The 144,179-nt window shown below is 37.8% G+C and overlaps 2 protein-coding genes and 1 non-coding gene across 3 annotated transcripts; all 3 read right to left on the bottom strand.

The window, feature by feature from the left end:
* Positions 1-5,970: 5,970 nt before the first annotated feature.
* On the bottom strand, positions 5,971-9,580 carry LOC132640733 (uncharacterized). Its single transcript, XM_060357477.1, has 4 exons — positions 9,210-9,580; positions 9,002-9,118; positions 6,811-7,208; positions 5,971-6,699 (listed from the first exon to the last, which is right to left on the bottom strand). The coding sequence occupies exons 1-4, from the start codon at positions 9,403-9,405 to the stop codon at positions 6,313-6,315; spliced, it is 1,098 nt and encodes a 365-aa protein (XP_060213460.1). The 5' UTR covers positions 9,406-9,580; the 3' UTR covers positions 5,971-6,312.
* A 46,086-nt stretch (positions 9,581-55,666) lies between these two features.
* Positions 55,667-104,701, bottom strand: LOC132642392 (uncharacterized). The gene is made up of 4 exons (XM_060359615.1): positions 104,537-104,701; positions 58,428-58,556; positions 57,614-57,757; positions 55,667-55,786 (listed from the first exon to the last, which is right to left on the bottom strand). The coding sequence occupies exons 1-4, from the start codon at positions 104,585-104,587 to the stop codon at positions 55,667-55,669; spliced, it is 444 nt and encodes a 147-aa protein (XP_060215598.1). The 5' UTR covers positions 104,588-104,701.
* On the bottom strand, positions 62,961-63,066 carry LOC132643076 (small nucleolar RNA R71). Its single transcript, XR_009583525.1, has one exon. It is a non-coding gene; the product is annotated as a small nucleolar RNA R71 (small nucleolar RNA).
* Positions 104,702-144,179: the final 39,478 nt, after the last annotated feature.

The following is a 144,179-nucleotide window of genomic DNA, read 5'->3' as shown; positions in this document are numbered from 1 at the left end:
TTCGTGCGCAGATCCACTGCATTATTCACCGAGTCCCTCACTAGAGGGCCGGGACACGTTATATATATATATATATATGATGGTATGATGACATGATGATATGGGGATGGTGGCCAGGATGGCATATGATCATTATTCACCGAGTCCCTCACTAGAGGGCTGGGACACGTTATATGTACATGTATATGATGATTTTATTTACCGAGCCCCTCACTAGAGGGCCGGGACACGTTATATATGTTTATATAAAGAATGATTATTTAGCTATGATTAATAAACTCTATAATGATATGGGTATGATGTTGACACACATGATTTATGTTCGAAGGTAAGTCTTATGGTCTTCTGGTTGTTGCACTGGGTCCTACACTCCTTGTCTCAGTATGATCCTAGTTACTATATTTCATGCTTTACATGCTCAGTACATATTCCGTACTGACCCCCTTTCTTCGGGGGGCTGCGTTTCATGCCTGTAGGTACAGATGCTCGTTTCGGAGATCCGCCAGCATAGGATATCTATTCAGCTATTTTGGAGTGCTCCTTTGTTCCGGAGCCTAGCCTTGTGGTATCGATCCTCCTTGTTGTATGTATATGTGTTTGTTCAGGGTACGGCGGGGCCCTGTCCCGTCATATGATACTGTCGTTACTCTTAGAGGTCTGTAGACATATATGTGGGTCTGTATATAGTTGTTGTTTCGTTGTGTGGACATGACTTATGTTTGGGGCGTACCCATTCGTAGTGGAAGCCTTGTTGGCTTGCGTATATATATATGTTTGGGATGCTGTGTAAAATGGTAGCCTTGTTGGCTTATGTATTACTGGGACGTTCCCCTATATATGACAGCCTTGCCGGCTTATGTGCGATATAAACTGTGGAAAGTTGTAACTCCTCAAGAGACAGGTGGCTTTGATATGCATATATACGACAGCTTTAAAATAACGTCCTGCCTTTATATAAATAAGTTCTTGCTATGCTAGCTGTAGATGATTATAGTTAACAGGTATGTATGAGTGTCCAACTCGGGCACTAGTCACGGCCTACGGGGTTGGGTCGTGACATCAACACATTTTTTAACATCTTCCCAATGCGAAAAATTTAACCAATCATCACTATCAGTATTATATTTGTTGTTAACTTGTTGTATGGGAATCTTATACTCATATGCTTGTTGTAGCATAATGTAAGTGTAGTTCCACCTAGTCTCAATTTTTACTTGAATTTTCCTAGGTCTAAGGTTATTTTCCACACAAGCATTCTTAAAATCTCTAAGTCTTGCCCTATTAGCATTACAAAAAAGAAACGCAACCGCATCTCTAACTTTTTGAATAGAATCGTCAAAACACACAAGACTATCTTTAACAATTAAATTTAAAATGTGACAACTACATCTTACATGAAAAATATTTCTTAGCGGAGGGTTTATTTCTCTTTTTAAAAGACCAATTGCCTTGGTATTATTAGAAGCATTATCTAAAGTAATACAAAGTGTTTTTCTATAAATATTAAAAAATCTCATTATAGTAGACATTGAATCTGCTAAAAATTTTCCATCGTGACGACCTTTTCCTTCATCATATAAAAAAACTATAATTCTTTTTTGCATAACCCAATTGTCATCAGTCCAATGACATGTAATAGCAAAAAATTCTAACTTGTTAAGACTAAGACCCAAATCAGCGGTAAGAGAAACATTACAATTTAAAGAATTCAATACATGGCGCAAGTAAAATCTATATTTTTTATACAAATCTATAACATCCGATCTACAAGTACTTCTAGGAATACCCTCAAATAACGGATTATAACAACGTTGAATGTAAGTAACAAAGCCCAAACCCGAGGAAAAGGAAAATGGTAAACAATCATAAGTTACCATTTTAGCTATTTCTACACGCTCTTTTTTCTTGTCATACTTAAAATTTCTACCAGTTCGTGGATCTATCGTCATTTGAATACCCCCCACATTTGAACCCGTTTGCTCTCCCCAAACTTCCATATGTTTAAGTCTTATATGATTATTTAGTGTACCCGTTCCACCATCTTTACTAGTTCCTTACCTAAAAGCAAATACTTGTCCACATATGGTACATTCAGTTGTTTGGCTTTCCTATCCTTAGTCATAAATTTTCAAATTTTAGCGGTTGGCTTACGAGTTCTAGGCGGTTTGTCTTGTGTATGTGATTGTGCAGGACATGTATCTCCTATGGGATTTTCGGGGGGTTGTGTTTCATCATCATTATCAATTTCATGAAAAGTGTCGGTAAAATGTTGTTGCATTGGCTTATGACCTAAAAGTGAATTATTTTCACCAACATCAATACCTAAATTAGGTGTTTCTTCCACAAATGTTTCCTCATTAAGCCCACCCCTAACACTACCACTACTACTACCGGCACCACGTCTAAATCTCTTTGACATTATTAAATAGAATTAATTTAAATCACAAGAAAATAAATTGCAACAAATTAAATTGCTAGAATTAAATTGCATAAATTAAATTGCGAAAAATAAAGATAGAGTTGGAACGAAGGTGCCAAATTGCCGGATTAATTTCCAACAAAGTGAAGGCGGCTAGAATTGCAAATCCACCAAAGCTACTTCGGATTGTTGCAAAATCACTAACTCCACCAACAATATTATAATTACAAAATTAATAATTGAAACTATAATAAGACTTTGTAATATTTATTTGAGAGAAATATAAAGTGGCTAATTATTGCAAAGTAACTATAATTGAGAGATTGAGATTTGAGAGAAAGAGAAGAGTGAATTGGTGTGGATTAAAATGAAAATGAAGAAGAGTTTATATAGGGGTGGGGGATGGGTTAAAGTGTTAAAAAATAAAAGTTTGCGGGGTTGGGGGGGCCAAAATTGAGTTTATGGCCGTTTGGCAACGACCATTTTTGCAAATGGGCCGTTGCCAACGGTCCAATAATGAACAGCCATTAGCAGCCAACAACTATAAATTTTTTTTTATTTCACCGGTTTTACCGGTCCGGTTCCGGTTTCAAAAAAATCGGAACCGGACTGGTAAGAAATAAACGGTTAACCGATCCTACCGGTTCCGATTTTACCGGTCCGGTTACCGGTTTGAACCGGTTAAACCGGACCGGTTGACGGGCTTAGGCTCAAGTGCTTCTTAGAGCCAGTTCCTTCAAAAATAGTTATTGCTATTGTGTTACGTATATAAATAACGGAGACGAAAAGGTGTTCAGTATAGGAGGACTAAAAATGCTCAAGTATATTTTCTAAAAGAACTATTTTAGAGCAAATCTCAAATACAGGGGACTATTCGCATATTGATCATTTTCTCAAAAATAAGGGTTAAACTAGAAAGTAAGACAAGATAGCACTTGTAAAACAAAAAAGAAATAAAACGTACTGTATCTCTTTTTTAAAAGGCGGGAGTGGAGTCGAAATATTTGAAAGAGTATATTTTAAAGTATCAGGACACACTATATAACTTTTACAGTTTTCATTTCAAGTTTATAAAGTATAAGTAAAACGCAGAAATAGTATGTAACAAATATATATTTTAAAAGAATATATAGAAGTGAAAATAAGTTTACTTTTTTGTCGAATAGAAAGGCTCCTCAGTAGATGATATATTACTCCTGCTACTACTAGAATATTCCGTCCAAGTGCACAGGTAGCAAATTTTAAGAGACAAAATTCAAATTCATAATTTTTTGTTTAAAGTTTAACTGCTTCAAAATCAATTTGAACTATACGAACATAAGAGTGGATCCCACTTTACCCCCTTAACATTTAAGGATTGGGAAACAATATCCCCCTCACATATTAAATGAGAACGATAACCTTCTTATCCAATATTTTCCGGTGAGAATAAGTAATTAATTTCAATAAAATAATAAAAAGTCACTAAACTAGCCATTGAAACGAGATTTAATCTTTGTTAAATCTTATCTATATTTTTCTCTATATATCCAAGTTTTGAATCTTTCGTCTCTCTCTCTCTCTCTCTCTCTCTCTCTCTCTCTCTCTCTCTCTCTATATATATATATATATATATATATATATATATATATATATATATATATATATATATATATATATATATATATATATATTGTATACGTATATGTATATATTAACAATTAAAATTAAAACACAAAATTTGTGGACTGGAAACAAAAAAGAAGATAATTCAATTGCTTATGTAAAATAGTGATAAGTAGTAATTATTAAATTTATCAATATATCTTACGACAAATAACAAGAGAAAGTTTCGTCATATTCCGTAAATACTTTTCTCATATACACATAGTAAGAAAAGTATTTACGGAATATATATATATATATATATATATATATATATATAGAGAGAGAGAGAGAGAGAGAGAGAGAGATGGGTATGTGTGTGTGGGTGTGTGTGTGTGGGTATGTGTGTGTATATATATTATGAATTAAATCTAAAGATTAAATCAAATAATATTTAAAAAGATTTAATTTGTTTACTTTAATTTCACAGAAATATCGTTAATTTGAGTGTATTATATCGAAAATTAGATGATACTTAACATTTTATTATGATACAATGTCCTCAAACAAGCGACATCACAATTTAACATAGATTAGTACTTTTTAATATCGTCCGCTCGTGCGGGTACTGATATTAGACTGTATTTAGATTGTATAATAATTAAGATCTTGGCCCTCTAGTCCAAAAAAAAAAAAAAACAACGACATCTAGCTTGAAATTTATTAACACATTTTTTCAAGTAGTTGTTATACATTGTTTTCAGCGGAATAGGTGAATGACACAATAATAAGAGTTATATATTGTATTTAATTCTAGAAAGAAAAAGAAAAAAAGATCTTTATTAAAAACAAAAGATTCTCACTGGAAAATATTAGATAGGGGGTTATCGTTCCCATTCAATATGTGAGGGGGTATCCTTTCCCAACCCTTAAATGTTAGGGGGTAAAGTGGGATTCACTCCGAACATAAATATCTGAAATTTAGATTATTGAAGTCATTAGTGGAGGTGGAGCCAGTTTGTGGAAAATTTAATCCCCTTCGACGAGAAAATTATAATGCAAAAATAAGATTAACATAATGTTTTTGATTAGTACCAATTGTTTGAATCCCCTTGACATAGGAAAGATTCTAGTTGAATGGCAAAGGGTTCAAAAAATGTTTTAGGCTAGGTTCAAATTCTAAAGGCCCAAACGTTTGGCCATGAAAATTTCACTTTTTTCCGGAAAACATTTTCACTTTATTTGGAAATCAATGTTTGGCCTCGGAAATTTCAAATACAACTTGAAGTTATATTTGGAATTTGAAAAACACCACAAAACTTGTTTTCACTTTCAATACATTCAAACAATCAAATATTCTTTGCAAAAACTATAACCAAACACAACTCCATCTTCTACTCCAACACCAAAATACCAAATAAAGTGAAAAATATTTTATTTTCATGGCCAAACACCTACTCAAGTATAACATTTAAGTGGTAGTATTTGTTTTGAATCCTTTATAAGAATTTCTAAGTCTTGTTAATGGCCAAAACGTAACTGAAAACATGTATATTTGATGTTAACATAAGTTTGAATTTCTGGAACAACCTCTGGGGAGGAACAAAATGGTACACACTAAAATATGACCGAAGGGCTAGAAGCGCCCAGTTTTACACTTCACTGTGGTTTTGTAAATAACCTTGATCTTTAACTTTGCTTTTGGAACTCCATATGAACTTCCTTATATTGAAAGCTCCAACTTAATAACCATTTTGTACTTGTAAAAATTTTACACTTAAATATATATCATGTAAGAAATTTCTTACACTCAAAAGATATCTACATGTAAGCATCCTAAAATGTGGAACTTGTAACCTTGAAATTAAGTGTACGAATTTCTTACACACGTGTATACGACTTAAACTCTTTAAAGTAATAGGCCTCTTTCTGGTTCACTTCTCAGATAAATCATGGCACACTGCACAGACAAAAGTAACATCTTATATATTGCAGAGATATGATCTTAGCACATTCATTACATACTCTATTAACACCTCCATAAACTTCCATGGAGCAGCAAAACATACTAGTTCAGAGACAGAGTAGCCAGAAAAGTTGCATTGGCTAAGCATAGGTAAAACAAAAAGAGCTTCATGCTAAGCTCGGGGGATCTTTCCCCTCTTCGGCAGTCAGTCAACAACACATCTATGAACAAAATCTCATAAACTTGCTCCTCCCACTAAATGTCAAGCTGCAGCACTTGGCTTCACCTCGTTCTCATCCTGATCGACACCACCATCACCTTCCTTGTTTGATGAGAATTCGTCTTAATCAGCTTCAGGAGGAAGAATGTACATCTCCAGGCCGTAGGTCTTCAGGTCAAACGTGGGATCTTTAGCCTTGATCTTCTCTATGGCCAGCTTCACCCCTTTTCCCATGTAAGGAGCAGCATAGTCCATGAGTTCCTGTCTGTACAAGGAGGAAGCCTTGTATTTCTGGATAGCAGCAGGACCGGCCTCCTTTAATTCCTTTGTAAGCTCGAAAATCTTCTGGTGAAAGATCATCTGGACCAACTCATGTTCAAGCCTCTCCCTTTCAGAGTCCTCGAGCTTCCTACAGGCTTTTTCCAGCTCATCTCTCGCTTTCACCGCCTCGTTATACTTGTCAGTGACTACTTGAAGGCGTTCAGACAGAAGACAGAAATAGTTGATGCCCTACAAAAGGGAGTAAAAAAGGTCAAGAAAGGAAACAGAAGAGAAAACAAAGGTGTAAGGAGAGGCTAACTACATCAAGGGGGGGAAAAAAAAAAGAAGAGAGAAACTGACCTTGTAAAAGTGACAAAGCCCCTCTTCGCTGACCTCTTGATCTGTCTTCTTATTCGCGACAACCCGTACCCACATATCGATTGTTGAGTCCAGAAGATCGACAGGTGGAAAGTAAGGCTCCTCCTCCTCAGCAGGCCGCGAGCTGGGAACACTGCACGACTTGGACTCCCCATACTTCTGTTCAGCAGTAGCAGCAGGTATATGAGCAGCATCACTGACGGGCTTGCTTGAGCTTGTACTTTCAAACTCCGTGGCTCCAAAGACCCAAGCGTGCCTTTCATTTTCTCCTCTGCCTTGAGCTGGCCTAGCAGCTCGGCAGGACAAAAACTTCTCACATTGCCTTGCCAAAATTGCAGCAACCTCGTCCTGCTCGGAGGGGCAACTATCAGGAACAGTTACTGCATACAAACAAAAAAAGGTCAGCAACATGAAAGGTTGGAAAGTAATAATTTCACTTAGTTGACTTAAAAGACAAATGTAGGAGAGTGTAAAGCAAAGAAATGGACTCTATCAGCTGCAAACCATGATCAATACACAAACAGACATACCAGCAAGGTCGCTAGAACTTGATCTTTTTCCCAAGGGCTGAGTTGAGCTTTTTTTTTTACGAGCTGTGGTAGTCAACCAAGATAATTCGAAAGGTACTTGGCAAAAATATTCTCAAAAAGGAACATCATACTTCATACCTATGATCCTACAGAAAACTCTATGGAAAAATAACTCATGACATTGCAAAAATGAGGGCTACCTTTTTTTCACAAGCTATGGTAACCAACCAAGATAATTCGAAAGGTACTTGGCAAAAATATTCTCGAAAAGGAACATCGTACTTCATAAATATGATCCTACGGAAAACTCTATGGAAAATTAACTCATGACATTGCAAAAATGAGGGCAATAGAAATCGAACGAGAATAGTCCAAACAAAAGGATACTAGTCAGAAGCCAGGAAAACAGAGGCATGCAGGTGATGGAACAATCACAAACACGTAAAGCAGCTAAGGAATGAGTATAATAAAGAGAACTGCAGAATTGAAAAAAGAAGCTTAAAACATACCTTTAGCTGATAGATACATGTCAGACACAACCAAAAAAAAAAAAAAAAAAAGAAGAAGAAGAATAAAACCAATTGGAATGAAGGTAAGCAAAAAACGCAGGAGGAAGGGTCTGGAAGTTGCATGCACAAGATAAAGAACTCCCTCAGAAAAGCCAAGGGAAATCAAGGATGCAGAACGAGGAAAGAATGCATCACCAAAAAGGAAGCAATGTGTCCCCTTATTTGCGACCAAAACAAACGTCACAAGTTGTAAAAACAAATGAGCACAAGCCTGAGTCGAAGATGGATAGTATAATGGATAGATTGAGCTATCTCATATACAAGCCTGACTCAAAGATAGTAGTTCATGGATAGCAACTACCAAATATCGATAAGATGACAAAACATAGCCTTGGGTGACAGGTATGAATAATAAATAGTATCATTGCAATTATTTTCTCCCATTTTCCCACGCAATGAAGCCATCTCGAAGCAGCACTTCTGCAGCTCATTCTTTCTGACCTACGAGCTATAACTAAGTATTTCAACCAAATCTACTTGATAGTGTTAGCACATTCGCTAGCAGCTCCATGTCAACATACAGTAACGCATGAGGCCATCAGAGGACGGAAAATGGCGGGTAGTAAGGCCACAGCTTCTTTTAACAACACTGTTGTTATAGGGATCAAAATGGGCAACATAATTGTGTACACTAGTCACATTGTTTTACATTACTTCCCTATTCTCATCATGTACCTTTCTCTACGTCGGTAATCTATTCATCATCAAACAGGAGCTGTAGATCATTGGCCAGTGGCACCTTGCTGTAGCAGAGGAATCTAAGCTAGCGTTTGGCCATAGATTTTGTTAACAGATTTTCAAAACTGATCTTCAATATCTGTTTGGCCATGAAATTTGATCAGATTTTGCCAAAGCAGTTCAAAATCTATGGCCAACTATTGGAAGAGGAACTTGTACTGAATTTAACCCTAAATATACTTCCCTAAGCAATTAGAAAACTGTACATCAACACTAGAATTAAGCAACAGAAATCTCACAACTAGGAAGTGAAATTAATTTCTCTTCCTAACATTGAATGAAACCTGCAATCATACAACGCACACAACTTAAACATTAGACATCAAAAAACGTTACCAAATTCCGTCGCAGAGACGCTTGATGGGGACGTGGCTGTTACTGTAGCAGTAGTAATTGCCGAAACAGAAGACGGTGACGTGGCTGTTGATGAGCTGGCATTCGTAAACCAAGGCACTACAGAACAAAAAAAGACGAGTAAGTAATAGTAGAATCGCAACCAGATACCGAACTTACTAGAAGGAAAGTAATAAATTAATAATAGTACTAGTAGCGGTATCAGTTGAAACGAAACTCCCTCCGAACAGCCACGAAGGCGTTGTAACAGAGGGTCCGGCAACCGGCAAGGAAGTAGAATCGCAAGGTTCTGGAGGAAAAGTGAAAAATGTGCAACTTGTACTAGGCATTGCTGTAGCCCAGTTTCCGGTAACTGTATCGCCCGAAGATGAAAATCCGAACTTCATTGCTGAACAACAAGTGTTAGGGTTAGAATTTTGAAAGGAAAATGGTTAACAAGGATAGTATGGCCTTTCAATAATAATGTCTTGTCATTCTCACATTGTTTCGCTTACTTTTTGGCCAAGGGAGAGGAAAGGGTACGGAAGGACTGATAATGACAAAATAAGTTCCTTCAATGAGAAGGTTGAGAAAATGATAAAAATACTCCTTTATCTTTGGCAGTTTTAGTTCTTTAAGTTTGCGAGCATATTTGGTCTCATCAAATATTGACCAAACTCTGACCTTTAAATTTAAATAGGACTGTAAAAAGAAGAATTTAACCAAAAATAAGAGAAATTTCTGTCAAAAATCGCAACATAAAAAGCTACACCAGACTCAAAAAATAGATAAGGAATTACATAAATATACACTTCAAAAAATTGTATCAGACTCTTGAAAAAGACCAAAAAATAACATAAACTACAAAATATGTATTTTCAAATGTGAGTTCTCCAAGAATATTTTTGATTTTCACAATTTCAATTAAACAGAGTTCGGTAACTATCCGATGGACCAAAAGTGTTAACTTTTGCCAAACTTAAATGGACCAAAACTGTTAGCGAAACTTAGATGGACCAAAACTGTTATAGTAATACTTAAGGGACTATGTTGAACCTATTATGAAAAATAAGGGACCATTTTTATCATTTTCTCTGAGAAGATTGGTATAAAACGGTCTTATTATTAATTAGTTTTTAAGGGACTAACTGGAACATTTTAGTTTTTAAGTTTATTACATTTGGTTTTTGTTGAATTTAAAACATACCGTGGTAGTACCTATTATTTTTTTAACGAGATCAGCTCCTTAGTATATCTCCAAAGTATTAGTGTTATAAAATAAATAATAAAATTACAAGACAATAAGAGGTGTATTCAGAGAGAGACATATTGTAGTTCTCTTGAAATTGTTGCTCTTAGTACAAATGATGTAGTCAGAATGAGGTATATATAGAGGTAGAAAAAGGTAAGGGAAAACCTAGGTGTGACATATGTCGCGCGGCAAGTCAAGTGACATGACATATGTCGCTCTTGCATGACCGCCAAATATCCCTTTTGCATGCCTACCATGTGCCTCGTGGCATGCTTGCCATGTGTCGCCACCTGAAGCTGCTTGTCGGATTGCAAGCCTTAGGAAAGTGCTGTAAGGATTTTCAGGGGTTGTAGGACCCCAAAGGGACATCCACAATTAGTGTATTCATAACAATCAGGACATACTTCTCTTTTTATTTCCTTAAGGGTTATTTGGTTGCTCGTTAGAATGGGATTTACATGCATTAAAATTAGCATAGTTATTAACATTTTTTATACTGTTTAGTTATTTTGTATAAAATTCGGTACATCAAGTTCGTGTTTTGATTATCATTTTACAATCTCACATAATTAAGACAATATAAGTTATGAATCAATTTATTATTTTATGTCAGGTAAAAGATAGAACAACTAATACATGAATAACAAACACTTCATAACTAATTCCTGCAATATTATTCTATGCATTACTAATATCTACATACCTCTAGCCAGCAAAACGACCCCTCAATTTGTACCTTAAGAGAAAAAACCACATTCAAGCTAATTGAATCCACAATGCTTTTTTTTAACCATCCATTATATGAAATAGAGAATGAATCAATGTTTATTTAAAAAGAAAATAGATTAACGTTTTTTTCTTCTTCGAACCCTCAAACCCCTTTGCTAGCAAAATCCTAAGTTTGTTTACAAACTAGGAAAAATGAATCCTTCCAAATGGTTATTTTTTGAGGTAAGGGTAAAAAACACACCACAAGTATCACTCTTTTTTCTTTTTTTTTAGTTTTATATATGAACTATCAGGTGTGTGGGAGTTTCCTACCTAAACTATCATCAACTAGTTAGTAAAGCACACCTCAACTATTAGTTGTTCACTTTTCCTAAACTATATAAAAAAAAAGTGATACTTGAGGTGTGTTTTTGACCCCGAACTCTTATTTTTAATAACTTAAATGGCTCTATTGAGACCAAGTGTGACCGGACCAGTTTGTCCGGTCACGTCGCTGAGTCGGTGAATCCCTACGTCGGTGGGAACACTATTCTAGTCTAATTGCAATAGGTTTGGTCTATTTATAGTGAATTTGTAATTATAGTAATTTAGTATTTGTAGTTCTATTGGAATAGGGTTACCTTATTAGATTAGGGTAAGGAAGACCTTAGTTGTATATAAGGAGGTCATTATGATGAATGAAAAGCAGAGAGAATTCTCCCATTATTCTTGTCTCTAAATTGTCGTCCCTGTCTCTATTTTAACATGGTATCAGAGCTACATTAGAAAGAACACAAAAATCTTAAAACATGGCAGCTGATGGAGAAACCGACGATAAAGGTAAAGGAATCGCCGGTGAAGAAAACAAAACCCAAAGAAAGACAATCTCACCCTATGACATTACTTCGAATGATAACCCTGAAATTGTGATGACACAAGTCCAATTGAAGGGTGAAAATTATTAAGAATGGGCTAGATTCACGAGGACAGCCCTAAGAGAAAGGAAGAAATTCGGCTTCGTTGATGGTACGATCCAGAAGCCTGAAGAGTCGCCAAACTTGGAAGATTGGTGGACTATAAATTCATTATTGGTATCGTGAATTCGTAACACCATAGAACCAACGCTTCGCTCAATGATTTCACATAAAGAGGAAGCGGAAAATTATGAATGAGCATCCGAGAGCGGTTCGCCGTTATCAACGGCCCTCAGATGCAACAACTAAAGGTGGAACTAGCAAAAGGGAAGGACCATAGTGGATTACTATGGGAAACTCACTAAGCTATGGGAGGAATTAGCAAATTACAAACAGATTCCAAGTTGTAAGTGTGGAAAGTGCACGTGCAATCTAGGGATGGCCCTACAAGTCAAAAGAGAAGAAGAAAAGGTGCATCTTTTCCTCATGGGATTCGATGAAGCAATGTATGGAACGGTAACGTTGAATATACTAGCCTTGGAGCTGTTGCCAAGCAAGGTATATTTGAGCTGGTGCAAGAAGAGCGTGTGAGAGGAATCACACGAAAAACATAGGATCAGAATGAAACCATGGCTTAGGCCGTGCAAGGGAGAAACCCTCATTGTGACCAAAGTGAAGGGAAAAACAATAGTGCATTATGCACACATAACAAGAGATCCGGACACGTTGTGGACGAATTTTTTTGACTCATTGGCTATCCAGATTGGTGGCTAGGAAATAAAAAAGGAGATGAAAAAATAGGAGGAAGAGAAAAATGACAGCAACAACAGTAGAGCAGTAGATCGGGATCCAGACGTGGAAGAGGCACCTACCGGGCTAACGTCGTGGTTGCCAAGGATGAAGCTCAGGTGGAGATAGGACCGGTGAACACAGGCGGGATATGACCTCACAATTTGAACGAAGAGATTTGAAAGACTGTGATTCACGTGTTAAATTCTCAAGGAATAAATCCAAATGGCAAGATGGACGGTAAGACCGAAAACTCATCCTGGATTATTGACTCTGAAGCTACCAACCATGTGACAAGTAATCCAGAGGAATTGAGCGATCAACAGAACATTCTTGAATGTCCAGTTGGACTTCCGGATGAAAGTAGCTCGGTACCACGAGAGAAGGAACAACCAGGATAAATAATAGGATTTGGTTGAAGGACGTCCTTTACGTTCTGGATCTAATATGCAATTTAATTTCTATGTCACAACTTGTTGATCATTTAGACTGTGATATAAAATTTAACAAAATTATGTGTCCTATCCAGGACCCCACCACGAGGAAGATGTTTGGAACAGGTGAGTGTCGAGGTGGACTTTACTATTTTCAGAATGTGTCGTGGATACGAGCTATGAAGGCAGAGGGAGTTGATTGGTTCGATCTTTAGCACAAACGGTTAGGTCATCCTTCAGCACAAGTAACGAAGTCTATTACGGCATTAGACCTAAAAGAGAATAGTACTAGGTTAGATAAAGAATGTGATGTATGCTAGAGGGCAAAGCAAACAAGAAGTGTTTTTCCTTTAATTGATAATATAGCTACGGATAATTTTGATATGACTCATTGTGATTTATGGAGACCATATAGAATCCCTTCCTCTTGTGGTGCTTCATATTTTTTGACTATTGAGGACGCTCGTTCGCGAGCAGTGTGGATTATTCTTTTAATCGATAAGAAAGAAGTGTCTCAAATCTTGAAAAATTTCTTCGCCTTGGTAGATAGGCAGTTTGGTAAGAAGGTGAAGATTGTTAAAAGTGATAACGAAACTTAGTTCACATGTATGAAGAATTACTTCTTCGAACATGGAATTCTTTTCGAAACGTCTTGCACAGGGACACCACTACAGAATGGAAAAGACGAAAGAAAATACCATCACATTCTTAATGTGGCACGAGCATTAAGATTTCTGGGTCATCTTCTAATCAGATTCTGGGGAGAATGTGTTTTGACTGCGGGGTATTTGATCAATAGAACACAATCTTCGATTTTGAATAGGAAAACCACCTATGAAGTTTGTGATACGATACAGAATGGCTCAAGTGCTTAACTTTATCCAAGGCCATGTACTAAAAGTCAAGTCAAGGACTTTCGAGCTTTAGAAGCCATGTTCATGGAGGATGGAGCTTTGGAAACACTTGAAGACATGCATTGGAGGGCCTACAAGCTATGGAAGATAGCATGGACGAAAAGTCCAAGGCCTAATGCTTACCTCTTAAGAGAGACCAAACGTGTGAATTGTGGCTACCATTGCAAACGTGGGTAGTTAAATGCCAAATGTGGCTATTAATTAAATAATGTGCCTAGGATTGTAAAGGAAATACTATATATACTTGCCGTAGTCATTTCATTAGTTAGATTTTGAACGATGATGAAGCTCATATGAGTGATAGTTTGTTTAGCTAGTTATCTAGTGGTAGTTGTTAACTATAGTTGTTAGTGTTAATCCATATGATTAATGATATTAATAGTTAATTAAGGTGGATTCATTTCTTGGCTATTGAAAACCCTTGTCCTTGATTTTCATGAAGAGTTTCTCATTTGTGGATTCATTTGATAAACTCTTGCCTTGAATTTCAAATAGTATAGGTTCGTTAGTAGGAATCGATTAGGAGGGTTTGGGTTTAATATGCCTAAATTTGCCTATAATTCCTTTTACTAATTGGGGCTTATTCTATCTCTCTTCTTCTCATCTCAATTTCTTCACTTCTCCTCCCTTGATTTCTTCATTATCTTTGTTTCCGCATTTTTGTTGTTTGAGTCCGTGTCTTCCACAAGCCAGATCGTATCATTTGTACGGGGAAGCACCCTATTATAACCACTTAAGGGTGCTAGGGTCACTATGCTACGCACACACACAAAGGGAAGAACTAGGGACAAGTTTGAGAGTCGGAGTCGTAGGTGTGTTTTCTTAAGGTACTCTTACGGACAAAAGGATTAGAGATTGTATGACTTAGAGAAAGATGAATATTTAGTCATAAAAGATGTGGACTTCTACGAGACTAAATTCCCCTTTGCTATAGGATCAGATAACTTAGTTGACAACATAGAAGTGAACCTGGATAAAACAGAGGAAGAAAGAACCAAAATGACTTCAAAGAAGACGAGACGGATAATGCAGGAACGAACGAACCTCAGATGGATGAAGTACTGACACCGGATAATGAACCCACGGAATAGCTAGAATTGGACCGAACAGATGCCGGTCCAGATAGAAAACATATGGAGAAAGTAGGGACGGAAGATGTCCTGGCCGATGAAATGCTAACGGAAGAACAATTGGGTCGGGGGAAACGTCAGAAGCATGAATCGATTCGGTTAAGCGACTATGTCACTGAAACATTTCGAAGAAAAAGTCCATCAACACGTCCACCCGATCCTCAGCAACCCTTAGGTTCACCTTATCCTTTTGCTCACTATATATCTTATGATAATGTTTTCTTACAACACCAAAGCTTCCTTGCAGCTATCACCACAGGAACTGAGCCAAAAATCTTTTCGGAGGCCATGAAAAAGGAACATTGGAGAAAAGCCATGCAGCAAGAGATCCGTGCATTGAAGGACAATGGAACATGGAAATTAGAAACATTGCCATCGAATAAGAAAGCGCTCGGATATCGATGGGTGTACAAAATCAAGTACAACTCTGACGGCACAATCGAGTGATATAAAGCCCGGTTGATTATTTTTGAGAATAAACAAGAGGAAGAAATTGACTACAATGAAACGTTTGCTCCAGTTGCTAAGGTAGTAACCATTTGAACCTTCTGCCAGTTGCAGTTGCGCGTAATTTGGAGTGGCATTAGATGTACGTTCATAATGCCTTCTTGCACGGTGACCTTACGGAGGAAGTTTATATGAAATTGCCACTGGGATTTCTGTACCTAGTCCGGGCCAAGTATGTGGACTCCGAAAATATTTTTATGGTTTTAAATAAGCCCTAAGGTGCTAGTTTGCGAAACTGTCAAGTGCTTTGATGAAATATGGGTTCAAACAGTCGTACTCAGATTATTCTCTCTTCACTATGCACCGAGGAGGTATGCAACTTAACGTCTTAGTCTATGTAAATGACTTCGTTATCTACGGAAACGGCCATAGTGTCAATGAACGATCCAAAGACTATCTCCGCGTATGTTTTCACATTAAGAATTTGGGCCTTTTGAAGTATATTCGGGGATTGAAGTTGCACGTGGACCAACTAGGTTATTTCTCTGTCAAAGAAAATATGCCTTGGATATAATCTCCGAGTCTGGATAACTGGGAGCTAAATCAATTAATACTCCCAAGGAACAGAATCACAGTTTGGCGTTGGCTAAAGGATCCAATTTTGGAGATTTGTAACCATGCCGATGTCTGGTTAGTAGATTGATATACCACAATTTTAGTCGATCGGAGTTGTCGTATTATGTGCATGTTCTGTCTTAATTCATGCATCAACCGAAGGAAGCACACTGGAACGCGGCTCTCCGTATGGTGTGCTACTTGTAGAAGAACCTAGGACAAGACATTGTGATGAGAAAAGATTGTGATCTCCAGTTGTACGAATGGTGTGATTCGGACTGGGCTGGATGTCTGTTGTGGATGTTTCTTTACGCCCTTAATTTTGTTCAAAATGAAATTAACACCCCTTAAGTGAGTGATTTTAATTTCTCACAAGCACGTGAGAGGCAAAAGTAAGTGCTTAAAATAGACAAAAAAGAGACAAGTGTCAGTCTCTGTTTGGATATTTTATACCTTATTACACATAATATTAAAATTGTATTCCTTTTCTTTTCTTATTCTTTATCATTTTTTCGTCATGTTTTTTTTTTCTCTTTCTTCATCTTCACCAAAGCCACCAGCCACCACCTCCCCTCCTGTCCTCCTCCACTTCCATCCTACCACTTCATTTTCACTCACCATTTTATTTTCAGAGGAGAGTTCAAATATATATATATATAGTTCACAAAATTTAAAAGTCTTAATAAAGGAATTTGGTAATAGGTGCATAATTAGAGGAAAGAAATAGTTTCTTAAAATTGGAAACCCCATATTCATAGACGGGGCTTGCCTGTAATTAGAGGTTTTAGACAATGATTTGAGGATGATTTTTCAAAAATAGTGATGACTGTGATTTTGTTTTGCCAAAGAATATGGATCAGATGAGAGCAGACGTAATCTAGGAAACAAAATGAGGGACAGGGTTGTTTTAGAGGGATAAGGTCTTCTAAATGAAAATAATGGAAATTTAGGAATCTGTTGCAAATGTGGGTTTGGATATGGAGTAAGACACGATGGAGAAAGAAACGGAGATGTGGGTTAGGTTTAGGGGTATTTATTTGGGAATGGGTCGGGTTTGTTATTTAGGGCGGGTTTGGATTTATTTAATTATATTTTAGTTAGTTTAACGAAATTATAAAAAAATCCATACATGACGTGGACGAGTCACAAAGCGAGTGGTTCAACAACACCCAGCTCTCAACTGATCTGGGCAAAGTCAGGTTGAACAAAATTCACTTATAAGTTGTTTAGGGGGGTAAATAATTGCCCGTAAAGTATAATTGCTAAAATGAGTTTTGGAGATAAGTTTAGGGGTGATTTTATGTATTTGTTTCAAGACACATTATATAACCTTTACAATTTTTTATTTCAAATTTAGAAAGCATAGGTAACACACTGAAATAGTATGTAACAAATAGTAAAAGTATATATATACAGTACAAAATCCATTCAAGTGAAAATGAATTTAATCGAACTTCTAGAAATCCTTGTGATTAAGCTCATTATCACCCATCTAGTTATCTTGTTCTTTAATTGGTTTCACTTTTTCTCCATTACATTATCTTATTAGTGGACTAATTTTTTTTTCCGATGTCCCTCATGTCCCTCATACAGTTGATATTAATTATGTGAGACACCTTTTTATCTTACAATAATATGAACTTGAAGTTTGTGAATCCAAATACATAAGATTTGGATCCCCTTCTTTGTCAAATAAATGTCCCTCACACAACTAGTATAAGTTACTAGAGGCACATAATAACATCTTTTGTGGATTATATAATAAAGATGGGAATAGCTACAGTGCATCCTAACGTTTGACCGGATTATTTATAACACACTTAACCTTTACGGGTGACCTATTACCCCCCGTACCTATTTATAGTGTGTTTTATTGGCATTTTTGTGGTGAGCTGGACATGAGCGTGAGGACACGCATAAGGGGCGTGTAAGGTGCATATTAAACTCGGCTGACCCCCTTTTTTTTTGCCACCTGGCCCTCCTACACCAAACCTTCATCATCTCTTCAAAATTCCCCACCATTGCTAATTCGGAATGCACCTTCAAGCTCAAATTCATTCACTTTACACATCCCCAACAAACTTTAATTTCAACAGCTTCCAAACTCATCTACCCTTACATAGCCCATGAATTAATATGTTGTATAAAATGATACTCAAATTACTCCCGCTGTTCTCAACCCAATTCATCATTTCCTTAGCCTTTTCCAAATCTTTCAACACTTTTAAGCACATCTGTAAACGTATTGAAGAAAGGGAGGAAGTAGGCGACAGCGGAGATGAGGCGGTTAGCGGCGGGGATGGAGTTGTAGGCGGCGGAGAATGAATTGGGTTCGGGAGTGAAATAGATAAGAGGAAAGGATAGATTTTTGGAGCTGTTGTTGTTTATTCTGAATACCTTCAAAGCTTCATTGTTGGTCAACAATGGTGGACTACAAGTTCACTATTAATTTGTTCCAAAAATCAAATGGGTATGGTATTCAGATTTGAAAATAATTGTGTGTAATTAAATGGATATGATTTCAAATCTTCCGTATATTCCAAACAAATGAACGATGAAAGAACCTATTACATCTGTTTTCTATTGTTGTTATTTTTGTATGTTATGTTGTTTTGATGAAGAAGAAATAGAAAGATGTAAGAACATAAAGAAAGAAATTTATTGGTCGGGTCTTAAGGGTTGGGTTTTCGGGTTTAAAATTAAGGGATGGTTTGATTTATTCTGAGGCTGCCACGTGGCGCGTGGGGGTGCACCTGACTTTAAAAAATTAGGGGTGACATTTTAATGGTCAATAAAACACACTATAAAGAGGTACAGGGGGGGGGGGGGGTAATAGGTCCCCGTAAAGGTTAACTGTGTTATAAATAATTCGACCAAATGTTAGGGCTCACTGTAGTTATGTTCCTTATCAGCCAGATAGACGGAAATAATCAACCATTGTTGGAGAAGAGTAGAGTGCCAGAACAAGGTAGTACCAGTGGCAAGGAGTACAATGAAGAGTTCCCCCCATATCTAAATGAAGATAGTCACCTGGAATGTAAGAGGGGTAAATAAAGTACACAAGCAAAAGGAGTTAAAGGAGTATATTAGATCAAATAAAATAACTGTCCTAGCCATCATAGAGCATAGGACACAAGAGAATAAAGAAAGGAAAATAATCAATAATGTAGCACCTGGATGGGACTGGATATCAAATACAACACCACGAACCAAAGGTAGAATATGGATGATATGGGATCTAAGACTAGTAACAATCACTATGTTACAAATACACACTCAGTTCATCATGGTGCAAGTGAGTGAGCCCAGTTGCTATCTGTGGACTCCATACTGTCTATGATAGAGTAGCACTATAGGATGAGCTAAAGGTAATTGATAGTAGAACACAACAGCCATGGATACTAATGGGGGACTACAATGCAGTGCTGGATATAAGGGACAGGATACAGGGTAATGTGGTTCAAGACAGTTAGATTAAAGACTTTAGAGAATTCTTGGATGACACGGGGATGACTGAATTACCCACTATGGGTAGAGAATTTACATGGACCAATAGCCATGTCACCAGCAAAATAGACAGAGCCATAGTGAACACACACTGGATGTTGCAGATGCCACCTGTGGCTGTACAAGTATCAGATCTACTATTTTCAGATCACTCCCCTCTTTGCCTAGAAGTGGGAAATACTACTAAACAAAGGACTAAACCATTCAGGTTCTTTAACTGCATTGCTGACCACCCAAAGTTTACTGAAATAGTTAAAGACAATTGGGGACCTGGAGATAAGAATGGATCAATGCAACATATATGGCAGAAGCTGAAAGAAATCAGGAAGGGCCTTAAAGCACTGAATACTAAAGAGTTTATTGGGGTAGCTGAGAAGATAAAAGAAACCAGAGTGGAGTTGCAGAAATTACAAGAACAAATGAGAACCCCAAATCACCCAGAATCTATATTTCAGACTGAGACAGAACTGAGGCAAAAGTTGGAGAAGTGGAGTATGATAGAGGAGAGCATATACAAACAAAAATCAAGGGTACAGTGGCTTCAAGGGGGTGACTCAAACACAAAATATTTCTTTGAAAGTGTTAAGAATAGGAAAGCACAATACAAAATCCTGGCACTGAAGACTGACAAAGGCACAACTGTGCAGAATGAAACTGATATAGAAGCTGAAATACTGGGCTTTTATAAAGCCCTCTTGGGCACTGCCAGCCCACCCTTGCTTGCTATACAACCAGATATCATTGCTAATGGACCCAAACTAAGCAGAGAGCAGCAACAAAAATTGATCAAACCATTCAACAAGGATGATGTGTACCATCCCCTGAAGGATATAAATGACATGAAAGCACCAGGAGTAGATTGATGCAATTCCTGCTTCTTCAAAAAAGCACGGAACATCATTGGGCCAGAGGTAACTCACACAGTCTTGAGCTTCTTTGAAACAAATGATATATATAAAGCTGTAAATTGCACCTCAATTACCCTGATACCCAAAGTGAACAACCCCACCTTAATTAGGAAATTTAGACCAATATCTTGCTGCACAACCATTTACAAAATTATTTCAAAGATGCTAACATCTAGGCTACAAGAGGTGATGGATAGCATCATAGATCGGGGGGGGGGGGGGGGGGTCAGGCAGCATTTGCTCCTGGCAGGGTCATTCATGATAATATAATACTCAGCCATGAACTAGTGAAAGGGTATGAGAGGAAGGGAGTGTCACCTAGGTGCATGCTCAAAATTGACATACAAAAAGCATATGACTCTGTGGAATGGGTGTTTTTAGAACAAGTATTATATGGGCTGCAATTCCCTAATATTTTTGTCAAATGGATTATGAAGTGTGTAAACAGTGTCTCCTACTCAATAGTAATCAATGGGAATCCAACTCCACCTTTTGATGCAAAGAGAGGGGTAAGGCAAGGGGATCCCCTCTCACCTTTTCTATTTGTGATTGCCATGGAATACTTGAGTAGGATCCTCAAAAAACTCAAGAGCAACCCTGATTTCAATTTCCACTCTAGATGTGAAAAAATGAACCTAGTCTAGCTAGGTTTTGCAGATGACCTCTTACGTTTTTGTAGAGGAGACCTCGGGTCTGCCCAGTTACTTTTCCAAGCTTTTAAGCTTTTCTCTGACTCATCTGGTCTGATTGCAAATAAAAAAAAAAGTAGCATCTATTTTTTTTGGGGGGGAGGGGGGGGGGGGGGTTGTAGACCAGGAAGAGCAGCATAACATTATCCAGGCCCTGGGATTCACCATTGGGACATTACCCTTCACATATCTTGGAGTGTCTTTGAGCTCCAAGAGATTAACCATTGGTCAGTGTCAGCCTCTTCTTGACAAGATGATAGGCAAAATCACCACCCGGACAGCAAAATTCTTGTCCTATGCAGGCAGACTTCAACTCATCAAAAGTGTACTACTGGCAATCCAAAACTTCTGGTCCCAAATGTTCATACTTCCCAAGAAGATATGCCAACAAATTGAAACTGTCTGCAGAAAATTCCTATGGACAGGAAGTGTAGAACCAACTAAGAGAGCACTTGTAGCTTGGGATACCATTTGCCTACCAAAAACAGCAGGAGGACTTAACATCACTGACATATTTACATGGAACAGAGCTGCTATTCTTAAACACCTATGGAACCTATGCAAAAAGAAAGATAAGCTCTGGATACAATGGGTGCATGCTTACTACATCAAGGAGAATGAAGCCTGGAACACAGAAGCAAATCAGGCATCTTGGGTCATTAGGAAAATACTAAAGGCACAGAAGTACTTGGAAGGGGCAAATATCACAAAATAAGATTTCATCCAGACATCAACATTCTCAGTTAGAAAGATGTATAACAACTTGAGAGGGGAGTTCACCAGGGTGCAGTGGTACAAAATGATATGCAATAATCAAGGATCCCCTAGATGGGTGTTTATCCACTACTTGGCAATCAAAGAGAGACTTGGAACTAAAGACAGGCTCTAGAAGTGGAAAATTAATTGCAACACAACTTGCCCTTTGTGTGAAAACAACCCAGAAACTTTGCAGCATATACTCTTTCAATGTCCTATGTCAACAAGGATATAGGGAAGACTGCTTAAATGGGAAAATGTTCATAGACAGGTGATGCAATAGGAACAGGAGCAGAGGTGGGCAAGGCTACATGCAACTGGCAATAGTGCAAGAGCCAAGATGTACAGAATGACACTATCAGGATGCATCTATTACTTGTGGAAAGAAAGAAATAACAGAGTGTTCCAAAGTAAGAAGAGAAGTGAAGATGCACTGATAAAATTACTGATCCAAGATATACACTGCAAAGGTGGAAAGAAGCCAAGATTAAACAAGCTGCTGCAAGAACTGAATTTTTATCCTTAAAATAGCTACTTTGATTTTGTTGTAACGGTGAGTTCATAGTTTGTTAAAATCGAACTGATGTACTAGAAGTTGGGGCATATGTCCAACTCTAGAGGGGTTCTGGAACTGATCTGTGTAATTATTTTTCCCCGGTAATAAAAATTCAGTTACCAAAAAAAAAAAAAAGACATTACTACTATGAGAGTTCTCCGTCCAAGTGCACAGGTAGCGAATTTTAAGATCACTATTTAAGACAAAATTCAAATTCATAATTTTTTTTATAAGTTTAACTGCTTAAAATCAATTTGAATCATACGGGGTCTAAAATTTCAGACATACACCTCTCAAATTTAGATTATTAAAGTCGTTAGTGAGGTGGAGCTAGCTTGTGGCAAATTGAATCCACTTCGACGATAAAATTATTGTTGACACCCAATTTTGTCCCGCCTCTCCTCCGAAATACCTATTTATACTTCTGGTATTTTGAGAAATTAAAAAATATGCATTTAAATTTTACTATAATTATTTGTCTTTTATTAACACCCACGTTTTTATTCTACTGCAGTTATTATTATCATCATTATTATTATTATTATTATTATTATTATTCTTAAATTATCATTTATTACTAATTATCATTAATTATTATTATTCTTGTTATTTCCATTATTACTATTATTATTATTATTATTATTATTATTATTATTGTTGTTACCATTATTATTAATTACTAATCATTATTATCAGCGTTATTTTTGTTATTAATTATTAATCATCATTATCATAGTTATTTTTGTTATTAATTATTATCATTGTTTTATCAATAATTGTTATTTATTATTATTATTATCATCATTATTATTTCTTATTATTATTATCATTATTGTCACCACTATTACTGTTATTATTATTAATTTATTATCATTTTTGTTATTATCAATAATTGTCATTTTTTTATTATTAATTACTACCATACTTATTATTATTATTAATTATTATCATTATTCTTATTGTTATTTGTTATTAATTATCAATATTTGTTATGTACTATTATTATTATATCTATTATTATTTTTATCACCATTATTATCAGCATTATCATTATTGTTATCATTATTAGCAGTATTACTACCGCTATTTATTTGCTACTATTATTTAGTATTATTGAAACTTGCATTTCTCGACGTTTCTACCAACTTCCGCACACACATCGCATTTATTTCGCATATTTAAATGATAGCGTTTGTCATTAAATATTATAGCACGGTCATTTGCGACATCATATAATTTTTACCCGGATCTTTTTTTTATAATTACATATTTCCGTATTAGGTGATATTCTGGCACCCTTAGTACATCGTCAATCAAAATGTGTCTCTTATTCAAATTTAGAAGCCAAACTATTTCTTGCACTCAGTCCGTATTTTGACTTACCGGACCACAAATCAAAGTCCGATTAATTCCTAATATTTTTTGGACTAGACCATATGTTTTATCTCAATTTTTTTTAGATCAGTCCATGTTTAATTTAATAGTCCGTTCTTTTAATACCCAGTCTAAAATTTGACCCGGTCCACAAATGGACCGGGTCCAATTCATTCTTCAGCCAAATAAGGGAAACCCTAAAGGGTTTCCCCTTCATTTCGTCATTCCCACCGCCGCACCCCCTTTTCCCGCTCCCTCTTTTCCCCTTCATCTCCCCTCTTCCGCCGTGCACACCCCTCCCCCTTTTCCTCCTTCTTCTCCGCTTCCTCCACTTGTCCCTGTTCCCCGCTTGTCCCCCACTCTTCTCTCTCTCCCGCTCCTCCCTCTTTCTTCAACGCCAAAAGAGCAAAAACCCTATAAATAGTGGTTAGTTGAATTGCAAAAGGCAGGTTTTTTTTTGGAGTCACGAAATTCCCCAAGAATTAGAGCTGGAATAGAAAGCCCCCTTGAAAATCAAGTTCCGAAACGAGTTTTCTTTTGTTTTCTTCGAAATCCCAAAAAAATCTCTAAAATACAAGTCCTTTTAGCCGCGTAGAATTCCTTAAAATCAGTTTCTTTAGCAGCCGAAATCTTGTTCTAATATTGGGTCAAAATACTAGATCCAATTTGCACTTGCTTGTCTTGTCGTCGCTGTGAATTCGAGCACCGCGAGCTCGGATTTGATAATATTCGAGTGTGAATCGGAGACCCCGCGCCTCACTTCGCTGCACCCGAAGCAGGTAATTCCCCTTTTCATCTATTTTTTTTGCATTTTTCTCGTTTCTTTAGTTGCTATGTGTTAGCTTAAATTTGCCATTTTTTTTGTGATTAAGGATGTTCATGTGATGAGTTAATTAGCTAAATAATGTTTTTTTTTCGGTGTTAGTTCATTTTACTGTTTCTGTGTGATTTGTGTACGTAGTCTAAACATATGTATATGTGTTAGAATAGTTGGTCCGTGTTGAGTCGTATTTGTGTTCAATCTTGATTTTAGATTGAAAAGGAGTAAATATTATATGAATCAATTTAACTAGTAACTTAATTAGTGATTATGTGAACTAATTTTATAGTGGTGATTAGTTTGTTGTTGCATTCATTGGACAGTATACTATGTTTAGTCTGCTCGTATAAACATGCTTTAGAAGTCATTTGGTCTAGGCTGTTTATGCTGGGTGTGCACTATATATATTGGTCGTGTTCTAGTTAATCATGATTTACAGGTTGTTTTTGTTAGAATTGATTAAGTAGGCGGATTTAGATGTTGTTTGATCAAGCGAGCTAGTAAGGATTTCAATATGTTGTATTAAATGTTCAGGATGTCTGGCATAATACCATGGCTTCTTAAAGTTGATTATGTCATAGTTGCTGTGCTGATTGTTATTTCCCTTAGATAAGAGCTGATGGTATATTGTGCACCAAAGAGTCTGTTCATTTGTACCTAATTAATCTGTTACTTTTCTTAGAACAATAATAGCTTTGTCATAATCGGATGCTAATCTTTATCTCTTTTCCCCTTTCTCTTACATGTACACATCGGAGCAAACGGAGTCTTAATTCGGGACTTTATCAAAATAAAGTCTCAAGATGAGACTCGGCACACCCATCCATAGAGTCATCTCGTGTCGCAATTCTTAAATCACCTCAGGCAGGCGAAACTCGTCAGAGATCTCCTGCAACATTTTATTCTCTTTTTCTTATCATTCATTTCCTCTCATCCATCTTTATGATTGCTAATTTTGTCTGTGTTTTGGATTGTGTGCGGTTTAAAATTAGGTGGAGAACCTACGATTCATGTAGGATTAGAAAGGGGTAGATTCTATCATTTAGGATTACCGCTCTGAACATTAAGTACTTAGTTTCACCATATAGAGTGCATCATTCACATAATAGTATTTTAAATTTTGTTAATTATAAGTTATCCTTTTTCTTTTTATTTTTTCAAGGCTATTTTCTTAAATTTTAAATCTTAATTAATTAACCTAAGTTTGGCCGGATAACCGTATTTAATGGATTCTAAAGGATGCCTAACCCCTTCCCTTTAGAATGATATAGAACCCTTACCCAGAATCACATTGGTTAAGCAGACCATTAACGGAGGTTTAGTTTTAACTTTACCTTAGTTAATGATTAGGTGTCCTGATTCACCGTAAAATCAATTAGGTGGCGACTCTTTAAACGAAACAATATAGGAATCTCCAATATGTTGTACTTCGTTTCAACCCGGTTGAAATGGGGTATAACAGCTTGGCGACTCTGCTGGGGACTAATTAGGTTCTTGACCATAACAACTTAGGTTAATAATTGATTTGTTGGATGTTTGGTTTTTTATTTTATTTTTTGCCTTTATTGTTGCCTTATTTGTTTCTCTTATGTTTTAAGTAATTGTTTTATTATGTGAAATTTTCTATGTAATAATATGTTACTGCTTTCTTTAATTGGCATTCCGTTCATATTTCTTCCACTCCTGGAAAACTCACACATATTCACACACTTAAAGCGGCTTCGCGGTTCGCGCCCGTGCACTACTAAATTACCCTTCTAGTTGGATCGATCTTGTGGATTTAGTCGATCGGCGGTGCAGTCGACGGCCACAGACTTTCCACTCCCAAGTTGTCCGCTTGGGGGAGCCTTGTGTCTAGTAAGCCAAATCTTAGAAAACTTAAGATAGAGCTATGCCACCAATTCTATTTAAGTCATGCATGCATAAGCCTTAGGTGGGTCGGTCCTTGGTATCGACTCCACAATTAGAAAATCTACCAAATTGTCGACGGGTTTCATAACCCAACGACCAACAAGCATATTATGTGTAACGTGATAATGAGAGAAGGATCCAAGTCTAACCACGACATGCCAAGTTTGGGGAATCATTTCTTTTTGTAGGATAGTTCTACCATAATGTTGCATTATGTGTTCTTTATGTGCTTTGTTTAAAATATTTTTAATTAGATTAGCTTTATATGTCTGAAACAATATTCAACATAGTATCGAGGCTTCTTTAGTTTTAAAGCTGTGAAGATTAGCAATATCTTAATGAGTACTCAGCTGTTACAATTGAAACATTTGATCTGTCTAGATGAGTACTCAGCTAATAGGGATTGTTTAGTTCATTTTTTCCAATCGTAACAGACCTATCTAGTATAAACCAGACTCGAATTGGTGTGCTCATTGGCTTTGTCAGTCAGTCTATGTCAGTTTTTGTCGCATATATGCTTTGTTCAGCTGTTCAGTCCAGTAAACGTTTGTTCATTCTGTTTGCATTTCATTTGAGTGCCTTAGTTTAAGTGTCTATCTATGAAGTTTTGAGTGTTCACCACGTCTAGACTTTTGAAGTTGTCTTGCTATTTAGTTAAGAATTAGCTTACAAAATGAATCATTATTTGATGTATATCATGTTTGTGTATTCTCACTTGAAACCAAAGATTGATTTAGTTAAATCAAGATGATTAGGAGGCTATCCTAGGCTTAATCAATTATTAAACATTTTCTTTAAATGAATTAAGGGCTTGACCATGCTAAGCATAAATCTGGTGTATGGTAAATGATCTTTCACATTGGATAAGGATTCACTAATCTTGTTGGAAGCTTATTTCTCTTTTTGTTGAGATATATTATAAAGAAACTGATTATGAACATACTAAATTAATTGCATATCATGAGAACTATAAGTTTCCTGAATATCAATGACTTGTGTGCTGTATTTAGATTCAGATTTTAGCCTACTAGTTTTGAGGGCAAAGCAGCTCAAATATCTGTTACATGAGTTCCCTCCCTCAGCTAATATTTTGAGTCAAGTTTAGGTGTTTGAAGTCATAAAAAGTTCATCACTGTTTAGGTTTTGTTATGGCCTTCTGAGGGTAGGATATGTTTCAAGGTTATCTCATTATGTTCTTTGCAAACAATTAAGTTTGAGTATGTGCCCTCTCAATAGCATGTATCTCATTTCAATAAGAAATCTACCTTAAGGACTAGCATGTGACGATTCATGTAAACTCTTGATTAAGTTATGAGATTATGTTGATGAAACTATTTTAAAAGGCCTTAAAACTTGAATCCTCTGTCTCCTTGAGTTGTTATTTTTTCAAACCTAGATTAAGTGGTGATATTTATTAAACTAAGAGAAGAATCTTTATTTCATTTGGCTATCGTTTGTTGTGAAAACTGTTGTTGGATACTCTCCTTTCCCCTTTTGTTTTCTTTGCATGACTTGGGGAAATTTGCAAATCCCCCAACTGCTCGTAAGCTGCTGCACATCTGGGGCTTTGCTGCATTTTATTGAGCCTATACTAGAGTTCCTTGGAGCTTGTTGTACTATCAGATAAGTTTGCTAATCCCTTTAGTCCTTTATATTGATTGCTATCATGACTTATTGAGAGGCAAGTTTCTGCTATCACTGCTACTCATGTGAATAAATACACCATGATTCTTGTTGCAAGTCCATAAACTGTCTGCTGTGTCAAAAGGTTGCTTTTCAGCACTCTGCTTCACTCCTTGAAATGGTATTATGAGGTATAAGAATCATCCGTTGTAAGGCTATTTGTTACCATGTCCTGGCATGAACTCTTGATTGTAAATGAGGCCAAAAAGTGATTGAACTGCTACTGCTATGCTGCAAATTGATTAGGTTAACCCTACATCTTTGAGGTCAAATATGGTTGCTTCTTAAAGGTTGTTTGGTTGTTAAATTCCCTGCTATGCTTCAATGTAATGCCTTGGTGCTGCTATTAATCAATTACTGCCACACCATTTCCTTTGATCCCTGCCCTTAAGAATTATTGTTCTTGTCATACAAAAAACAAGCAGAACAGATCACTACACTTGATTACCCTACTACATATGGGGTTGAAACTGTTTACATAAGTTGTATTTTCTGAGAAAACTTGACTGCTTGTTGTTGCATCTTGGATAATTTGAGGTTTGAAGTGTTGCACCTTGAATAAACTAATGGTTATCTTGTTGAGATATTAAACCTCTAGCCTATTGATGTTTCCTTAGTATCCTAAATAAGGGTGGGAATTGTTGCAACTCTTTAGGCTAATTTATTGGTTTCTTGGATGAAAAGCTGCAATTTCAAAAAGGTGTAAAAATCTCTATTAAGTGATTCCTCCGCTACTATTGTCATCTGGTTGGTTGTAAGCTAAGGCAAGTTTGGGTTTGGTTTAGTCTCTTCGATAGCCTTCCATGCCTAAGGTTCTAGAAACCTTCGGATCTTGTACAACATCGAATATGGAAGGTGATAATTCCCTTTTGCTATTTAGGCCTTTGAGTTTAAGATTCTGTCATAGTGTTAGTGTTTATCTGTCTTGGAGGCATATACTATATTGAGTTATGTTTCATTTGTAGCTAAGGTCTTACTCATTGAGTTTGTTCTGAATACTGTGGCTGCAGTTGTTGCCAGGATCCTTCTTCAAACATTTTAAACCAAGATGTGATATTATCTTGTTACAGTTTCTCTATGCACAAATACTCATCCTTCACACTTTTCTTCTATGCATGACTTGGGGGAGTTTCAAATCTCAAACGATCTTAAGGTGCTTTTATTGTTGATCCCTGCCCTGGGAGTATTTTGATGAAGCTAACAGAGGAAGGCTTTTAAATCATTTTGTTACTGCAACTTCTGAGTGAATGTCACTATGTTTGGTTCGTTATTTCTGTATTTGAACTAAGTTCTCCTGTTGCTGTGGTGGGGCTGAATATTTGTTGTATTTCGGGGCTAAAAGGTGCCATCTTTTGTGTCAATTTGATGTTTCCATTTGGTTTGTAACTGCTGCATCTTGTCTGAATGGTTCCTGCGTATTTGAGGCTGAAAATTGCCACTATTTGGAGTAAATTTGCTGCTACTACACTAGATACAAGTGTTGGACCTTGCGCAAAACTGTTGCTGCTTTATTTGAGCTTTGAGGTTACTGTTGCTGCATTCCTAGAGCCAATTGCTACGATGTTTTCTTGATTAAAAAAAAAAACTGCTGCTGCTGCTATACTATTTTAAAGAGCAGATTGCTACACTTAGTTTTTGGGAACTAATGTTATAATTGATCTAGTTCTGGACCAATTTGCTACTGATGGCTATTTATCGCTATTGTCTGTGGTAGTCTGTTTGTTGTATGTTAATCATCAACTGCTGTCTTCGATTCTAGGAGAAAGAATACTTACTTGAGCTCACGCTCACATTTTGTGATTGAGCTGCAATCATGTGGGTGGCTAAGTTGTTTGCCTCAAAATAAACAGATGCTGAATTGGTGTCCCAATGCTGCACTTTAAAAGGCAACAACTGCTGCACTTTAAAACAAACAGACGCTTCATTTAAGCTGTTATATTTGATAGACTATTGTTGCACTTCAATGAGTTTGTCGTTGTATTCTATGGGCTGCATCTTTAGTAAATATATGAGTTTGGAGGCTAAATATTATTTTGCTTTTGCTGAAGTCCGAAATGCAATACCTTGAGCAAACTGCTTTCATCATCTATTCGAAATGACGCTTTCTGATCTCGTTTGGTATTTTTCCCAGGGAAAAGTTATATGTGGTGTCCCATAGTGTGTGAAATCACCTTTGTTCACTATTCATTGTCCGTTGAGCATTGAGCAAAAATCCTTCAAGGATGGTGAACATGTGCAACCTTAAGCACACAAGAATGTTTAAAATACCCATATGGATCACTTTCGCATGGAAGACGAGTGATAGAGAGGATAAAGAACATGTTAATTTAAGTGTTGTCCAATTTATATGCGGTTGGTCAATATCACAGAAGTGAGAAGTTGAATTTATTGGTGGAAAAGAAATCTATAGAAGGGAAGAGTTAAAAGTAGTCACAGTTTGGGTGTGGGAGTGTAATAAAGAAATCTCAAGTGCTTTTTCATTTAATAATCGGCAATCAGTGAATTAGTTAATTTTTTATTCCTAATACAATCTCTCGTCTTAGGTGTTTGTAATGTCAATCTTCCTTGCCTATCTTTAGAAGATTGGAATTTGCTACTTAAGCTTTCATATTGTTTTAATTGATATTTATCAGTTGAGTTGTAGTTTCTTTAGGGACCTATGCTTTGATATGTTTGATTATGTGTTTGTGAATCATTCAGTAGGTGATACATATCCTTTTGATGCATATGAGTGATTGCAAGAGAATTGATGTTAGGCTTTATTTGTATTGCTTGATATGATAGTTTGTGTTGAGCAGGAAATAGCTTTATTGACTTTTAACTTTCCAAACTAATGGTGGTGATCCTGCTGTCCTAAGGTGAGAAGCATTCGTGCTTGGCGGGACGAATGATGCTGTGGAGACCGAAAAGTCGGAACGTGGGAATTTGTAGTCTAGTATGCTACATTGTCATCTTTGAAGCGTGATCAAGTGCAAAGGATTTAGGCCAAGTCTTAAGATTGTTTTTACATTATATCATCTTTTATGTATTTTAGTCACTTGCCTCATCAACACACTCGTTTTTATTTATTTCAATGAAACTTGGCCTTTTATTTCCAAACTTAAGTGTCTCAATTAAAGGGCTTGGATCACTCTATCATAATCTCGAATATTTAGCGTTAGGCCTACCTCTGGCACAAAGAGGTCCCTGCATATTAGGACGTGCTATTACTGTTTGTGTTATAAACTTTGTAAGTCATTTGCTGGCTTACTTGCTAAGTGATTTACTGAAATTTATTTGTAATATGCTCGCTTTCGAATTTATTTGCGATTACTTGATGCCAAGAGAATTATTTGAATTTATTCTCTATTTGTTTAGTTTTAATTCTTTAGAGGTTGCCTAGCATTGAACATTGGGTTGGCTGCGAATCTGCGTTAAGGACAAGATACAATGGCAAAAAGATTTGAATCATTCAACATCGGTGTGGGATTGGTGCAAGTGCAAAATGAGAATAGCGAGAAGAATGTGGTACAAAGAAGCGTGTTGGTCAATTTGGGAAATACCTTCAGCCTGCTTCCTAACACAAGTTCAGCTTCCCGCTCAACCCAAAACATTTCCTTCACTATTTCTCCTCCCTCAGCTCCTACATATGTGCCGCCAAGATACTCTGTTAAACCAGAAATTTTGCAAGTCACGTTGACGCCTAATGTCCAAAAGCCTGCACTTGCGGCGCCCTTCACAGAAAACCAGCAAAATCAGCTAGCGGTATGCCCATACAAGAGATTGAGAAATGAAATGAATGCAATCAATCAGAATAACTCGAATAGAGAGCTTCACAATTTAAGGAGAATTATCGAAGAAGAGATGCGGGCAAGAAATGTCCAAAGTTTAAGATATGAAAGTTTGTGCATGCTTCCGAATGTTGATTTGCAGCCCGGATTCAAAATGCCAAAATTCAACACCTTTAATGGCAGAGGAAATCCTGTTACGCACTTGAAGGACTATTGTAGCAGATTAATGGGAATTGGACAAAATGAAGCCATAAGAATGAAATTGTTCATTCAGAGCCTATCAGGGTTGGCGTTAGATTGGTACACGGAACAAGACTTTCGCAAATGGTATACGTGGGAGGACATGGCCCGTGACTTTGTAGAACATTTCAAATTTAACATCGGGGTTAGTCCAAATCTGTATGATATGCTTGAGATAGAAAGAATGCCACATGAGTCTTTTCAGGAATATGCCATCCGGTGGAGATTGGAAGCTTCAAAAATACACCCTCCGTTGCCCGAGAATGAGCTAATTTCAACTTTCATCCAAATGCAAAAGGGCATATATTATGAAAAGTTGTTATGTGCGCGGTTACGCGACTTTTCTGATTTAATTCAAGTTGGAAAGCAAGTAGAAGCGGGCATTCGAGCAGGAAAAATTGTTGACACTTCATCAGTACAAGAAACCTTTCAAGCCGAGACATTCAACAACTTGCAAGGCAAAAACAGAGAGACCGACTCAACTGTCAGGTCTACACGTCAGCCGCAATCACGGCAGAACCATCAATGTTCGCATGATCATGTATACCTTCATCAACGAGGCTTTCGATATCAACCCGATCAAACACAGTCTAGCTTACGACAGTCAGAGCACGCAAGACTCCGCACTTTTACTCCTCTTGAAGAGTCATTAACCAGCATATTTGAGAGAATGAAAGCCAAAGGACTCCTGAAGCCAAAGAAAGGATGGATCCCTAAAAGCCTACCGCCAGATTTCGATTGGTCCAAGAGTTGTGCTTACCACTCTAATATTCCAGGTCATGACACAGAAAATTGCCCGGCACTTAAGCATAAGATCCAGAACATGATCGAAAAGGATAAGATAAGTGTGCAACAAAATAAATTGTGCGACAACGAGGGCCCTCTAGTTGTAAATGCAATTATTGTTACCGGTGATCCATCAAAATTAGCACCGAGACATTTGAAAAGGAAGCGTGGAACTAAGTAAGATGATTGAAAGGATCTACTGTCACTAGCATTCTCCACCCACTTGCCTCATGATCAACTTTCCTTCTTGTAATTTTTGCTAAAGCTTTGTATTATGAACTACGTTCGACCTGATTCCTGTTGGTAGCGGGATACGTAGGCGCCTATGGTGGGTTCGGTCTTAATATAGTGAAAATTTCATTTTCCTACGAAGCAACACTGAGGCAGCTTTGCAAATGGACTATCATTATTCGACAAAAGCATGAATCGAAATCTCGAGCAATATATTAGCGTCACCAAATTGTTGCAATGCTATCACCACGAGAAATGCAGATTCAACGCCAAAGCTTTGGTGTTCAATGCAAGACAACCATGTTATTTTACACTAACAAATTTTCTTTGAGTAACGCAGGGGCATATTTTAGCTATTCTTGAAGGATATCGCACAATATCAAAGTCGGGAATTGCAAGATTCAGATAAAGCAAAGGGCAAAGTCAACTTAATACTGACTAAATTTGAAACTTACAAATTTATTTGAGTGCAGGAACTTTTAGATGCAAATTTTGGCGGGATAGAAGGTCCCCAAATCTTCGGCACTGCATCATGAATATTTGCTGCTGTAAATTTCGCACTGCGTCAAACTCGTCTCACCGCATATGAATCAAAGCATCGGAAAAGCCATTCGCTCTGCACTAATTTTAGTAATCATAAATCAAGCACTGCATTAGGCTCGTCCGCCTTTAACAGGACATTTTAGGCTCGTCCGCCTTTAATAGGACATTTTAGGCTCGTCCGCCTTTAATAGGACATTTTAGGCTCGTCCGCCTTTAATAGGACATTTTAGGCTCGTCCGCCTTTAATAGGACATTTTGGGCTTGACCGCCTTTTATATATCGCATGGGTTGTGCACCATCCCTTTGAAATTTCTGCATAAGGCTGAGCACCGCCTTTTATATGTTGCGTGGGCTGTGCACCGCCCCTTTGAAATTTTAGCATAAGACCGAGCACCGCCTTCTATCTCAATTTTATTCTGCTTTGTAATTTGAACTACGCTTGACCTGATTCCCTTAGTGGGATACATAGGCAGCCTATGTCAGGCTCGGTCTCGTCATTCGCAAAAGCAACATCCTCCTGTACCAGAAACTGGGACAAATTTTAAGGGCATCACCGCAAAAGCTTAATATCCTCCTATACCAGAAACTGGGACAGTTTTAAGGGGCATCATCGCAAAACGACATCCTCTTATGCGAGTAACTGGACAATTTTTAAGGGCATCATCGCAAGCGACATCGAGAAACAGGAAAGAGAATATGGCCAACAGAGTCATCAGGCAAAAAGAAGACTTGGGAGAAAGGACACTCGCTTTATTTCACGGTTCCCAAGTTGCAGAAGCCAAAATATATAATGTTCGCAGCCTTGCAAGGATTGCACGTCGAACGGTTTGATCTTTATTATAACAATTATGCCTCTCGAGTATCAATAATTTGCGAGATTCGCAACAAATTAATGCTTGAGTCTTGCAAATGATTTTTTCAAACGTGTCGACGCACAAATATTATTGCTTTCAAATGCTCTCAAATGCACTGCGCATGCACTACTATTTTAAGTACCACGCACTGCTGCTTTAAATTCCCCGCACTGCATGCACTATTATTTTTAATACCACGCACTGCATATGCACTATTGCTTTAAACTCCCCGCACTGCATGCACTACTATTTTAAAATACCATGCACTGCATACGCACTACTGTTTTCAAATGCCCCGTACTGCAAAAGCAACCGCACCTACATTACATTATTACTTTCAAATGCCCTGCAAAGGCACATCATCATTGTTCGCAAAAGCACCACATTTAGGCTCGTCCGCCTTTAATAGGACATTTTAGGCTCGTCCGCTTTCAATTTGACATTTAGGCTTGTCCGCCTTTAATAGAACATTTAGGCTCGTCCGCCTTTAATTGGACATTTAGGCTTGTCCGCCTTTAATTGGACATTTGGGCTTGTCCGCCTTTAATATGACATTAGGCTTGTCCGCCTTTAATTGGACATTTTAGGCTAGTCCGCCTTTAATAGGACATTTTAAGCTCGTCCGCCTTTTATATGTCGCATGGGCTGTGCACCGCCCTTTTAAATTTCTGCATAAGGCTGTGCACCGCCTTTCATATATTGCCTGGGTCATGCACCGCCCTTTTAAATTTCTGCATAAGGCTGTGCACCGCCTTTCATATATTACATGGGCCATGCACCGCCCTTTTAAATTTCTGCGTAAGGCTGTGCACCGCCTTTCATATGATGCATGGGCCGCGCACCGCCCTTTGCATCGCTTTCATATATTGCCTGGGCCATGCACCGCCCTTTTAAATTTCTGCATAAGGCTGTGCACCGCCTTTCATATATTACATGGGCCATGCACCGCCCTTTTAAATTTCTGCGTAAGGCTGTGCACCGCCTTTCATATGATGCATGGGCCGCGCACCGCCCTTTGCATCGCTTTCATATATTGCCTGGGCCATGCACCGCCCTTTTAAATTTCTGCATAAGGCTGTGCACCGCCTTTCATATATTACATGGGCCATGCACCGCCCTTTTAAATTTCTGCATAAGGCTGTGCACCGCCTTTCATATGATGCATGGGCTGCGCACCGCCCTTTGCATCGCTCTCATATACTGCCTGGGCCATGCACCACCCTTTTGAATTTCTGCATAAGGCTGCGCACCGCCTTTCATATGATGCATGGGCTGCGCACCGCCCTTTGCATCGCTTTCATATATTGCCTGGGCCATGCACCGCCCTTTTAAATTTCTGCATAAGGCTGTGCACCGCCTTTCATATGATGCATGGGCTGCGCACCGCCCTTTGCATCGCTCTCATATACTGCCTGGGCCATGCACCGCCCTTTTAAATTTTTGCATAAGGCTGCGCACCACCTTTCATATGATGCATGGGCTGCGCACCGCCCTTTGCATCGCTTTCATATATTGCTTGGGCCATGCAACGCCCATTTAAATTTCTGCATAAGGCTGAGCACCGCCTTTCATATGTTACATGGGCCATGCACCGCCTTTTGTAATTCGCACCGCCCTTTGAAAATTTCCGCATAAGGCATCGCACCCCACCTGCCTCGCTTATTTATTTTCAAATGCCTCTGCGTATGCTCGTAGCCGCATTGCACCGCACTTGCATCGCTTTACTTCAATATTTATTTTTACTGACTATTTTTGTCTAGTTTAAAGTTTCGCAGGAGCTTTAGAGCAACGTGGAACTATTTCTTCGGCAGCGAACTGGGGCAATACGTCGGGAAGGATAAGCAGACTTCCCGACAAGGGTCAAAGATCTACCTCGAACACTCAGCTCCAATTCCAAATATCCCGTTCGCGTTCGAGCACACTCAATTTTCAGAGTTCTATCACAATACCCAGTGTCATCATAATTCGACACTGGGACAATATTTTTTGCGAAGATTCGCATCAAATCATGAGTTGCCAGTCATAGGTGTCGTAGTCTTCCCAGAACTACACACGGCCTGATTCTCGTGCAACCCGAGATATGTAGGCGATTCAGAGACCAGAGTTCGGCCGTAATTTTCTTTACCCTTAGTCCTCCACAATCCTTCAGCCGGGACAAAATAGGCTACTAAGTCAACGTCTTTGCCCGAAAATTCTTTCATCATTACCAGGCAAAGAGGGACAAGTTGTTGACACCCAATTTTGTCCCGCCTCTCCTCCGAAATACCTATTTATACTTCTGGTATTTTGAGAAATTAAAAAATATGCATTTAAATTTTACTATAATTATTTGTCTTTTATTAACACCCACGTTTTTATTCTACTGCAGTTATTATTATCATTATTATTATTATTATTATTATTATTATTATTATTCTTAAATTATCATTTATTACTAATTATCATTAATTATTATTATTCTTGTTATTTCCATTATTACTATTATTATTATTATTATTATTATTGTTGTTACCATTATTATTAATTACTAATCATTATTATCAGCGTTATTTTTGTTATTAATTATTAATCATCATTATCATAGTTATTTTTGTTATTAATTATTATCATTGTTTTATCAATAATTGTTATTTATTATTATTATTATCATCATTATTATTTCTTATTATTATTATCATTATTGTCACCACTATTACTGTTATTATTATTAATTTATTATCATTTTTGTTATTATCAATAATTGTCATTTTTTTATTATTAATTACTACCATACTTATTATTATTATTAATTATTATCATTATTCTTATTGTTATTTGTTATTAATTATCAATATTTGTTATGTACTATTATTATTATATCTATTATTATTTTTATCACCATTATTATCAGCATTATCATTATTGTTATCATTATTAGCAGTATTACTACCGCTATTTATTTGCTACTATTATTTAGTATTATTGAAACTTGCATTTCTCGACGTTTCTACCAACTTCCGCACACACATCGCATTTATTTCGCATATTTAAATGATAGCGTTTGTCATTAAATATTATAGCACGGTCATTTGCGACATCATATAATTTTTACCCGGATCTTTTTTTTATAATTACATATTTCCGTATTAGGTGATATTCTGGCACCCTTAGTACATCATCAATCAAAATGTGTCTCTTATTCAAATTTAGAAGCCAAACTATTTCTTGCACTCAGTCCGTATTTTGACTTACCGGACCACAAATCAAAGTCCGATTAATTCCTAATATTTTTTGGACTAGACCATATGTTTTATCTCAATTTTTTTTAGATCAGTCCATGTTTAATTTAATAGTCCGTTCTTTTAATACCCAGTCTAAAATTTGACCCGGTCCACAAATGGACCGGGTCCAATTCATTCTTCAGCCAAATAAGGGAAACCCTAAAGGGTTTCCCCTTCATTTCGTCATTCCCACCGCCGCACCCCCTTTTCCCGCTCCCTCTTTTCCCCTTCATCTCCCCTCTTCCGCCGTGCACACCCCTCCCCCTTTTCCTCCTTCTTCTCCGCTTCCTCCACTTGTCCCTGTTCCCCGCTTGTCCCCCACTCTTCTCTCTCTCCCGCTCCTCCCTCTTTCTTCAACGCCAAAAGAGCAAAAACCCTATAAATAGTGGTTAGTTGAATTGCAAAAGGCAGGTTTTTTTTTGGAGTCACGAAATTCCCCAAGAATTAGAGCTGGAATAGAAAGCCCCCTTGAAAATCAAGTTCCGAAACGAGTTTTCTTTTGTTTTCTTCGAAATCCCAAAAAAATCTCTAAAATACAAGTCCTTTTAGCCGCGTAGAATTCCTTAAAATCAGTTTCTTTAGCAGCCGAAATCTTGTTCTAATATTGGGTCAAAATACTAGATCCAATTTGCACTTGCTTGTCTTGTCGTCGCTGTGAATTCGAGCACCGCGAGCTCGGATTTGATAATATTCGAGTGTGAATCGGAGACCCCGCGCCTCACTTCGCTGCACCCGAAGCAGGTAATTCCCCTTTTCATCTATTTTTTTTGCATTTTTCTCGTTTCTTTAGTTGCTATGTGTTAGCTTAAATTTGCCATTTTTTTTGTGATTAAGGATGTTCATGTGATGAGTTAATTAGCTAAATAATGTTTTTTTTCGGTGTTAGTTCATTTTACTGTTTCTGTGTGATTTGTGTACGTAGTCTAAACATATGTATATGTGTTAGAATAGTTGGTCCGTGTTGAGTCGTATTTGTGTTCAATCTTGATTTTAGATTGAAAAGGAGTAAATATTATATGAATCAATTTAACTAGTAACTTAATTAGTGATTATGTGAACTAATTTTATAGTGGTGATTAGTTTGTTGTTGCATTCATTGGACAGTATACTATGTTTAGTCTGCTCGTATAAACATGCTTTAGAAGTCATTTGGTCTAGGCTGTTTATGCTGGGTGTGCACTATATATATTGGTCGTGTTCTAGTTAATCATGATTTACAGGTTGTTTTTGTTAGAATTGATTAAGTAGGCGGATTTAGATGTTGTTTGATCAAGCGAGCTAGTAAGGATTTCAATATGTTGTATTAAATGTTCAGGATGTCTGGCATAATACCATGGCTTCTTAAAGTTGATTATGTCATAGTTGCTGTGCTGATTGTTATTTCCCTTAGATAAGAGCTGATGGTATATTGTGCACCAAAGAGTCTGTTCATTTGTACCTAATTAATCTGTTACTTTTCTTAGAACAATAATAGCTTTGTCATAATCGGATGCTAATCTTTATCTCTTTTCCCCTTTCTCTTACATGTACACATCGGAGCAAACGGAGTCTTAATTCGGGACTTTATCAAAATAAAGTCTCAAGATGAGACTCGGCACACCCATCCATAGAGTCATCTCGTGTCGCAATTCTTAAATCACCTCAGGCAGGCGAAACTCGTCAGAGATCTCCTGCAACATTTTATTCTCTTTTTCTTATCATTCATTTCCTCTCATCCATCTTTATGATTGCTAATTTTGTCTGTGTTTTGGATTGTGTGCGGTTTAAAATTAGGTGGAGAACCTACGATTCATGTAGGATTAGAAAGGGGTAGATTCTATCATTTAGGATTACCGCTCTGAACATTAAGTACTTAGTTTCACCATATAGAGTGCATCATTCACATAATAGTATTTTAAATTTTGTTAATTATAAGTTATCCTTTTTCTTTTTATTTTTTCAAGGCTATTTTCTTAAATTTTAAATCTTAATTAATTAACCTAAGTTTGGCCGGATAACCGTATTTAATGGATTCTAAAGGATGCCTAACCCCTTCCCTTTAGAATGATATAGAACCCTTACCCAGAATCACATTGGTTAAGCAGACCATTAACGGAGGTTTAGTTTTAACTTTACCTTAGTTAATGATTAGGTGTCCTGATTCACCGTAAAATCAATTAGGTGGCGACTCTTTAAACGAAACAATATAGGAATCTCCAATATGTTGTACTTCGTTTCAACCCGGTTGAAATGGGGTATAACAGCTTGGCGACTCTGCTGGGGACTAATTAGGTTCTTGACCATAACAACTTAGGTTAATAATTGATTTGTTGGATGTTTGGTTTTTTATTTTATTTTTTGCCTTTATTGTTGCCTTATTTGTTTCTCTTATGTTTTAAGTAATTGTTTTATTATGTGAAATTTTCTATGTAATAATATGTTACTGCTTTCTTTAATTGGCATTCCGTTCATATTTCTTCCACTCCTGGAAAACTCACACATATTCACACACTTAAAGCGGCTTCGCGGTTCGCGCCCGTGCACTACTAAATTACCCTTCTAGTTGGATCGATCTTGTGGATTTAGTCGATCGGCGGTGCAGTCGACGGCCACAGACTTTCCACTCCCAAGTTGTCCGCTTGGGGGAGCCTTGTGTCTAGTAAGCCAAATCTTAGAAAACTTAAGATAGAGCTATGCCACCAATTCTATTTAAGTCATGCATGCATAAGCCTTAGGTGGGTCGGTCCTTGGTATCGACTCCACAATTAGAAAATCTACCAAATTGTCGACGGGTTTCATAACCCAACGACCAACAAGCATATTATGTGTAACGTGATAATGAGAGAAGGATCCAAGTCTAACCACGACATGCCAAGTTTGGGGAATCATTTCTTTTTGTAGGATAGTTCTACCATAATGTTGCATTATGTGTTCTTTATGTGCTTTGTTTAAAATATTTTTAATTAGATTAGCTTTATATGTCTGAAACAATATTCAACATAGTATCGAGGCTTCTTTAGTTTTAAAGCTGTGAAGATTAGCAATATCTTAATGAGTACTCAGCTGTTACAATTGAAACATTTGATCTGTCTAGATGAGTACTCAGCTAATAGGGATTGTTTAGTTCATTTTTTCCAATCGTAACAGACCTATCTAGTATAAACCAGACTCGAATTGGTGTGCTCATTGGCTTTGTCAGTCAGTCTATGTCAGTTTTTGTCGCATATATGCTTTGTTCAGCTGTTCAGTCCAGTAAACGTTTGTTCATTCTGTTTGCATTTCATTTGAGTGCCTTAGTTTAAGTGTCTATCTATGAAGTTTTGAGTGTTCACCACGTCTAGACTTTTGAAGTTGTCTTGCTATTTAGTTAAGAATTAGCTTACAAAATGAATCATTATTTGATGTATATCATGTTTGTGTATTCTCACTTGAAACCAAAGATTGATTTAGTTAAATCAAGATGATTAGGAGGCTATCCTAGGCTTAATCAATTATTAAACATTTTCTTTAAATGAATTAAGGGCTTGACCATGCTAAGCATAAATCTGGTGTATGGTAAATGATCTTTCACATTGGATAAGGATTCACTAATCTTGTTGGAAGCTTATTTCTCTTTTTGTTGAGATATATTATAAAGAAACTGATTATGAACATACTAAATTAATTGCATATCATGAGAACTATAAGTTTCCTGAATATCAATGACTTGTGTGCTGTATTTAGATTCAGATTTTAGCCTACTAGTTTTGAGGGCAAAGCAGCTCAAATATCTGTTACATGAGTTCCCTCCCTCAGCTAATATTTTGAGTCAAGTTTAGGTGTTTGAAGTCATAAAAAGTTCATCACTGTTTAGGTTTTGTTATGGCCTTCTGAGGGTAGGATATGTTTCAAGGTTATCTCATTATGTTCTTTGCAAACAATTAAGTTTGAGTATGTGCCCTCTCAATAGCATGTATCTCATTTCAATAAGAAATCTACCTTAAGGACTAGCATGTGACGATTCATGTAAACTCTTGATTAAGTTATGAGATTATGTTGATGAAACTATTTTAAAAGGCCTTAAAACTTGAATCCTCTGTCTCCTTGAGTTGTTATTTTTTCAAACCTAGATTAAGTGGTGATATTTATTAAACTAAGAGAAGAATCTTTATTTCATTTGGCTATCGTTTGTTGTGAAAACTGTTGTTGGATACTCTCCTTTCCCCTTTTGTTTTCTTTGCATGACTTGGGGAAATTTGCAAATCCCCCAACTGCTCGTAAGCTGCTGCACATCTGGGGCTTTGCTGCATTTTATTGAGCCTATACTAGAGTTCCTTGGAGCTTGTTGTACTATCAGATAAGTTTGCTAATCCCTTTAGTCTTTTATATTGATTGCTATCATGACTTATTGAGAGGCAAGTTTCTGCTATCACTGCTACTCATGTGAATAAATACACCATGATTCTTGTTGCAAGTCCATAAACTGTCTGCTGTGTCAAAAGGTTGCTTTTCAGCACTCTGCTTCACTCCTTGAAATGGTATTATGAGGTATAAGAATCATCCGTTGTAAGGCTATTTGTTACCATGTCCTGGCATGAACTCTTGATTGTAAATGAGGCCAAAAAGTGATTGAACTGCTACTGCTATGCTGCAAATTGATTAGGTTAACCCTACATCTTTGAGGTCAAATATGGTTGCTTCTTAAAGGTTGTTTGGTTGTTAAATTCCCTGCTATGCTTCAATGTAATGCCTTGGTGCTGCTATTAATCAATTACTGCCACACCATTTCCTTTGATCCCTGCCCTTAAGAATTATTGTTCTTGTCATACAAAAAACAAGCAGAACAGATCACTACACTTGATTACCCTACTACATATGGGGTTGAAACTGTTTACATAAGTTGTATTTTCTGAGAAAACTTGACTGCTTGTTGTTGCATCTTGGATAATTTGAGGTTTGAAGTGTTGCACCTTGAATAAACTAATGGTTATCTTGTTGAGATATTAAACCTCTAGCCTATTGATGTTTCCTTAGTATCCTAAATAAGGGTGGGAATTGTTGCAACTCTTTAGGCTAATTTATTGGTTTCTTGGATGAAAAGCTGCAATTTCAAAAAGGTGTAAAAATCTCTATTAAGTGATTCCTCCGCTACTATTGTCATCTGGTTGGTTGTAAGCTAAGGCAAGTTTGGGTTTGGTTTAGTCTCTTCGATAGCCTTCCATGCCTAAGGTTCTAGAAACCTTCGGATCTTGTACAACATCGAATATGGAAGGTGATAATTCCCTTTTGCTATTTAGGCCTTTGAGTTTAAGATTCTGTCATAGTGTTAGTGTTTATCTGTCTTGGAGGCATATACTATATTGAGTTATGTTTCATTTGTAGCTAAGGTCTTACTCATTGAGTTTGTTCTGAATACTGTGGCTGCAGTTGTTGCCAGGATCCTTCTTCAAACATTTTAAACCAAGATGTGATATTATCTTGTTACAGTTTCTCTATGCACAAATACTCATCCTTCACACTTTTCTTCTATGCATGACTTGGGGGAGTTTCAAATCTCAAACGATCTTAAGGTGCTTTTATTGTTGATCCCTGCCCTGGGAGTATTTTGATGAAGCTAACAGAGGAAGGCTTTTAAATCATTTTGTTACTGCAACTTCTGAGTGAATGTCACTATGTTTGGTTCGTTATTTCTGTATTTGAACTAAGTTCTCCTGTTGCTGTGGTGGGGCTGAATATTTGTTGTATTTCGGGGCTAAAAGGTGCCATCTTTTGTGTCAATTTGATGTTTCCATTTGGTTTGTAACTGCTGCATCTTGTCTGAATGGTTCCTGCGTATTTGAGGCTGAAAATTGCCACTATTTGGAGTAAATTTGCTGCTACTACACTAGATACAAGTGTTGGACCTTGCGCAAAACTGTTGCTGCTTTATTTGAGCTTTGAGGTTACTGTTGCTGCATTCCTAGAGCCAATTGCTACGATGTTTTCTTGATTAAAAAAAAAAACTGCTGCTGCTGCTATACTATTTTAAAGAGCAGATTGCTACACTTAGTTTTTGGGAACTAATGTTATAATTGATCTAGTTCTGGACCAATTTGCTACTGATGGCTATTTATCGCTATTGTCTGTGGTAGTCTGTTTGTTGTATGTTAATCATCAACTGCTGTCTTCGATTCTAGGAGAAAGAATACTTACTTGAGCTCACGCTCACATTTTGTGATTGAGCTGCAATCATGTGGGTGGCTAAGTTGTTTGCCTCAAAATAAACAGATGCTGAATTGGTGTCCCAATGCTGCACTTTAAAAGGCAACAACTGCTGCACTTTAAAACAAACAGACGCTTCATTTAAGCTGTTATATTTGATAGACTATTGTTGCACTTCAATGAGTTTGTCGTTGTATTCTATGGGCTGCATCTTTAGTAAATATATGAGTTTGGAGGCTAAATATTATTTTGCTTTTGCTGAAGTCCGAAATGCAATACCTTGAGCAAACTGCTTTCATCATCTATTCGAAATGACGCTTTCTGATCTCGTTTGGTATTTTTCCCAGGGAAAAGTTATATGTGGTGTCCCATAGTGTGTGAAATCACCTTTGTTCACTATTCATTGTCCGTTGAGCATTGAGCAAAAATCCTTCAAGGATGGTGAACATGTGCAACCTTAAGCACACAAGAATGTTTAAAATACCCATATGGATCACTTTCGCATGGAAGACGAGTGATAGAGAGGATAAAGAACATGTTAATTTAAGTGTTGTCCAATTTATATGCGGTTGGTCAATATCACAGAAGTGAGAAGTTGAATTTATTGGTGGAAAAGAAATCTATAGAAGGGAAGAGTTAAAAGTAGTCACAGTTTGGGTGTGGGAGTGTAATAAAGAAATCTCAAGTGCTTTTTCATTTAATAATCGGCAATCAGTGAATTAGTTAATTTTTTATTCCTAATACAATCTCTCGTCTTAGGTGTTTGTAATGTCAATCTTCCTTGCCTATCTTTAGAAGATTGGAATTTGCTACTTAAGCTTTCATATTGTTTTAATTGATATTTATCAGTTGAGTTGTAGTTTCTTTAGGGACCTATGCTTTGATATGTTTGATTATGTGTTTGTGAATCATTCAGTAGGTGATACATATCCTTTTGATGCATATGAGTGATTGCAAGAGAATTGATGTTAGGCTTTATTTGTATTGCTTGATATGATAGTTTGTGTTGAGCAGGAAATAGCTTTATTGACTTTTAACTTTCCAAACTAATGGTGGTGATCCTGCTGTCCTAAGGTGAGAAGCATTCGTGCTTGGCGGGACGAATGATGCTGTGGAGACCGAAAAGTCGGAACGTGGGAATTTGTAGTCTAGTATGCTACATTGTCATCTTTGAAGCGTGATCAAGTGCAAAGGATTTAGGCCAAGTCTTAAGATTGTTTTTACATTATATCATCTTTTATGTATTTTAGTCACTTGCCTCATCAACACACTCGTTTTTATTTATTTCAATGAAACTTGGCCTTTTATTTCCAAACTTAAGTGTCTCAATTAAAGGGCTTGGATCACTCTATCATAATCTCGAATATTTAGCGTTAGGCCTACCTCTGGCACAAAGAGGTCCCTGCATATTAGGACGTGCTATTACTGTTTGTGTTATAAACTTTGTAAGTCATTTGCTGGCTTACTTGCTAAGTGATTTACTGAAATTTATTTGTAATATGCTCGCTTTCGAATTTATTTGCGATTACTTGATGCCAAGAGAATTATTTGAATTTATTCTCTATTTGTTTAGTTTTAATTCTTTAGAGGTTGCCTAGCATTGAACATTGGGTTGGCTGCGAATCTGCGTTAAGGACAAGATACAATGGCAAAAAGATTTGAATCATTCAACATCGGTGTGGGATTGGTGCAAGTGCAAAATGAGAATAGCGAGAAGAATGTGGTACAAAGAAGCGTGTTGGTCAATTTGGGAAATACCTTCAGCCTGCTTCCTAACACAAGTTCAGCTTCCCGCTCAACCCAAAACATTTCCTTCACTATTTCTCCTCCCTCAGCTCCTACATATGTGCCGCCAAGATACTCTGTTAAACCAGAAATTTTGCAAGTCACGTTGACGCCTAATGTCCAAAAGCCTGCACTTGCGGCGCCCTTCACAGAAAACCAGCAAAATCAGCTAGCGGTATGCCCATACAAGAGATTGAGAAATGAAATGAATGCAATCAATCAGAATAACTCGAATAGAGAGCTTCACAATTTAAGGAGAATTATCGAAGAAGAGATGCGGGCAAGAAATGTCCAAAGTTTAAGATATGAAAGTTTGTGCATGCTTCCGAATGTTGATTTGCAGCCCGGATTCAAAATGCCAAAATTCAACACCTTTAATGGCAGAGGAAATCCTGTTACGCACTTGAAGGACTATTGTAGCAGATTAATGGGAATTGGACAAAATGAAGCCATAAGAATGAAATTGTTCATTCAGAGCCTATCAGGGTTGGCGTTAGATTGGTACACGGAACAAGACTTTCGCAAATGGTATACGTGGGAGGACATGGCCCGTGACTTTGTAGAACATTTCAAATTTAACATCGGGGTTAGTCCAAATCTGTATGATATGCTTGAGATAGAAAGAATGCCACATGAGTCTTTTCAGGAATATGCCATCCGGTGGAGATTGGAAGCTTCAAAAATACACCCTCCGTTGCCCGAGAGTGAGCTAATTTCAACTTTCATCCAAATGCAAAAGGGCATATATTATGAAAAGTTGTTATGTGCGCGGTTACGCGACTTTTCTGATTTAATTCAAGTTGGAAAGCAAGTAGAAGCGGGCATTCGAGCAGGAAAAATTGTTGACACTTCATCAGTACAAGAAACCTTTCAAGCCGAGACATTCAACAACTTGCAAGGCAAAAACAGAGAGACCGACTCAACTGTCAGGTCTACACGTCAGCCGCAATCACGGCAGAACCATCAATGTTCGCATGATCATGTATACCTTCATCAACGAGGCTTTCGATATCAACCCGATCAAACACAGTCTAGCTTACGACAGTCAGAGCACGCAAGACTCCGCACTTTTACTCCTCTTGAAGAGTCATTAACCAGCATATTTGAGAGAATGAAAGCCAAAGGACTCCTGAAGCCAAAGAAAGGATGGATCCCTAAAAGCCTACCGCCAGATTTCGATTGGTCCAAGAGTTGTGCTTACCACTCTAATATTCCAGGTCATGACACAGAAAATTGCCCGGCACTTAAGCATAAGATCCAGAACATGATCGAAAAGGATAAGATAAGTGTGCAACAAAATAAATTGTGCGACAACGAGGGCCCTCTAGTTGTAAATGCAATTATTGTTACCGGTGATCCATCAAAATTAGCACCGAGACATTTGAAAAGGAAGCGTGGAACTAAGTAAGATGATTGAAAGGATCTACTGTCACTAGCATTCTCCACCCACTTGCCTCATGATCAACTTTCCTTCTTGTAATTTTTGCTAAAGCTTTGTATTATGAACTACGTTCGACCTGATTCCTGTTGGTAGCGGGATACGTAGGCGCCTATGGTGGGTTCGGTCTTAATATAGTGAAAATTTCATTTTCCTACGAAGCAACACTGAGGCAGCTTTGCAAATGGACTATCATTATTCGACAAAAGCATGAATCGAAATCTCGAGCAATATATTAGCGTCACCAAATTGTTGCAATGCTATCACCACGAGAAATGCAGATTCAACGCCAAAGCTTTGGTGTTCAATGCAAGACAACCATGTTATTTTACACTAACAAATTTTCTTTGAGTAACGCAGGGGCATATTTTAGCTATTCTTGAAGGATATCGCACAATATCAAAGTCGGGAATTGCAAGATTCAGATAAAGCAAAGGGCAAAGTCAACTTAATACTGACTAAATTTGAAACTTACAAATTTATTTGAGTGCAGGAACTTTTAGATGCAAATTTTGGCGGGATAGAAGGTCCCCAAATCTTCGGCACTGCATCATGAATATTTGCTGCTGTAAATTTCGCACTGCGTCAAACTCGTCTCACCGCATATGAATCAAAGCATCGGAAAAGCCATTCGCTCTGCACTAATTTTAGTAATCATAAATCAAGCACTGCATTAGGCTCGTCCGCCTTTAACAGGACATTTTAGGCTCGTCCGCCTTTAATAGGACATTTTAGGCTCGTCCGCCTTTAATAGGACATTTTAGGCTCGTCCGCCTTTAATAGGACATTTTAGGCTCGTCCGCCTTTAATAGGACATTTTGGGCTTGACCGCCTTTTATATATCGCATGGGTTGTGCACCATCCCTTTGAAATTTCTGCATAAGGCTGAGCACCGCCTTTTATATGTTGCGTGGGCTGTGCACCGCCCCTTTGAAATTTTAGCATAAGACCGAGCACCGCCTTCTATCTCAATTTTATTCTGCTTTGTAATTTGAACTACGCTTGACCTGATTCCCTTAGTGGGATACATAGGCAGCCTATGTCAGGCTCGGTCTCGTCATTCGCAAAAGCAACATCCTCCTGTACCAGAAACTGGGACAAATTTTAAGGGCATCACCGCAAAAGCTTAATATCCTCCTATACCAGAAACTGGGACAGTTTTAAGGGGCATCATCGCAAAACGACATCCTCTTATGCGAGTAACTGGACAATTTTTAAGGGCATCATCGCAAGCGACATCGAGAAACAGGAAAGAGAATATGGCCAACAGAGTCATCAGGCAAAAAGAAGACTTGGGAGAAAGGACACTCGCTTTATTTCACGGTTCCCAAGTTGCAGAAGCCAAAATATATAATGTTCGCAGCCTTGCAAGGATTGCACGTCGAACGGTTTGATCTTTATTATAACAATTATGCCTCTCGAGTATCAATAATTTGCGAGATTCGCAACAAATTAATGCTTGAGTCTTGCAAATGATTTTTTCAAACGTGTCGACGCACAAATATTATTGCTTTCAAATGCTCTCAAATGCACTGCGCATGCACTACTATTTTAAGTACCACGCACTGCTGCTTTAAATTCCCCGCACTGCATGCACTATTATTTTTAATACCACGCACTGCATATGCACTATTGCTTTAAACTCCCCGCACTGCATGCACTACTATTTTAAAATACCATGCACTGCATACGCACTACTGTTTTCAAATGCCCCGTACTGCAAAAGCAACCGCACCTACATTACATTATTACTTTCAAATGCCCTGCAAAGGCACATCATCATTGTTCGCAAAAGCACCACATTTAGGCTCGTCCGCCTTTAATAGGACATTTTAGGCTCGTCCGCTTTCAATTTGACATTTAGGCTTGTCCGCCTTTAATAGAACATTTAGGCTCGTCCGCCTTTAATTGGACATTTAGGCTTGTCCGCCTTTAATTGGACATTTGGGCTTGTCCGCCTTTAATATGACATTAGGCTTGTCCGCCTTTAATTGGACATTTTAGGCTAGTCCGCCTTTAATAGGACATTTTAAGCTCGTCCGCCTTTTATATGTCGCATGGGCTGTGCACCGCCCTTTTAAATTTCTGCATAAGGCTGTGCACCGCCTTTCATATATTGCCTGGGTCATGCACCGCCCTTTTAAATTTCTGCATAAGGCTGTGCACCGCCTTTCATATATTACATGGGCCATGCACCGCCCTTTTAAATTTCTGCGTAAGGCTGTGCACCGCCTTTCATATGATGCATGGGCCGCGCACCGCCCTTTGCATCGCTTTCATATATTGCCTGGGCCATGCACCGCCCTTTTAAATTTCTGCATAAGGCTGTGCACCGCCTTTCATATATTACATGGGCCATGCACCGCCCTTTTAAATTTCTGCGTAAGGCTGTGCACCGCCTTTCATATGATGCATGGGCCGCGCACCGCCCTTTGCATCGCTTTCATATATTGCCTGGGCCATGCACCGCCCTTTTAAATTTCTGCATAAGGCTGTGCACCGCCTTTCATATATTACATGGGCCATGCACCGCCCTTTTAAATTTCTGCATAAGGCTGTGCACCGCCTTTCATATGATGCATGGGCTGCGCACCGCCCTTTGCATCGCTCTCATATACTGCCTGGGCCATGCACCACCCTTTTGAATTTCTGCATAAGGCTGCGCACCGCCTTTCATATGATGCATGGGCTGCGCACCGCCCTTTGCATCGCTTTCATATATTGCCTGGGCCATGCACCGCCCTTTTAAATTTCTGCATAAGGCTGTGCACCGCCTTTCATATGATGCATGGGCTGCGCACCGCCCTTTGCATCGCTCTCATATACTGCCTGGGCCATGCACCGCCCTTTTAAATTTTTGCATAAGGCTGCGCACCACCTTTCATATGATGCATGGGCTGCGCACCGCCCTTTGCATCGCTTTCATATATTGCTTGGGCCATGCAACGCCCATTTAAATTTCTGCATAAGGCTGAGCACCGCCTTTCATATGTTACATGGGCCATGCACCGCCTTTTGTAATTCGCACCGCCCTTTGAAAATTTCCGCATAAGGCATCGCACCCCACCTGCCTCGCTTATTTATTTTCAAATGCCTCTGCGTATGCTCGTAGCCGCATTGCACCGCACTTGCATCGCTTTACTTCAATATTTATTTTTACTGACTATTTTTGTCTAGTTTAAAGTTTCGCAGGAGCTTTAGAGCAACGTGGAACTATTTCTTCGGCAGCGAACTGGGGCAATACGTCGGGAAGGATAAGCAGACTTCCCGACAAGGGTCAAAGATCTACCTCGAACACTCAGCTCCAATTCCAAATATCCCGTTCGCGTTCGAGCACACTCAATTTTCAGAGTTCTATCACAATACCCAGTGTCATCATAATTCGACACTGGGACAATATTTTTTGCGAAGATTCGCATCAAATCATGAGTTGCCAGTCATAGGTGTCGTAGTCTTCCCAGAACTACACACGGCCTGATTCTCGTGCAACCCGAGATATGTAGGCGATTCAGAGACCAGAGTTCGGCCGTAATTTTCTTTACCCTTAGTCCTCCACAATCCTTCAGCCGGGACAAAATAGGCTACTAAGTCAACGTCTTTGCCCGAAAATTCTTTCATCATTACCAGGCAAAGAGGGACAAGTTGTTGACACCCAATTTTGTCCCGCCTCTCCTCCGAAATACCTATTTATACTTCTGGTATTTTGAGAAATTAAAAAATATGCATTTAAATTTTACTATAATTATTTGTCTTTTATTAACACCCACGTTTTTATTCTACTGCAGTTATTATTATCATTATTATTATTATTATTATTATTATTATTATTCTTAAATTATCATTTATTACTAATTATCATTAATTATTATTATTCTTGTTATTTCCATTATTACTATTATTATTATTATTATTATTATTATTGTTGTTACCATTATTATTAATTACTAATCATTATTATCAGCGTTATTTTTGTTATTAATTATTAATCATCATTATCATAGTTATTTTTGTTATTAATTATTATCATTGTTTTATCAATAATTGTTATTTATTATTATTATTATCATCATTATTATTTCTTATTATTATTATCATTATTGTCACCACTATTACTGTTATTATTATTAATTTATTATCATTTTTGTTATTATCAATAATTGTCATTTTTTTATTATTAATTACTACCATACTTATTATTATTATTAATTATTATCATTATTCTTATTGTTATTTGTTATTAATTATCAATATTTGTTATGTACTATTATTATTATATCTATTATTATTTTTATCACCATTATTATCAGCATTATCATTATTGTTATCATTATTAGCAGTATTACTACCGCTATTTATTTGCTACTATTATTTAGTATTATTGAAACTTGCATTTCTCGACGTTTCTACCAACTTCCGCACACACATCGCATTTATTTCGCATATTTAAATGATAGCGTTTGTCATTAAATATTATAGCACGGTCATTTGCGACATCATATAATTTTTACCCGGATCTTTTTTTTATAATTACATATTTCCGTATTAGGTGATATTCTGGCACCCTTAGTACATCGTCAATCAAAATGTGTCTCTTATTCAAATTTAGAAGCCAAACTATTTCTTGCACTCAGTCCGTATTTTGACTTACCGGACCACAAATCAAAGTCCGATTAATTCCTAATATTTTTTGGACTAGACCATATGTTTTATCTCAATTTTTTTTAGATCAGTCCATGTTTAATTTAATAGTCCGTTCTTTTAATACCCAGTCTAAAATTTGACCCGGTCCACAAATGGACCGGGTCCAATTCATTCTTCAGCCAAATAAGGGAAACCCTAAAGGGTTTCCCCTTCATTTCGTCATTCCCACCGCCGCACCCCCTTTTCCCGCTCCCTCTTTTCCCCTTCATCTCCCCTCTTCCGCCGTGCACACCCCTCCCCCTTTTCCTCCTTCTTCTCCGCTTCCTCCACTTGTCCCTGTTCCCCGCTTGTCCCCCACTCTTCTCTCTCTCCCGCTCCTCCCTCTTTCTTCAACGCCAAAAGAGCAAAAACCCTATAAATAGTGGTTAGTTGAATTGCAAAAGGCAGGTTTTTTTTTGGAGTCACGAAATTCCCCAAGAATTAGAGCTGGAATAGAAAGCCCCCTTGAAAATCAAGTTCCGAAACGAGTTTTCTTTTGTTTTCTTCGAAATCCCAAAAAAATCTCTAAAATACAAGTCCTTTTAGCCGCGTAGAATTCCTTAAAATCAGTTTCTTTAGCAGCCGAAATCTTGTTCTAATATTGGGTCAAAATACTAGATCCAATTTGCACTTGCTTGTCTTGTCGTCGCTGTGAATTCGAGCACCGCGAGCTCGGATTTGATAATATTCGAGTGTGAATCGGAGACCCCGCGCCTCACTTCGCTGCACCCGAAGCAGGTAATTCCCCTTTTCATCTATTTTTTTTGCATTTTTCTCGTTTCTTTAGTTGCTATGTGTTAGCTTAAATTTGCCATTTTTTTTGTGATTAAGGATGTTCATGTGATGAGTTAATTAGCTAAATAATGTTTTTTTTCGGTGTTAGTTCATTTTACTGTTTCTGTGTGATTTGTGTACGTAGTCTAAACATATGTATATGTGTTAGAATAGTTGGTCCGTGTTGAGTCGTATTTGTGTTCAATCTTGATTTTAGATTGAAAAGGAGTAAATATTATATGAATCAATTTAACTAGTAACTTAATTAGTGATTATGTGAACTAATTTTATAGTGGTGATTAGTTTGTTGTTGCATTCATTGGACAGTATACTATGTTTAGTCTGCTCGTATAAACATGCTTTAGAAGTCATTTGGTCTAGGCTGTTTATGCTGGGTGTGCACTATATATATTGGTCGTGTTCTAGTTAATCATGATTTACAGGTTGTTTTTGTTAGAATTGATTAAGTAGGCGGATTTAGATGTTGTTTGATCAAGCGAGCTAGTAAGGATTTCAATATGTTGTATTAAATGTTCAGGATGTCTGGCATAATACCATGGCTTCTTAAAGTTGATTATGTCATAGTTGCTGTGCTGATTGTTATTTCCCTTAGATAAGAGCTGATGGTATATTGTGCACCAAAGAGTCTGTTCATTTGTACCTAATTAATCTGTTACTTTTCTTAGAACAATAATAGCTTTGTCATAATCGGATGCTAATCTTTATCTCTTTTCCCCTTTCTCTTACATGTACACATCGGAGCAAACGGAGTCTTAATTCGGGACTTTATCAAAATAAAGTCTCAAGATGAGACTCGGCACACCCATCCATAGAGTCATCTCGTGTCGCAATTCTTAAATCACCTCAGGCAGGCGAAACTCGTCAGAGATCTCCTGCAACATTTTATTCTCTTTTTCTTATCATTCATTTCCTCTCATCCATCTTTATGATTGCTAATTTTGTCTGTGTTTTGGATTGTGTGCGGTTTAAAATTAGGTGGAGAACCTACGATTCATGTAGGATTAGAAAGGGGTAGATTCTATCATTTAGGATTACCGCTCTGAACATTAAGTACTTAGTTTCACCATATAGAGTGCATCATTCACATAATAGTATTTTAAATTTTGTTAATTATAAGTTATCCTTTTTCTTTTTATTTTTTCAAGGCTATTTTCTTAAATTTTAAATCTTAATTAATTAACCTAAGTTTGGCCGGATAACCGTATTTAATGGATTCTAAAGGATGCCTAACCCCTTCCCTTTAGAATGATATAGAACCCTTACCCAGAATCACATTGGTTAAGCAGACCATTAACGGAGGTTTAGTTTTAACTTTACCTTAGTTAATGATTAGGTGTCCTGATTCACCGTAAAATCAATTAGGTGGCGACTCTTTAAACGAAACAATATAGGAATCTCCAATATGTTGTACTTCGTTTCAACCCGGTTGAAATGGGGTATAACAATTATAATGCAAAAATAAGTTTAACATAAAATTTTGATTAGATATCAGTTGTTAAATCCTCTTTGACATAGGGAAAGATTCTAGTTCTAGTTTAATGGCAAGGGATTCAATAATTGTATTACGCTAGGTTCAAATTCCAAGTGTAGCATTTTAGTATTTGTTTTGAATCCTTTATATGAATTTCTAAGTCTGTTCATAGCCAAAACGTAACATAAAACATGTATATTTGAAGTTAACACAAGTTGGAATTTCGAACAAAAATATCTCAAATGTATGAAGTTAAGTTTGGCAATCACAACTTCAAATATGTATATCTAAAGTTTTCCATAAATAGGAAACTAAGTACTCTCGATTATGTTAGATGGTGAATAATATACTTTCACCCTCTTCCCCTCAAGCGCATCATGATATTTTTCAATCAGATTAGTCAATCAACAATCTCTAGATAAAGCATCAAATAAATGAATTTCAACCCGTGCAATAAACAAAGCACATGAAACTAACTTCTCAATAGGAAAGAGATACGTGAAACTGTTAATGCATCTGCTGATCAGTTGTTCTGCTTGATGATAGCCACTCTGTCCTATCAGCACAACTGGTTAACTTCGATTTTCAATTATAAGATGAGTTCAGTTCATTTATCAATTCCCAAAACTAATTCAATCCCTGTGCAACTTGTTCTTCCTTTTGCTGTTATAAGGATTAGGTGTTGAACATGTCCCTTTGCCTGCTTTATTGATAGCCGATTTATTAGCTTTATTTGTCCAAGCTCACAACTTTAGATTTTGGTACCAGTAACAACGAACAGCTTTCTAGATCTGCTTCCTTCCAGATGTTAGCCTTTGTGCAGATAATTTTTCGATTGTGCAAAATTTCATTGGACGGCGATTTTTGAATACATGCAATACCGTGAACCTATACTGCTATAGCAATTTACGCCTCAAGAAAAGAGTACCAGTCTCAATCATATTATCCATTTCATGTATTCCGCAGCCCTTTTTAAGATTTGAATGCATGGAATTTTTTTTATAGGCCCCAAAATGGAGAAGGCATATGTTGTCGAGAGACCTCTTCAGCAGATCAAATATCCATTCAGCCAGGACCTTGCTTCATATTAAAAGCAAACTTTTGTAATACAAGATTAATGTAACTGAACTTACTCACTAAAGCAGTAAAGGGTTTTCATTTGTAATTTACTTATAAAAATGATTCTGTACGTGAATGTTCAGTCGCGCAATACATGCAAAATTACTCAAAGCTTACTATTGACAGCCAATTACTTGGAATGGCGACCTTGTGCAACTATCTTCCCCGTCTTTTTCTTCCTCAACTCGACTCTGACATCAGCAATTTCCTTCCCAACACGTAATACTTTGGCTTCAAGTTCGATTTCCTCCTGATTAAACAATGGTTGAATGAGGATATTGCATTGTATCCTTTTGAAAATTGGAATCACACCATACAGCCCTATAATATATGCAAAAAAGCATATATCAACAACTACTAATTTTGGCTATAACAAGTAATCTTAGCAAGTAAAACAAACAAATAATTAGGTCTATAACCAATCAACCAAAAACAAATACAAGGATGAGATTCAGCTAGCGCATTAATACAAGAAACAAAGTTCGTCGCCGATGAAAGTCCTCTGCTTGGTGCAAGATAAAAGTTCATATATTTTCTAATTGTGAATGAAATTACATTTTATTCTAATTCCTTAATTTTTTGTAATCACCATCAGGTTCCTTCCCTTGAAGATAGCATTAACCTTCTACTAGGAGATTAAAGCCAAAGCTTCAATATCAAAACGGTCGAATTGTTATTGATGAAGTCCATGCTATTGCACCAACTTGCTTTTGTTTTTCCTGGCCGGATCTTAAATATCCAAATCAACTCTGCATATGTTTATCTTATAGAAGTAAATTCATGCATGTGTATCCCAATGTTGCATTGCTAGAGGTTGGTGAATGAAGAAGGCCTATATATGTTGCTCTGACATCTAGATTGAGTAACATTCATGAAGTAAAGTTATTGGCAGTGCCAAAACCAGAACACTTATTGCTCGATATGGCAAAGTGACCTTCAACAGGATTTAGATTAATTAAGTTTCGCTCATAATGAAGTAGCGTTCTGCAAACTATAGTTAATGAAGCTATGAAAATAAAACTGTATACATACCAAAGACCTCACATGAAATTAGGGGCATACATCCATCAGACGACAACAACAACAACATACCCAGTATAATCACACTAGTGGGGTCTGGGAAGAGTGGGTGTACGCAGACGCCTTATATACCCCTATCTTTGTGGGGGGTAGAGAGACTATTTCCGGTAGACCCTTGGCTCAAGAAAATCATTTTTCAAAAAATGATTTGAAAGAAATGCAATAATAAAAGGCTAAGATGAAAATATTGAAAAAAGAAAAATACCGACGATACAAATATTAATTAATCATAACCAGAGTAAAACAAACGACAACAACAACAACAACATACCCAGTATAATCACACTAGTGGGGTGTGGGGAGAGTGGGGTGTACGCAGACGCCTTATATACCCCTATCTTTGTGGGGGTAGAGAAACTATTTCCGGTAGACCCTTGGCTCAAGAAAATCATTTTCAAAAAATGGTTTGAAAGAAATGCAATAATAAAAGGCTAAGATGATAATATTGAAAAAAGAAAAGTACCGACAGTACAAATATTAATTAAGGATAACCAGAGATTTGAACTCGGGTTATTGGATTCAGAGTCCAATGTCCTGACCACTAGACCATGGAAGCATCTGTTTACACATACATCAGTTGAACACTAAAATTTTAAAAGTTTATCCTTCTTATGATTACTTGAGAGCCTCAACGCCAAAGATAGTCATAATATGGGTGCATAATCATACTCATTTTCCTATAAAGCTCTCTTTTACTAGTTAGCTTTTCTTCTAGGAGAGCGTTTTACTATGGAAAAAGATAATAAATTCCATCATCCAGTACATTTCAAAATGGTTGAACAGAAGGAATGAAAGAGCCAAATTCACAACTACAAATATATTAAGAATCCCTAGATCAATCCACATTAACAACAACAACAACATACCAGGTATGATCCTACATCCGGGGAGGGTAGGATGTACGCAGACCTTATCCTTACCTTTGCGAGGTAGAGAGGCTATTTCCGGTACTACATTCTACAAAAATTGAAAATCAAGACAGAGCAAAATAACTCACTCCGAGAAAAGCAGCATCCAAGTAGGAAACATTGATCTCAACAGCAACACCAGCAAGTGTTGCACCTACAGTATAAATAGCAGCAGAACCCAAATCATCCACCAGAGCCGTCGTGGCTCCTTCATGTAGAATATTACCCGCATTCTGTTCCACCTCGCAAATTCCATTTAAACAACAAGAAACTGGATAGGGTACAAACAACAACAACAACATATCCGGTGTAGTCTCGCAAGTGGGGGCTGGGGAGGGTCGTGTGGTGTGTACGCAGACTTTACCCTACCTTGTAAAGGTAGAGAGACTGTTTCAGAAGACCCTTGGCTAGACTAAAGCAGTTTCAAAGCAGGTTTGAAAAAGGAAACATAGTAAATAATGTAATGAAGAATAGTGACAACAACAAATAATATGATAATCAAAAGCAAAAAAAAAAAAAAAAAAAAATAGATAATAATAACAAGCGAAGAATAAGATAATAGGGAGTAATAGTAATAATCCTGAAAAGGAAAAACTAGACAACGCTCGACTATCTACTAAACTGCTACAAAGAAACGATGAAAAGAGAGAAGGACCCTCCGCTAGAGAGAATAGTGTGTCCATAGACTTTACCCTACCTTGTGAAAGTAGAGAGGCCGTTTCCTATAAACCCTCGGCTCAAGTAAAGCATATCAAAATGAGGTATGGAAAGGAAATAGTGAAGAAGACATGCTAAAAAAAAAAGAATAGTAGCAACAAAAAATAATACTATAATTGAAGCAAATGAAACAATAGGTAATAATCAAAGAATAAAGGTGGTAGGAGAATAAGAATATAAATGGACCACTAGACGAGGAGGGACCTGGAAAGAGCAGAGAATACGACCCGGCTCAAGCAGGTCAACCTTTAGGCCATGTGAGACAGACGGTTCAAGGAAATTTGAAGGCATGGAATCTGTTAAACGAGATAGCTTCTAATGATGAAGCTTGAGAACCTCCATTAATGGAGTAATCAAGATTGAGCAAAAAAAGTAAATGATCAGTTTGGAAGAAATGAAATGCTCAACTTGGCATTTCCCTCTCATTGCACTAACATATATACACAATGATTACATGATGATATGATAGTTGTCTATAGCTGGATTGGATGCCAACTAACTAATCTAACTAATCACAATCATTAACTAATCGTGTAACAAACTAAAATATCTAGCCTAACTAAATAACTGCTCTAACGGTTCGCTTTTTCACGTGGGTTTAGGGCATAAAAGCTACTACAAACTTGTTGGTGCTCTTTCAGACTTTGTTTTAAAAAAGTCGCCACCTAATTAGGAAATTAAGAAAACCAATGGTGAAGGGTTTATTCAAATATCGTGAAAAAACCTTCGTAATCCAGAGTTCTAGGTAAGGGTTCTGATGATCCCGTGGGGAAGGTGTTAGGCAACCCAGTATTACGAATCTATACTATACGGTTGACCTTCGAACTCCAGTGTATGAGTATTTGTTTAAACTGCTTATTTTGTGTTTATTTTTCCGTAAAAAAAAGATCTGTCATCGATAGTTTTTTGCATATCATATTTTTTTGGAAGAATTTGAATATATCCCCTTTACTTGTAGGTGTAGTTTCGGATTTATATCATCCGAGTATAATTAATTTTCCTTTTATATATAAGGGATAAGTATAAATTGTAAAAAATGTAAAGAAAATATTATTTATAAGTTATTTATTTTATACTCATACATCGGGGCTCGGGTTGACTAGTATCGGTACGTTGCAATCTTATCCGGAACTTTATATTATGCGTAGGTTCTTTAAACGTTTATAAAGGCATTTTGTATTTGAACGTGTGCATCCCGTCTAAAAATGTAAGCTAATTTGGGCCAACTTTGGGCCAAAACAGTATTTCGTACTGAAAATCCTTCATTTCGTTTCTATTTTTCCAGAAATGAGATTCATAACTTGATAGAAATCTGATTTTTGTTTAAGTTTTTGAAAACCAGTCCAATATTGCGCCAAAGATTGGTCATTTGTGAAGTTGTATAGATTAAACCCAATTGTTAGATCTGTCCATTTAAAGCTGATTTTGGAAATTCAGTTTGGGGTAGAAATTAAGTTAATTGACTCATTTTCGTGAAATAACTTTATAAAACGTGATTTGCTTATTTAAACTTGGAAAATCAATAGTGATCTATTTTGAAAGCAGTTTTGAAAAGGTCTCACTTTGATACTTAGTTGTAAGAAAAGAAAAGGAAAGAAGAAATTATGTTTGAGTCCGCGGTTTTGAAAAATTGCGTACCGGGACCTAAAGTCGACTAAACAGCATAAGAACTGTTTTCCTAAGACATCTAATTCCAATCATAAAGATTTTCCACTATAGTATGAGTTTGAATACACTTTTTACAAGTACATCAAGTTGGGAATAAGTCTACAAATAAATATAAAGAGACTAAGTTAGACTAGGGGCGTACCAAGCCCGTAGTTGGCCATTTTCACCCATGGCCGGGCTTTCTGCGCGCCTCGCTATCTTCTTTGCCTTCCCGGACTCTATTTTGAAGTAGTATTCCCACTTGGGCCTTGGGCCCAATGGGTTGTTTTATGCATTTGTGACCCGAGCGGCCGTGTGGTAGGAGGAAGAGGAGGAGAGAAAAAGAAAACACCAGTTAGTTTATAATCGCTGAACTTATCACTAAGGTAAATGACTAAAGTTATAAATACACACACTTATATATAAGATAAAGTATACACACATACACACATATATATATATAAGGAAATCCACACTTGATCCATACTTACCCCTTCGCCTACTCCAATAAAGCTCAAATTATCCTATGACTTTAGAAATGGCATGGGGACTAGGTCTTGATCCCGTATTTCCGATGTCACACAAGTTCCAAGGGGTTTCAAAGAACCCCAGGCATGGATAACACCGGGAGATTAAGACAACCCCGAATTGTCACACTTGGCCTTAGATTTATTTGGGCCTTATTGAGAGAGGACAGAGAGAACACAGAACCAGAAGTGCTATGGACATACAAGTAACATGCTAGGAGTTGGTGCAATTTCAATAAGTAGCCAGGGAGAAATATACAAGTATACACACTGAAGCAGACATCATGGAGAACCTTGATGTCACAAAATGACACTTGACAAATCCAAAGCACAACTTCTTTTGAAGGGGCAAAGGCTAGCAACACCAGTAGTTGCAAACAAAGGCAAAAAGGGAAGAAAACAGGCAGTTGCCTAGGACAAACAAAACAAGCCAAAAATACTTGTATAGGCTCAAAAAATTAAGCTGGATGATAGCCAATCTAAAAAAAAAAAAATACTTGTATAAGCATCTCATGTCCAGCAGATGATAGCCAACCTCAACCAGTTGAACCAAAAATGACTAGACTTAGGCAGGTATGTCAAGTATGCACACTAAAGTGAAAAGAGGTATGTTTAAACTTATTCAAAGGAATGTGAACATCAACCATGACCATAGACTCAAACAAATTGAAAAGAGTCAAATAAGTATGATAGGGTGATAGCTATGTCATGGCATCACAGGAATGGGCAAGGGCAAACCAGGTTGACAACCAACTCAAAACATCAATGCAGAGCTAAGTGGAGTATGATTTCATATATTAAGGATGCAGAGGTGAATACTCTCAAGTATGAGGAGGCACAGTAGTAGACTCATAATGGTTTGGAGTTAACAGTGGCACTACATCTTGGCTAAGAGCTCAACACACTCATGCAGGAAATATAGGGATCAAGTTCTAGTCACAGGATGCATGACCAGGTGATGGTAACAATGCCAAGCAAGATGAAGTGCCTTGGAGGTCATGTGATCACACAAAAGCAAGCATGCAGTGTTTCAACTAGGATGAGAAGCAGGAGAGGAGAAAAGCACACAAGAAAATAGGTCAAAAGGAGCAAGAGTTATATGCAAAAACCAAAAGGAAACAGTGGCACAGAGTAGTATGGGTATGCAGCTCATGGCCCTATGGGTAAAAGAAGCAAAGGCAATCATACAAGTGAAACTAACAGGCAGAAAACAGAGGTAGGTCCTGGAGTAAGAGTCTGGAGGTCATGAATCAGACACACAGATACAGCAGGCAAGACAAGGTCAAAACATGATCATAGGAAAGAAAAGGCTTCACTCCACAGGTGCAAATAAGGACAGTGTCAATGGCAATACCACATAGGTATAGGGTAAGTAAAACACAAGGCTGGGGACTTCAAATGACTCACAACAGTTTGGTTTCAAAATTTTTAGCAACTGAAAGGGTTTCAAATCTCAAGTTCAAAACCCCAAAATTATAGTAGGCAATTTATGGTTTCGAAATTTGATCTTAATTTCAAACCTCAACTTTTTGCCTCCTTTTTTCTGACCTCTTTTTCGTGAAATGGGGGGTTTCTATTTATTGAAACCCCAGAACATAAACAACAATCACAAATGTCGATGTGGGACAAATAAACGATGGTCAAGATCGTCCCCAATAATAGAAGATCGACGGTGGAGTATTCATTACAACTTGATAGAGTAAAATACTTACATTAAGGGCTTGTATAGACGATTTCTGGTAAGAGAAGGATGAAGCTTTAAATGCTTCATCCTCTCCACCATGTTTCACGCCTCCAACCGATGGGACACGACTAAGAATAGTGGTGGGTAGGTGGTGGAACATGTGGTGTGCGGGGAAATTGTGGCACATTTGATACCTTTTACGAGAAGTTTTACTTGTGGGATTCGACCCAACATCGTTAGGTTACTATATTTGACAACGTCTGCGTTATACCATTAATAGGTGTAATTTGAACATATCAAATTTTAGCGTCGTTGCCGGGGAATACAGTTTTGAAATTACTAAATAGTATTTGCTTTGATTGAAGTCTTTTGCTTATTCCATCATACCTTGTTTGTTATTCCTTGTAAACCAGGTGAACATGAATCAGAATCAGCAAAACCAACGTGTTGGTAACCAGGGGAATCGATTGAATAATCAGGCGAATGAATCAGATGAAGAAAATGACTTCGCTGATTTTATTCCGGTAGAGGACTAGGCATCTGCTATTGTTCATCCTCGATGTAGAGTTACAAACGTAAAAATTGACTCCTCTCTATACCAGTAGTTGAAGCTTGAGGGCTACTTCCGGAACTCTACCGAGAATGACCCTCAACATCATTTGCAGAATTTCATGGATGTGTGTGCTAATCACATCCAAAACAACGTTCCACAAGATGCTATTCGGTTGAGGTTATCCAAATATTCCTTAGCTGGAGATGCAAGAGCATGGTTTGCGAAGTTGTCCCGGAATTCTATTACTACATGGGCAGAGATGGTAGCAGTCTTTGTCAAGAAATGGTGCCCTCTTAGCAAGAAGGCTGAGATTCGTGACAAAATCTATGAATTTAAGCAGCGACCGGGGGAACAATTATATGAAGCTTGGGAGAGATTCAAAGAGTACTTGCAAAAGATTCTGAATCATGGTTTTTCGGAGAACATATTAATGGAGAAGTTCTACCGAGGGCTGGATTTAGTGACGCAATCAGTTGCTAACAATGCACCTGATGGTTGTTTCATGAATAAATCTTACCGACGAGTGACCAACAGTCTTGACAGGCTGACTACTCACAATCAGGTTTGGCACTCAAACAATGCTGATGTTGTGCCTTACAGTAGTGCTATGATCCAGAATGTGGTAAAGGAGAATCTAGATACCCAACAAACATTGGCTGAGCTGGCAACAAATATTTCCTTACAAACAAAGAAGTTTGATGAGACCTAGATTAAAATAGTGAATTTTTGTGAGGATGATGCAGGTATGCCAAAAGGAATGTACCAGACTCAAGAGGGTTTGTTTCATGATGGACCTCCCATGTAGATGGAAGATACTAACTATGTGAATAACTCTCAAAGTGGTTACCAGAATCAGAATCAATGGATACCTTAGCAAGGTCAAGGTGCTTATAACAACTCAGGGAACTACAACAATAATTATGGTGGTGCAAACCAAGGGAGCTACAACAATGGTAAAAATTTTGGGAACAAGAGTTCCAATCCTTATATACCACCGAAAGGGCAGTCAACAGAGCAAGACAGTTCGAAGGTTGAAGCAATGCTTGAGAAGATTCTGGCAAATCAGTCTAAGTCTGAATGACTTTATCTGGGCTGACAGAGATAGTGGGTTCCCATACAACGGATATTCAGAAGCTTGAGTCACAGATGAGGGATATTTCTAGAGAGCAGCACCCTTCTAAAAAGGGAGGACTTCCGAGTGACACTATTCTGAATCCGAAGAATGGGGAAGGTGGTGTAGACCGTGTGTTTTCCATCACTACTAGGAGTGGTAAAACACTCTAAGAGGCTGATAAGAAGGTTGTTGATCTTGAGCCGATAGATGAAGAGAAAGAGGTGCAGTCTGAAGCACCAATTATTATTGATGATAATCATACTGACAAGAAGGTTGCTGATATTCCAAAGATTGTGAAGGAGGTTGATGGCACGAGCAAGCAGATTGTAAAAGGGGCTCTCCGCCCTTTGACTTAGCTTTTCAAGTCTAAACCTCTCTTTTCTCAGAGGTTGATAAAGAAGAAGGAAGATGCTAAGTTTGAGAAGTTTTATGATCAATTGAAGCAGCTATCTCTGAATTTTCCCTTCTTGGAAGCTATCAAGGAGATGCCTGGTTTTGCTAAATATTTGAAGCATCTACTGACCAAGAGGAAAACGGTTCAACATGAAACTGTGAGTTTGACTCACACTGTGAGTTCCATCATCTCAACTACTACTATTCAGAAAAAGAGTGATCCTGGGGCATTCACCATTCCTTGTTTTGTTGGGGACCATGATTTTTCTCGAGCTTTGTGTGATAATGGGGCGAGTGTTAATCTGATGCCACTTGGTACATACAAAAAATCAGTTTTGGGGATGCTAAGGCCAACTACTATGAGGTTGCAGATAGCTGATAAGTCTACCAAAAGGCCTGTTGGTGTGGTTGATAATGTGCTTGTACGGGTTGGTGACTTTATGTTGCCCGCTGATTTTGTCATTCTTGACTGTGCTGTTGATCAGGACATTCCTATTATTCTGGGGAGACCCTTCCTTGCTACAGGGAGAGCTCTGATGGATTCGGAGAAAAATGAAATCAAGTTTCGAGTTAACGATGAAGAAGTTACTTTTCAGGCTAGCAAGGGGATGAAGTTACCAAGTGCTTACGAGAGCGTTTCAGTAATTGACTCGTTTGATGTTGTTGATGAAGCGGTGGAGTTCAAGATGGAAGAAGAAAGTTGGGGTGAAGCTGTAGCTGGTATTCTTGTGAACTTTGATGCTGAAGACATGAAAGGTTATGTGGGGACGGTTAATTCACTTGTTAGGTTAGGTTCATATTCTTACCACCCAAAGAAGCTAAATCTTGATCCGGAAAATAGAATAACTCCTCCAGCAAAGCCTTCGATCATTGAGCCACCTAAGTTGGAGCTTAAGCAGCTCCCATCATATCTGAAGTATGAGTTCCTTAGTCCGAACAATACATTACCAGTGATTGTTTCAGCCCTACTGATTGAGGAGCAGATTCTACAACTTTTGGAGGTATTGCGGGAATATAGGCATGCTATTGGTTGGACCATAGCGGACATTCGAGGAATTCCATCTGGGATCTATGAACATAAAATCCAGTTGAAGGAGGATAGCAAACTGAGTGTAGAGCATCAAAGGAGATTGAACGAGAATATGCAAGAGGTAGTCAAGAAAGAGATCATCAAATGGTTAGATGCTGGAGTGGTTTGGCCAATTGCTGACAGTAAATGGGTGAGCCCAGTCCAATGTGTTCCTAAGAAGGGCAGCATCTCAGTTGTGCCCAATGCAAAGAATGAGCTGATTCCGACGAGAACTGTAACCGGATGGAGAGTTTTCATGGACTATTGCAAGCTCAACACTGCCACATGCAAGGATCATTTCCCTATGCATTATATTGATCAAATTCTTGGTCGGCTAGCAGGGCGTTCTTATTATTGTTTCCTTGATGGTTATTCAGGCTACAATCAGATCAACATTGTGTTGGAGGATCAAGAAAAAACGACGTTTATTTGTCCTTATGGGACGTTTGCATTCAACCGGTTGCCCTTTGGGTTATGTAATGCTCCAGCCACTTTTCAGAGGTGCATGAAGTCGATCTTTTCTGACATGGTAGAGGACTACTTGGAAGTGTTCATGGATGACTTCTTGGTTGTGGGTGATTCTTTTGAGGATTGTCTTGGCCATCTGTGGCAAGTGCTAAAAAGACGTGAGGAGACAAATCTCATGCTAAATTGGGAGAAGTGCCACTTTATGGTGAAGGAAGGGATCATCCTTGGTCACAAAATCTCTGAAAAGGGAATTGAGGTCGATCAAGCGAAGATAGATGTGATTGCAAAACTTCCTCCACCTATCTTAGTCAAAGGTGTCCGAAGTTTCTTAGGACATACTGGGTTCTACAGGCGCTTTATCAAGGATTTCTCCAAGATTGCTAACCCGATGTGCAAGCTTCTTGAAAAAGAGGCTAAGTTTGTGTTTGATGATAAGTGTCGGAAGGCGTTTGATGAGTTAAAGGAGCGCCTCACTAATGCTCCTATTATTGTTGCTCCTGATTGGTCCTTGCCCTTTGAATTGATGTGTGATGCTAGTGGTTGCGCGATAGGTGCTGTGCTTGGCCAGAGGCACAATAAAATTATGCACCCGATCTATTATACAAGCAGAACACTGAATGTTGCCCAGATGAATTACACAGTAATGGAGCAAGAGCTGCTTGCCATAGTTTTTGCTTTTGAGAAGTTTCGGGCCTATTTGTTGGGTTCCAAAGTAGTGGTGTACACTGATCATGCAGCATTGAGATACCTTATAGTGAAGAAGGAAGCAAAGCCGCGAGTTATCTGATGGGTGCTATTGCTGCAAGAGTTTGATTTTGAGGTGAAGGACTGCAAGGGCACTGAGAATCAGGTTGCTAACCATCTCTCTCGGCTTGAAGAAGCTGGGAGACCTTCTGATGAGCTAGATATAGATGATGCGTTTCCAAATGAGAGAGTGTTGGCTGTGTCAATGAAAGTAGCGCAGTGGTATGCTGACATTGCTAATTATTTGGTGATAGACATAGTTCCAGAAGATATCAAAGCTTACCAAAAGAAGAAGTTCTTGCGGGACTCTCGTCAATACTATTGGGACGAGCTTTATTTGTTCCGAACATGCGCTGAAACCATCATTCGGTGTTGTGTTCCTGAAAGTGAAGTGATGGCGATTCTAAAGGCGTGCCATGACTCTCCTGTTGGGGGTCATCATAGTGGTAACCGTACTGCGGCTAAGGTTCTTGAATGCGATTATTACTGGCCGACTATCTTTCATGATGCAAATCTATTGGTGCAGTCTTGTGATCAATGTCAGAGGCAAGGGAACATAGGCAGAAGGCAAGATATGCCTGTGAATTTTGTGATGGAGGTAGAAACGTTCGATGTCTGGGGGATTGACTTTACGGGACCCTTTGTGAGTTCTGGTGGCATGAAATATATCTTGGTTGCTGTGGACTATGTGTCAAAATGGGTAGAAGTGGTGGATTTACCTAACAATGAGGCCAAGAGTGTCATGGGGTTACTTAAGAAGAACATATTTACTCGATTTGGTACTCCGAAGGCTATAATCAGCGATGGTGGGTCCCACTTTTGCAATAGAGCTTTCGCGGGATTGATGGAGAAATATGACGTAAAACATAGGGCGGCAACACCTTATCATCCTTAGACAAATGGGCAAGTTGAAGTATCCAATCGGGAGATTAAGAGTATTCTAGCTAAAACGGTGAATGCAAATAGGAGTGATTGGGCCCGCAAGCTCGATGATGCTCTACGGGCATACCGGATTGCTTTCAAGGCTCCTATTGGGACTTCACCCTTCAAGCTCATGTTCGGAAAAGCTTGTAACTTGCCGGTTGAACTTGAACACAAGGATATGTGGGCTTTGAAGAAGTTGAATATAGATTGGGAAGAGGCGACCAAGCTCAGGTTGTTTCAACTCAATGAGATGGATGAGTTTCGGTACCAGGCATATGAGAGTGCAACACTTTATAAAGAGAGGATGAAGCAATATCATGACAAGAAAATCCTAAAGCAAGAATTCTACAAGGGTGATCCTGTCTTGCTGTTTAACTTTCGGTTGAAGTTGCTACCGGCCGAACTAAAGTCAAGGTGGTCTTGTCCATTTGAGGTGGTAGGTGTTTCACCTCATGTAGCGATTGAGCTGAAGTCCGGAGATGGAACTCAGATATTTAAGGTGAATGGGCAGGGGGTGAAGCACTATCATGGGTTGGTTTCGAGAGATAGAATTATTGACCGATATCGGTTGAAGCACCTCGGAACGAACGTTTGACCCAATTTTTGCTGATAAGGAGTGAATGGGTACCACCGTCGTGCTGCGGCGATAACGCAAGCACTTCTTAGGAGGCAACCCAAGTGTAATGGTTATTTTCCTTTTTTTTTGTTTGCACATAGGTTAATGTTTGTTTTGGTGCATGCTAAAGTTGAGGGAAAAAAAATCACTGAAGCCTGGAGGAAACTGAACTTATACGGATCGTATAATACAGCCATGGAAGGTAAGGAAATCAGGCAGAACCCTGTTTGACATCCTCCATATATGACCATTTTCACGGACCGTATAATGTTATGCGGGCCGTATAAATGATCGTGTAATTAAGATGTGCTCAAACACGGGTTAGTGAATAAAATTGATCTTACACGGACCGTATAATTTTATATGACCCGTATAACTTTGAAAAAAATAATAATATTTTTTTTATATAAATCACGAACAGAGGGTTTAAAAACCCTTCACTTACCCGCCTCTGCAACACACCTCACTTCCACCATTAACTTCAATCGGTACCTACGACCCAAAACACCTTCACCCACTACAATTTCATCCTTCTAATTCCATAAATACATCCAAGTTATCATAAAAATCCATCAAAAGCCATATTCCTCTCTTCCTAACACTTGAAAATCCTCTGTTCAAGACTCACTGTCCTTTTTTTTGTTGTTCACAAGTTTTTCTTCAAGGATTCTTCTTAAACTCATCAAGACACAAGTATGTTGATGTTTCAATCCTTAATTTTACTTTCAATGGTGAAAAGTTGTTGTTGGATATTGATATACTTAAGATGTTAGTAAAATATTTCCATGGTTAATGATTTTCTAATTAGGGATAATCATAATAGGCTGGTATGAACTCATGGAGTGATTCAACACCCTACTGAGGCGGAGGGCATTTCAACTGAAGAATCCAAATTTTTTTTGGAGTTAGATGTTGTTATGCCTGCCAAAAGAAATATCTTGAATGCTAATGAATTGTAAAATCTGAAAAATGGGTGAAGTCTGAGTAACCCAACCCCCGTAGGAATTGAAACCGTGGAATAATGTGTATATGATGATCTTTTGTGATTCAAAAGTCGTATAGGATTGACGGGTTAGCAAAAGCCCTTGTTTTTGAAATTCACTAGTCCAGGATGTTATACGGACCGTATAATATTATACGGTTCTTGAAAGTAGCTCGTGTTTCACACATGGGCTTCTGCAATTTATGTTTCCCATATATCCTGATTTATACGGCTCGTATAATATTATACGGACCGTATAAGACTTATAGGACAAAAAATATTTACTGCTTTTATTCAGCTGTAAATTATGTGCCCCGTCACTAACAAAGGTTCTTTTGCAGGCATGGTTCAAAAACGTAATTTCCGAAGGAGTATGGGGCCCCGCACTGGGAAGGGCCGAGGTTGAGCCCAAGACCAACCAGAGACGAATATTCGCTTGATAGATGAGGGCTCAGATGATGAGGTCTTACCAGTGAAGAAAGTTAGGGGGGCTACAAATCCTAAACCCATGCCCATGACTCATTCCACCTCGGATGAGGGAGAAGAAGAGTTAGTGGAAGCTGGGATGGGGGCAGGTGAGTCCTTAGATGATGAGGGAGATTCGAAATAAAGCGTCTCATCTGAGCCTATAGACACACGAGCTCCAAACTCTGATGCTTTGCCGGATTCAGCACACGGCAAGCGTCGGTTGGTTCTGAGGAGTAAAACACTACCCGATGCGGCTTTGCTATTCGGAGTTCCGGGGTCAAATGAGCTGTATGAGGATGGTTTGTCTCTTACTAAGCGTGGGGGTGAGTCGAAGAGGTGCATATGGGAAGAGAGGAAATTGGTATTCGAGGGCCTTGAGGTTCTTCCCAACACCCAAACCCTCCGATTCTATAGGCTAGAGGTGTTCACTGAACCTGTTGAAGAGTTTTGCTCGGAGATTGTGCGTGAATTTTATGCCAACTACGGTGCTGAGTTGTTGAGCATGAAAAAGCCCAGCCAGACGAACACTCAACTCCCAATGCTTGATGAAATTAAAGTGCGAATGTCAAAGGTGACATATCTGCCGAGGCTATCAACAGGATTTATTTCGAGGATGACTTTCGGGCGCCAGAGGATGAGAAGGAGTACTTAGACAAGTTGGATCGCCGAAATCATCGGTCGGTTATTAAATGGATAGTGGCGGTAATTGCCCATCCGGAGGTAAAATGGTGAATAAGAAAAGCCCAAAGATCTACAAGAGTACACTGAATAGGGAAGCCCGATTCTGGTGGCATCTGATGAGATATAGATTATTGGTGACCCAAAATGACAACACACTCAAGGTTGATCAGACAATGGCTATTGCTTCGATGATGAGTTGGTATCCAGTGAACATGGGGCGCATGATAGCTGATGAGATTCGACGGAGAGCACCCCAGCCTATGACTTCAGTGGCATTCCCGTGTCTTATCACGGAGTTGTGCAGACAAGCTAAAGTTGTTGGCATTCCAGATCGGGGCCAATGCACCAAAAACACTCGGTTTAGGGACTGGCGAAAGGGTAAAAAAGAGGATGCAGCGGAGATATTTGTGGCCCGACCTGTTGGAGATACAGAGACTCAACCTGAGTCAGAGCCTGGGGCCATAAGTGATACTACTACTACTGATCCTGATAGGCCTGAAGCCGGTAGTGCTGATGCTATAGTTCAGGCCCATGCCGCTGATTCTAGTACTGTTACAGTTGTTTTTGCTGCTACTGATCCATCACCACCACCTGCTACTGCACCCGTTACCTCTGCGGGTCCTACCACTTCATCTGCTCCACCTCCTGCATCGCAATATGGGGTTTATTTATTTACATTCTCGAGAGCCAGTTACCAAGAGTTTTGAAGGCTGAAAAACAACTTAAGGTGATCATGCAGCAGCTTAAGCCCCAAGTAAACAAGTAAATCAACATTGCCAAAAGAGAGATTCGGGAGGAATATGCTCAGTCTCGTGAGGTTTTCCAAGCACGATTAGACGGGTTTGAGACGAGATTTGTTGCTTTAGAGCAGTCAAAAGCAGAGGGTAGTTCAGCAGCACTTATTACAGAATTGGCAAAGCTGAAGGCTGAGTTAGACGCGTTGAAGGCACGAGAGCGAGTAGAGGAACCTTTTCTGACTCCACATACTAGTGTGGATATTGATATCCCGGTTCAAAACCTGCTCGACTCTGAAGGGGAAGAAGAGGAAGTAGAAAAGGCTCGGGGGGAAATAGCCACTAGATGTCGTAGTTGAGGATCCGAATGAGAGAAACAAGAGGCTGCACCGAATGGAGGAGGAGATGGTGCAAGTCGCTGCCCTGAACTCTTTGCGTGATCCAGACCCAATGGGTGCGTCAGGCATCCAGCTACGAGAGACATCCCCTGATATTGCTGCGTTAGCACAGTCCCGAGTCGATGAGCATAGCGCCTAGGGCGCCCAAGTATCCCCTACCATTTTATACTTACAGTTAATGCATTGGGGATATTGCATGATTTTCAGCAGGGTGTGGGGGTACTTGATTATGTTAACAGTGTAAATATGTGTCTAGGAACCCCCTCGCCTTTTCTTTGCCAGAGTTCTTTTCCTGGGGGGGGGGGGGGGTTAATTTTGTGGAAACTGACATGTTTAGGTTGTTGCTTAGGTTGAATAGAGTAGTTTTGACTTATTTGGTGCTACTCTGTAACTGATGGCATGTTGTTATGGTTTACTGGAAATTTTAGACCCCTTGAACTTTGAAAAATGCATACTTAGAACAGTTATTGGTTGGCATGATTGATTCTTTATATGACATTATGATTATTGGGGTATTGTGTGTGATGAATGACTACTTAGGAGGTCACAAGTGTAAAAATAATTGTCCTTATGCCAATGTGTGTGTGAGTTATTAGTTTGGTTCTGTTTATGCATGTATAATCTAGAACTTGCCCGGTTGGTCTTATATGAAATGCAAAAGTTAGTTTGGTTGTGAGATGATCTTAGGCTTTCTTTGAGTAAATAGTCACTTTGCCTAAAAAAGCCTTACCAAAATTGCAAATATCCCTAGTTTCCCTTTTTGAGCCTTTTGACCTTTTTCATGGATAGGGAATTATGAAACCTTACCCTTTGTGAAATTAATCCATCTTCACACCCGTTCCCTCCTTGATGCTACTAGATAGATGAGGCAAAATGCCTAAAGTTGGGGGTGAATTAAATGTGGAGTAGATGTTAAAAACATAAGTTGGGGGTGGTGGAGTTTGCTAGTGGAGATTCGATGTGGTAATTGCATATATATATATATATATATATATATATATATATATATAATCATCAGAAAATTGTAGCATAAAAAGATTTGTAAGTTGGTTAGGAATAAAACCACATCGAAGTCGAAAGCTTGAAAGAAAATAAAGGGGTTGGAAAGAAAAGAGGTGAATTAAGGTGAAGAAATGTTGTAGTGTTCAAGGAGGGTGAGTCACTAATATCCAAAAAGTATCCTACCCGTCCCTAAGCCTACATTACAAGCCAAAACAAGTCCTAATGTGATCACAACCGAACGAGCCTAGGATGAAAACATAGAAAATAAGGGCAAGCCTATGGTATTTGTATGTGTAGATATGAATTTCTTTGAGAGTGTGAGTGTTTTTCTCTTCTCTTTCGTCTTCGTCCCATTCATGTTGTATATATGTGTATTGGGACATTCTTTGGTCTATATGAGGGCATAAGGATGAGAATTGAGCATAGTCAAGTGGCCACTTAAAGTAGCGTTTGTGTGCATCATAATATGTTCGATAATGTAATGTCATGCATTGAAGCTTCATTGTTGGTCATAGCGTTCTTGATTTGTGCATATGGTTCGAAAATTGCAAATGACGTGGTCCTTAAATAAAAAAAACGTGCATGCCAATAGTTCAGAAACAAAACCATTATAGACATTATTACTCTGTGATATCTAGGTGTTAGTTGAGTCCAATTTGTGTTGGACTGCTTGCTTGAGGACAAGCCAAGACTTTAAGTTGGGGGTGCTAATGTGTCGGGAAATTGTGTCACATTTGATACCTTTTTACGAGAAGTTTTACTTGTTTTTAGGCAAGTATGTGTTGTTTTGATGTGTTTTTGTCATGTTTTAGTTAAATCATAAAGTTCGGGTTCAAGAATTGGAAGTTACAGAAATTTTGTACTGAGGATTGATTTCTACGGTCCGTATAAGATTATACGGTCCATATAAGATTATACGGACCGTATATGTGATCGTACAAAAGTGAGCAATGCAACAGAATGTCGCAGTAGAGAGATGCTGAAACACGAACATTTATACGGGTCGTATAAGTGGATGTGTTGAAGGTTGGAAGAAGTTTCACGGGTAAGTTGTACGAGCCGTATAAAGTTGTACGAACCGTGTAATGCCAGTTCGTGTTTTTCTGTGCAGACACAAGGATGAAGGCCGTATAAGTGTTATACGGTCCGTGAAAAGTTATACGGACCACATAAGTTCTGCCTGGGACTTATGTGCAAATTCTGAAATTTCACATTTTGAAGCCTATAAATAGTTCATTGTAGGGTTTTAATTGTTATCAGTTATTATATTTTGACTTTTAGCTTAAAACATTAAATACTCTCTAGTTTTTGAAGGTTCAAACATCAATTCAAGTATTATCAATTCCTCTTTTCTTCCAAAGTAAGCAATTATGAATTCTTCAATTTCTTATTTCTTGTTCTTTGTCCTGAGTAGCTAAATTCCCTTACTGGGGTTGTGAACCCAATGATGGGTGTTTTGTGATTGGGTTTTGTGTTTGATACACATAATGGATTATTAATGTTTATTTATTTATGGTTGCAAACATTGATTAAAGCCATAAACCTTGATTTATTTGGGAAAATAATTAGGGTTGTTTAGAATAAATAACAAGGACTCAAAGCTTTAAACTTTGTTTAATAAATTCACTTAGGAATAAGAAGAATTTACTTGGTATAATTAACCGTTCTTCATAGTTACTTTCTTATATTTGGGAAAATCATAGAAAAGGATAATCTTTATTTATTGGGAAGTAGTAAAGATTCATATAGAGGTTAAGTGCATTCATATAATGATAAAAAAGAAGTATATCAAGATCAATAACCATGATCATACACCCTATCTAAAGGGGACACAACCTTGGTCTCTTTTACCATAAATTACAACCCAAAGCAATTAGTTAGCAATTAGTCATAAAAACCCAACTTTTACAGAAATCATCGGATTAAGACATTAGACCTAAATTAAGCATCCTACGACTTTAGTAACCTTTTCACACCATATTCCCTGTGGAATTCGACCCCGACCTCGTTGGGTTACTATATTTGACAACGTTCGCGTTATACCATTAATAGGTGTAATTTGAACGTATCAAATTTTAGCGTCGTTGCCGGGGAATACAGTTTTGAAATTACTAAATAGTATTTACTTTGATTGATGTCTTTTGCTTATTCCATCACACCTTGTTTGTTATTCCTTGTAAACTAGGTGAACATGAATCAGAATCAGCAAAACCAACGTGTTGGTAACCAGGGGAATCGATTGAATAATCAGGCGAATGAATCAGATGAAGAAAATGTCTTCGCTGATCTTATTCCGGAGGAGGATAACGTCCGCGTTATACCATTAATAGGTGTAATTTGAGCGTATCAACAGGGGCGGCGACTAGGGTTAACCCTAGCCCCCTTAAAGTTTGTTTGCAAAATAGCCCCTTTGAAAAGAGGCGGATGGACTTGGAGAGTATATACGCTTGTGCGGGTCGGGTCGAGTCCGGCTGGACTGGGCTCGGCCCATTTTAAAAAACAAACTGTCCCTCCATTATATATATATATATATATATATATATATATATATATATATATCCTTACCTGTTTAATAATTTGCATGTATATGGGTGTATATCACACGTATACACTCACATAGGGGTAACACGGGTATTTTGTAAAATGGATAAATGTTTAAAAATGAGAAATTGGCAACTAATTAGTTAAAGACATCAAGTTATGCAAAGCAAATTATTTAAAAGCTAATAAATCGAGTCCTTTTGCAAATATGACCTGAATTGGTCACAAAATTAAAAAAAGACGGTTGCAATTATACCCTTCGCAACAAAAAATCAGAAATTCCCTTCATTATATCTAGTTATTACTAAATAATTTAATTATTGCAAATGTAGTCTCAATTTGGTATTAATTTTACTAGTCAAAACTACTTTGCATTAATAACCTTAATTAATTTGCCAATTGGTTGAGCATCTCAATTAAAGTCATTTGGGAGGCTAGAATTACAAAATGACCCCGGTTTATCTTGAACCATGAATTGGTTAATTACTGGGAGGTCATCTATGTTGGAACTCAGCAATTAAACGGGAAAGGTATTTTGCCAAGACAATTTTGGTCAAAAAATAAAAAATAAACAGATAAACAGGAAAAATTCAAAGCTTGAGGGGTAAAATAGTAATTTTGTTAATTTACTTGAACTCCTTGGATAAATAAAATAAATCACTTTTCTTACCTAATTTCTTGATTTTTGATTAACTACAATGAACAATTGTTTTAAAATTGTCCTACGGTTGATAAATCTAAAAAGTATTTCATAAAATGCTGTAAAAATGCTAGTAAATTTTTGGATAATTAATAGAGCCTTGAGGGTTCCCTTATTAATTTATAGAAGTAAAGAATTGGCCTGAATAATTATACAAAAATCATTTCAGTTCCTCTATAAGCGTGCAAATTATTTTATTTATTATCCAAGGACCCTGAGTAGTCAAAATAAATTACGGGAGGTAAAAAATCAGGTGTCAACAACTGCCTAGGTTATATACACGGTATACACAATATACACATAAATATACTCAATACCCCCCCCCCCCCTAAAGTTGGAGGTGAGGACTTCACTGACAACTTGTCCAAGATAGCAGCATGTTTAATCCCAGCTGGAGCTTTGGTCAAGATGTCTGCAAGTTGATTAGAAGTGGTAATATGATGCAAAGAGCTCAGCTCCTCCTGCAACTTATCCCTCATGAAATGACAATCCACTTCTATGTAGTTGGTACGTTCATGAAGGACAGGATTCCTAGCTATGTGGAGAGTTTGATTGGCTATCACAGTATACTGCAATAGGACTAGGACAAGGGACTGTAAGCTCAGTGAAAAGCTTGTTCAACCAAACTAATTCACCAACAACTTTTCTCAATGATCTATATTCTACTTCAGCTGATGACAAGGAAATGGTTTCTTGTTTCTTTGACTTCCAACTAACAGGGTTTTCACCCAATAGGACAAGATAACCACTTACATACCTCCTAGAATCTGGACAAGCTACCAATTAGAGTCACAATAACCTCTGACAGTGCAATCTAAGTCATGTGACATGAAAATTCCCAGTGTGGGATCCTTCTTCAGATATCTTAGCAAATGCATTGCATCTTGAAGGTGAGGTTATCTTGGATCTTGCATGTACTGACTAAAGTGTTGCATACTAAATGCTATGTCTAATCTAGTATTAGTGAAGAAATTCAACTTGCCACCTAGTTTCCTATATTGAGTTGGATCAAAGAATGCTTGTCATTTCTTTGCTCTGAGCTTGATGGTGGGATCAATAGGAGAATTCACATATTTGTAGTTGAAACTGTCATATTCCTTTAGCAAATCTAGGACAAACTTTCTTTGTGAAATGATAGCACTGTCATCTATGTATAAGATTTCTAACCCCAGAAAGTAATGCAGTTTTCCTATGTCCTTAATCTTGAATCTGTTATGAAATTAGTTCGTCAAGAGATCAATCTCTACAGTATTTGTACATGTAAGTATAATATCATCTACATATACAGCCACAAACACCATTAGTGAACCATTTTTCCTGTAAAATAAAAACTAGTCATGTAAAGAGTGATGATATCCTCTAGATGCCAATGCTTCAGTGAGTTTGGCATATCATTGCTTACTAGCTTGTTTGAGTCCATAAAGGGACTTGTTAAGCATGTATGCCATACCTACACGGTTAACTTCAAGGCCAGGTGGCACTATCATTTTAACTTCTTCATGTAAATCTCCATGTAAGAAAGCATTATTAACATCTAGTTGTGACATGTGCCAATTTTTGTTTATTGCAACAACAATGAGAGATCTAACAATAGTCATTTTAACCACTAGTGAATATGTCTCAGTGTAATCTATCCCAGCTTGTTGTGTGTAACCTTTTACTACTAGTCTAGCTTTGAATCTTTCGATGCTACCATCAGCTTTGTGTTTAACCTTTTACACCCAGATACAACTAATAGCTTGCTTGCCTACTGGTAAAGGGATAAATCCCATGTGTTGTTTGCATGCAATACTTTAAACTCCTAGGTCATGGCATCTTTCCAGGCAGGATTGAGAGCATCCTCTTCATAAGATAGCTCACTATCATGACAAACATTTCTAACAATAGACTGACTATCAAGATATAGGACATCAAGAGATATGGTCTGGTGATTAGAGAAAAGAGCACTAAGAGAGGTGGTTGGTTGTGCAGTTTGTGGTGGTTTTAGAACTGAAATGGAACAGATAAAATCCTTGAGATGATAGGTAGTCTTGTTGCTCTTAAGTGATGTTATTGGCACTACATGTGGTTTAACTATTTGAGGTACATATGGCGAGGGAATAGGAGAGGAGGAAAAGTGTGAAGAAGATGGAAGATTAGGAGATATAAGAGGTGAAATAGGATCATGGGGTGAGATAGTGGTATGCAAAGGTGTAGAATCAGCATTATGAACTATTGTTCCCAAATGATCATTTACCAAAGGAGCTATAGTGCCATTCTTGTTAGTATTAGACAATTAAAAAGGGGCATACACAAACTTAAGAATAGATGGAAAAGTAACAATATCAGAAATAGAAGAGAAAGCAAAGGGAAAAACAGTCTCATGAAAAACAACATCCCTAGAAACATGTATCTTTCTTGTAGCCAAACTTAGGACCTTGTAATATTTTGTTCCAAAGGGATAACCTACAAATATGTGTGGTGTGGTTCTAGGTTCAAATTTGTGTCTTTGTGATTTAGGAAAGGTTGGATAACAAAGGCAGCCAAATGACCTCAAATGTGAATATGTTGGTTTTCTTTTGTACAGAAGCTCATAAGGGCATTTATTGTTCAAATAGGTTGTAGAAAGTCTGTTTATGAGATGAGTGGCGGTCAAAACACAATTTCCCCAATACTTTAAGGGTAGTTTGGATTGATAGAGTAATGCTCTTGCAGTTTCTAGCAGATACTTGTGTTTTCTCTCAACTACACTGTTTTATTGGGGTGCATAGGGTTAACTTTTCTGATGAATTATCCCTTTTGACAAGAAAAATTAAGAAGCTTCATTGCTAGTAAACTCCAAGCCATTGTCTGATCTAATATATTTCGCAGAGGTTTTAAAATGAACTTCTACCATACTGACAAAAGCCTTAAGGAGTTGTAATGCATTGCTCTTGCAACTTAAGAGATAAGTCCAGGTGCATATGCTGTGATCATCTACTAAGGTAAGAAAGTACTTAAATTTGTCATAGGTTGCTACATGATATGGTTCCCTGATAACGTCCAAATCCACCCTATTAATTAGAATGAGCACGGTCGTATGCAAATATAATTTACCCAACTATGAGTCGAGGTCGAATTCCACAGAGAACAATATATAGGCGATTAGAAAAAGTAGGAATTATCATCAATAATAGCTATGCCAAACAATAGATAATATTTTGGTTTTGTTTAAGAGAAAATTATAACTAATGCAAAAATGTAAACTAACCTAGAAAGCAAGTAAAATGATCAATGGCCACAAGCATGGATACAAGGGAAACTACGCTCAAGTAACGATCCAATGTACTTCATGATTTACAAATAATGGTGAGTTTATATTACTTAGCCTCGGATAATGACTCTAAATTAGCTTCTTCCGAAGACTAACTAGACTACCTAATTGAATATCCCTAAAGCAATTAGGAGCATTAAGAACACCCGAATATGGCTACAAGTGGTGTCGCCTATCCCTAGGTCGATTTCCATTAGATGAGGGTTAACGCCCCAAATTCTTGTTAATTAATCTTTCCCAATCCCGAGTTTGCCTCTTCCAAGTTTAAACCGAAATAAATGGGCAAGTCTTAGGGTTAGCTACTCCCTTAAGAATCATTCAAAATGAGATTAATTAAAGAAACAATAACTCACTTCATTAGGAATAAAATCATTCAACACATAAGCAAAACAAGAGATTCAATCCAAACTTTAATCAAGAATATTTCCATAAACGAGATTCAAGTATTGAAATGAAATACTACACACATAAATATTCAATACATAGCAAGAGTAGAAGAAATGGGTAAAGAATTTCTCATTGGTGTCTCCAAATCTTCTCTTCCAAGGTGTTGGTGATGAAACCCTAGCCTCCAAACTTGTGAAAACTGCCAAAGATAAGTATTACAAACCCTAAAAGAGTATTTATATCATTCCAAAAAACGGGAACAAAATTTGGACCAAAATACCCTCTTGCACACCATGCTGCACAACATGCTATTCGCATGTTCAACATGCTAATCGCATGTTGTGCCAAAACCGTAGCATGTGGTGATAATTTTCTCTGTCACCACATGCTGCACCACATGCTGCACCATATGCTACTCGCATATGGTGCCATTTTCACTGATAGCAGATGCTGCACCACATGCTGCATCACATGCTATTAGCATGTGGTGCCAGAAACGTTGATTTGTTCTATTTTTGCTCTATTTTGGTCCGTTTTGCTCCGTTTTGCTCTCCGAGCATCTTTTCCTACAAAACAACATAAAAAACACAAAAAGTAACAACAAAAGTGCTTAAAGAGTCACAAAAGCTTAAGGAATTAGCATCGAATATCCCGTAATTTCACGGCTCATCAACACCCCCAACTTAAAGCTTTTGCTTGTCCTCAAGCAAATCAAAACAAAAATCTCAATGAGGATCCACTTTAAGCACAATAACATGACTTTGGTTGGTACCAACAATTAGGCTACAAGCATGTGAAGCTTCAACCAAATAACTCCCTCATTTCAAAATACAATTTCAAGAATGCAATAGAGATTTAAAACCATCAAGCAACAACACTCAAGCCTCAATAAGTGACTCAAAACCAATAGCTTACTAGATATGCTCAGTTGACTCAACTTTGGATTTTTCAACATCACCAATCTATCGTAGTCCATATGCCCTCACAAGAAAGAATGTCCCAAAATCACTATATTCACAACAACGACGCAAGGGACAAATACACAAAAGTCACTCACACTCAACAAAGAACTTCTAGTGCTAACAAATATCACACCATAAGCTTGCCCTTATTTTCGTTCATCACTAACTCAAGAACATTCGGTTGGAGATCACATAGGCACTTTTTAAGCTTGTAATGTCGGCTTAGGGAAGGGTAGGATAAGTATTTGGGATACAAGTGACTACGCCCTCCTTGAACACTACACAAACTTTCCTCTTCATTTCAAAACATTGCTCCTTCCTTTGCATACTAGTTTCCCCAATTATTCAAACTTCTTTATTTTTTTTATTTTTTATTTTTTATTTTTTGCACAAAAAGTTTGCAACCTTTTTGTATTTTTCAAATTTTCTTCCTTTCTTTTGACTTTTCCACAACACCAACCTTCACGACTCTCAACCAACACTAACACCCCCAACTTAGGCTTTTGGCCTCAAATTCACAATTTCATGTTCAAGGAGGGAAAGGTTCAAAAGAGAGACTTTTCATCAAAAAGGGTAAAAGCTTGTAATGTGGCAATAAAAGAAAAGGTCGTAGGCTCAAATGGGAATACTAGTGATGTTATTTATGCAATGGTAGGCTAGAAAGGCTAAAGGGGCTTTTTCAAAAATCACAAAGATAGCCCAAGGTCATCTCTCCAACCAACATAATCAAAATTAGCATTGAACGACTAACCGGGCAAGTTCTAGATGATAAAAGTAAACACAAGATTTATTCAACAAACACTCACCACACATAGCATATGAACCAGTCTAGATGGATCAACTAGTGTAATATCTCATAATCCAAAGTAAACACAACTAGTAGGTAAAGAGTCACCAAATGAGCCAAAAAGTTGTCACAAAGATCATTCTTTCCTATGCACCTTGTTTTTTAACTTTCACAAAACAATTTGGAGGGGTATTCGCATTTCAATTTCACATGCAAGAGACTAACTCTATTAGTACCAAACAAGCCAAGAGTTTTCACATTTTTCCTCAAAGAAAATAAAATAATAAAAGTGACTAATCCACAACATGTCAAAAGAACAAAATTTTCAGAAATTTTGAGCAAGTTTCAAAATATAATGCGCTACCACGTGCCACCCCCAACTATAAACATTGCAGTGTCCTCGCTGCACATAATCAAAATAAAACATAATCTAAAAAAAAAAAAAATTTACTGGCATGACATGCGACCCTACATGTGATTCGCATGTGATGTCACCCGGTTTTTTTTTTTCTGTCACCATGTGCGACACGACATGCGATTCGCATGTATGACATGCGAATTGCATGTTATGACACCAGAAAATATTTTTTTGCAACCTTTACTGGTTTTGGGGGCTGTCCGGATATCCGATATGCTCAAAATAACTCCAAAAATTCTGAAACTTTGCAGATTAGTCAAAAATCATAAACTAAACTATTCTAAAAAATAAAATTTCAAAAACGATTTAAAACTTTTAAAACGATGGGTTGCCTCCCACCAAGCGCTTAAGTTAACGTCGCGGCACGACGGTTACCTTTACCACTTTTCCCTCCACTTGGATGATATGAATTTGTGCCCCAACTTTGAATCAAGATTCCGGTGATGCTCGTGAGGCAGTGGTAGTAAGTCAAAGAGACCAACTCTCAGGTGTCGCATTTTGCACTTCTTGGCCCGTAAGTGAGGCATGCCATTTTGTCTTCTTGGCATAGCAAACTTCAAAATGAAAACGCTTTGATCTTCATCTCCAAACTTCTCCATAGGCTCGGTTAGTTCAACTTCCATTTCACTAACCAAGCATATTGTTGAAAAATGGTTGGAATGAGGTCCAACGCGCTCAAATTCCAAATTTGCATGAATTTTGACATCCTCACCCAAAAATGAACTAGAGTCTTCAAAAATTATTGTATGAACTTTTTTATGCAACTCTAGTATCATTTCTTAAACTTCGGCATCATTCACTATTTTTGGGTTGGTAGGTTGGCAATTTACCATTAGTTTATGAAAATCAATCTTGACCTCTTCTTCATTGGAAACCAACTCAAAACTACAATCCATGACCCTTTGATATTGAGCATCACATGCCTCATCTTTGCATTCAATTCGGCCTCCAATTTTTGGATAGTAAATTCAAGTAGCTCCACTTCTTGACTTTGCTCAACATGTATTTTTAGAAATTCTTCCATCATCCATGAAATGCCTTCACGGTGATTTCCATAGGCTTCAAGTTGTTGAGCTTGATTCATTAGCCAATCTTGGCTCAAGATTTCCATTTTGTCAAGATTTTCTTCATTGTGAGAGTCGTCCAACTCTTGTAAAAATCCATCCATGGTGAGATATACCTTTTGGATAGTTTCATCATCTCCATGTTGAACTTCTTCCCACAATTTGGTCAAGACTTGCCCATATTGTTCATTCCTCCCCATTATGCTTTTCAAAATTTCCTCAACTTCTTCTTTTTGGGAATTGGAGATTTCTTCTTCAAGATTATGCTCTTCTTCTTCAAGTTGAACCATTTCTTCAATTTCACAACTTTCGTCGTGGTTACAAGAATTTTCGAGTTCATCTTGTAAACTTGAAATCTCTTCTTCAACCATTTCATTTTGAGGAGTCGACACTTCCATGACAATTGAGGAATTGGCATCCTCAAATGAATCATTCATTCTTTTCATGGCTTCTCCATTTTCTAAAACGGATTGTTGGAGGAGCTTTCGCTCTTCCTCCATTTTAGCTTCTCGATCTAAGTATGTTTGGAGCATTGCCATGATGCCTTCATATCCGGCACTTTGTCCTTCACTTGTCATGTTATTGTCCCTGTCAAACTCAAAAGCACCGCTAGCATTTTCGTTAGAATAACTTGGGGGAGGGGAAGCGAAATAATTGGGACAATCACCCCAATGTCCACCTTGACCACCACATATATTACAAACACTCTCATCATAGGATTGAGACGGTGCACACATCTCTCTCCCGGGAGCATATTCACAATCTTGCCAAAAGTGGGGTCATTCACAATGTCACGACCCAACTAGGGGCCGCGACGAGTACCCGATACTTGTACCGAGCACCCCCTATCTCGTATCGTATTCTTGTTACTAAGTGGGCCGTATGAACTGCACCATATTTTTTTCTGTTCTACTTACCATTAACACTAGTAGCATAGTTATAAACATAGGCTAACAAACTCGGTTTGCACTTTATACAACAACGAGGACCAGCAAAAGTACAAAACATCTAACTGTACGTATCTGTCTACGAGCCTCTAAATTTCATATAGTTTTGCTCCATTAGTTTGACTTAGGTCACTGATTTCCTTCTGAATTTCATATAGTTTTGCTCCATTAGTTTGATCATATCGATCATCTAATTCTCTCCATAATTCTGCTGAATCATTGACATATTTGACACTATCAACAATCTCCTTGGATAGTGATATGCTCAAATCATACCTTTAAAATAGGAGTAAAGCGGTCGTTGTTCAAATATATAACCCAACAAGGTTGGGGTCGAATCCCACAAAGAATACAATGAAGAAATATACTTGCTAAGTGTAACGCTCGAATATTAGTCTATATTTCTAGGGATGGAGGTATAATAATGATTAGTTTGAAGATTTTAATTTAATTATCGCTATTTGTTATAAAAGTTAATCTATTGGTAAAAAGGACTAAGGTTGCGGTCCCAAAGGAAAGTAATGCAAATGGGTATCAATCCAACTCATCTATGTGTCTAGATGTAATTAAACATGGGCTACGTAGATTTATCAAAAGTCTCTCGACCAAATTGATAAACGTCATTACTAAGCTTTCTCAAGCCTTAGAAAGTAGAAAATGAGAACACCTATTTTATTTCAAGTTAGCTTTCCTATCTCTAGCTCAAGCTATTAGATGGGGTTTAAATCCCTTAATCCTTGCTATCTAACTCTTTTCCTAGCTTTTACTTTCTTTCCCAAGCAAAGGAAAAAGTATTTATACACAAATAATGTTGGCCGCCATTAAAAGTCATTAAAGCTTGAAGAGTTTGTACAAAAACATCCTTAACATACAAATGAAGTTTGAATGTAAAACCTAATCACATAACTAACACATTTGATCCCACAACCTTAGCTAATGGGATTAGCTACTCATATGGTAACGACCTGTTTGGTCATTATTGCATTTTTATTGCTTTTGCCCCCATTGACTGTTCCACGAGCCTTATTAGGACTATTTTAATCCGCAGGAACTGGTGGCATAATTCCCTAGGCATTGTTTTGGGTTTTGGAATGACTTTTAGAAAATTTGGTCTTAAAGCGAAAACTATTCTCGAAGTTGATTTTAGGTAAACGTGCCCGTATTCAAATTCTGACAGTTCCATTAGGTCCGGAGGGTGATTTATGACTTAGTGGTGTCATTGGTTTGGTTCCCGAAGGGTTCGCGTGTGATTTGGGTCATTAGTTAAGAAACTAGTTAAGTTAGAATTGGAGTTGATCACGGTCAAGATCAGGTCAAGATGATCCCGTGTCTCTGTTTGGGAAGTTCCAATAAGTCTGTATGATGATTTTTGACATGTCCACAAAGTTTGGTTAGATTCCAATGGGGTTTGGATAAGTTTAGGTTGTATGGTTATCGTTTTCGGTTTCGACGTCTATTTGAGCATAAAGGGTACCATATTGAGCAAACGGCCTTTGATTCGTGTTTTTACTGAACCATTATATCCGTATCGTAATTTTGGAACCATAGCAACTGAAATCATCAAGTTTCGACATCGTATGAGGGATTTATAGTCACTGAAATCATCAAGTTTCGACATCGTATGAGGGATTTATGGTCATTTTACTAAGAATTGGGTTGCTAGATTTTTCAGATTAATTATGAAAAATCCACTGAATTCGTATTTAAAAATCTCCACTATTCCAATTATTGAAACTTCCATATCTCCTTCATTATAAGGTCAAATAGAGCGATTCAAAAGCATAAATAGACTGGAATTTCACAAGGAATCCATTGGACGCATCAAAAGCGAGTTTCGAGATCGTTTGGCAGTGGAAACGAGGCAGAACAGCTGGGCGTTTTTGGCTATTAATGTTGTTGGAGTTTTTCTCATCTTGGAAGTTTGGGTTTGGGAGAATTCAATGATGTTCTTCATGTTTCTTCCATGGGGTAATGTCCTGACCCATCCCGCCATGATTGACACCCAACTAAATCCTAGTGGGTGAACTAACACACAAGACATCTATCCATTCAAATCCGGTTTTATATTAACCAAGCTAATCAGTTATTACTCATTCAAACATCAAATGAACAAAATAAGTCATGCCATAAAATACTAAAATAAGTGCGGAAGTTCTAACTATTACAAAATCCCCAAAATTCGAAAGTCATCGTACTGGACTCTAATCTAAAACATGTCTAAGGAATGAAATCTGACTAATAAATATCCATAATGTCCAGAATACGAAAAGACATCATAAGAAGAAGATCTTCGGGCAGCTTGGCATGGGAAAAAGCTCACCCTAAATCTATCAGCAAACGTCCTCCACACTAGATGTGAGGGCAGGTAGCAGTCTCCGTATCACAATCTGCACTCAAAAGAATGCAGCAAAGTAGTATCAGTACAAACACTATGTACCGATAGATATCACAGGCCGACTAAGATTAGTATCATGCATATTTCATAAAATCAATAGAATAAACAATCCTGTCAACAGTCATGAATATCAATAGACCACAGCAAGTCAACAAAGGATAATCACAATCAAATCACCAATATGTCATGCATCACAATCACGTAAGCCACAACGGGAATAAGTTTACCACAATGACCACACTAACTGTACACACATGCTAACGGATGTCATTGCTCAGAAGTCATGGCCTACAGGGAACCCATGGTGTACCACTCGTTCTGGAATACTCCTCGGACCCGAGCACAAACCTCCGCTCCGGAACAAACCTCGAATGCAGGACATATCAACGTACCTCTCGTTTTCGGAACTAATGTCGGACTATGAGCCCATAATCTAGGTCACATGTGTGCCTTTCCATACCTCTCTTCAGAACAGTGTTTCTTACCTTCTCATTATCAATACTCAAATCATCATTTCATGTCACAATACCGTCGAGAAGATCATATTAGCTTCCCCTCACAACACATCCACTACAGATATAACACGCATGAATAGTGGCACGAAGCCTACACAATCACTCAATCAAATTCACATAGGAGTTTAGCCACACAATATCATGCGTGAAAACTAGACATGCTTTCTCCTAAAGAGTTCAAAAAACATACAATCAACTAACCAAAGTCTAACTCAATTAAACCATAACCTACCTCTATGTAGAGTTGGGACAATGCAAGTCACTTCGCTACAGGTTTTCCCTTCTTTAAAGTCTAGAAATAGAAGACTCAATGATTCACAATTACTTAAATCACAATACCAATGCAAGAAAACCCTTCCCTTTATCCCATTCCAAGGGGTGGATGATTTTCTAGGTGTTAAGCAACCTATCAAGGCCTTAGTAATCATTAATCATCAATTCATAACCGTATTCTATTAACATTCCCACTATAAGAAAATTTTATGGTCAAGACACCATTTTTATAGAACCCTAGGCCTCAATTCACTTAGTTTATAGCCCTAAGTGTTCAATTTATGGTTAAGAGAAACTAACCCAAGCCTTTAGATGATAACTAAGTGATAATAACCATAACCCATCAAGTTTAGAAGGTTTATTAATATTCTAGGGTTTCTATTTCAGTTTCACCGTTAAAGACCCACGAAGGGGATAACAATCATGAAGGAGAATGGAATTGATGAAACTTACCTCTCACGCGTTTCTTGCCCTGGCTTGGAATTTCACCCTAGGTGTTTATTGGGAAGTGTGTTGGTGTTTTGTGAATACAGAATATGAAACTAAGTATATAAAATTCGGGCTACTATTTTCTGTCGACCGCTATAGCGGTCATCATGCCACTGCAGCGGTCTCACTATAGCGGTCAAGTGACCACTATAGTGGACCTAAAGGAAATTCATTCACCGCTATGGCGGTCGAATCACCGCCATAGCGGTCCCACCATAGCGGTCAATCGTCCACCACAACGGCCACCCGAAAAATGGCAGGCTGCTGGTAGCGGTCCACCCACCGCTACAGCGGTACCGCCACAGCGGTCCATTTTGGGCAATGAGCTCGACTTTTTGTCTAGTTTTTCCCTCTATCACCCAACACTTCCTCCGAGTCCTCAAAAACTCAAAATAAATATGTACATATACATAAAGACGCCATACAAATCCACCCGTGGCCTCGGAATTCCCAACAGATTTCTAATTTTCTACGTCATCCCCTGACGGACTTAAGACAATCAAGCAACACCCACAACCAAGTCAAATCTCAGCTCATAAGATCATACGATTTAGTTTCTACTGGCTCGTTCTACCCTTGGAAAGATTATATTTGGTGGGGTGATCCTACATTTCCCATAAAGACCGGAAGGGTCATTACAGGTAATTGGGTTTTTTCATGAAGAAAGTTAATGGGTCTTTTTTGAGAATTTCATAAAATTGGTTATACTTGCCAAGTTGCTTTAAATGATGAAATTGATTGGTTTTATGCTAGATTATGATGCATCTAAGGTTGATAATTATATAGCTTCCATTATCAGTATTGAATTCTTGAATTTAAGAGTTAGGGTTTATACCTAAAATTGGGGGTTTTTCTTGGATTTCGAAATTGGATGAATCCTTGAGTTAATTTAGAAATTAGTTGATGGGTTTTTATCATCTCGTGTTTAATTGGATAATTTACCCCCAAATTTCCCTATTTGCCCTTGTGGGCCCCGTTTCCCCAATTCTAGGGTTGGTTTTTTACCCAATTTGAATGATAGAAATATAGGTATCGATCTTCATTATTTCTAATCTAGATTTCGAATATGAATAGGCTTTCTTAACCTTGAGTCTCAGCGGAAGGGCAAGGCTAAATAGTGATTGTTGGTGTATTACTGTTCGGTCATCCAGATAGGTCATGGCTTACCCTTGGTGAGACTTCGTATAGCGAAGCATATATTTAGATTATATTGTTGGAGAGAGCATGTAACCTTCGAGTGTGAAGTTGGATTAGATATTTTCTTAGCCCTATTGCGTGATTAGGCTAGCCACCCCGTTGTGTTGTGACTTGATTGTTCTATTATGTTGGCTTGATGCCACATGTTGTTAATTGATATTGGAATCTGTTGTCCATCTTGATTGTGATATTGTAGTATCTTACGGCTTGATGTCGATATGAGGATAGAGTTCTATATGACTTGTGTAGCCTTCATTGATATTATTGGCATACCTATGTTGGTACTTGTGACACATATATTATTGGCGTACCCATGTTGGTACTTGTTACTTTGATATGTTATTGGCGTACCCATGTTAGTACTTGTGACATTGATATGTTGTTGGCGTACCCATGTTGGTACTTGCAATATTAAACAGAGTATTGATGTTGACACACGCATTGCACGCATTCTCATCCATTCATGATACACTATTGATACCTTGATGATACTTGATGAAACACTATGATTAGCTGGGCTTGATTTTTACTTGAGTGACGTGAGAGTCTAATATCTGATGTTCGTCCTGGAATCGTGGATTGAGTGAGTGCATAGACTCCGCGGGTCCCCAGGGTGGTGCCGATGAGAACCCCTTGTGGACAACGATTCAGGGTCTCGTATATCTGTTAGGCAAAGATCTAGGACGAGTGGCACTTAGACTTTGCGAGTCACCTTGGGTTGTGCTACCGAGATGTCGATATTTTCGTCCGGAGTACATGTGTACACAACATTTGCATGGCATTGCATTCATACATTATTGCATTGCATTGCATGTTGGCTTATGTTGAGATGATTGGTGTTTTACTTGTAATGTTGGTTTCGTCTTGGACATATTGAGACTTGGCACATTTGGGATTAGATGCTCTACTTAGGCGATGACGTGTACTTGGTTCTGATTATGTTCAGTTTATAATTGTTGATTTATCTGCCTCTTTGCTTTATTGTTTGAATTATGTTAGCTATACTTAGTCGGCCGATGATACCTGCCAGTACTGTGGTTTTGTACTGACCTGCACTTCTGCATTATTTTATGAATGCAGAATTCCAGACTGGATCTACTTCTGTTTCTCGTGGCTGAAAGTCGCTCAGAGATTTACTTAAAGTTTACAAGGTGAGCACGAACCGTCCGCCACCTTGAAGATACTTCTTATTTATGTCATATTTCCTATTCTGAGACATATGCGGACTTGATGTATTATTGATAATCCAGACTTGTAGATTTTAGTTAGATGCTCTTGTATGACCAGACCAGATACTGGGGCGAATTTCATTTACTTCCGCATTTTCTTATATACATTATAATTATGAGACTTTCGCTAATTTACTCCTTTCACTATTTTTTATTATTTGTGAAAGTTGAGTTAAGGGTTCGCCTACCGAGGTGGAAAAAGTAGGTGCCTGCACGACTTTGGGTCGTGACACATATTCATACTATAAAAGACAATAATAGATAAATCATTCAAAAAGCTTACAAAATATATTGAAGAATGAGACAAAAAAGTACCAGATTCCTTCTTAAAAGGTTCAACTACCAATATTCTAAGTATTGAATGCTCCACCACTAAGTTTAAAAGTCAGAATAATGACTACAAATCCTAAAAGTTGTATTTATAATGGTTCGAGCATGAAAAATAACTTAAGACAAAATTGCCCCGTCGTCAGAAATACGGACCTTAAAACCAGAATACGGTTCGTAAAATATGCAATTCCACCATAGAAGTTTGAAATCTTTAACTCAGGTCTTGTTTTCACGCTTCACTTTTACAGACCGTAAAATAGAATACGGTCCATATAATTCCACCGCAGAATGATGCTTCATGCACTAAGATCTGTTGCAGCTTTTATAGTGGATTTCAGAAGCCGTGAAACATTTCACGATCCGTAAATCCTCACCGTATCTTGACATGTCTTGAATAGGTTTCTGTTGATGTGTGAGACAAGAAATGCGGTCTGTATATTGTTTTACGGACCGTAAACCTCACCGTAAAATGGATTCATGTATCTGCCTTCTGAACTTCACTTTTGGGCCCTTTTTTGGGCTATTTTCCACGTAATTGCCATCACATGGCTAAAACACCTACAACAAGATAAATGACATAAAAAAACGACAACAAGTTACTTGAAGACAAGTAAAACTTTGCGTAAAGTGGCATCAATTGTGCCGTATTTCTACGGTACATCAACACCCTCAACTTAAAGTATTTGCTTGTCCTCAAGAAACTCAAACGACACATACCATTCACGACGAACAGTCAAGCTTCACAAAGTAACCATGTCTACAATGATGATAGAAATTGGTCATGTGCATGCATTCGGAGAAAGATTCCCCCCCCCCCCCCCTTCCTTAATAAAAAATGGTGCATTTACTCAAAGATAAGATAGTAGTCCTACCGCTTCACTTAGTGACACAATGCTATTAGCTTAAAGAATCGGCCAAGTGTCTCAAGTCGAGAATTGTTTCTTGAGTTAGGTGTTGCAATCCCGTGTCCTCACAAAGACCAAAGAGAGTCCCAAAAATACACATATTTATCATGACACAAGGGACAAGATACAAAAGAGAAGAGAACACTCACACTCACAATAATGTACAAGTGCACTAGCGCGGTACCATAGGCTTGCCCTTCAAGCGTTCTTCCACTAATGTAAACACGCTCGGTTTGAAATCAATTAGGAATTACGAGTCGTATTGTCGGATTTTGGGTTAAGGTGGGGAAAATTTAGGAAATAGTGACTCAGACCTCCTTAAGTTTTGCAACTTGCTCATATGTTCTTTCTACAATTTCCTACCCTTCCTCGATTTTCACTCCACCACTAGTCTTTTCTTTATTCATAAACTTATTCTCCCTTTTATCTTATGCTGGTATTTCTAAAAGGGAAAATTACTTTCACCCTTTTGTGACTCTCACATCACTGCTCTCACCACCTTCCAACTTAGGCGTTTTAGCCTAAGTTGTATTTCCTTCACACTTAAGGAGGTAGGTATTTGAAAATGGATTCAAAGATGATCAAAGAGGGTATGCTTGCAACATGGGTGCCAAAGAACGGTTTATAGGATCAAACGGGGTTGATTAGGGATAAGATACATGGGTAGGTAAAATTTAGGCACAAAAAAAAAGGTACAAAGAAAGCCTAACATCCTATTTCAAACCAAGCGTAGTTTAGGATTTCGCCTTGGAAACACTTTCTGGGAAAGTTCTAGACTAAACTAATGCACAAGACTCGATAAAAACAAACCCCACAACACATGACTCACGGGTTACTACAGTGATGCATTGTTTCCACTTCTCAGCCAAGTACTCAAGGCCGTAAGTCATTACTAATCTGCACAATGTTACCAAATGAGCCATGCATCCTATTCATTCATCATTCAAGTATTTATACACAACTAACAATTTTTTTTTTGAAGGGGTACCTTTTCAATTTCAAATCAAAACAACACATATGCATGTCACAAACTGATAAAACCGACATCATATAAGTCATGCACTTTACTAAACTTGACTATACAAAACAACTACAGTAACACATATATACAAGCAAAATGAGCTACCCCACCCCCAACTGAAAGGCATGCATTGTCCCCAATGCATAATAAGGAAAAACAAAGGGTAGGATCTCCCTGGGGCGCACTAGGCACTATGAACATCTCGAGGTGTCTCCATCTCGACAGTGTACTCCACAACTGGAGCGGTAGCTGAATCAATAGCTCCAGTGGGTGGTGCCGAATGACTCGGGCCCATCGAATCGGCCACAAGAGCATGGGTGGAACCATCAAGTGGGATGGACTACACCTTCAAAATATAAGTGATGCCCTCGGGTGGGTGTGCATAACTGGACGAAGCCTCGGAGAAGTGTGTGTCAGCCCGAGACTGTCGGAGGTCCTCTTGAACACTCTCTCCTCATCCTTGTATTCATCCTCATCGTCATCGGACCTCTTCCTCTTTCCTCTATCCTCTGGTGATGATGGAATGTCTGCTAATGAATCCACCACGGGTGGCAAATCTAACCCCACCACCGCTGCAGAAATAGTGCTTCCTAAAGCACCGGCATCTCTCGACTGCAATGCCAACATATCAGCCTTCAACTTTTTCAACACCTCTTGGAATTTTCCCCCATCAGTGGTAGGACCCCCTCGTGTCAACGAAAAAAATCTGATCTCGAGCCTATTAATTTTTTAGTGAAGTTGTTGGTGGGATTTCTCAATGGACTCCTGTAGTGGTTACAAAGTATGCTTGATTGCTTTCTCGACAAACAAGTGCAATTGAGACACCACCCTGTCTACCTGTTCGTTTTCCCGATCTATCTTGGCCACATAATCTCTTAAAGTCTCAACATTGAGTGTGACCACTCACCCAGATGGTGGGGCTGGTGGTGGTATGGGGTTAGCTGTAGTAGTCTCTGCCTGAGTAGTGGGAGGTGCTGCAGTGGTGGCACTACCAGTGGTGGTGGGTGACATATCAACATCGAAAACACTGTAAAACTTTGTGGTGGTGTCAAGAATTGGCCCAACCTGCGACCCAGGCTGGACCGGCCCTACAATGGCAAAGGGGTTAGCGGTCAACTATGCACCCTTAAGTCGTTCCTCCTTAAGCAGTTCGTCTTTGCTTTTCATGAGGTCGGAAACATGAATTGCCTTGGTGTAGTGGTCCTAATTTCTCAGTTTAGGAACATTGGCCCTTTTGCACAATCAGGTGATAAGGTAGGGAAAAATCAATGAAGTTTAAGGCTGCAACACTCTCAACCGGATTTCTTCAGTGATTAAGAGACCCATATCAATGTTATATTTGGACATTATGGCCGCTAGAAGGACTGCTCTTTCTGTGGTGAATGCATTATCAGATTAAGTGAGATGAAGCCGGGTGGTGATTATGGTCCACCAAAACTTGGCCTCAAGTGAGAGTTCCCTTTTGAAGATTGACGCTTGGGTTGGTGCGCTACGGTGGATCTTCTTTTGCTAAAATTACCGACGCAATCCACAACATTTGAGATATCTTATCCTCTTGAGACACGGTAATCTTGTAATCAATATCATATAAATTAGTCAGTGCCCTATAATCTGCCCCAAAATACAATGAGTTGATGGTCGCTGGTGATATGTCAATTGTTACTCTCCGTACCACTAGCTTTTCCAACCGCTTTGGCTTATTTCTTCTGTGAGATTTGTTCTGAGAATTCAACATCGTTTCCCCATACACGGCATAAAACTCATGAACCATAATCGGGCAATAATCCCCTAAAGGATCATTGAGGAATTCCCATTTGTAATGTGCAACACAGCTAGGATGTTGGGAAATGCCTCTAGCCCCTGAAAATTTATCTGTTGTTTTTCCCATATGCTTCTCCTTGGCTTCCCAACTGCGTTTTCTGGCTCCAAACCTTTCTCGAATAATTCTTGTGACCCTGCAACTGAGAACCGGTGGGCATTATTAGATTTTTCCTTCATACGAACCTCCTGGCGTCTCCGAGTTTCGAAGTTATCCGATAGACTGGCCTGTGACTGCTCAGGGCTACCAGAATTTTGGCTATCAGACTTTTAGCTTTGCTCTTGTTCAGTGCCTTGATCACTAGCACTGGCTGAGGAAGAAGCGGATTCCCCCTCTTCAGACTGGGAGGAATCATGAGTCTGAGCACTTCTTCGTTGCTGAGTAGGTCGCTCCAAGGGTACCACCACCGCATCCTCTTTGGTGTCAGTGGGCACATCTTTAAGTCTAGATGCAGCTTTCGGCCTGCCTTTTCCTCTACCCCTACCAGTTGGTTGGGATGATCCCTGTTTGATTGGATTCTTCGGACGCATGCCTGTGGAGGACAATCACTAGAACCGATGAATCACTACATATTTTTGTACTTTCATTTGAGTGGAAACAGGAAGCTAAGCCTAAGATAATAAAAAGAAAAGAAAAACAAGGTTAAGACTCAAAGATTTTATTCTCAGATTCAAGTAGGATTAACATGCTGTAAAATCTTTCACGGACCGTGAAAGTGTTTTACAGACAACAAATCCTACTGTAAAACAGGAAACAAAAACATATTAGGCAACCTTCAGTTTATGATGGACTTTCACGGTCCATAATAAGTTTTATGGCCCGTGAATCCGATCGTAAATCTTTCAACAGAATCTCATGTTTTTAGCATTCATTTCAAGACGGGATTTTACAGTTCGGGAAAAATTTTATGGTCCGTGAACCCTATCGTAATTCCTTCAACAGAAAAGCAATTTTCCAACTTTCAATTTACGGTGAATTTCACGGTCCATAAATCCCACTGTAATTCCTGTAATAGAAATCCATTTTACAAACTTGATTATACGGTACCATTTCACGAGACATAAATAAATTTACGGTCGTGAAATGCTCCGTATAACCACTGAGTGATACATTTTCCAAAATTTATCATAATATCACGCACATAATTCTACATAATGGGGGAATTTCATGAATTAAGGATACTCAGACTTCACCACATCCAAATTTCTTTAAGTCATTTCATTGAACAGTTGGCGGGCATAACTACCATTCCTCCATTTCTAAAGATAAATGGTTGAAATGCCCTCCGACACGATGGAATGTTGAAACAACCCCTATACTAGCAGCACACATATCAAAACCGAACCCCCCCCCCCCCAACCAATTCAAATAATCAATTCCAAACACCGAACCCATCAAAGGTTAAATTTTAAAAAAATTAAACCCTAGGTGGGATTTATAGTTTCAAGATTAATGCTTCTAATCCAAACTACCCTCAATCTGGAGGATAATACATAGAATACTATTGAGAAGGAAGGGCGAAACATTGAAATACCTGTTGGTCGATGAAACTTGAGGAAACTTGAAGAACTTGCGTGTGCTAGTGTGAACACAAAGAAAAACTAAACTTATGAGTTTGTTGATGTGAGAATGGTGCGTATGATTTGTGTTTCCTTTTAAGTGAGAGAGAACAATGATTTCTGAGATATTTCTGAGATAGGGAGGTTATAGGAGGAGAAATCGTGTCGGTTATGGGTTTGGGAGAGGGAACGATTTGAATTTGAAGAAGTGGGGAAGAGTAGGAGTTGGATTAGGTATTTAAACCTTTAGGAGTTGGATTAGGTATTTAAACCTTTCCCAACTTTTACGTCACATTTTACGCTCAGTAAATAGGCTTTATGGCCTATTATAGGTCCTTTAAAGTTACTTACCTAATGATGTGGCGGTAGCAATTTTACGGCCCGTAAAAGTTACCGTAGAAACTTTTTACGGTCCATGAATTTTCACCTTCAAATTTCCAGTGAACGAAACTTCACTTTCCGATTTATGGTCTATTTTAAGGACCGTAAAATGTTTTACGGTTTGTTCCACAGTCCGTAAAATGGACCTTTGTAGCCTTCGTCCCTGCTCAACTCACTCCATCTTTTCCTAAGTTTCCCAACCTTTTGAGTCCTAACACACAAACAAACATCAAACACATCACGAAAACAAAAATTATCAGACAACATGAAAGTAAACACTTGGGTTGCCTCCCAAGAAATGCTTAATTCAACATCGCGGCATGATGGTTTCACCCGTATCATGGTTCATTGAGGTAGGGGATCTCAATTGTCTTCACTTCATTGGATAAGCCCAAGTAGTGCTTAACCCGCTGCCGATTTACTTTGAAATGCTCTCCATCCGGGACAACAAGCTCTATTGCTCCATGCGGGAACACTTGTGTTACTTCAAAAGGACCGGACCATTTGGATTTTAATTTTTTGAGAAACAACCGGAGTCTTGAGTTGAAAAATAACACACGATCCCCGGGGCTAAATTCCCTTTGCAAGATCTTCTTATCATGGAATTGCTTCATGCGGGCTTTGTAGAGTGAAGAGCTAACTTAATCTTTAAATCAGAATTCATCCTGCTCATTAAGTTGTTCCATCCTCAAATTGAGGCATTAACCCATTCAAGATTCAACTTTTTCAAGGCCTACCATGCCTTATGTTAGAGTTCCACCGAAAGATGACAAGCTTTGCCAAACACCAATTGATAAGGAGACATGCCGGTTGGTATCTTTTAAGCTGTTCGGTAGGCCCAAAGAGCATCATCCAACTTCTTTGACCAATCGATCCTATTTGCATTTACCTTTTTGGAGAGTATGCTCTTGATCTCCCTATTTGACATTTCAACTTGTCCACTTGTTTGGAGATGGTACAGGGTGGAAACTCTATGCTTGATTCCATACTTCTCAAGAAGAGTCTTGAATAACCGGTTGCAAAAATGAGATCCCCCACACTAATGATTGCCCTTGGAGTCCCAAATCTTGGCAGTGACACTTCTTTCTTCATTATTAGGGAGCGTGATGGCTTTCACCCATTTTGACACATAGTCCACTGCCACAATGATGTATTTGTTATTGTAGGAATTCACAAATGGACCCATAAAATCGATTCCCCACACATCGAACAATTCGACTTCAAGGATCGATTTCTTTGGTAGCTCATGCCTTCTTGAGATGCCCCCATGCCTTTGACATTGATAATAAGCTTTCACAAAGTCATGGGCATCTTGATAGATTATTGATGTGTAAAAGCCACTCTGAAGAACCTTAGACGCCGTCCTTGAGCTATTATGGTGTCCACCAATCGGTGATGAGTGACAAACCTCAATGATAGGCATCATCTCCACTTCGAGAATGCATCACCTTATGATGTTGTCGGCGCAAACTCAGAATAGATAGGGCTCATCCCAATAGAACTTCCGAACATCACTCAAGAACTTTTTCTTTTGGTGGAAATTCAAATCTTCCGACATGATGTCACTAGCATGATAATTAGCAAAGTCAGCATACCACTGAATCATATCATGTGACCCCACCATCACTTGCTCATCCTGAAATGATTAATTGATTTCAAGGCTATCCGATGGACGCCCACCTTCTTCAAGGTGATACAAATGGTCTGCCACTTGATTTTCACAACTCTTCCTATCCATGACTTCAAAGTCAAATTCTTGCAATAGAAGGACCCAACGTACTAACCTCAGCTTTGCATATTTCTTTGCCATGTGGTAAGGAAGAGCTGCATGATCAGTGTGAACAATCGCATGGGTTCCCAACAAGTAGGCACAAAATTTCTCAAAAGCAAAGACAATGGCAAGCAATTCTTGCTTGGTGACTGTATAGTTTATTTGGGAACTATTGAGAGTCTTGCTTGCATAATAAATCGGATGAAAGATCTTGTCACACTTTTGGCAAAGCACGACTCCCATTGCAAACCCACTAGTATCACACATGAGTTCAAAAGGCTTGGATCAATTTGGAGCAATAACGATAGGTGCCGACGCGAGTTTCTCTTTCAAACAATTAAAAGCCTTTAAGCAAGAATCATCAAACACAAATTTTGACTCCTTTTCCAACAACTTGCATAGAGGATTGGACACCTTTGAGAAATCCTTGATGAACCTTCGATAAAATTTGGCATGCCCAAGGAAACTTCGGACACCTTTGATGGATATAGGAGGAGGAAGCTTAACAATAACTTCAATGTTGGCTTGATCAACCTCAAGCCCTTCTTCAAAATTTTGTTCCCCAATACTATGCCTTCTCTTACTATGAATTGACATTTCTCCCAATTGAGAACCAAGTTCGTTTCTTCACATATCTTTAATACTTGGGCTAGATTACCCAAGCACTCAGCAAAGGAATCCCTAACTATGAAAAAGTCATCCATGAAGATTTCAATAGACTCCTTAACCATGTCATATAAGATGGACATCATCCAACGTTGGAAGGTTGCGGGTGTATTACATAACCCAAAGGGCATTCTCTTGAAAGCAAAAGTCCCATAAGGACAAGTGAATGTTGTTTTCTCTTGATATTCCAGGGCAATAGTGATTTGATTGTACCTCCAGTAGCCATAAAAAAAAAAGCAATAGTATTCCCTTCCCGCAATCCTGTCAAGAATTTGATCGATGAAAGCCATTGGGAATGATCTCTTTTTGTCCAACGATTCAACTTCCTATAGTCCATGCACACCCTCGAACGGGTAAGCGTATGAGTTGGGATAAATTCATTCTTAGCATTTGGCACAATGGTGATTCAACACTTTTTAGGAACATATTAGACCAGACTAACCCATGGGCTATCTGCTACTGGGTACACAACACCGACGTCCAACCACTTGATGAATTCCGTTTTCATAACTTCTTGCATAAGAGGATTCAACCTTCTTTAGTGCTCAACACCAATCTTCATCAAGTTAAATATTATGGGTATAAATTTTGAGAGAAATCCCTTAGATATCCACAATACACCACCCAATTGCCTTTTTGTACTTTCTTAGGATCACCAATAATCTCTCTTTGTTCTTCCGTCAACTGGGCAGAAATTATCACGGGCAAAGTGTTGTTTGGTCCAAGGAATTCATACCTCAAATGTGAAGGAAGAGGTTTGAGTTCCAAGGTGGGAGGCTCAATGATAGAGGGCTTTGCGAGAGGATTTTCATGATTTTCTAGATCAAGATCAAGCTTTTTCGGATTGTAGTGGTATGACCCCAACCCAACCAATGCATTAACCGTTTCCTTGAATTTTTATTATTTCCCCCATCATAGTTCATCAAGACCGCCATCAACATCTCACCTACATGTTCGTACTCAACGGTTGACTCCATAGCTTCATTAATTTTATCAATAACCGACACTACACTCATATCCACTGGTTGCTTCATCGATTTGCAAATATGTAAGGTGATCTCTTCATCATTCATTCTAAATTTTAGGTCACCCCTCTCCACATCTACAAGATCACGCCCCATAGCTAAGAAATGTCGTCCAACGATTATGGGCACCTCAAAATCAACTTCACAATCCAAAATCACAAAGTAGGCCGAAAAAATGAACCGGTCAACTCTCACAAGCACATCATAAAGAATACCCACTGGTTTCTTCACGGTTCTATCCGACATTAGCAACCCCATTGTTGTTGGTCGGGGAGTGCCCAAACCCAACTTATTAAAGATAGCAAGTGGCATCAAGTTGATGCTCGCTCTAAGATCACATAAGGCCTTTACAAATTTGTATATCCAAATAGTGCAAGGAATGGTGAAAGCTCCCGAATCTTCCTTTTTTTGAACAAAGACTTTTGTCATAACAGAGTTACAATGATGTGTAACCCCCACTATTTCAAAACAAGAATGTCTCCTCTTGGTCACAAGGTCTTTTATGAATTTTGCATACCCGGGCATTTGTTCAAGCGCTTCCACCAAAGGGATATTGATTGAAAGTTGTTTCAATTTCTCTATAAACTTGAGAAACTTACTATCATCCACTTGCTTAGCTAATCGTTGAGGAAATGGAGGAGGAGGCTTTGGAACGGGCGATAAAGCCCTTGGTACCTCCTCTACCGCTTCCTTTCTTTTTGAAGCTTCATCATTTTCCGGCACGTCTTCAATAATAATGGGCTTTTCAATACAAAGCCTGTTTCTTCTTTGGAGTAACCTCTTCTTCAATAACCATGGTCTCTTCAACAATTCCTCATCATCAACAACCACTTTATCTTTCACCAACTTCTCTTCCCCAATTGTCTTGCCACTCCTAGTAGTGATTGCATGTCATTTATGATCACCATCATTCTTTGGGTTTGCAATTGTATCACTAGGGAGTGTGCCCTTTTGTCTTTTATTGAGAGTAGCCGAGATATATCTAAGTTGTGATTCCAATTTCTTGATGGAAGTTGAGTGAGAACTTATAACTTGCCCCATGCTTTTCATTTCATCTCTTGTTTCCTTGCAAAAGGAATCGGTTGACTTCACTTTTTTCAATACTCTTGATAGCATATCCTCCATTTTAGAACTAGCGGGTTCGCTTGTAGATGGTTGGCTTGAAATAAGTTGGTTCCCCTTGGGTGGTACATAAGGATTTGAGCTCCGGTGGTTATTGTAATTTTTGTTGTAACCACCTTGATTGTTGTCCCACCATTGTGAATTTCCTTGATCTTTGTGCCAACCTTGATTCCCTTAACCTTGTTGCCATGGTCCTTAATTGGGACCTTGGTAGTTAGGCCGGGAACCCCCCGCTTGATTGTTTATAAAATTGGCCTCTTCATCATATATTTGGAAGATTTATTCATCTTGAGGGCTCCCTTTACAAGACCTTACCACATTAACCTACTTCGTGCCTCCACCCAACACATGCTTCGTGAGAAGCTCCATTTGAGTGTCCAACTTTTCCATTGTTTCATCTCTTTCTTTTTCGTTCTTGATTGTCTCCCGAGACAATACTATTTTGGAAGGACCTCCTCCAACTACCTCTACCTCTCTAGTATGCCAAGCTTCATTTGTCTCGATTACTTTGTTCAAGAGAGCACTCATAACATCATAATAATTATCCATCATGGACCCACCTGCAATATTATTAGCCACCGACTTGTTGACCGAATCAAGTGACCGATAAATTTTTTGGATAAGAACGCTTCGGGCAACCCATGCTTTGGACAACTCTTGACTTTCTTTTAAATCGAGTCCAAGCCTCGTGTAGAGCCTCAGTCGGAAGCTGATGAAAGCTGTTGATTTCATCACGGAGTTGCAACATCCGGAATGGAGAAAACAACTTCTTGAGGAAAGCTTGAGTCAATTCTGCCCAAGTAGTGATAGACCTGGCCGGAAGATCATCCAACTATGCGGTGGCTTCCCCCGTGAGAGAGAACGAGAAAATCCTCAACTTGACCGTCTCACTTGAGACATTAGGATGTACGTTGGTAGCACACACCCTAAGATAGTTCTTAAGGTGCCTATTCGGGTCATCATTGGCTAGACCTCCTAATAAGCCTATAGTGTTGAGTAGGTGTAGCAAGGTATTATTTACATGGAAACTTGCATTCCCTTGGACCGGAGGTGGGCGGATAGCAGCTGCATACCCAATCTCCTCTACCATGCCATCATCGAAATCAGAGTCCGTTATTTCACCTAAATCAACACAATCAACAACAAGAAAGTAACAAGAGAAATAAAGACTAAAAATAGAGTTTTACACTAATTCATAAATTTCTAGACCTTATTCCCCGGCAACGGCACAAAAATATGATACGCCCAAATTACACCTTTAAAATAGGAGTAAAGCGGTCGTTGTTCAACTATAGAACCCAACAAGGTTAGGGTCGAATTCCACAAAGAATACAATGAAGAAATTGTCACATCTCGAAGATTTCGGAGTTTTCCATAGTGAGTAGACTAATGCGAGCTTAAGGTGAATATGAAGTACTTACAGGATTAAGGAGAGTATATACATACATATCTATGTATGACTATTAAGTAACACCGAGCTTATATGGTCGGGTATGATATCTATTGCGTGCACACCACTGCAGTTGGGTACGGATGACATTGAGCCTTGGTAGGGCCAGGTATGTATGACACCGAGCCTTGTCATGGTGGGTATGTGAGACACCGAACCTCTATGGTTGGGTATGATACTACTATATGTATAAATGTATGAGATGGAAGGTTCCCATTAGAAAAAGGGTGAGTAAATATGATGAACGTCACTAGAGGTATAAATAGCTCTATCATCCCATGACTTTTCTTCCTTATGATATCATTCATGCTTATATTATGTTATTGATTATGCCTTACATACTCTGAACATTATCCGTATTGACGTCCTTTTGTTTGTGGATGTTGCGTCATGCTCACAGGTGGACAGGGAGATAGACTTGTTCCTTAGGCTGCATATCCAGTGATTACTTAGATGAGCTCCATTTGATCCGGAGCTGCAGCTGTTAGTACTTTTATTTTGTGTATATACATATGGGCATGACGGGGCCCTGTCTCGTCCTTATAATGATGTTTCATACTCTTCTTAGAGGCTCGTAACAGTCATGGATAGTAGATGTCTTTTGCCTTGTCGGCTCTTATTTTTGGTATATTATTTTGTTAGCCTCGTTGGCTTGTGTATATGTATAGGGGCATAGTTGTTGACGTTGATATAGAAGTGTGTTAGCCATTGGAAATGGTATTATTGAGGCATAGAGTTTGTTGATAAGCCATGTGGCTCACCTAGATATGAATACGAATGTACGACGAGAGGTGCCCGGGTGGGTTAGCTCCAGGTGCCCATCATGGCCCTCCGGTTGGGTCGTGATAGAAATATACTTGCTAAGTGTAACACTCGACTATTAGTCTATATTTCTAGGGATGGGGGTATAATAATGATTGGTTTGAAGATTGTTAGTTTAATTATCATTGTTTGTTGTTATAAAACACAATCTATTGGTGAAAGGACTATGGTTGCGGTCCCAAAGGAAAGTAATGCAAATGGGTATCAATCCAACTCATCTATGTGTCTAGATGTAATTAAACATGGGCTACGTAGATTTATCAAAAGTCTCTCGACCAAATTGATAAATGTCATTACTAAGCTTTGTCAAGCCTTAGAAAGTAGAAACTGTGAACACCCATTTTATTTCAAGTTAGTTTTCCTATCTCTAGCTCAAGCTATTAGATAGGGTTTAAAGCCCCAAATCCTTGCTATCTAACTCTTTTCCTAACTTTTACTTTCTTTATCAAGCAAATAAAAAGTATTTAGGCACAAATAATGTTGGCCACCATTAAAAGTCATTAAAGCTTGAAGAGTTAATAGAAAAACATCTTCAACATACAAATGGAGTTTGAGTGTAAAACCCAATCACATAAGTAAGACATTTGGTCCCACAACCTTAGCTAATGGGATTAGCTACTCATATTCATACTATCAAAGACAATAATAGATAAAGCATTCATAAAGCTTAAAAAATATATTGAAGAAGGAAACAAAAATGTTCAAGATTCCTTCTTAAAAGCTTCAACTACCAATATTCTAAGTATTGAATGCTCCACCACCAAGTTTAAAAGTCAGAATAATGACTACAAATCCTAAAAGTTGTATTTATAATGTTCCAAGCACGAAAAATAACTTAAGACAAAACTGCCCCGTCGTCAAAAATACAGACCTTAAAACCAGAATACTGTCCGTAAAATATGCAATTCCACCGTAGAACTTTGAAATATTCAACTCAGGTCATGTTTTCACGCTTCACTTTTACAGACCGTAAAACAGAATACGGTCCATATAATTCCATCGCAGAATGATGCTTCAGGCACTAAGTTATGTTGCAACTTTTACGGTGGATTTCACGGGTCGTGAAACATTTCACGGTCTGTAAATCCTCACCGTCTCTTGACAAGTCTTGAACAGGTTTCTGTTGATGTGTGAGACAAGAAATATGGTCCGTATAATGTTTTACAGACCGTAAACCTCACCGTAAAATGGGATTCTTGTATCTGTCTTCTGAACTTCACATTTTGGCCCCCTTTTTTTTGCTATTTTCCATGTAATCGCCATCACATGGCTAAAACACCAATAACAAGACAAAAGACATCAAAAATGATAACAAGTTACTTGAAAACAAGTAAAACTTTGCGTAAAGAGGCATCGAATGTGCCGTAATTCTATGGCACATAAGATAGTGAATTCAAAATCTAAGCAGTAACCATATTATCACACCTCTGCCATTGGCAAAACTGAGGTGATTTTTCATTAGGCTTAGTGCACTCTCCATTTATAAATCCTAACTTGTTTTTCACGGATAAAAGCTCGCAAAACTCTTCTTCTCCATGGTCGATAACCAGATCCATCAAACGGAATAGGCAACAACGTCATACCTGGACTATCAGAAGGATACATGTAAAATGAATTGTTAGAATCAACTGCAGTTTGAGCTGCATCAGTACTTGTTGCATTGTTCACATTCGTAGCAGATTGATCTCTTTGTTCATTCGCCATTGAAGATAACTTCGCAACGAATTAGGAAGAAGTAAAATCGAGGTAAGAAACCGATTGAGATTGAACAAAAACAAACTTGAAAAATTGAAAATTTTGGTTCAAAACTCAACTGAGTGAAGACATATGGTTTATTAAACAACGAGGATTGTAAACTTATGTAGAATCGCCAATAGGCTCTGATACCATGTTAAACGAGATAGCTTCTAATGATGAAGCTTGAGAACCTCCATTAATGGAGTAACTGAGATTGAGCAGAAAGAGTAAAAGATCAGTTTGGAAGAAATGAAATGCTCAACTTGGCATTTCCCTCTCATTACACTAACATATATACACAATGATTACATGATGATATGACAGCTGTCTACAGCTGGATTGGATGCCAACTAACTAATCTAACTAATCACAATGATTAACTAATCGTGTAACAAACTAAAATATCTAGCCTAACTAACTTACTAACTGCCTAGTTGATGTATACGGTATACACGATATACACATGAATATACTCAATAGAATCCACATAGTTGCCTCCTTCTTTCTCCAAGAATTTCTTCACTGACTCCATATCCATTTGGTTGGACTCAATTGAATTGAATTGATCTTAATCTTATTATACGGGTTTCGTTACATATCTAACAAATAGGCCGACGTGTATGATCGGCTACCAAAAGAGAGTTCCTTCAAAGGAAAGAATCAAAGAATTATTCAAAATAAGGATTAAGGAACAAATAAAATTATGATTTTCCCATAAATACACGTCAAAGATATAAAATATTTTGGCAGTGACAATTGCACAACACCTATAATGAAAAAGTAGCTAACAACAAGACCGACCAATTTATAGATATACTAGTGAATTGGTGTCCGCTTCGCACAATGGTAAGACTACTATTGAATTTATGAAATACTTTTTTAATATCCAAATAATATAACTTTTAAAATCTTGTTTAGCCCTCATATTCAAATGGATTAGATTTTATGTTCTAAAGCATCTTATTATTGTCACTTAGTTTTAGGCTTTTTTTCTAATATTTTAACAATTACAGGGTTTTAATCTTCTAGAAATATTTAAATTCTATATAATAATGGGTGAAAATCAACTTTACTTTAAAAATCAAACTCCCCCCTCAACTTTGAATAATATACATTCTCCCCCCTTTGTCTGAATTGACTTTTTAAAATACCTATTTTACCCTTACATGATCAAGCTTTGTCTTCTTTTTTAACTTCTTTGAAATCATGATATTTTTCATTTTTTTAATCTATGTGACAAATTTTATGTAAAAAAATAATTATTATCTTCTGGGCAAAAAAGAAGTAAGAAATAAATTGAGTATATAAGTTAATGATGTTCTATAATGAAATAAATTAGCAGAATAATTTTTCTTATTAATAATAATTAAAACTCTAATATCTATTTATATAAGTGAAAATAATAGGCAATAAGAACTTTATAATATATTTCAATGCAGGAAATACAAAAAATAATAAATATAGAGACAAATTTTAAAAATTATTTATTTATATTGTAAATGAATTTTAAATTATAATTTAAGAAATATTCCATTAATGATAAACGAAACTTGTTTATTTATATAGACAATAGAGGATAAGAGAGAAGTGAAACTTAAATATACACACACATGAATGTACATACAAATATACATACTAAACGCAAACAATATAGAAATAACAATCATAAAAATAGCATTAGATTTTGTGAAAAAATCATAAAAGTATTATTCTACTAATAATGTCAATGAACTTAAATAAGAATCTATAAATATCTAGGCTTAAAAAAATATTATATATAATATAGAAATGTATTACATAAATGAAGGATTGAAAATAATAAGGGTGAAATAAACATGGCTGAAAATCATTTTCACCCCCCAACTTTGCTTTAAAAATCAAATTAAAAATCAAACTCCCCCCTCAACTTTGAACAATAGACATTCTCCCCCTTTATTTAATGCAATGACTATTTCACCCTTATTTTTTTCAATCCTCAATTTATGTAATACATTTTCATATTACATATAATATTTATCTTTTAATCTAGATATTTATTGATTCTTATTTAAGTTCATTAACATTATAAGTAGAATAATACTTTTATGAATTTGTGACAAATCTAATGCTATTTTTTATGATTGTTATTTCAATATTATATGCGGTAAGTATGTATATATGTATGTATATGCATGTGTGTATATTTAAGTTTCACTTCTCTCTTATTATCTATTGTTTATATAAATAAACAAGTGGTTGTCACTAATGGAATATTTCTTAAATTATAATAAAATTCATTTGCAGCATAAATAAATCAAATTTACAGCATAAATTAACCATTCTTAAAAATTTACCTCTATTTTTTAATTGTTTTTCCCTTACCTGCATAGAAATATCTTTATAAAGTTATTATGACCTGTAATTTTTCACTTGTATAAATAAATATTAAAGTTTTGATTATTTTTAATGAATTTAATTTTTTTTATTCTGTTTATTTATTTTATCATAAAACATCATTAACTTATATAATCAATTAGTATTTCTCACTGTTTTCTTCGCCTAGAAGATAAGATTTATCTTTTATAAAAAAAAATTGTTACATGAATTAAAAAAATGAAAAATATCATGATTTAAAAGAAGTAAAAAAAAAAAAGACAAAAGTTGATAATGTAAAGGTAAAATAGGCATTTAAAAAAGTCAATTAGGATAAAGGGGGGAGAATGTCTATTGTTCAAAATTGAGGGGAGAGTTTGATTTTTAAAGCAAAGTTGGGGGGGGGGGGGGGGGGGGGTAAATGATTTTCACCCATATAATAATATAAACTATACTGGTGGACATCGATTAAACATAGGTTTTCATTTTTCATTTTATTTTACGTGTTTTAATCTCTTTATGTCGATATACGTATAAAATTTAAACATAGTTTTCCTTTGTTCATATCTAATTATATTAGTAAGTAACTATCTAACTTCTCTTCTCTACCTTTAAAGAGCTACATTTTAATTCTTCTCCTTTTTAAAATTCTTTGAAAAGGAAAATGCATCAACAACAACGTCTACTACAGAGGTAATAAAAAGGGAGAAACACAAATGAAATCTCTTCGATTAATTTTTACCTTATATTTTTCATTTGTTTTACCTTTCTTTCCCCTTTTCTTTTCTCTTCTTCCTTTCTTTCTTGCTTCCTCGCTCATTCATTTTAAGACAGATTATTTACCTTTTCTTCTTTTTCTTCTTCTTTCACTGGAACATCATATTCTTGATAACCAACAACTCCACTTTAAAATAATTTTTTTTCCATCCTCAAAATCATCAAAACTATACTAAAATTTCGTAAAATCTAAAAAGAAAATTGCTTTTCTTTTAAAACATTTTCCTATGAATTCAACATAAGATGTCGTTGAAACGGAGAGAGAATTCAAAATAGAATGGAATTTTCAAACTTCAATTTCATTAAGAATCCTTTTGACAATTGAGAAATTTACCATTTATTGAAAAGATCTAAAATTATTTGGTAAAATCTAACTATAAAATAATTTCACTTACTGTTGTTGATATGTTTTCTAGCCTTAGCAGTTAATAGCTAAGCAATAAAAGCATACTTACCCTATTTATAAAAATACGGAATAGGGAAATGGGAAGTACAAATTATTTTAAAAAAATAAAAAACAATTGCTATAAAAAAATTTAGTACCTTAAAGAATCAAAACCTGCTTTCGATAAAGTTCATATCCATTAGAGATCAAAATAGGAAGAACAAGTGAGTAACATAAATAGATATCACAATAATCTATAAAAACAACAGTATCATAAAATCACCAAAAAAAAAAAAAACAAATAGGAAAATATTGTATCCATATATAAACCCATTACTCACCTATTTTCATATGCTAAAAAACATAGTCATGTCTAACAAATAACAATATAATGTAATAGAAATAAAAAAGAATACATTAAAAGAGACTCCAAAAGAAGTACTTACTCACCTGACTTAAAAAAGCAGGACAAAATCGGTGATAGGAAAGTAGCGATACTTATGATCATATTTTGATAAGATATTTTGAAGAGAATAGTATTTTTTTTTCCTTTTTTATCTTCCCCCTTTGTTTTTTATTACATGGGGGTAGGGGAAGGAAAATAGGAAAGAGGATTACAATGTGGGGATTTGAACCCTCACCAATAAGGTGAGAATTCAGGTAGTCAACCAACTGAGCTACTAGATCCCTAAGAGAATAGTAATGATGTGTAATCAAGGCTTAAAAAAAAGTGAAAACTTTAATGTACCCATTTATGGATTAGTTTATAGCTTTATGAATTTGTTGTAAAAGAAACGTTTCAAACCTAAAGAACAAACAGTGATCGTGGGCTGATTCACACTAATGCAAACATTATCTGGTCTTTAGTGCTACATTATTTGTATGAGGCATTAGTTAATTTATAGATTAGTAGCAGAAATGAATAAAATTTTGCAATAAAGAATGAAAAATATGTCAAAAAAGGAGAAAAAAGATAAATGCAAATGCTGGTCATAGAGAGGTGCCACATCACCTCTCTAAAAATCCTTTTGACAATTGAGAAATTTATCATTTATTGAAAAGATATAAATTATTTAGTAAAAGCTAACTATAAAATAATCTCACTTACTGTTGTTGATATGTTTTCTAGCCTTAGCAGTTAATAGCTAAGTAATAAAAGCATACTTACCCTATTTATAAAAATACGCAATAGGGAAATGGGAAGTACAAATTATTTTTAAAAAAATAAAAAACAATTGCTATAAAAAACTTTAATACCTGAAAGAATCAAAACCTGCTTTTGATAAAGTTCATATCCATTAGAGATCAAAACAGGAAGAAGAAGTGAGTAACACAAATAAATATCACAATAACCCATAAAAAACAATAGTATCATAAAATCACCGAAAAAAATAAATAGGGAAATATTGTATCCATACATAAACCCATTACTCACCTATTTTCATATGCTAAAAAAATAGCCATGTCTAACAAATAACAATATAATGTAATAGAAAAAGAATGCAGAAAAAGAGACTCCAAAAAAAGTACTTACTCACTTGGCTTAAAAAGGAGGACAAAATTGATGATAGGAAAGTGGCGATACTTATGATCATACTAGTGAATTCGTTCGCGCTTCGCGCGGTCACGAAAGATCTCATTGTATATACGAAATATTTTTTTAAGAAATATTAAATTGTTTTTAATATACAATTCATACAGATTTGACTATAAGTTTTAATGTGTTTTATTATTAATCATAAAATCACAGAAAAAAATAAATAGGAAAATATTGTATCCATACATAAACCCATTACTCACCTATTTTCATATGCTAAAAAAATAGCCATGTCTAACAAATAACAATATAATGTAATAGAAAAAGAATGCAGAGAAAGAGATTCCAAAAGAAGTACTTACTCACTTGGCTTAAAAAAGGAGGACAAAATCGATGATAGGAAAGTAGCGATACTTATGATCATACTAGTGAATTCGTCCTTGCTTCGCGCGGTCACGAAAGATCTCATTGTATATACGAAATATTTTTTTAAGAAATATTAAATTGTTTTTAATATACAATTCATACAGATTTGACTATAAGTTTTAATGTGTTTTATTATTAACACTCATTTTATATTTTTATCTAATTTTCATCACCTAAGAGTTCCCATTGTCAAAGAGATACTTGTGCTTGGTATAATTCAATTTTTTCTTCAATACAGTTCAATAATATCATATTTTTACAAGAAAAAACTGATCACTCTTAAACAATTGAGCTTGCTAGCACTTGAGGTAGTGAAGAATTCAAAGATATTTTTTCTTCATTACTTTGTTAATTAGCGGTGTAACATGGAACCACCATTTCTTTTTAATAGTCACTCTCAATTAAATTGCAGGAAGGATTAGAATAAATGAAGGGAGAGAATCTAGGAAGAGTCAAAAAAGAATTACACTAAAATTGAAAGGTTGAAATGCAATTGGGAAACAAAACGTAAGAGAAAGAAATTGTGAGAATTCTTAATGAAGTGGGATTTGAGAATTTTAATGTAGAATTGACTACCTTCACATTTTACCGTTAGAAATTAAAAATAAATTAAGTAATTAACTTTGACAATAATAAAAAAGATAAGTTAGGGAATTCATTTATAGAGTAATAACTTTCCAACTTATAGCTCATTCTATCCCATAGAATCGTCTTCCGTTCTTAAGGTGTATAAGAAAAGAAAAATACTCATTTTTAGCACCACAAATCATCCCCGTCTCTTTTTTTTTTTTTTTTTTTTTTTGGTTCATTTTTCTCGAAGCATTTTATGTATATCAATTTGTAGTCCTCATTGTAAGATCACTAAAATCTGAGCTCTAATTCAAGTCAATTTTTTCACTATTAATCTTGTCGTCCCTTTATGATATTAAGCATGTTTTTGCGGTCATTTACCAACTCCTCCAAATCAAACTTGTATTCTTTGAATTATGTCATGTAAACATCAGTCACATCTTTATCAACATTGTCCATTTTTCTACGAATTTTGGACGCAACCTCATGATAAAAAATGCAGGAGGAAGAGACCCTAATGATCATTAAGAAAAAAGATCAACACATTTCAGTATTTTTTAAATTATCCATATAAAATAATACAAACTTATTATATGAACTGAATTATTAAAAAAATAAAACATCAGAAAATAGATGATACAATAACATTTTTTTTTATCCATTTTGCTACTCTAATTTTTACATAACCAACATCACCTGTTATATAATATCGTGGGAAAGAAATGGAAGTAAGGAAAGAAAGAAGAAAAGGTATAAGAAAGAGAAAATGAAAAATAAAGACAAAATATACCAAAATATTCGAGGAAATAAGGTGTCTTGGCCTCTCACAATTTGAGTAAAAGAAAATATCTTTTTCAGATCTCTTATGTGTTATTCAGATCTCTTATGTGTAAAAAATGAAGATCTCTTGTAAATATGTCATATAACTAAAAAAAATTGTAAAGGGCCAAAAATCCATTTCTCCGTTCGCACGGTTTGGTTCTATGCATTTGAAAAAAATGAACTCAATTTTGTGTTCTCTCATTTCCACCTTTTTTGTGGGTTCATGAGTTTTATTAAATTAAAAAATATTACGTTCTTCTTTAATATTCCATAAATGGTGACAAATTTATTTTCTAATTAGCAACACTACTAAAATGTAAAAGAGTGTATTAAGCAAAAAGCTCCAAATCATTATATTTTCTTCGGGAAAAACCAAAAATTAATAATAAATAAATACCAAAACAACTATCCAACTAAAAGAAAATTTTGAATTACATAAACACTTGCATACCCAGATTAATTTACATATTGACGACAAAAGTTAATTAACAAACCAACGCACAAATATAAAGGGCAAAGGCTACAGTAGTATAATATTCAAATAAATCAGGGCTCGCGATAATGATAACCGGGTTAATAAGATATTGGTAAGAAAAATCAACTTAAGTCTAAAAGACTATCAGATAAAAAGATTTAGTGAAGAAAGGTATAGAGAATTTTCAGCATGCATGAATGAAAATGATTGTCAGGTTGTGGGGATAAAAGATTAAGATATGTAAGATCAGACTGTTGCATTTTTTCCTTTGTGAGATAAGAGTATTTATGTAGTCAATAATTGTAACATTTTAAGCAACCAGGAATCACAGCACATGCATTCAGATCACTTGATGGGTAATTGGTTTGAAACCAGTATAACCTCCATTTGGGCTGCCAAGAGAAAAGCCTAAAATATAGAGTATTACTTAACTAGTTCATTTTGAAAAATTCAGGCCACATAATCTAGAAGCAACACAAAACTATAATATCGAATCTCCAACTCCACGTTTAAACTCAACATAGATGTACCACCCTATAGAAACAGGCAAAAAGTGCGAGGAATATTGAATACAAATTAAATAAAAAGAAATTTATGTTTCACAATACCGGCCTGCATTGTTTCGGACAGGACATCTAGCCCCCACTTTCAGATTCAATCCTCACTTCATACAATTTACCTAAATGCTCAACACCAAGAAAGTCAGATTTTAATATTGATAGCAACCTGGATGCATAGGTAGCATTCAAGTGGAGTTATATAGGAAATTAATGATAGTCTTTTGGGTTCCCGAAACTGAAAAATGGATGGGGAATAAAGAAGAGTAGTAAAGGAGGTGTAATTGAGAAAATATAATTAAAAGTGATTGTTAGACTTTTTAATATAGCAAATAAGTAGGAAAAATGTCAAAAATTTGAGGAAAAAGATAAATGTCATTGAAGGCCATAGAGAAATGCCACATCATCTTGTCTATGCCTAACTTTATATTATATATAGATATAGAATATAGATTAGACATACTAGCCAAACAAATATAATACATAAACTAATTAATAATGCATGATATACTATACGGTTCCCTCACCCTCACCCTCACCCTCACCCTCACCCCCAAATGCCAAATGTCACCTCTTCCAAAACCAAATAAAGGGCCAAGAGTGAACAGTTTCAAGGTTTTCATCTGTGTGAAATTATATGACCAGAAGAAACCTAAAGAACAAGTAGGGTTGTACAAAGAAAACCGACAAATCGCATCAAATCGATAATTCGAGTCAAATCCAGAAAAAACATGTCTACTGTTTTGATTTGACTTGATTTGGTATTGAAAAAAAAAATCCGACCATAATTGGTTTGGTTTGAACTAAAAAAAAAAAGTCAAACCGAACCAAACCAACCCGACAATACATATATACAATTTTTAAAAATAGTTTATACATAAAAATATTTATTTGTAATGCGATTTATAACTATAACTTAAATTTTTTCATAGTTTTTGTCTATTAACATATTATTTCAAGCTTGGACTTAGAATTTTGAGTGGTCCAATAAGTTCCATAACCCATAGATGTTAGCAACTCAAATAAATTCAAACTAAAATCAAATCAATACTAATGCTAACAAAATAAATTCAATTTTATCACTAGGAATGACAATAAATGTTGGAATCTATTATTTAGTTTTGAGTTGAGATAATGAAAATACGTAACTTCATTTTATTTTAGTTTTTTCATGTAATTAATACTTATTAGCTGTACTTATTTTAGCATGACTTAGTATTTTTTTATTATGATCATTTTCATTATGACTTATTAATTAGCAATATTTTTTTATGCAATTTTATTATCCTTTTAGTTAAATATTTTATTACGATGTCATCACTCATCTCACATTTTGTGTTATTTTCTTAAGAAACACCTTATTATATAGTTTTATCTTAGTATGACTAAAGAAATATTTGAAGTAAAAGTTATATGTTTTATATGAAGACTTTTTCAGGAAACAAACCCGAAAAATCCGAGGTTAAAAAACCCCGACTTATGTTGGTTAGGTTTGGTTTATAAATTTTCAAACTCGACACAATTAATTTGGTTTGATATTTGAAAAATTCGAATCAACCCGGTTCATGTACACTCGTAAGAACAAGGAAGACAAGTTGCAAAGATGGATGTTTTGATATTGAATCCCCCACTTCCACCATGACTCACTGAACGGGAATTTTGAGATATTTATTTGTTTCATGCACTATTAAATGCTCCCTCCGTCCTATATTATTAGGTCACTTTTCCTTTTGTACACCACTTAAGAAATCATAAATAAAAGATGTATTTTACTATCTTGCCCTTGTCTCTCTCCAATAAATACATTCTAATCAATATTGACTATTTTCTTGAACATTTAATACTAAGGATAAGATGAAAAAATTAATTAGGTTTATCTTGATTTGGTAAATGAACAAGTAATTTGGGACATAAATTTTTAGTAATGTGGTCAAGTAATATGGGACGGAAGGAGTAGCAATGAGGAGTACAATCACTTAAATAAACTTTTCATTTAGTAAATGAATCTAAACTATATTTCTATTGAATTCGTTCAGGGCCAGCTCAACGGAATTGGTGGCCTAACGCCAACTTTAAGAAAGATCCCTTAAATTTAATATATATGTTTATTTGATTTCTTTCCTTTTCATTTTGCAATGATGGTGTATGGGATCATTTGTACGTATCTTGACCATTCATTCAATAACATATTAGCTTTCACCATCCAAGGTAATTGGTAACTCTATTAATTTTGTACTATCAAGTAGATGTTAAAATAATTTCATATTTGGAATAATTCTAAGTCTGTTTTGAATTGATTTACTAGTTTGATCCTCTCTTTATAAGAATTAATCAACTCTAAAAGATAGTATAAGAGACTTTGTATGTCTTTCTACTATCAATATCATCATTAAATTGGATGTTTATTACGAAATTTAAGTATAGAATTTGACCAACCATTTTGAAATATATTTTTAATGATATTGACAAGAAAAGAAATGTAACTTATAGTACTTATTGTATAATTTTGAACATCTAATTTTAAAATATAGAGTTGATCTATTACAATTTAGTTTCAAAGATTAGTCAAATTAACTTTGAAAAAGCAAAAAGTGTCACATAAATTAAGATGGAGGGAGTATTTATCTAAATGACTTCTATTCGTTTCTAAATAATCTCTATGACATTCCCCAAATAACAAGCATAAATCTAGTATTTTTTTAATAATTATGAAAATGGGGCCCCTAATTGGGGCCGAGGGGGGGGGGGGGGGGGGGCGCTAAAGTAACTGCTTTATTTGCTTCCCCCTCGAGCCGGTACTGATTCGCTGTAACTCTTCAAATTCTTTTCTTCAAGTTTTACAAGTAACAGATGGAGTTTTTTTTTTCTCCTTTCTAATTTTACTTTTCTTTACCTTAATTTAATGCATATTTACACTTTTGTACAAAAATGTTACTACTCATGTATTCTTTATTTATTAAAGGGCAAAAATGTCGTTCAACTTTTATTACAACATTTTGGTCTTTCAACATTTAACTTTATGTGATCCTACTTATAATATGATATGATAAAGTGAATATATCCGGACCAAAATGGTCCAACTCCATTTTGAGGACCATTTTGGTCAATCCCTACAATTTTAATTTCACTGAATTTGTCTAATTTGTTTACTCGAATTTGTGTGATAATTTTACAATCGGGATAAATTTGACTGTTTATAAATTAGGAAAAAGGACCAAAATTATCCCTAAACTTAAGTTAATTTTATTTATTTTTACTTTTTTAGACAAAAATATCCTCGATGTTAGTTAGTTAGTTATTCTTACTATTGATTACCACAAAACAAAAAAATGGCTAAATTATCATTATTCTTTCATTTTGTTCCGTGAGGGGGTTGAACGCTTTTTTTTTTTTTTTTGTTGAACGTTTGAAATAAATATTGTAACAACGATTAAAAAAAATAGTATGAATAATTTTTATTTTAACAAATAAAAAATGTGGAAAGGCTTTCGGTGGCGACTTGTTTATTCATCGTGGCGACTAGGGTCACAAGAAAACACACTTTTGGTGGCCACTTTTTTTCTTATTCGCAACATACGTTGTCGCTGCTAAGATACTTTACCTGGTGACATTTTTACTCTTTGCGGCGAGTCGCTACAAAGATACTTTCGTGGCGACTCTTTTCGCTACAAAAAATAGTTTCATGGCTTCAAACTCTTTCTCGGCAACTATTGTCGCTACAAAAGATAATTTTAGAGGCGACTTTTTAACTCATTCGTGGCGAATTTTTATCCTTATTTAATTTGTGGAGACAAGGTCAGTGTAATTTCTTGTTGTGAGTCTTGCATTTGAAATTTTTTCTTCTTTACCATATATCCTTAGCCATCGGTTCCGCATGCCTCAAAACATTTTTCACATTCTACTTTAACTTATATTCTATATATTCTCAATTATCGTGTCTAGTTTATTGTCGAAATGTTCTTATTAGTCACTAATACTCATGCTCAAACATAATATGTTTAATTCTTTTGTCCCCATAATACAAATCATAACCACCATTTCTTACATTTGGAATACAGTTTTTTTTTTGGCAGATCTGTCAATCTAATCACCTTTCATTGCTTCAAGATATGTCGCATATTTGTAAGATTTTATCACAAACATAAGAGACTCGATAGCTATCATACACAAGCTCATATATGAAAAACACGCAAAGACATATTATATATATGCCCAGGGAGACATATTATTGATGAAGTTGCTAATAAGAACGACATTAATTATGTTAGCACAGAAACGATAAAAACACAGTAATTAACGTGGTTCGTTTAGATGTGATCTTAGTCCACGGAGAACGGCCGGCACTTTAATTATTATCAAGGGAGAAAGTAAGTTATAAGATAGAATACTCTTAGGTTCTTCTTTTGTTCACCTTAATAAACCATAGCTAGCATGTAATATACTACTACGTCTAAGTCTTTCCTAGAAAGGATCTAAATCCCAATAACTCTCGAAAACCAACAAAGAAAAAAATTTCCTTTTATTTCTTTCCTCTTTTGAGTAGGAATTGGCTGGAATATCTTCTCAACTTCACAATCTCCACCTTGAGATGAATTTCGAGCTTCGATATGAACTTAATTCAGTCTAATGTCCCTAAGCCTACGTGAGCTAACTCCGTGTAGGAAACAAGAGACACTAACTGAAACCTTGTACATATTGGTAGCTCTACCTTGCCCTGCCGTTCTCCATCCTGCCGCATCAGTTGATGCGAACTCCTGCCAAATTCATACAGTCACTCAACTTGACAAGAGGAACCACCTAGGTCAACATATCCGCTGCGCTATCCTTTGTGTCAACCTTCAAGACCTTAATTGTGCCTTTTTCAACAACATCACGAATAAAATTGAATCTGATATCAATGTGTTTGGTGAGATCATGAAATTCTTGTTTTTTTTATCTAGTGAATAGCAGTCTGGCTATCACATTTTAGAGTTGGTTCACGTTGAACCCTACTCAATTCTGACACCAAACCTTCAACCATATAGCCTCCTTTACTGCTTCTGTTATTGCCATATATTCAGCTTTTTTTTGTGGACAAGCAACTATAGACTGGAGAGTTGCCTTCCAACTTATGGCACTACCTGCAAGAGTAAATATATAGCTCGTTATTGATCTCCTTCTATCAAGATCACCTGCAAAATCAGAATCTACATAACCAAGGGTCGAGAATTCTTCATTTCTCATCCTACAAAAAGTTAGACCAACATTCGAAGAACCTTTAAGATATCCCAGTATCCACTTAATTGCTTCCCAATGTGTCTTACCCCGATTAGACATGGATCGACTTACCACATTCACTACTTGAGCAATATCAAGCCGAGTGCAAACCATAGCATACATAATGCTGCCAACTGCACTAGAATAAGGAACTTTTGACATGTACTCCACCTCTTCCTTTGATTGCGATGCCATCAAAGTAGAAAGTCTGAAATGTTGTGCTAACGGTAAAGTAACAGGTTTACATTTATCTATGCCAAACCTCTGAAGGACCTTCTCAATATACTTCTTCTGTGAAAGATGTACCTCACCGTTCTTCCTGTGAATCTCCATTCCAAGGTTTTCTTAACTTCACCTAAATCTTTCATGTCAAACTCCTTACTTAGCAGTTTCTTCAAATCATCTATCTTTGTCATACTATTAGCAGCGATAAGCATATCATCGACATAAACAGTAAATAAATATTTGAATTACCAGACACCGTCATGTGATACACGTAGCTATCAAATGCACTTCTCGAGAAACCTTTAGTAATCATGAACGCATCAATTCTCTTGTACCACTATCATGGGGACTGTTTCAAACCATACAAAGATTTCTTCAATACAAACCTGGTCTTCTTTTCCTTCAATAAGGAAGCCCTTGGATTGATTCATGAAGATCACCTCTTTAAGTTCACCATGTAAGAATGCAGTCTTGACATCGAGCTTATGAAGCTTCAAGTCATAATGGGCAACCAAAGCTAGTAATAAACGAATTGACCTATGCTTCACGACTTGTGAGAAAATATCATTGTAGTAGATTCCTTCATTCTAACAAAAGCCCTTAGCAACCAATCTCGCTTTGTATCTAGCATCATCTACACCCGGAATGCCATCCTTTTTTCTGAAGACCCATTTGCAACCAACAGTGCTCTTCCCCTTCGGTAGACTCACCAAATCCCATGTCTAATTCTTGTGCAGAGACTCTATCTCTTCGGTTATGGCTAAAAGCCATTGATCAGCTTCACCACACATAGTAGCTTCTGTATAGCTTGAGGGTTCCAAATCCTTTATTTTCTCCTCGGCAGTAGCTAATGCATAGGCCATAAGATTAGCTTGCGAAGGCTGAGGATAATATTTTGGATTAGGCTACGGAGTTTGTTTACCCCTTCCAGTAGCTATAATGTACAGTTCAACTTTAGGTACTACTGCGTGAGATTTTTCATTATCTCACTCCACCTGAGTCACTTGATCCTCCTCCTCAGTGAGTTTCACATTTTCCTCTTTCGTTTCTGTTGTAAGAATGGAGCAACCTTGTTTCACTCCATTTTTTCCTGCAAACTTAATAGACGCCTTTCCGGGATCAAGCATAGATGTCTCATCAAAAGTAACATCTCTACTGATTACAAACTTAAAAGGATCTAAAATCCATATTCTATAACCTTTTACCCCTTCAGCATATCCCATAAATAAATCTTTTTGAGCTCTAGGTTCTAGTTTTCCATCACTTACATGGTAATATGCGGGACATCCAAAGATTCTTAAGTACGAGTAATTAGACAGTTTTCCTAAAGATACCTCGTTTGGAGTTTTGAAGTCAATCGCTGACGCTCGAGAATGATTAACAACATAACCAGCAGTATTTACTGCTTCTGCCCAGAACTCCTTAGGCACCTTGGTATTATAGAGCATACATCCTGCTTTCTCAAGAAGAGTGTGGTTCATCCTTTCAGCTACTCCATTCTATTGTGGTGTATGCCTAATAGTTCTATGTCTCAATACACTATGAATCCTGCAGAAATTTGATACGCCCAAATTACACCTTTAATATTAGGAGTAAGCGGTCGTTGTCAAATATAGAACCCAACAAGTTTGGGGTCGAATCCCACAGAGAATACAATGAAGAAATGTACTTGCTAAGTGTAAAGCTCGACTATTTCAAGGGAAAGGTGTGATAGAAACCTAATTGAAACTCTAAGAAATTCAAAAATAACAAAAGGAAATAAAAGGGATAGATGAAGAATTGGGGATGAGAAATTAGAAGATAGGAGTTAGACCTACTTAGTAATGAACTCTATATGCAAACTTAGGTATTCTAAACCTAAACCCTCCTAATTGGAATTCAACCAAGGAACCTAAACTATTTGAATTCAATGAATTACCCAAATGAAATCCACAAATTAGCAACACACTATAAACCCAATAGAAATGCAATTCAATTAGCAACAAAAGAAATCACACTTAGAAGCAACCAAACAATCAATATTAAGATAACTAAATAATCTCTCAAAATGAGTTTTTCATCAATATTCAAGCTAAGGAGCAAATGAAGACTAAGTATCCTATTTATAGTCTTTACATTACAACAAAGGCCCTAAAGTGGCTCTTTGCGAAAATAGCCCCAACATGGGTCTTCGATGCTCCAATTGTCCAATGCTTGCAATTATGACCTTAATTTGCATACTTAGTCTTGAATTGAATTCTAGACCAAGATTTGCATCCTTTAGCCATGAATTGCATTTCTAACCACTTTGAGCTCCTAGCCACTTTTTGGAGTGGCCTCTTCAAGATCCTCCTAAGATATCTCCCAAATGTTGTAGACTCTTGAAATCCTCTCCTCAAGCTCTTCCAACACTCCTCTTCTCATGAATATGGCTTGGAGTACTTGGAGCTCCTTCGCTTGGCTACGTATGAAAGGTCTTGAGGAACTTGTACCAATTAGGGTTATATCAAGGGGAATATAATAATGATTGGTTTTGAGTTTGATAATTAATTCTAAGATTTGTTGTTATAAAATGTAACTATTGGTAAAAAGGACTAAGGTTGTGGTTCCAACGAAAAGTAATGCGCTTGTGTATCAAATCAACTTATTTATATGTGTAAATGTAATAGACCACGGGTTACTTAATTCTTACTAAAATTCTGCCAATCAAATTAGTAAATTTTATCACTAAGCTTTTCCAAGACTTAGAATGTTGCACACGAGAACACCCATTTAGTCTCAAATAGATTTCCTATTCCTGGCTCAAGCTATTAGATGAGTGTAAAATCCCAAATTATTGCTATTAACTCTTTTCCTAACTTACACTCCCTTTTCCAAGCAAATGCACAAATAATGTTTGCAACCATTAAAAGACATTAAAGCTTGAAGAGTTAATAGAAAACATCTTTAACATATGAAATAGAGTTTGAAAATGAAACCCAATTACATAATTAATACATTTGGTCCTACAACCTTAGCTAAATGATTTAGCTACTCATCTTCATTAAATACAAAACAAGAGTATAGGGAATATTCATAAAGCTTACAATGATTAATGGAAGAAGATGACAAAAAGTGAAAGAATTTTCTTTATAGCCCCAACAACCAATATTTGATGCTCTCTATGCTAAAAGACACAATACAGTTTGTCTAAGGAATATTCAATGAACGTTCACAAAAAACTAGAACTAGTATTTATAAAAGGGGGGCAAAAAGTACTCTTTTGGCATTAAATGACACATTGCGGACCGAGTATGCGGTCGCAACAGGAGTATGTGACCGCATGCTGGCCGCATCCTCCGTCTTTGTGGAACTTCATCATGCGGCCTCAAGTTGAGTTTGCGGTGCCGCATGTTCTTCGCAAACTTGTGCATTTTGCTCCACTCAATGGTTGTACTGAGGTGGAGTATGCGACCGCATAACTGAGTTTGCGGTACCGCATACACGTCGCATACTGCTGCATTTTGACAACCTCTCTAGAAATTCTCTGTCCTTAGTATGCGGCCGCAAGTTGCACTTGCGGTGCCGCATACTGATCGCATATTTAGATATTTTCCTTCTTTTATGTCATTTTGCCCCTTTTGTGCCCTTGACTCACAAAAGCTGAAAACACATAACAACCTAATAGAACTATAGAAAAATACTTGAAAAGACTCCTAAAAAAACATAAGTAGTGGATGTAAAAAGCCTAAAATCCACGACTTATCAACACCCCCAACTTAACCTTTTACTTTTCCTCAAGAAAACAACACAAAGCTAAGACTTCACTAGACTCTACTAAAACACATGGCACCCAAATGGCTATTGGTTGGTATCAATAATTAGACTACACGCATGATCATTCAAGCCCTTCAATCACCTTTTAATGTTTTCAAAATTGTACTCAAGATGACATTATGACAATCACAAGCATCACATCATGTCTAGAGATTACTCTCCTCAAGTGCATATTTTATTGGCTCACTTGAGCGATTTCATCACCAACTTAGTGTTACAACACATATGCCCTCACAAGAAAGGAAGTCCCTCACACAGCTATTTCAATCAATAACTAGGGACAATAAAGAGAACGCTCGCACTCATAAAGAATTTTGAGTGCTACAGGTTTCAAACCATAAGCTTGCTCTTACTTTCTTTCTATTCCAACTTAAAAATGCTCGTTTGGAGATCACAAAGGACTTTTCGGGTTGTAGTGAATGTTTCGGGTCGGGTAGGATACACATTTGGGTACAAAAGTGACTATACCTTCCTTGAACTCTACACTTGTTTTTGTTAAGGCCCTTTCTTTGATTCATCATGATCTAACTTCCTCCTTCACCTTTTTCTAGTTAGTTCTACCTTTTTATTGCCTTCTTTCTCTTCGGGCCTTTTTGCACTTATATGGTATTAAAACTTTCTTTTATTTATAACTATATGTACTATAATTTTTTTAGTAGTACATGCAAGGGATACACATGAGCTTTATCCGCCACTGATCATTTCTAACTTAGGTCAACCTTACTCACATAGCCTCTCACCCCCAACTTTGGCTAAGAGCCTATGTTGGGACTTAAAGTTTCAAGGAAGGATGGGTTCAAAAGAGGTAAACGTAAGAAATGTAATGGATTGTAATGTGGTGAACAACAAAAATAGTTTAAAGGCTCAAAAGGGGTGACTAGTGATACATTTATGCTTTTGGTGGTCTAACAAGGCTAAAGAGGTTAAGTTAGGACGTTCAAAGATTGCCTAAGCTCACTTCTCCAACAAGAACAATCAAGACTAGCTTAGAAAGATAAACCGGGCATGTTCTAGTTGACACAAGTAATCACAAAAGTTATTATACGAACCGTCACCACTCAGGGCACATGCATTGTTCAAGATGGATCAATAACTTCTAAGACAAGTGCAATTCATGCATTCAACAAAGAATATTCAAACAGTCACAAAGTGAGGCATATGTTGTCACAACTCATCAGTTCATAAAAAAAGTAGAGTAGGGTACACAATAATCAAGTTTAATCTAAATGTATTGGTACCAAACAAGTCATGCCGTCATCCTGACACTACGAGGCTTAATTTCATTAAGAAAGCACCCAAATATTTATCGTTGGGACAAGCCGACTCAAAACTACCTACAAAGACCAGGTTCAAAAGACCATTAACATCCTTAGGAAAAGAACCATGACTAAGAAAATCCAAGGATATAGCTAATACTACACAATAAACGAAACATGGGTAACAACAACACTTGAACTTTAACAAAAATATTGAAATAAAACAAATACATAAACAAAAACATCCATAGTATCATATGTACATCATCATCCTAAAAATATCTATCCACAAGAGACTAGGGCTACCACCCCCCACTAAAAATATTGCATTGTCCCCAATGCATCAGATATAATAAAAAAGAGGTGAGAAATCTCTGTGACGTATCAAGCGTCGTGTCGAGGCGCATCAGAAGAAGCTAATACAGGCTCGGTGGATGGAGTGGTAGTAACAACTGTGGCATCAACAGGGACAGAAGCTGACATCTGAGGCTATGACGACGTCGCTCTATCAGCTGGTGGGCGAGGAGCCTCAGTACTCGTCACCTTCTGGGCATGAAATCTATCATCGACTGCTCTGTAGCTCGTGCAAGATCCTGATCAAGCTCCTCATCGTTGTGAGCCACAGGATGTCCAGAGGCGGCAAAATCTCGGATCGCATACGAGAGCATCTCAAAATCACCCAGATTCTCATACTCATCATCTCCTACGCCTAATGGGTTAGCACCCGCTGTAGAGTGGTCAAATGAACTCTCGGTGACTTCTGCCTCTATCTGGCCTCTCTCGGCCTCCTCAGCGCCCATCACACACTCGGTACCCTTGGCCTCAAATAATGAAGTTCGGGATGCAAAGAAGTCAGTCCTCAACTGAGCGAGATCATTCCTTATAATGCACAGATACTCAGTTTCGCCCGCCTCAACCTTCTATATCCTCTTTTTTAGGCTCATAACTTGATCCTCCAACTACTTTTGGGACTCTGCTACTGCCTTCCGGATAATCACCAGCATAGTCTGAATGAACCTAGTAACCTTGGAGTCTACCGAGCTCAGTGTGCGAGCCACAGTCTAGAAATCAGCCACAGAAGGAGGACGAATACCTTGAGATGGTGGGGCAGCAGGGGTGGGTGGTGGGGTGCCACTGGCTGTGGACCCCGAAGCAGTGCTTATGGAAGCAGCCCAGAAGCTGTGCCAGATAGTGTTGGAATAGCAAAAGCAGCAGGCCTTGCAAGGTCCTCTAGCCCGGCAATCAAATCAACTGTTTGGGCTCTCACTCTCTTCCTCTGTCTCTCCGGGTTCTGATCATCCTTAGTCCTCAAAATATCCACGAACTCGGTATTCTAGCACTCTCTGTCAACTCGTTTCAACACGGGTACCTTACGTCGACGGCATAAAGCAGTAATCAGGCAAGGGAATAGTATGGACCTCGTAGTCTGCCAGGCTCTGTCCATAATGTGATAGTACATGATACAACCCACATTGATGTGCACCCCTATCATGATACGCTCTAGCAACACCGCCTTGTTGATACCTACCAAGGTCTCATTTTGTAAAGGCCAGAATCTGCTACTGATGAAAGATAACAAAAATTTTGCCTCAATGTTGAGGCTAGCCTTAATAATCCCAATCCACATAGGAGTAGTACTTGGATCCGCAAGAAACTCAACCAACCAAGCCCGCTGACCCTCTACAACATTCTTTCTTATCCTATCCTCATACTCCCAGTGAGGTGTGCCACTATTCTCGAAATATTCAAGATTGATGCCCTCGTGGAATATGGGCACCACCAGCCTCCGAACCGTACACCCAGTAATCATAGTATTCTTCTTTCCCATAGACACCCTAAAACTGGCATAGAACTCTCGGATAATTTGTGACACGAAGGTCCCGGGTGATTCTGTGAAGATCATCCAATTCCTTTTTTGTAGTTGTTCCATGATCAGTGAGAAATTTTCAGGCAGCCCCTTCAAACTTATTTGCTTTTCCAAGTTGAAGGTGTGTCTATTGTCATAACGCTACTTCAGCCCCAGATCTTGCCAACGGACCTCTCCTCATAACTCGGGCCTCAAATTGTTCTTGGAGTGACTGTGACTGGGCCTGGGTGGAGGTAGTGCCTTAGGTTGGGGTGGCTTGTTAGGGGACAAGTGGAATGGTGGATGGCCCCTCAACTAGTGATGGAGCCTCGGGGTGTCGTTTCTTCTTCTTCCCTGATTTCCCTTCCAAGTTCGAAGATGAACTCGCCACGAGTCATTATGTAAAAATCAACACCCATTAAACAAAAGCAAGTTCAATTTTTTGTTTTTTTTTTGTTTTTAGGTCAATGAAAGCAATAAACTATTTTTTGTGTTTTTTGTTTAAAAAGAAAGCATTAAACTATCAACCATACCAAGGAAATTGGAAAAAATGAGGCTGAATTAGGGAGTTTGCTTTCGGAAAAAGAGTATGCGGGCCGCATTTTAAAGAATGCGGCAGCATACACAGTTTGCGGACCCGCAAACTAGCACAAAATGCAGACCTCACTGCCAATTTCTAGCTTTAACTATGCGGAGCAAGATGTGACCGCATCAAGAAGATGTGGTCAAGCATCTCGATCGCATACTCGGAGTTCTTACCCTTACCACTGTCAACGAAATGCATTAGATGTGACAGAGATGCGGCTCCGCAAACTCAGTGTGCGGTTGTATCTCTATCCTCTTCCCCAAATTTTCACCCCAACTTCACATTTTTCAAGATTTCAGTTCAAAAACACCCAAATCTCCCCTCTAAAGCATGATTAAACTACCCTACATGTCAAATAAGCCCTTAAAACCCCCACAATTTTAATGATTTAACCAGAAAATTCAACAGTCCCATATACGCACCATTTCATAGAAAACCTAAGGTCTACTTCAATCAATCAACAAACCAAATAAGCCCTAAAAATATGCTCTACGCTCTCGTCATGTTCATTAACAACAAGATTTACATTAAAATTCTAGAGCCGTATTACATATCTTAGAAATTAGAGGTGTGAAGGTTTGTGCACAAGAGAATTTCCCAAATTCCAATTGAAGTATGAATAATAAAACTTGAGCAGGGGGTTGTGTTCTTAAAGGGTCAATTGAGCTTGAAGTTCACTTGACACTGACAATTAGTGATCGTGGGGAAGTGTAATGTTTGAGATTAAAGATGGGGAAAGTAAGCAAGTGAGTTTCAAAAGAGCCTTATATATTCGCGCAACTTGCGGTGAAAATGCGGTCGCATTAGGAGTTAGCGACCTCGCATTCTCTCCGCAAGTTACTTTACCTGACGTGTATCTATTAGATGATGCGAGCCCAGATGCGACTGCATATGAGAGATGTTGTGCTATATAAGGCCCGCATACTCGATGTTTTTGCATTGGTCACTGCCCAATTCATGGACTGAAATTTGCGGCCGCAAACTCATAATGCGGTGCCGCATATGAGCCGACAACTTCAGTCGACTTTTGAATTCTCACTTTTCTTTAAATCTCCTCATGTATTGGGTGTTTCAACTCCATTTTCTTGAAACATTTCATCCTACACACTTCACAAATGTCAAGAAAAAAATTACAAAATTAAGAACTTGGGTTGCCTCCCAAGAAGCGCTTGATTTTACGTTGTGGCACGACTGTAATTCATGGCTCGTTGAGGAAAATGATCTCAATTATCTTTGCTTCATTAGGAGAGCCCACCTAATACTTTAACCTTTGCCCATTCACCTTGATTTGATCACCACTTGGGCACATAAGCTCAATTGCTCCATGTGGGAACACTTGGGTGACTTCAAAAGGGCCGGACCACTTTGATTTCAATTTTCTAGGAAACAAACGGGGTCTTAAATTAAACAACAACACACGATCCCCCAGAGTGAACTCTCTCTTCAAGATATTCTTATCATGGTGGTGCTTCATGCGGGCCTTGTAGAGTGAAGAGCTAACATATGCTCTAAAACAGAATTCATCCAGCTAATTTAGTCTATCCATCCTCAATTTTGAGGCATCACTTCTATCTAGATTCAACTTTTTCAAGGCCCACATACCTTATTCATAAGCTCCACCGGGAGATGACAAGCTTTCCCAAACACAAATTGGTAAGGAGACATACCTATTGGTGTCTTGCAAGTTATCTGATAGGCCCATAGTGCATCATCCAATTTCCTTGACCAATTGGTTCAATTAGCATTCACTATTTTAGATAGGATTCTCTTGATATCCCGATTTGATACCTCCACTTGTCCACTTGTTTGGGGATGGTAAGGGATGTAAACTTTGTGCTTGACTCCATATTTTACAAGAAGATCCTTGAACAACCAGTTGCAAAAATGAGAGCCCCCATCACTAATTATTACCCTTGGGGTACCAAACCTTGAAAAGATATTCTTTTTTAAGAAGGTGGTGACACTTCTTCCTTCGTTATTTGGAAGTACTACTACTTCAACCTATTTTGACATGTAATCAACTGCTACTAGGATGTATTTGTTGTTGTAGGTGCTCACAAAAGGAACCATGAAATCAATCCCCCATGCATCAAATAATTCCACCTCAAGAATCGGTGTCATTGGCAACTCGTGCCTTCTTGAAATGTGATGTGCCGCGAAATTACAGGATATTCGATGCTAATTCCTTAAGATTTTGTGACTCTTCAAGCACTTTTAGGGTTACTTTTTGTGTATTTATGTCGTTTTGTAGGATAAAATGTCCAGAGAGCATAACGGAGCAAAATGGAGCAAAATAGAGCAAAAATAGAACAAGCCGCACTTTCTGGCAGCACATGCTAGCAGCACTTGCTGCAGCATGTTGTGCATGCAACACCTGCGAGTGGCACTTGCTGCAGCATGTTGTGCATGATTCCCCCTTTTCTTTGACATTGGTCAAAAGCTTTCACAAAATCTTGGTGGATGGTGGGCCAATAGAAACCTCTTTGGAGAACTTTTGTCGCCGTCCTTGAGCTACTATAGTGACCCCCCACGGGTGATGAGTGACAAGCCTCAATGATAGGTATCATTTTCACTTCGGGTATGCACCTCCTTATGATGTTATCGGCACAAACCCGAAATATATATGACTCATCCCAATAGAATTTTCAGACATCATTCAAGAACTTTTTCTTTTGGTGAAAATTTAAATCCTCCGGCATGATGTCACTAGCATGATAATTGGCAAAGTCGGCATACCATGGAATCATATCATATGACCCCGCCATCACTTGCTTATCCGGGAATGATTCATTGATTTCAAGACCATCCGATGGCCTCCCACCTTCTTTAAGACGAGACAAATGGTCCACCACTTTATTTTCGCACCCCTTTCTATCCTTGACTTCAAAGTCAAATTCTTGCAAAATAAGGAACCAACATATCAACCTTGGCTTTGCATCTTTCTTTGTCATGAGGTAACATAGAGCTGCATGATTGATGCGAAAAACCATAAGGGTTCCCAATAAGTAATCACGAAATTTCTCAAAAGCAAAGACAATGGCAAGCAACTCTTTCTCGGTGACCGTATAGTTCAATTAGGCACCATTGAGAGTTTTTCTCTCATAGTAAACTGGATAAAAGATCTTTTCACATTTTTGACCAAGCACAACCCACATTGCAAACCCACTCGCATCACACATGAGCTCAAAGGGCTTAGACCAATCCAGAGTGATAATGATGGGAGCCGGTGTGAGTTTCTCTTTCAAACAATTAAAAGCCTATACGCAAGCATCATCAAATAAGAATTTTGATTCTTTATCCAATAACTTGCAAAGAGGATTGGCCACTTTTGAAAAATTCTTGATGAACCTTCGATAAAACCCAGCATGCCCAAGGAAGCTTCGAATACCTTTGCCGGAGATAGGAGGAGGAAGCTTAATAATAACTTCAATTTTGTCTTGATCAACCTTAATCCCCTTCTCCGAAATTTTGTGCCCCAAGACTATGCCTTCCCTTACCATGAAGTGATATTTTTCCCAATTGAGCACCAAGTTTATTGTTTCTTCATATCTTTTTAATACTTGGGCTAGATTCCTTAAGTAATCATCAAAGGAGTCCCCAACTACAGAAAATTCATCCATGAAGATTTCAATGGAATCCTCAACCATTTCGGAGAAGATGGACATCATGTAATGTGGGAAAGTTGTAGGAGCTTTGCATAACCCAAAGGGCATTCTCTTGAAAGAAAAGGTCCCGTAGGGACAAGTGAATATTGTTTTCTCTTGATCTTCCAGGGCAATAGTGATTTGGTTGTACCCCGAGTAGCCATCCAAGAAGCAATAGAAATCTCTTCCCGCAAACCTGTCAAGTATTTGATCCATGAAAGGCATTGGGAAATGATCCCTCTTTGTCCAACGATTCAACTTTCTATAGTCCATGCACACTCTCCAACCGGTAACAATACGAGCTGGAATCAATTCATTTTTCTCATTGGGCACAACGGTGATCCCACCCTTTTTTGATATACAATGAACCGGACTAACCCATAGACTATCAGCTATTGGGTACACAACACCGGCATCTAACCACTTGATGATTTCTGCTTTAACCACTTCTTTCATAGGAGGATTCAACCTCCTTTGGTGCTCAACACTCGGTTTACAATCTTTATCAAGTTGGATTTTATGAGTGTACATTCCGGGAGGAATTCCTTGAATATCCGCAATACACCACCCAATTGCCTTTTTGTACTTTCTCAAGATCACCATTAGTCACTCTTGTTATTCATCCGTCAATCGGGCGGAGATTATCACGGGCAAAGTGTTGTTTGGTCCAAGGAACTCATACCTCAAATGTAAAGGATGAGGTTTAAGTTCCAAGGTGGGAGGTTTAATGATAGAGGGCTTTGCGGGAGACTTCTTACAGTTTTCTAGATTAAGATCAAGCTTTGTAGGATTGTATCTATATGTACCCAACCCCACCAATGCATTAACCGTTTCCTCGAATTCTTCTTCATTTTCCCCCTCATAATTCATTATAACCACCGCCAACATCTCACCCGCATGTTCATACTCAACTGTTGTTTCCATAGCTTTATCAATTATATCAATAACTGACACGACACTTATGTCCGCCAGTTGTTTCATCGATTTGTAAATATGGAAAGTGATCTCATCATCATTCATTCTAAATTTTAAATCGCCCCTCTCCACATCTACAATATCATGTCCCGTAGGTAAGAAAGGTCTTCCCAATATTATGGGCACTTCGAAATCAAATTTACAATCTAAAATCACAAAGTCGGCCAAAAGATGAATCAGTCAACTCTCACAAGTACATCATAAAGAATACCCACCGATTTCTTTATGGTTATATCTGTCATTAGCAACCTCATAGTTGTGGGTCGGGGAGTGCCCATACCCAACTTGTTAAAAATGACAAGTGGCATCAAGCTGATACTTGCTCCAAGATCACGTAAGGCCTTTTCCAATTTGTACCTCCCAATTATGCAAGGAATGATGAAAGCTCCCGGGTCTTCTATTTTTTGAACCAAAAATTTTATCACAATAGAGCTACAATGATGTGTAACCCCCATTGTTTCAAAATTGGAATGCCTCCTCTTGGTTACAAGATCCTTCATAAATTTCGCATACCCAGACGTTTGTTCAAGTGCCTCCACAAATGGGATATTAATTGAAAGTTATTTCAGTTTCTCTATGAACTTGAGAAATTTGCCATCATCCGCTTTCTTAGCCAATCTTTGAGGAAATGGAGGAGGAGGTTTAGAATAGGCTTCAAAGCTTCAGGAACCTCATCTGGCACTTTCTTGCCTTCCGATACTTCATCACTTTCGGGGACGTGTTCAATAACAATGGGCTCTTCGGTAGTAGCTCACTTCTTTTTCATTGACCGTTGGCTCTTCAATAATTTTCGCTTCATCAACCAACCCCTTTTTCGTTACCAACTCTCTTTGTCCAATTATTTTCCCACTCCTAGTAATGATTGCATAGCATTTGTGTTCATCATTTGCTGGATTTGCAACCGTGTCACTAGGGAATGTGCCCTTTTGCCTTTATTGAGTTGAGATGAGATTTGTCTTAGTTGTGACTGAATTTTTTTAATGGAAGTGGAATGAGAACTCACCACCTGCCCTATTTCTTTACAAAAGGAATCAGTTAGCTCCATTTTTTTGAAAACTCTTGATAGCATATCCTCCATTGAGAACTAGCGGGGTCGCTAGTGGATGGTTGGCTTGAAATAATTAGGTTCCTCTTGGGTGGGACATAAGTGTAACGGTTCACTTTTTACACGGCAGTTAAGGCATAAAAGGCTACTATGAACTCGTTGGTGCTCTTTCGGACTTCGTTTTAAAAGAGTCGCCACCTAATTTTTAGGAAATTAGGAAAACCGATTTTGAAGGGTATATTCAAATACCACGAAAAAACCTTCATAATCCAGAGTTCTAGGTAAGGGTTCTGATGATCCACTGGGGAAGATGTTAGGCACCCCAGTATTAAGGATCTGTACTATACGGTTAACCTTCGAATTTCAAAGTATGAGTTTTTGCCTAAACTGTTTTGTGTTTATTCTCGCATTTAAAGAAACTGTCATTTTGTAAATTGCATATCATTTTGGAAAAGAATTTGAATATGCCCCCCTTATATACGGGGTATCGTAGTTTTCGGACTTACAATATCCGTATATAAATAGTCTTCTTTTATATATGTACGAAGTATATTTTATTTTCACAAACTAAGAAAGGCGAGGTTCTTGATTTTCTCATAGTGTTAAATTCATGTCATACTCATACTTTGGCTCGTGTCATTCCGTTTTGATACGTTCCGTCTTATTAGAAACTTTGTATTACAATTAGTTTTCATGTTATAAAAAGAGCGTTTTTCTATGTTTAAAGGAGTATATCTCGGCTGTATATACCCGTTCTTATGGCCTTCTCCTAGGCCCCAAACTGTAATCCTAAGCAAAACTTTGGTTCTATTTTATTTTTTTAAGAAAAAAAGAGTCGTGTACACATAATTGGTCCGTTTTTTCTTAGAATTGAAAATAATGCGAAGTTGGCTTTCGATTAGGGATTACTCGTGGGCTGAGGCCCGAAAATTTGTTGCAAGTGGTTGTAGAAAATCTCCTTTTGTACAAACTTTAAGAAGGACGATTTTGTTAAAAAGGATTTGTAATTTTATTGAGTTTCTAAAATGCTTTTGTTTTCCACAATCGCTTTTACCCATTTGGAGTTTAAACATCAAGTTCTATATGAATAGATTTTCGCAAAATCTAATTTTTTTATACTTGACCTCAAAAACCATTGAATTTTGCTCGGGGTTTTGGAAATTCCTTGGGGACCTAAAGTCATCTAAACGGTATAAGCACCGTTGTCCTAAGACGGCTAATTCTAACCATAATGTTTTCCACTATAATATGAGTTTGATACAAATTACAAGTACATCAAAAGCTTTAAACAAATAATGCAAATAAAATGAAATAGAATTAGACTAGGAGCGTACCAAGCCCCTAGTTTAGCCATTTTCACCCATGGCTTGGCCTTCTGCGCGCCTTGCTATTTGCTTTGCCTTTGCAGACTCCGTTTTTTTAATTAATTTCCTATTGGGCCTTTGGCTCAATAGGTAGGCTTTGGCTAGATCCGAATGGCCATGCGAGAGAGGAGAGGGGGGAAAAAAAGAAAAGGGACCCAATTAGTTTATAAACACTGAACTTATCACTAAAATAGTAAAACTATGTATAGTATAAAAAAAGTACTCATATTATTCTATACTTACCCCGTTTCTCCTTGAATGGATTTGCCTTGGTTGGAGATTTTTCAATGGCATGGGGACTGAGTCCTTGCCTTATATTCTTGATGTCGCACAAGTTCCAAGGGGCTTCTATGAACCCCAGGCATGGCTAACACCAAGAAGGCCTGAACTACTATAGTTTATCCTCAACCAGTGCATCCCAAGAAAGAGGAAAAGAGAGTATAGAACTTAGGAGTGACAACAGATTTCAAGTAAACTCATAAACAAACAACAGTTAAGTGCCACACTCTAAAGGGAGACATTTACATCAAACATAGCAAATCGCAGCACTGGAGTGAGACTAGATAATCAACAAATATAGAAGTAATGAAAGAGGGGGGGGGGGGGGGGGGGGGAATTCAGTTTCATGACTGGATGAGGATACACAATAAAAAATGGCATCCTTTAAAACTTACTCCTCTTTATTAACTTGAACACACCACAAGCTGGTGCATAAAGCAAGGCCATTGATTAATAGACAAGTGAGCTTTGGAAAGACTTTGTTAAAGGGAGGGAAATCTCAATGGACAAGTCAACCAAACAGCCTGTCAACAGTTTTGATTCCTAAAAAAAAAAGTATTCCCCTAACATATTTTAAACTACTCCAAGGTCTTTTCCCAAAGCACAGAAGGGGAGGAAGAGAAAGGCAAGAAATGAAATTACAACATGACCACAATTTTGGCAAACAAGGAGACCAAACATCTCATAGAGGACAAGTCTAACCAATAAACCAGGTGGCAGATCTCAGACATCAGTCATGGATGAACAACTTAGAAACAATGGATGAAGACACATGGCTAGCAATGAAAGCAAAATGGCACATAACACATTTGATCCTCTATGACAACTTATACCCACATAATACACTCACCAGCCCCATTTTCTTGCACACCCTAGGTTTGGACAATAAGACTCAAGGCAAGTAGATCCCCAGATAAAAGAAGGACACTTAGAGGTCATTCATGGACACACATTTAGGAGCCAATGGCAGAAATCTCACATTACCTAAACTTTCCTACATTAACAACAATTTATTCGATCTTTAGGTATACTCTCCTCTCCCTGTTAGACATGATTAGGCTGTTCTCCCCTACTTGAGACCTTTGTGAGTCCCAGGATCATGAGAGGAAGGTCCAAGAGATGAAAGAACAAGTTTCAAGCCCCTGAAAGGGAAACAGGATAGGGTGGGGTCATCACCTCCCCATCTCTTTTTCCTGAGTCTCCTTTCAGCAAAAAGGGATCCTGGGCCCCACTGGAGGTAGTGACCAGTGGCCTCACCCTAATCATCGTGTGGCAATACTATAGGTTATAGACACATTCAAAACCATCCAACCCTTTCATAACTTCCTTTGACAAACTCATGAAACTATGGTCTATCCTTAAAGACTCTTTGTGACCAAAGTTAGCTGTGAGTACTAGGAACAAGACCCTCACAAACACATACCAAACAATATCAAACTGACAGATTCATGAAGACTATGTTAAGGTTTTAGAGACCTTTTATTACCAAATTCAAATGTGAATATTGGGAATAAACACTTCACAGACACATATCAGACAATAACAAACTAGCTGATTTATGAGGACGAGGTCCAGATTTAAAAAAGGACAACATTTCATTACCAAATTCCCTTTGAGTACTGGAGACAGGCACATCATGAACATATAGCAAATAACAGCAAGCTAGTTCTCCCTAACACTTCAAACTAAAACCAAGATCATAAAAGGGTCTTTGTCCTTAACCACACTGTAGTTCAAAGGAAAGAGTACACATTTTTTCTTTCCATCAGGATCAAACCACACAAAGAAACAATTAACAGACTTCAACACCATCATTTTAGCCTCATTACCACTCTTTTTTAAAGGAACTCATCACTCAACATCAAAGGGAAACACAACAGTATCCAGACTAGACCACAAAAGGACAAGTTAAGCAAGATTTGTAACAAAGATCCCATCATCCTTCTTTCTTTTATCCTTTATCCTTACCTATTATTGTAACTAGATGACAAGTTATCAAAAAGAAAAGGTTTTCTTGCACGCAAACATGACCCATGGGCCACACACACATGCACACACTCCTTGCCAAACTACCAACCTTTGAATTCCTTTTTAATGCCCCATTTATCAGAATGGACATATTTCATTTGCTAGGTGAGAACAACCATAACAATTACCTCTTAATTAACTTGTTAGACTGGATGATTTTCCCTTCTTTTATCACACATAGACCATCTTATAACTGCTCTGAACCTAGTTTATTATAGAAACATTTGAAACCTTTTAGATTCAAACACATCACAACCACACACTCCACATATGCTACTCAGAAGTAGTTTAAACAAATTCCCACACTTACCACAAAGAGGACAATCAAGACAAAGGCCTCTAAGTGAAATACTTTGGCCAAGTTAAGGCCCTTCCCCTCCCCAAGAACACTTTTAAGACCTTTGGTTGTCAATATACATTGATATGACTCAAAGTGCCCAGTTTTCAACCAAACAGGTATGACTTAGGTGAGACAATAATAGCCAGGCTAAATTTCAACATAACAAGACTTCAACTTTTCCATGACACATGTGATCAAGTAGGACAGACTATGATCAAGCTAGATTCAAGACATCAAACTCCCAATTAACACATAACCACATAGGACAAGCAATAACCAAACTTGATTCAGCATAACAAGCCTTTAACATAACAAGACTTCAACCTTCCTATGACATATATGATCAAGCAGGGCAAACTAAGATCAAGCTAGGTTCAAGACTTCAACTCCCAACCAACACATAACCACATAGGACAAGTAATGATCAGATTAGGCAACTTACTTTAGACAAACCTCTTGACCCCTCCCTTAATTATCCTCCAGACTAAGTGATACGCTCAAATTACACCTATTAATGGCGTAAAGCGGACGTTGTCAAATATAATAACCCAAACAAGGTTGGGTTCGAATCCCACAGGGAATATAGAGAGAAAAGGGTACTAATTGTATGCGATACTAGTCTTTAAAGGCTTTAATCCTATTCCGAATATTTTAAAAAGGAGATATGATTTGTATTTGCTATTTTGAACTGTTTGAAATTTGTTTGGATTTGGAGAACCAAAGTTGTGTCCTCGCAATGATTAGACGTTATGCTATGGGTGTCAATATGATATATTTCTAATGGGTCGCGGTTATGCATACACTTAATCTCTAATACACTTCCTAGTATTTTCCAATAGTTTGAAAGTATTTCTTTTCATAATTTTTCCAAATGTAGAAAAGTTATAAATAAGGTTGACTAAATATGCCAAGTAGAACTCATCTTATTCCTAAGCGAGTTCATTAAACGAGGGTTAGCGCCCGGAGTCCTTGTTATATTATTTCAAATCACACCCTAGTTCATCTTTCCAAATAAACTAGAGTTTGTGCATTTGCAACCACTTATAGAACAATGAATACGAGAAATAATAAAATACATCACAACCCATTATATATATATATATATATATATATATATATATATATATATATATATATATACAATGTTAGATACCCATTACATAGCACCCATCATTTTGGGTCCACAACTTTGATTAAGGTGACTACTCACACATTATGGTCTCAAAAGTAGTAAGCAATAAATGAGACATAAAGCTTACAAAGGTAATAAAAATGATGGAATATAGAATCTTGTTATCTTCACTAAGCTCCAAAAAGGGAGTATTCAATGCTCACCCACCAATGGGACTTTTTAGTTGAGTACAATAAAATCTGAGTGCAAAGTAAAACCTAAAATGTTCTTTAAACAAGCTCAAAAAACGCACAGCAAAAACTGACAAAATTTCCCCCAATAGCAAGATCGACGGACCGTCGATCGTTCAACGATCCGTCGATTTCTTCGTTTTTTGTAACTTCAGCTCTGTGTACCGTTCAACGGTGCTGTCGACCAGTTCGACGCACCGTCGAGTATCCCGTCTTTTTCTCCTCAGCTGAGATATCCTTCTTGACCACACCAACGACGAAACGTCGATCAGTTCGACGCTTCGTCGATGTCTCCGTCCTTCGTCGTCTTCAACTTTGTCATCACTGGAAAATCAGGCTTATCGACGATTCGAAGGACGGTTCGTCGATTGATCGACGGACCGTCGATTGATCGACGGACCGTCGATTGATCGACGGACCGTCGATTCTCATTTCTGGCAACTTTTTCTGTTGTTCTTTGGTTTTTGCTTTTGGGCCATTGTTTTTCCTAAAACCTAACAAAACATATTAACGAGAACCAGATTTACTTGAAAACAACCAAGATTCATAGTAAAAAGGCGTCGAATGTGCCACAAATCCGCGACACATCAATACCCCCAACTTAGGATCTTTGCTTGTCCTCAAGCAAGTCAGACAAAACAACCACAAAATAAAATTTCAACTATGCTGAGAATAAAGTAAAAGTGACTAGAATGGTGTTTGCTTATTGCTACCGGCATGTGCATTTTAAAATCAACTCCCTCCTTCATCGTTTCCCAAACAAGGTTCTTTCAAAACAAACTCATTAGAATTGACCCTGACGCTTCAATTTATGACATCACATTATTAGAAGCATTTATGCGTGTGAGTATTCACCATTATGCCCTCACTTAGCTTAGAAAATGTCCCACACACAATTTGACAATAAGAATTGGGACAAGGATAGGTGAGAATAGAAATCACTCGCGCTCACAAAAAAGTTCATGATTTACCAGTGCAGATACCATATGCTTGCCTTTAATTTCAATGCCTAACACTTTCGGATGGTTCAGTTGTGATCACTATAGGACTTGTTCTTGGGTTGTAATGTAGGCTCGGGGACGGGTAGGATACTCATTTGGGAATTAGTGACTCATCCTCCTTGACGCTACAAAATTTGACCTTTCTTCTCATGCCCAATCTATTCATTCTTCAACTCATGACCACGATGTGATTTTACCCTTACTCGAATTTACAATCTTTTTGTGAGACAACATTATTATTGCTATAAAACTATATATATACATATATATATACGTACACATATGTACATGAAATGTATATATACATTAGACAACACATTCTTTTTTATGAGCTTTTATCAAATTTGATCCGCTATCACATCTAGTTCTTGATTATGCAACTCACACACCCCCAACTTTAGGCTCTTGGCCTTTACTTCACACATATACCACCCCCAGCTTAGGCGATTCGCCTCTTTTCTTTAGTAGTGTCAAGAAGGAAATGGGTGCAAAGATGGAATGAAGTCATGAAATGGGGAAAAGGTTTGTTACATCAAATAAAGAGAAAAAGTCAAAGGCTCAACATGGGAACTAGTGATATTCATATAGAACAGGTTTTGGGCTTTTTAAGGCTGACGTGACTATTCAAAAGGAAAGCCTATGATCACTTCACAACCGACTATCCTAAGCAATATAGCATGACCTACCAAGAAAGTTCTGGATCCACATATGCTAATAACGAACACAAGAAGTTCTCACACTCACAATGGCATAAGGATTTGAACACTCAATTCATACACACTCTAATATCTATGGTGTCACAAAAAGAACCATACATGTCAATTCATTACCACCTGAGATACGCCACTGCATTTTGGAGGAGTCAATTTCAAATCGATCCATAAAATATATCAGAAAGGTCCTTTTTCAACCAAAAATCCATGCCATAAGTTCAAAATGCAACAACCATGAGAGTCACAGTTACTTTAATCCATAAAACAAATATAAATATCCATAAAATAAATATAAATACTGAAAAGGACATCAGGTTACCCCACCCCCACCAAAAAAAAGAAGCATCGTCCCCAATGCATCAAAAATCATACCATCACCCCATGGTGGTGGTGCCGACCTGAAATACGCTAATCCTGCTTTTGCTGCTGAGGTGGCTCCCCCGTAGCAGTCTGAATAAAGGTCCTCTCGGCGATTGGCTTGGTGGACTGAAGCGATGGAGCTGACTTGCTCTGTGGCTGCAGGTCCTGAGGAGCTATCGTGATTGGCCTGACTGGCGTTGGGATAGCACTAGTGCTGGAAGATGCGCCGGTGAACCTCATATCCAGGCGTGACCTCCGAAGACCCTCCTGAAGCTCGAGGTCTTCATCCTCATTGTCGTCTTCCTCATCGTCATCATCAGTTATTTTGACGGGCCTCTTTCTTTTGCGACTCTCCCTCGGCTCATCCTCAGTCACCAAATCAACTACTCTGATCAAATCGGAAATGCTGGCGACTGGTGCAGGTGGTGTTGGGTCATCCACAATAATCGGCTCTCTCATTCGAAGGGCCGCAATCTCAGCTCGGATCTAGTCAAGCTCGGTCTTCAAATCTCCTGAAGTGTCAAACTCACTCTTCTTTTCAATAGTGAGTATCCGCATCTCCAAACTGTCAAGTCGTGCATTGACTCGAGCATGATGCCTCTCCATAGCCTCCTGAAGGGCTCCAACTCCGGTGCAATCTCTTGCCGGACGAACCTACCCAACTGCTGTAGTATCCGAGTCACCTGCTGATCAGCACGCTCTGCTTTGATTGCAAATTCCCTGAAGTTGGCTCTGTTGAGGACAAAGAGATCCTCGGAGGCTGCTGCTGTGGCTGATGGAGGAATATGAGATGCAGATGGAACAACGGGCCGAGGTGGTGCCTCAGAAGAAGGGGTAGCATCAGCTACAGATGGTGTGGAGGCCTCTGTGGTGGACAATCCCTCTGTGCCCTGAGGTACTGAATCCGTGACATGCTCAACCTGCTCACTCATGAGCTCTAGCAATGAAGTACTGGTGGCCTGAGATGTACCGAGGATCTCATCCCTACTCCGCGTGATGTCGCACACCTTTGTTGCCTGAAGAGTAGCTGCAAATGCCTCAAGGTGCCACACCTGGGCCAACCGACACAACTGAGTGATAAGGCACGGGAATATAAAGGTTGTCGCCTCCTGTGGTGCGCGTGCCCGGATGGCCCTACTGATCAAATCACCCAAGTTCATTGGGTACCTCGATAGCATAGAAGCCACAACCTCTGCTCTATCTGGTGTGACTATGTTATCTGCTCCCGTGGGCAGAACCCGATAGATGATGAAATTTCACCAGAATTTAGCTTCCAAGCTGATATCTGCCTTACGGATGTTGGCACCCAATTTTCTCAACCATGGGGCCTGGTCCGCTGGCCCTCTAGCCATCAATTGCGCAAACCATTCCCGTACAGATTGCTCAGCTCATCTTTCCATTTTATCATCATATTCCACTGTGGTCGGTGCCACGAAGTCATCACCAAAATAAAACCGGTTGATTGTGCGCGCTGAGACGTCAACATGGACACCCCGAACATACACCGTGTCCAATGGAGGGGCAGCTTTCATGGCTCTCTTGTTCTTATGGCGTTGCTCGAGCATTACCCTGTATGTAGCATAGAACTCCCGAACCATGGTCAGGCAATAATCACCTGGAGGCTGGGTGAATGCCTCAAGAAGATAGTGCCTGATGAGATCGGTGATCGGAGGATAGCTCTCCAAGCCGCTCATACTGATCTGTTCTTCCTCTTGAATATTTCTCGTTGGATGACCCGCGTCGTCTGTATCGGCCCCTCTGACACAGTACTTTCGGCACCCTTCATAGGGGAAGCGGACTGTCGCTATCTCCATCTTTTGCAGCCGCAGCCGCTCGTGCTCCTCATCTAAATTTCGCTCAGGAGCGGCTGGCGGGTCTGTCGCTGCATCACTAGAATCAGCGGATGTGGAGAATGAAGTCCCCCCGGTAGACTGAGAGGAGACCAAAGTGGGTGATTCTTCTTGGGGCGTGGTGGTCTGAGCCCTCGATCGAGTCGTTGGGGATGCCGCCTGATTATCAAAGTTAGAGGGTTCGTCCCTAAGAGTAAGGGCCGATTGATCCCGACCTCGGCCCTGTCTGGAACCACCACCCCGCTTTACTTACTTTTTTTGAGGCATTCCTGAGAAAAGAATACACTTCATAGTTAAGATAACCATAAAAACATAAAAGAATCAGTTTAAAGTAAAAGACATGCAATCATTGATAAGGTTGCCAGTGGTCCGTCGATGTGCTAAAGCATCGTCGAATAGATCGACGGAGCGTCGAAGTTCCCGTTGAACTATTCAACGCGCCGTCGATCGCGGGTAAGCCACTGGAAATATCGAGCAAAAGACGGTGAGAAAGACACCCGGTCGATCAATTCGACGGGTCGTCGATCTCATTTTATCACCAAATTTGCCACTGGAAATTTGAACTAAACGACGGTGGGAAAGATGCCCCGTCGATTGATTCGACGGGTCGTCGAATCCACCGTCGATGCTGTGTTTGGCAAAAATATTAGACAGACTCATTCGACGTTAAATCGGACGGTCCGTTGATTGAATCGACGGGCCATCGAATTGAGCGTCGAATGTGTTTCGCATGCTAGACTACAGATCCTATACATTCTTTGGCCGATGTGCCAATCGTCACGTATTTTGGGGTTACTCAGACTTCACCCCATGTTGTCTTGGGTTAGACTAAGGAAAACATTTGGCGGGCAAAACAACACGAAGGTCGTAATGCCCTCCAAGCCATTGTGACACCCAATGTCCCTCTTGGGCATTTCATCGAACAGTTGGTGGGCAAAACAACAACAACCTCCTGACTGAAGTGTATTTGTCGTAATGCCCTCCAACATGGCTAAAAATCAATCACCCAACAACCACAGACAATTCAACAAACCACCCCCAGCAAAAAATACGAGCATACCAGGCGAAAATAACACGATGCAAACAAAACAAGGAAAGCAGCCAAAAATAAGCACATAAGCCCTAGAATGCAAAAACAAACAATTGCAAGGGAAACTAATCCAGTAAGGCAAATACCTGGAAGATGAGTGCAACTTGCTAGAGACGGAAAACTACTCGAAAAATCACACACAATGAGGGATAACGTGGTAGGGCAGGGGGGCGGGAGTGGCGGTAGAGCTGGGGAGGAAAAGAGAGGGAGTGGGTAGGGTTGGGGGAAGAAGTTAAGGCAAAGGGGGAGAAGTGGTAGCAAAAGAAAGAGAAGTTGGAGAGGGAGACGTCATATGAAAAATGGGAGGGGTAACAGACGTGGGTTATAAACCCACGTCCCTGAATCGTCGGGTTATAATGACCGAGGGAGTGTTCAATTGACGGAGCGTCGATCAATTGACGTTCCGTCTTTTTGACACAACCCTCCGTGTCTCTCCTTTTTTTTTTTTACAAAGAGAAAAAGAACGCCCGTCGATCTGACCGTCGATCAGTTCGATGGAGCGTCAAACCTGTCGTTGATTTGCCATAATTTCCAGTGACCAATCTTTCCTGTGATCCACTCGACGGTGCATTCAACGTTTCGTTGATCGGATCGACGGTCCGTCGAATGTGTCGGGTAACTGCTAGCCTGGCAATTTTCTGGGTTTCAACCCTTAGGTTCTGCAACATATCAACAAACATATAAAACAACACAACAACAAAAATCCACGGAATGAAAGAATATATATATTGCGAAAAATGCACATGGGTTACCTCCTAAGAAGCGCACAATTTAATGTCATGGCACGACGTGATACCACTTTGGATGCTAAGGTTCGGTGCCATGTTTTAACCGGTGAGCATCGACAATCTTGTCACCATCAACCATCCAATGGTAGTGCTTTACCCGATGGCCATTGACTCTGAAAGTACGCGTCCCGTCGTCAGACTTTAACTCCATTGACCCTTTGGGTGACACACTTACCAAAGTAAAAGGGCCGGACCACTTGGATTTCAACTTGCCCGGAAAGAGCTTCAATCTTGAATTGAACAGCAACACCGAATCACCCAGTTGGAAATCTCGCTTCAGAAGTTTGACATCATGATAGTGTTTCATCCTTTCTTTGTACAAACTCGCACTCTCATAGGCATGATACCGAAACTCATCCATTTCATTCATTTGTAACAACCACAGCTTGGTTGCTTTATCCCAATTCATGTTCAATTTTTTAATGCCCACAAAGCCTTGTGTTCGAGTTCAACAGGTAAATGACAAGATTTAACGAATAACAACCGATAAGGATAAGTACCAATGGGTGTCTTGAACGCTGTTCTATAAGCCCAAATTGCATCATCAAGCTTAGATGACCAATCAGTTCGGTTTGCATTAACCGTCTTTGCTAAAATGCTCTTTATCTCCCGATTGGAGACTTCGACTTGCCCACTAGTTTAGGGGTGGTAAGGAGTTTCCACCCTGTGCTGCACTCCATATTTCTCTAAGAGATTAGCGAATTGCTTGTTGCAAAAGTGAGTGCCACCATCGCTAATGATTGCCCTTGGAGTGCCAAACCTTGTGAATATGTTTCTTTTGAGAAATTTGGTGACACTCTTGCTATCATTGTTGGGCAATGCTATAGCCTCAACCCACTTGGACACATAGTCAACCGCAACAAGGATGTATCGCATGCCACGAGAACTTACAAAGGGGCCCATAAAGTCGATGCCCCACACATCGAATAGTTCAACCTCCATGACAAAATTCATTGGCATTTCGCGCTTCTTCCCAATTGATCCTTGGCATTGACATTGGTCATAAGATTTCACCATCAAATTTGCATCATAATAAATGGTAGGCCAATAATAGCCACATTCAAGCACTTTAGCTGCTGTGCAGTTCCCACTGTGATGACCCCCCACGGGAGAGTCATGGCAAGCTTTCAAGATTTCCATGGCCTCAGATTCGGCCACACATCGCCGAATGATGTTGTCGGCACAAGTGCGGAATAAATAGGGCTCATCCCAATAGTATTGGCGACTATCTCTCAAGAATTTCTTCTTTTGGTAAGCCTTGATATCGTTGGGGATAAGACCTGTAACCAAAAAGTTGGCGATATCTGTGTACCAAGGGGCAACATCACATGATACAACCAACAGTCTCTCATCAGGGAACACATCATTCAACTCAAGATTTCCACTTGGTCTCCCAGCTTTCTCAAGTCTAGATAGATGATCCGCGACTTGGTTTTCACAACCTCTTCGATCTTTGACCTCAAAGTCAAACTCTTGCAACAACAAGACCCAACGAAACAACCTTGGCTTTGCATCTTTCTTTGTCATCAAGTATCTCAAGGCCGCATATCCGTATGAACAACCACTTTGGATCCAAGTAGATAGGCCCGGAACTTCTCAAATGCTTAGACAATGGCTAGAAGCTCTTGCTCGGTGACGGTATAATTCATTTGAGCTCCATTGAGGGTCTTGCTAGCATAATAAATTGGGTGCATGATTTTGTTGTGCCTTTGCCCAAGCACCACACCAATAGCAAATCCGCTTGCGTCACACATGAGCTCAAATGGCATTGACCAATCCGGAGATACAATAATTGGAGTAGAGGTGAGCATTTCCTTCAACTCATTAAATGCCTTAAGGCATTTCTCATCAAATGCAAACTTAGCTTCTTTTTCAAGAAGCTTACACACCGGGTTGGCGATCTTGGAGAAATCTTTGATGAATCGCCGATAGAAACCGACATGTCCCAAGAAACTGCGAACCCCTTTTACAGATATTGGTGGAGGGAGCTTGGCTATGACCTCAAATTTTACTCGATCTACCTCAATGCCCTTCTCGAAAATCTTATGGCCCAGGACAATCCCTTCTGTCACCATGAAATGACATTTCTCTCAATTAAGTACAAGGTTGGTTTTCTCACACCGCTTCAATACCTTGCCAAGGTTGGCAAGACATTTGTCAAAGGAATCACCAACAACAGAAAAATCATCCATGAAGACTTCCAAGAAATCTTCCACCATATCTGAGAAAATAGACATCATACACCGTTGGAAAGTAGCCGGGGCATTGCATAAGCCGAAAGGCATGCGGTTGAAAGCAAAAGTGCCATAAGGACAAGTGAAAGTGGTCTTCTCCTGGTCCTCTAATGCAACGTTAATTTGGTTGTACCCCGAGTACCCATCCAAAAAGCAATAATAAGCTCTTCCAGCTTGCCGATCAAGCATTTG

This window comes from Lycium barbarum, chromosome 5 (genome assembly GCF_019175385.1).
Source record: "Lycium barbarum isolate Lr01 chromosome 5, ASM1917538v2, whole genome shotgun sequence".
Lineage (NCBI taxonomy): Eukaryota > Viridiplantae > Streptophyta > Magnoliopsida > Solanales > Solanaceae > Lycium > Lycium barbarum.
The sequence above is the reverse complement of the archived record's forward strand: the minus strand, read 5'-3'. Positions and strand labels throughout refer to the sequence as shown.

Coding starts and splice junctions, on each gene's coding strand:
- LOC132642392 (XM_060359615.1), bottom strand. CDS start 104,587: ATGGATATGGAGTCAGTGAAGAAATTCTTGGAGAAAGAAGGAGGCAAC. Junction 58,557..104,536: donor AGAAAGAAGGAGGCAACTAT/GTGGATTCTATT, acceptor CTTCATCATTAG/AAGCTATCTCGTTTAACAGA. Junction 55,787..57,613: donor TGGATGCTGCTTTTCTCGGA/GTGAGTTATTTT, acceptor TTGTTTAATCAG/GAGGAAATCGAACTTGAAGC.
- LOC132640733 (XM_060357477.1), bottom strand. CDS start 9,405: ATGAAGTTCGGATTTTCATCTTCGGGCGATACAGTTACCGGAAACTGG. Junction 9,119..9,209: donor TTCAACTGATACCGCTACTA/GTACTATTATTA, acceptor TTTGTTCTGTAG/TGCCTTGGTTTACGAATGCC. Junction 6,700..6,810: donor GGCTTTGTCACTTTTACAAG/GTCAGTTTCTCT, acceptor TCCCTTTTGTAG/GGCATCAACTATTTCTGTCT.